At 37.9% G+C, this 144179-nt stretch overlaps 1 protein-coding gene across 2 annotated transcripts; it reads right to left on the bottom strand.

Moving 5' to 3' along the window:
* Window positions 1–22642: 22642 nt before the first annotated feature.
* On the bottom strand, window positions 22643–114538 carry elfn1a (extracellular leucine-rich repeat and fibronectin type III domain containing 1a). Of its 2 annotated transcripts, XM_028455931.1 has the most exons (3): window positions 114020–114538; window positions 53392–53482; window positions 22643–27523 (listed from the first exon to the last, which is right to left on the bottom strand). In XM_028455931.1, exon 3 carries the CDS (start codon window positions 27166–27168, stop codon window positions 24805–24807), a length of 2364 nt encoding a protein of 787 aa, XP_028311732.1. In that variant the 5' UTR covers window positions 27169–27523; window positions 53392–53482; window positions 114020–114538; the 3' UTR covers window positions 22643–24804. The 2 variants fall into 2 exon arrangements, with proteins under 2 accessions (XP_028311732.1, XP_028311733.1); XM_028455932.1 differs by lacking the exon at window positions 53392–53482.
* Window positions 114539–144179: the final 29641 nt, after the last annotated feature.

The raw sequence follows: 144179 nt of genomic DNA, 5'->3' as shown, positions 1-144179 counted from the left end.
GATACAGAAAACACAGAAATATATTATTCTTAAAGGACCCATGTTGCGCTAAATCAACTTTTCTGTGCTTTAAACGTCATAAAAGTGCTATTTGGGCTTCATACACATGCCCAAAGTGTTTTTTTCATTGCTTCCCTCAATCATTAGTTAGAGGGTGATTTGCTCCTTTCTTACTGCAGGGTGAGCCCAAACACCTCGCTCCAATTTGATGACGCGTTCCCACTTTGATGACAAATTTGACGCAGTGCTGAGCTGGAGAAGCCGCGCCTCCAGGAAGCTCTCTGCCATGATTGATATGTAAACAGACACGCCCACGAAGGTGAGCATTTCGATGTCCGCGCAGTGCTATGTATGTATTTTCTACAGTCTTAGTATGTACCGGTGAACGCCCCGCCCCCACGCTCTGTCTCGTGTTTATAAAGCAGCATGAGCTCGGCTACGGAGTGGGTGGGAGGAGGGCGGGCCGTCCTCTGGCCCTACGTCACCGTGAAGCGAGGAGGAAGTCAGTGTCCTGTTTATAGACACGCCCACTCATGAATATACATAAGTAGGCCACAAATCAGCCTGTTTGTGTAAAGTTGCCAGATCTCATCCAACTCAAAACTGTCAATTCCAACCATTTCTGGCGAGTAGACTCTTCTTTAGGAAGTTTTAACAAATTTCGAGGACTTTTGCAGTCAAACACACATTTTCGATTACCAGACATTATCTTTTGGTACAAAAACAAATAAAAAATAAAGTCATATTTCATTCTTTTCAGATGAGGCCAACAATTCAGCTTTCAGTTCCCAATGTGGGGGCCCTATGTTGGCCCTATAACCCGCATATAGCCAGCAACGCCTAGAACTCACATCCATGACTTGAACAGCTAAAGATGACAAAGAATCATTAGTTTGTATTTTTGTTTATCCTGGCCCTTCTACTAAATTGCTATTTAATTTGCTGTTTTTTCTTGTGGGATTTCTGACTAATGAGAGAATTTGTGCCATGTGAATGGAGTTTGTTTACAAATGTGAACCAATAGCGGCTGTTGCCGTATAAACACAAACAACCCAACTAAAATATGCAAATATTGTATCGATTTAGTTGTGAATACAGCCTTAAATAAACACGGCCCCCACATAATTGTTGTTCATCACCAAACCTGTTAGTATTAAAAAATGACCAATAATAATAATAATAAGAATAATCTTAATAATCTTAGTGATTCTACCATGTCTTTTCTCTTTTTGCTTTTTTCATCAGGAAACCTGCCTGGGTTCCTCTTTACTCTTTTCTATTAATTTAGTCCATCTTCTTTTTGTGTCCAGCAAGGGATAAAATCTTTATAATTGATTTTTCTTTTCTTTTTACCAGTCAGGTCAGACTGCTCAAGAGATATTATCACTCAGGCTAAAATTACAGTATATTGGTTGAATTTGCAGCAGTGACTGCTTTAGCATGTGCCACTGCAGCTGCATGACTGTAACCTTTTCTATGCTAAAAGAATAGATAAGATCAGCTTTGGTTTCAGCAGAGCCACGAGGCGGTTCATGGTTGCCCAGCAGAGCTTGAAATGAGCACTTTCACAATCCTTCAAATACTCTGAGGAAATACTTGTTTTAAAAGTTGCATCAACAGATGAACAGCCATCTTTGTAGGTGTGAAATTACTAAACTTACATAATGTATGTTCATATCAGTTTGCTGCGCTTTGCTAGACCTTGCAACATTATTTTCTAAATTAGTACATGTGCTAAAGCTGATTTTCTGTTTCCAATGCACACTTACATCATAGTGATTGGTGAGAAACACTGATTGCCGTGCACAGTAAAAGATATATGCTCTTATCTGAAATTAATCAATCCCCTGAAGCAATTCAGAATTGAAAATTTGTTGCAGCAAATGGCGTGGAAGAGTAATAAACTGTATTAGATCTACAATGGGTGTAACCTGATATGAAAACTATCACAAGCATTGGGGCTTTTCATCTCATCTCAGTGAACAGAGACTGCTTTTTCAGATGTTTTACTCCTCTTCACGGCTGTGTCAGTGGCTTTGATCTTGGCCGTGCTTGCATCTATCAGTGTCTTCTTCATGCTGACTAAAATGTTTGGGAATTTCAAATGTAGTTGTTATTTTTAATACTGTATGTGTGTGAACATGAAGCCTGAAGTAACAGGACGTAGAGTATTTAAGTGTACTTCAAACATGAAGACATCTTTTTTGGCAGTGCATTTCATTTGTTAAGAGAGAACATTTGCAAAATGGATTTTTTTTCTACCCCCTTATGGAATATTTTTTTTACTGCATTGTGATGTTATAAGAGACAGCAGTTGTAAATGTTGCATTGGCACCATATTACTGCTACATTTTGCACTTTGGTCCACCTACACTCTTTGAAAAACTGTCGCCTGGAGCCAAAATATGACAGGTTTCTTCTCTGAGAGCACACAGAGATGACAGAAATGTCCAAGTCATAACCCCTCTGTGACTGACAAGCCGACCTAAATAGTAATGAATTCTTGCTAAATTGGTTTTACGTTGTTCTATTCAGGAAACAGTAGACATTAATGAGAAGGATTTAGTCAATAACTGCACATCATATTAGTTGAGGTGCCAGCATCCTGTAATGTTGTTGTTAATTAGTGCATCGTGAGCACTGGCCGGGGTTGTGCCTGAAAATGTCTTCAGTTGTTATGAAAGTCACGGTTCCTGTTGTGGTGCATCATTAAAATGCAGTACTCAGCTTAAATTTGCAACTCTGTTTAATGATTTTAAGATTTAAATACTTTTGATTGTCAAAGTAGGAACTGAACACTGTTATCAGCACTCATACAAGTGATTTATCATCAAATAAATACAACACTGGAAAGTGGAAAGTGCACCAACGTGGATTAAAAACATGGTAGTACTGCTAATGATGTTTGTTGGAGATGTGGAAAAAAAAAAAGCCTGTTTTTTTTAATTTGGGAAAAAAAAAGATTGTTCTTGAATAATCGAGGGTTATTACCGCTAAGCATCCATGGAAGCGTCCATGGTCATCTTAATGGTATTCCGGGTTTCTCAAGCAGTCCAAACACATGCACGTAAGCTTTGAACAAATGTGTGAGAGTCCATGGATGGCGGCCTTCTGATTGAGTGGTTGCTGCTTTACATATTCAACCTTCAGAAAAAAAGAGGGAAATACATTCTTTTTTTGAATCCCTGTATTGTTATCAAATAAAAACAAGGTACAGGCCTCAAAAATCAATAAATTACTGACAAATTATTGTAGATGGTGGAAATTGCTGATTGAAAGTTTGTTTTCATCCCCACCTTAAAGACTCTTCTTTGATATTGTCAAAAAAGTGTCACATATTGCATTGTGGGATGTGAAGTCCCGTAAGCGGATGCATTATCCTTCATTCTTAATGTGATTTCTTGCATTTCTTCACTAGACAAGGAGGACAGTAACATCATTTTTGTTCTAGTTTGTTCCCGGTGTCACGTACTGAGTTTAACTCCGTACTGAGATTGTAACCCTAACCCTGACATAATTCAATAAATATATATAGGGAACTTATAATTTTAAAAAGCAAAGAACTTCAACCATTTGAGCCTTTCTCATGGCAGTCTTTTCACTGCGTCAAAACACAGAACAGGTGAAGGAGGAGAGAACCTCTAGATGAAATCAATACAATACTTCACTGGTTACCTATCAACACAGAGCGAATATACATTTATATATATAAATATATATATATACATATATACATATATTTAAAAAAAAAAGGCATATTTACCTTATTTGTCCGAATTGGCGTTTGAAGATTAATCGATGATTCGTGGTCCAGTCTCTGTCCGGGAGGCAGACTCGGAGTCCCATGCCAAAACCTGGCTTTGGGTCTTAAGCGCGTCCGCTCTCTGGTACCGGTCCACGGCAGTAGCCCCCCCAGAGCAGAAGATGGGATCGCCAATTTGTCACGGCAAATTTGCGGTTGACCTCATTTGGAGACATGATTTATTGCTCTGGTTGAATGATGGAGTCCATTTGAAGCGTACAAAAGAAGAAGTGTCCCATCCTGTTGGGAGGAAAGGCGGTCCGAAACAACGCAGGATGGTCGAAAAGCTCCCGCCAGAGGAAAAAAGCAAGACAGAGTAAAGATCACACTTTACACACACATTTCTACCCAATTCAACTGTTCTACCCCCACCTCGAGAGATAAGAAGGAGAAAGCAGGGAGGAGGTCAAGTCAGTTTGTTCTGTTCGCTCGGAGATGGCGTCACTCGGTATCTGTCCTTGATAGTGTGTGCACGTGTATATCTGCATGTGAGTTTGAGTTTGGCCTTCACTGTGGATACAATCTAACATGACTCAGCTGTTCAAAAGTGTAAAGAGTAATGCATAACAAATTGTACATAAGAACAAACATTTGACGATATGATGAATATAATATCTGCCAAAACACAAATAAAACACATGTCCGTTCACTTTGAAAAGAAAAATGAATTATTATTTTTTTAGCAAAAATTAATTTTTTTGGTAGTGCACATGTGCGCGCATGCACACATACAATCTCAGAATGATGTGAACTCAGTACATGACTCCGGTAATCCCAGTGATGTCACTTCACAATATATCAAATTTTGGTCAGATTCAGATCTATCCGCCAAACATCCGCCATTGTTTTGCCATAACTTTCAGTCTGTAAAAATAATAATAAGCTTTATATAGCGCTTTTCAAAAACACTCAAAGACGCTTTACAAAATTGAAACAGACAAACAAAGAATGGGAATGTTATAGTAGGTTGTAGTCGAGCTGACAGGTGAGTTTTGAGCAGTTTTTGTTGTAGGTCAGTGCTTTGATTTGGTGATGGGTTGGAATGTGTTGGGAATTCACATTCTACATTTATTTGTGAGTAGGAAAAAAAATCTTCATTTTATTGATCTATGGACCCCTTAATGGTCCACGTCACGAGTGATATGACAACTCTAGCTGGAGGCAGAAACAGGAAACGCCGCTAGCTAAAGACTGTGGAGGCTAGTAATGTTACAGCTTTAGAATTTGGTCTTGTTGTGTGATGAAGAGGAATTAAGTAAAAGTGGATATGAATTAAAGTTTTATAGGATTCCAGCACGTCGAAAGGAGCATCTGTTTCGGGCATCTGTTTCGGATTCCTCCTGGTCGCCTCCCTCGGGTGGTGTTTCAGGCATGTCCTATTGGGAAGAGGCCTCGTGGAAGGCCCAGGACACGCTGGAGGGACTATGTCTTTGAGCTGGCCTGGTGTCGCCTCGGGGTTCCCCAAGAACGGCTGGAGGAGGTGTGCGTGGATCGGGAGGTCTGGGCATCTCTGCTGAGACTGTTGCCTCCGCGACCCAGCCCCGGATAAAAGTGGAAGAAAATGGATGGATGGATGGAGGATTCCAGCAGATACTCGTGCTTAGAAGAAAACAAAGATAATTGTGGTTTTGCCTCCAGGCTAAGCCCCGCCCAATAAAATATGTCACAATGTTCACAAACAATCAAAAGGTCTATAAAGCCTACACTGTCTTCATCTGTCGAAAACATTTTTGTCTCCAATAGCTTTAAACATATTTTTGATTTTTTTGGGCCCACTTTTTACCTGGTGATAAATCTTCAGCTTTGTTTTAAATAGATCTGTCAGTCATTACTTCTCCAATAAAGTCCAGACCCTCATATTAAAAGATTTACACACTAATCCTGGCTTAACCATTAAAGCAGTAAAGCGACATTTCCTCTTCATCCTTTTAATAAAACGAGTAATAATTCAGATGAAATGTTCTATCTATCTATCTATCTATCTATCTAATGTTGTGTACTACCCAGCTCCACCACACCTGAATCTAATGAATCAATCAACATGCTGCTCTGGGAAAAGGTTGAAAACAAGTTACTCACAGGCAGGTGTGGTAAAGCAAGGTGACCTCCAAATCATGCCTGATTGGGACTCTGCAAAACTGGAAATAACACTGAGACTGATTCTGCAGCTAAATTGAAACTATTTTTATTTACTAAAAGATGTAGAGCACAAACACACATCCTGATACAAAGGCCGTCCTCTTTTTTTATTTTTTATGTTTAGTATAAAACTGTACAAATATAGCCTGCTTAATTACCTTTCCTGTCATGTTTTTTTTTTTTTTAAATTATTTTATTTCTTTGTTTTTGCTTGTATTGTTTGTCTTACAATAAAAAAGGAGAGTTTTTGATGGAGAGTTCAAGTGGCTGTCACTATATAAATATATATATATATAATATGTATGTTTAAAACAAGGTGAATTTTCTATAAAATGTAATAAAAATGAAACAATTCCTATTAGGAGAAATAAACCCAGACATTTCCTACCTTTTCAAGTTACTGCTAAGCCTTCTTTATTGTCTTACCCTCTAATTAAAGTGAAACCATCAAAATGTAGCATTTAGGAAGTGATTTTCTAAATGGTTGCCCTTTAGACTATACAGTACGGCTCACAGTTACAGAAAGGTTGGAAAACCCAGCTTCTGTGTTTAGATTCAAGTGGCTATACGGTAATATTTGTTCTGTATTTTCTTAACCAATTTCACTCCTCTGGGTCATTTCCAAATTGTAACCATCTATCTTCAATACCTGCTTATCCTCTTTAGAAATTGATGGCCAATCTAATTCAGTGTCATATTATACTTACAATCACTGTCATAATCAATTCATACGAGGTCAGTTTAGAAACTCCAGTTGGGGCGTTAAGATCATGGATTGAAAATGACATTATTTACTTACTGCAGCCTTATAATACACTTCATTGGTAATATTAGTATGTTAGAAGCGATAATCACATATGCAGAGTCGCCCCCCCAAGTAGTCAAAAGTTTCCGTTACAGTTTTCCCTATGTCATTTTAAAAAATACAATTCTTAATATAATGTATATAATATAGAAATATTTTAAGTGCCATGAAACATAGTGACTGTACAAAGTTAGTAAGTTCTACCTTAGGTGTGTAGTACAAGTTTTCAGTAAAACAGTCCCAAACATTTGAGATTTTAGGTTGGTTCTTCTATTGCACGAGTGTTCTTCACATTGTAAATGATGAAGCGATACTGCGCTCAGTAGTTCACGTATCATACTGCAGCAAAAAATGAAGCAGGAAACGGCTGCCGGACACACAATTTTTTGTAGTAACATTATCAGTTATGTTACTAATTATTTTTGCATTATTGTATGTTACACACATTGTGGTTAGAGCAAATCTCGAGACGTCTATATGGTTAATTATATTTTTTCCTTTAAGCAAACCCACTCGACTGGCTAGTGGGTTCACATTCTTTTTTTTTTCCTTCAAATTCACTGAGGAAATGTGACGATGTCATCGATGACTTCACTGGCAGGAAAACCAGGAAATCAAACTGATAAGGCTGTACTGAAGGATGAATGGATGGGGCTTTATTAAGCTTGTGTTGGTTAAAGCTGCTTTATAAAGCACCACCAGAAAATGACACTATTTTTACTAAATAGTTTCTTCGTGCAATACCTCTGCGAACTGCAATCGTTTAAGTTGATGTGTGTTCATTACTGCAATTTCAGTATTGTTATGTTAAATCTGGAAGTTTTGCATTTTTTCACAAAATGTGAATGTCAATAATAAAACATTTAGATTAAAAATAATACTTGATGAGCCAATCTTTATCTTGATTTTGTGCAATGCCTTCCTCTAATAATATTAAAAATGTGTATTTTGAACGTGCTACTAAGATATTTAAATTGGCTTTTATTTACTTGTTTGTGTTCTTTTATATGTGTATGTGAAACTTTAATCAAAATTAAATAAAATGTCAAAAAAAGTAGTTTTACTCGTGTTTTCTCCTTATGTAAAGCGTCTTTGTGGATATGGTGAAGACCACTATGCATGCGTTAGAAATTATTCTGATAATAAAAATACAACAATGATGTAAATATTTATTACTTGGTATAAAAAAACACTGTGTAAGGGGGTGTCAAAAGAAAATCTCGCCTAGGGCGACAAAGAGGCGAGGGCCATGCCCAGACATGTTGGCTCTTGAGGGGCCACAAACCTACAAAGATGGGAGCAAAAAGTCTTTGTTTTATTTCATTTTTCTGTTATAAGAAGAACAACCCCACATTATTCACCTACTTCTCCACCAAATCTTATCAAACATAGAAAACACTAACTAATCAGTTCCAGTGTGCTCAAATTACTAATGTTTGTGTGAGCATTCTTGATGAAGATGTGTTGATTTTCTGCACGTGTGATCAAGGACTTGTTTAGCATGCCGTTGCATGCTGTTTTGAAGATATTTATTTGTTAACTAAATACAAATTAAACTTCAAACATTTTTAGAAACACAAGATTATTTTGAACTTGTTTCTGCTCTTGTTTTGTTTGGGCTTTTACTCAAAGATTTAAAGACAGGTGTGACAGAAGAACTTCACCTTGTAAATCAGTTTTTAGCTCCTTGTCATCCGCTGTCTGACTCATAGGGTCGTCGGAGGCGCCCGAGTGTCTCCCAGCATGCACTTGGTGTGAGGTGGAATAGTCTGCTGCACAGTTCATCGCAGCCCCTCAGAGCTAATGCATGCAGACAGATAAACAACTTCGTACTGACACTCACACGTACATGCATTTGGGAGGTTCTGTCACCGAAGCAGCTTGTTTGCAACCTGTTGGGGGAAATCAGAGGATTAACATAGCATGAAGACATGTTGGATTGGGAAAATTAAATGTATTATTTGACTGTAAGCCAGGGCATCCATTTGAATACATATCAATTAACCAGTACCTGGTAGGTCCAGGATAATTACTGTTTTGTTGACTTGAGGCTGTGAATGATGTATCCTTGCACCTAATTACTAGATAAAAAATGCTGGCGCTTTTCTCTGCGAAACACAACACCTCTTCAAGGAGTAATGAATTTATTCACAGCCACCTACAAGAGCTGTTTGAATCTTGCAATCTGTGCATGCCACGGATGTAAATTGAAGATGAAGAACAAGGCTTAGTTTCAGCCACAGCGCATACTAACACACTATTCTCTGGTCTGATGCATCTTAATCTCTATTCGGCACAAGTGTTGTGGTTAAGTGGACTGCAGAGGAGGCTCTGACCAAATTAACACCACCTTCTTGAACACTTTATCCTTGAAAAAAAGTATCTGTTGCTGCAACAAAGCATAGTCGTTAATTCAAAAAAGGGACAATACACAAAATTGTCTCAAATGACTAATAATTGTTTGTTATTATGTGACGTTTTTGTATTGCAGCTATATCTGAATCAATGGAGGGTGTTTTTGAGCTTTAGGTGATTGAACTTTAACCCACAGCATAAAAATGATGGTAAGTAATCTTTATAAATGCATACCCGGAAAAGCAGCTAAATACAAAATATAAATAAGCTATCAGTTCAGGCACAGAAATATGTGTATCTTGTAGCGGCCCGGCCTATGAGGTCGTAGTAGTAGATTCTATAAAAAGAGCCACAAAGCCACATAAACAGTTTGTTGTGTCCTTCGAGAGGAGCTATGAGTTGTAGTCTCTATAAAGATAACCACAAAGCCATATAAACCATTGACTTTGTCCTTGTAGATCTTCCGCTATTGTTGAAATTATTGTGATTCAACCATTGATAAGTGCAATATTTAGATGTGTAATACGTTCCAACGGGTGTACCCTTGCCTAGCGCCCAGTGACATGCAGTCAGGGTAGGCAAGGTAGGCAGTGCCTACCCAAGGGTGAATGGATGTTTTGATTATTTGTTTTAATCATAATATAATTTTAAATTATTTATTATTCCGTTTCCGATAGCCTACAGTACCTATAAGTTTGAAAGGGTCAGCATTTTGTGCCTTTCATAGCCCAAATGACTAATCATCGCTATTTCCTGGTACGGCAGAGACGCTGCACAGTCTCACTCCGCTGTAAGGCAGGAGGAGGCCACACTCCCTCCCAAAAGCACATTGCTGCTTTGCCTCTGCGCTATATAAATTGACTAGAATTAACACTTGCCAGCAGAAACATATGGAATTGTCATTGGTGTTGACAATGGTGGTCTCGATTTGCAACACCCTGCCTATCTGACACTAGTGCTCGCGGCACGTCACTGCTAGTGCCTGAAGAAAGCTGTAAATAGGCACCAGCAGACCACCGCGACCTTGAAGAGGAGCGAGCAGGTCGGAAAATGGTTGGAAATGAGATCCGCCTTGAGCGCGGTGTATTTGATTATTTACTGAATTTATGCGCCGTGCTCTGGCAATATAGCACTTTGTATGTGTTGCAGAGGACTGCCGGACCTGTCATGCACTGCATCTGCTGGAGTTGGAAACTGATACATTGACGAGAATGGAAACATATCCATTCTGCCGCCATGACACAGCGGATACGCAGCTGTTACGCAGCCAGTGGAAATTGGGGGTAACTAAACTTTAAAAGCACTTTTTTCTGCTGAAAACAAATGTATATGGGTATGAACTTGTGTTGTTGATTAATAGTCTTGACATTTTAGTCAAAGTATTTCAAGATGTCATTCAGCAAGTATTTAAGTGGTAAAAGTGGCATTTTTAAAAGGTCCAAGCATTCTGGATTGGTTCAAAATCCAACCATTTTGAAACTCAATCGTCATAAATTCAGTGAATAATTCTACTTTGAACGTTGATTGTTGTTGGTCAATTGGTCACGCCTTTCCAGGGGTGACAAGTCGTCTCGTAGATATGTCAAAAATTCACCAACTAATTGTGAACGTTGGTGGAAACAAATCCCTTTGAAATCCATTGGTTTGACTAAAATGTTTTTTCTTTTTTTTTTTAAGATAAATTATTGAAATTATTTTCTTGAACAAAAAAAAACTTGTTTTTTCAAGACTGCTTGCTACATTTTCTTAGTGAAAACCCAAAGCACTTTTTTAATAATCCTCTGGGGTCCAGGCTTTGAATGATTTTGCTCATATCATTGTGGTTGATGGGTTAATATTGGCCTTCAAAAAAGCTTGAAATGGTAAACATCTGTTATTGTAGATTGTTCCTCTTTTGAGGTAAAGTGGTTTTACAATTCATGTTGTCATTATCAGAGGGAGCTCACTGTGTTTTCATGAATGTTTAGCAAATTTTACAGAAGGCAGTGAAACTCAACGCTTCACGCAGGAAGTAATAAGCACTGGAAAAATCGGAGACATGTTTCATGTGAAGGGAGTAGGAGAAAAAAAGATCTGATTGCTGCGCTTTTAGGGTATAAGACATTACTTTGAGGACATTGTTGTGGTGAATTCCCAGCTGGGACAAAGGCAGCAACAAAGTGTGACAGAAAGAAAGCTCACATTGAGTGACATCATTACTCAAGATGTTGCAGTGACACAGAACACGTTGCAGCAGCAGGATGTCATCTCGCAAAGCACAATAAGCTTCGGCTGAAAACTCATTTAAACGGCAGATTAGCATATACGGTTATTGAGAAAATTGATGTATTCTCTCAATAAAATGTAACTGAGTTAAAGCCAAACCTTCAGTCTTATTCAGGCTGTAATCTTTATTGCACATCACTGTAAAAAGTGGGGATGTCTTTTAGGAACATAACATTACCCACAATAGTTTTCCTGTGGGGTTATAAGAAAAAACTGTTGGTAGTTTTGGTAAAATGGTTTCAACCTGGATCTGCTAAATTGGCCATGATATTTTTTTGTAGTTTTTAGTCATCAAGGAACTGACAGCGTAGCATACAATAAGGTACAAGTTATTATGTTATATCGAGAAGAGATCATGGCAATTACTTTCATCAGCAGCACAAGGCTTATTCTCATTAGCCTGGCATAGTTATCCATGTATGACCCAATTTGTATTCATAATTTTAATATAAATTCCTCTATTACCACATTTTCTGCCAGATATCTGCTGAGGAGGACTCGTTATTAGCAATGATGTACTTCAGCTTAACATGTAAATTTGCATCCTAATCTTCCTTGTGTAAAGGTTGCACGTTTTGTTAAAGTGCACACAAAACTTCTTCTGGCACTCTTCTTTATCTCAACTGTAGAAATACGTGGTTTAAGTAGGGATACACAATATTATCTTTTTTATTGATATCTGATATGACAATTTTGTCAATTTTTGATATTTACTGATACCGATATACAGTATCCACAGAACCCCTCCCCACCAACCTAATTTTGATGATATATATATTTCCATCAAAAAAACAGGTTAAAGGTGCAGTCTGCAACTCTTATAAAAGTGACTTTTTGTCATATTTGCTAAAGATTTCACTATGTAAGGACAGCTTTACATCAAACTAGTAGTTTGTGTGAAAAAAAACAGACTCATTGAGTCCCTCCTGCTGCTCCTGCAGCCTTTGGCAGATTGCCAGAATGCACCGCGACCGAGCAAAAAGAACCAATCAGAGCCAGGATTGTGTTTGATGGACTGTATGACAGCTGTTGCTCACAGTCCCCGCCCCTTTCCCAGGGCTGGAGCACCATCTTTTTTACAATGTATGGTCTGAAGGAGTAGAAGATGGAATTAGCAACTTTTCTGCTTGAAAGGTAATTACTGCTGCTTGATTTACATTATGTTTGATTTGTAATTGTTACACCAGAACTCTGTGGTGCATGTGTTGTTCATGTGCGCACAGCAGCCTCAGTGTGAGCTGTTGTAAGTGACACTGTGTTGTTGCTGCTGCTGCTGCTGAGGTGTGTGCACATTGAGAGAGAGAAGCGCTGCAATAAAATGCTTTTAACAACGCATGTTATATTATCGTGATTTTGCTGTCGGACTAACGTTAACTTGTTAGCTCCTCTGAGGGCGGAACTTTGGAAAGTTTGGAGGCAAGACAAGACAGCAGCAGGGAGGGAAGGGGAGAGAGGGATCCAAGAGTTGCGGACTGCACCTTTAAGGCTACTTTTAATGTGATGTATTCTGCAAAAAGACATCAAAGGTGCAAAACCAATTAAACCTAAGCTTTGGAGAAAGAGCCATATTTCTTTTTAATGTATTTTCTCAACAACAGCATATATCGGTTTTTCAATACCCATGTCAACCAATATCAGATATTAGGGATATTTTTTGCCAAAATATGTATGTGTGTTGGATTGTTATTTGAGGTTTTTATTGATTTCATTGCATTAAGTTAAATGGAAATTGCCATTTTATATAGAAATAGAAGGACCACAAGTTAAATTCAAAGTTAAACAAGCCAAAACTTGAAAAAAACCCCAACAAAAAGCAGGTGGGTGGTTGCATCATGTGTGCGCCGGATTTAATTCCACATGACAGAATGTTGGGGAAAAAAGTGAATGCACCAAGATTACCTGTGGCCCAGTGATGTGCAACGTTTTGTGTGAAAAAAAATCTGTGTGTGGGCTGTAACTACATGCAGGGATTTCAGTCACATTCCTCTGAATTGAGTGGATTCCACCTAATTGAGCATAGCTGGGATAGTGTGAAGCAATACAGAGCTGCAAAGAGAGAGAGGAAGCTTAAGAGGGCTGTTAGCCACCACCCACACCAATGCATCAGTAGAGATACACAGGAAACAGCACACTGACTGACTGACTGACTGACTGCTAGTGCTACTGTTGCTTTGCTATCCTCACACAAATTACACGTAGAAAGGGTCGATTAATTTTAATTACACAAGCAAAAGTGTATTACATGTTTTAATAAATGGCATTCAGGCTTAAATATTATTGTCTTTCTCAGATATTGTTTTTCCCTTTATGTTTAACTAATAGAATTATTCTGTTGTGCTTTTGTTGTTGTTATTGTTGTTATGTTTTACATTTTATTTAAATGTATTTTATGTAATTTATGTCCATCCCACAGTTATATATGTGTGCTTTTATCCAATATTAGTATTTATTTTTGTTCTTACTGTTTACTTTTGCTGTACTATTGTGTTGCTGCAATGTGTGAATTTCCCCTATGGGGATCAATAAAGGTTTATTCTATTCTATTGTAAGTGGTCAGTTTTTTAATAACAGTTCTTACCTCGAAAATGAGTAATGAGCAAAGTCATGAAGGCATGGCAAAATAAACAATTAAATCTATTGTATGAGTTTGTAATCATCCACCCCCCCCCCCAAAAAAAAAAAAAAAAAAAACCCAATTATTTATTTTTCTGCATTTTTCTTCAACTTTTTTTTGTTTCACAGAGAACAAAATAGAGAGAACCAAAGAAGGTGGCTCATTATCGCCAGAAGCAAAAGTTCCTGGAACAAAAGTCACATGACCTGTGTGGGCACACGTCTTACGTCTTCCAATGTGTGAAGACTCTTTGATTTGCTCTCACTTTCATGTCATAATGAGCCTTTCGGTGTCTGCTGCTCCTGCATGTAGTAGGCAGTCAGCAGTCCTTCTCATGGCTGCCAGTTGCGTTGACTGGTGATCCTGTGACCTGCGTCTGCTCAGCGCTCATTTGAAGGATCATTCATTGGTGCTGCTTGGTGATCACTGGAGCTTTCATCTGGAGTTGCTACGCTATGTATTAATGAGCATGGCTCTGGTCGTTCTGGCTCCGCTATCCTCCATCAGCATAAATCTCCTCTAACAAGAGTGAAGGGCTCCCTCCCGTTAACATGAGGATGGTCATAGATCAGAGGATTCAAAAACCCTGCGGTAAAAACACAATAAGTTCTTTCATAGTTTTCCTTCGCACCAGTTAGAGGATCAGTCCTTTAGCTGCTTGTGGGATTGGGCTTGTGGGGGGCTTTTTATTTAAAGCACTTTCTTCGGTCAGACACCAAGACCTGCAGTGCAAATGTAATTCAGTACAGAAAATGCTTCTTTTGTGACTAAAACACAAGCCTCTTTATATTACTGCTATGACACAGTGCAGGCAGTGTGATACTGGTAAGAGAAGCTTGATATACTTGAAATATTTTAAAATGCACATATTATAAAGATACTAAGCATTGAGGTTTGATTAAACTTGCAATGACCTCAGTATAAACAGATCGAGCCAGTCAGATTGAAACTGGTCATGGTAAAGGAATCCGTGTACCCTTCGTTCTTTGGTTATTCCGTTTTAAAACCAAATCAAAATAACAAATAAATGGTGTGGTTATTTTGTTTTACTGACTTAAGACCAAAACACAAATACAGAAATGTCAAAAACCAGATAAGTAGCATTTTTCTGTTTTTTTTTTTTTTGTTTGTTTGTGAGATATTTGGATATTTACGGGGAAATTAGAGCTGAGGTCTTATTTCAGCAGTTTTGTGGTGCTGCTCGTGTTTTCATGCCATCTGTTTTTAGGTTTTAAAACAGAATAACAAAAGAATGAAGGGTACACTGATTTTATTCGGTTTTACTGACTTAAATCCAAAACTGAAATACAGAAAAATCAAAAACCAGACAAGCAGCATTTTTTGGTTTTAGAATTAAATCTTGTTTGTGTGATATTTGGATATTTAAGAGAAACTAGGACAAGAGCTTCATGTTTTAAGCTCACCACACAAAAAAGAGCAACACATAAGTCACATTACTGATGAACTAATTAATCGAAATGTATTAATACATAAATAAATCAAAACAAGAAAATGGATGTTACGTAAAACATGCACATATGTGATTAAAGGAATTAGAGGTGGTGTAATGACTACTGGTGTTCCTCGTTTGTTGTGATAAACTTCCGTCGATAGTCACCAGTTTATTTGGATATTATTTGGACCGTAACACTGTTCAGTATAGTTGTCACGATATTCACATATTTGGACTTCCAGCATCAATAACTCTTTAAAGACAGGTTATCGATACACAAATGGTAATGCCTCTTTGCCATCAGTGTGAGATGGACAACATGCTGTGAGTAAAAGCCCCCGTCTGTGCATCCCCTCTGTGTGGTGAGATTAAAACACAAAGCTGTTGTCCTAGTTTCCCCGTAAATATCCCAAATATTACACAAACAGGACATTTAATTTTAAAACAGAAAACGCTGCTTGTCTGGTTTTAGATATATTTTTTTCTGTTTTGGTTTTAAGTGACTAAAACTAAATAACCTCATTGTTTTTTTGTTATTTTGATTTGGTTTTAAAACGGAATAACCAAAGAATCAAGGGTACACAGATTTAAGGGATACATCTATTGACTGAAACCCTTTTCCCACTTGATACTGCATGTTTAGAATGATGGTAATGATGGTGCTTCAAGTTACTCGGACTGATAGTCCTTGACCTCTTCCGAAACATGTTACTCTAAAAGTGAAATTATGGAAGTCCAAATAAGGTCCTTGAGGTGTGCTGTCATTATTACTGCAATCAGTGAAATGTAAATGGTATGCCAGTAATCTGTGAGTCATCAGGAGATCTGTGCGCCTGCCTCTGATGAGCGCTGATGAGCAGCAGGACTTAAGTGCCGCTGGAGTTCTGTATCAGCACCAGTTCGTTTGTCTATACCAGAGTGGTATAACCTGCTGTTTCTCTCACGAGCTCTCGAGCATATTTTTTTGGAGCCAATGTCTGTGTTTTACCCACCACTCATTGGGATCTCATTTTCTCTCCCTCCAGTGTGCTCCGTGCTGACTCCTGCACCTCCAGCTTAACTCTACTCATCCACGCCCATCTTCCCTTCACCACCACAGCTACCAGGATCAACTTCACTTTGCACATTCAATAAATCAAACCACTGTCATTACTCACTCCTCCTCCTCCATCTTTGTCTCGCTCTTGGGTCATACTCCGTGTTTTCAAGACGTGATATAGCCCATTGTGGATAATAAGGTGCATGTTTCTAATGTCTTCATAGATTTAGACCAATGACATAACTTGATCTTACAATCAAAACTCTTAATCAGCCTTTTGACCAAATAATGAGCATGAAGTGTGTTGAGAGCTGATTGTCTTGGCGATTTTGGAGCTTGATCAAAAGTGGATACAGTCTTGCATAAAATGTCATCTGCATGGAAAAAGGAAGACTTGCCATCGATATATATATATATATATATTTCATTGTTATAATTTATAGTATTAAAAAAAGGGTATTTTCAGCAACATCACATAGGGGGATGCCTCTGGAGCCCATTGCGCTGCAACATTGCACAATTAGTGGTTAAAAATAAGCAGCAGTCTTTGTTCACTGCCTGGTCAATGACATGTTTTTCTCTGAGGATACTCTGACCTACAATGTCAAAGGCCTTGGATAAATCTATAAAAGGGCTGAAAACTGCTGTATATTATCTAAGAGTTGTGGTGTTGTACTGTTAAGGTTCTGATAGACCTGCAGCAAAGAATACTGAGAGGATATGTTCCTGAGTTTTAGTAGCTGAAACATGCATACCTGTTTTTAACATAAATGAAACAGCAGGAATATGTCTTTCTCTGAGTAATAGAAATACAAGTGAAAGTTGACAATGGTTTCCAGTTTGCATCAGAGAGCAGCTTCAAAACATTGGTGTTAGATGCATCTGAGAATTACATTTCACAGTAGGTAAACATACAGGTATATTCATTAATCAGTAATTAACTAAAAGAAAATCCTTATTAATAGTGTTAATCGGAGTTATTCTAACAAATCCATACAGGAGATTGACAGGTAAATGGTCTTTTAAATTTTGTCTTATTTAAAATATATGAATTACACCCTTTATTTGAGACTGTTGTGTTTTCAGTCTGTGGAATTCTTACCTGTAAATATTTCACACTGATTTCATCAGCTTCCGAAGCAGCTCTGTCTATTAATTAAACCAGCTTTCTCCTCCTTGATCCCATGGAGACCTCTCCACAGAGCTGACTGTAAATTCCTGCCTCCTTCCTAACTTATCATCCATATCCAATTAGAGATTGGATTTGCCATGGAAGGAGAAGTTTTAGCTTTTTCCACATTCCGAACCCTCTAAATGTGAGCTTAAATCTTCCCTGACGACTGATTGGTGCAGATGTCCAGAATATCAACTCTCCACCGTTATGATTGATACTATACTTTTTTGGGGTTTTTTTGTTAGTTTTTTACCCCGTTGCTAATTTGGGAAAGAAAACCATAACATTCCAAATGAATTTCATGGGGATTAGGTGAGCCTATATTTCCCGTTAGTATCTCACTGGTATACTATGTTCCCTGAATTATTTGTTTGGTCAGGATTTTGCGACCAGTGCACTGTGGCAGTAGATATGAGAGCAGTCTGTGTCAGATAGCACTCACTGGAGTGTCCATTTATACAAGTTATTCTTTAAAAGATACATGATTTTCATGCTTTTGTTCATTTGTTTATTCACAAAAATATTTTCTTAGAAGTCCACATAACAGAATATTCTATCTGAGAAATAACCATCCTCCCTAGAATTTGTTCTTTTTCCTGCTCCAACATTCGTAAACCCATTCTGGTTGGTTAACATTCGATTGTGTGTCCAAGGCTGATAATCCCCAAGGACTCGGTTCGATTGGGTAGAGAAAGCTGAGGATTTTCACTCTTTAATTTGATTTGGTTTCTCTTCACACCACTTTAGTAAGTGTGCCAAACTGCCAGGAAAAAACCTCTTACGCTTACAACAGCCGATCTTTTCATGTGGCATTGTCAAAAGGGGAAAAAAGGAAGAAAACCCACCTCATCATTCAGCCAAAACCATAAATATTATGTGGGTTTCAACAATACTTTGCTAATTTTTGTCATATATCAACAAATGCTTGCACCACCTGATTAGTCCTTGTCTAGCCATGAGGCATTTTCTAAAGGCAGTGGCTATACGTACTGTTGCCATATCAATATACCAGCATTCTATTCGTATGCTGCCCCTATTTGGCCAGTTTAGGTCATGTGATAGGTCAGTCATTGGCCAGTTTAGGTTGCATGTCCAAGACTAAACCTTACCCTAACCCTCAAAATGTATGCGATATTGGGTCATAACGAAACCCTAAACCTAACCCTAAGTCTAATCCTAAGACGCTACGTACTTGTACTTCTGTAAAAGTACCAATAGCACCGGGGGGTTGTTAATACAGCAACCATACGAATAGACGCTTTCTTTTCTAAATGTTTATGTTGTTAACTACTCTCAGGCTGCTGACGATTATACTTAATACCTAAAAAGCACTGCACTCTACATCACATTTAGTTAATTTGGTCCATAGGCCACTGGGTTGTGTTTTTGCACCAGGGTTCATTTACAGGTCATCTCACACCCTCGTCTTCAAAAGAGCCATATTCTGTATTCTGTTCACATTCAAAGTCATAATATTCAGATATAAAGGGAAACAAACTCTAGTCTAGTTCAATTAAAGTGCACAAAAAGGGCATGATCTTTATTTGGATGGGGTTCAGTGACCCATCGTTTCTCTCCCTAATTCAAATAATTGATTTACCTGTTACACATGTACTGTCATGGATAGTTCTCTACTTAATCAGATACGTACATAGATTTTTTCTTTCTAGATTAAAAGGTAGCTTGTTATCAAGCTGTCTGTAGAACTGCATGTTGACACAATCATTAGGTTCAGGTATGTTGGAGTAAAAAACATCTCAAACATGCTGGATAGGGGCTTTGGAGGACCACACATGAGCAGCCATGATCAATGGTCTTCGTTTATACACACCCATTTTTTTCCTTCGCACCAAAAATTTCACTCAAGGTTGATTGATCACACGTTTGGTAAATTGACACATTACTTTGATCTTGACAAAAATGTCTAACAAGTTACTTGTTTACTGCTAATTAGCGAAGGTTTAATGCTTACTTGCAGAAAGAAAACGAGTCATGTTGACATGCTGAAGTCAGCATATTCCAGTAGCCTTGTGCTGCTTCACAGAACAGCATGTTCTGTTTTTTAAAACTGAATATTAATGATTGGGGCATCGTCTGCAGTGATGCGGACACCTAACCGCTCTGACGCGGTGAGGAGAACTGTATTTAATTTGCAAGCTCCATCAAAAGATCATATATAATTCTTGAGGTGTAGTAGAGTAACTTTCTTTAAAGGTCCTTTGTCATGCTATATGTCATGCTACCTCCATTTTTTCTAAGAACCCCAAAAACATAGTATTTGAGGTTTATTTTCCCAAACTCGCTTGTTTTCCAGAGTTTTAGCCTCTGAAAAGTCACTTTCTGAGCAACTTTACACAAACAGGCTTCTTATGCAAATTCATGAGTGGGCGTGTCTATAGACTGGACACTGACTTCCTCCTCCCTGCACGGTGACGTAGGGCCAGAGGACGGCCCGCCCTCCTCCCACCCACTCCATAGCCGAGCTCATGCTGCTTTATAAACACGAGACAGAGCGTGGGGGTGGGGCATTCGCCACTATATACATAGACTGTAGAAAATACATACATAGCACTGCGTGAAGGATGCTGAAATGCTCATTTTCGTGGGCGTGTCTGTTTACATGTCAATCACGGCAGAGAGCTTCCTGGAAGTGTGGCTTCTCCAGCTCAGTACCGTGTCAAATTCATTATTAAAGAAAGAATGCATCATCAAATTGGAGCGAGGTGTTTGGGCTCACCCTGCAGTAAGAAAGGAGCAAATCACCCTCTAACTAACGATTGAGGGAATCAATGAAAAAAACACTTTAGGGACTTTTATGATGTTTAAAGCACAGAAAAGTTAATTTAGCGTAACAACTTTAAGAGTCTTTCAAGAGCAGTTAGTAGGAAAAAAAAAACTGTTGATCAGGGAGACACGGTCATTGCCATTTTGCTCACCTCAGCTGCTGGTGGCTCCGTTGATCTCTCTGACATCTCTATTTTCTTCCTCTAAATCACTTAAATGTCCCCTCATACCGATCCATCGGTAAGTCCACTCTCTCTCCTACTCACCCATGTTGTGCAGAGCAATCTCCGTTGCGTCTCGTCTGTAAATAGCGCAGATGACTTCTGGCTGTGGCTGCTTTGATGCGCAACAAGAACAGCTTCAGAAGTAGCTCCAACACCCATTCTTCTGTTGTCTGTAGTAATCCATAAAAAATATATGAAAGCAAATGTGAAGAAAAGCAGTACAAAAAAAAAATAAATGAAGAGGACAAATAAAGAAATCAGATAGGACCTAATGTACACTACACCCCAATCAAAGACTTGACATCACGTTCTGCCAAAAAAATCTACATTAAATGTGTTTTTTGAAAACTTAATATGTATGCATTTTTAAATTGGTATTACATTAGGCACCATCTTCCATTCATCTTCTACTGCTTGTCTTTTTCAGGTCACAGGAGGACCAGGGTGGCCTTGTCTTCCCTCTCCCTGGCCATTTCGTCCAGCTCTTGCTCGAAGATCCCCAGGCGTTACCAGGCCAGCCAAGAAACTCCAGAGTGTCTTGGGTCTTCCTCTTGGTCACCTACCAGTGGGACATGCCCTGAACATCTCACCAGGGATGCTTCCAAAATGAATCCTAATTAGGTGCCTGAACCTCCTCATCTGGCTCTTCTCAATGTGGAGGAGCAGCAGCTTTTCCCGTATGACCAACTTTCTCACCTTACCTCTAAGGGAGAGCTCCGTGACCGCACAGAGGAAACTCATTCCGGGCCTTTTGTTCCCATGTTCTTGTTCTTTCGGTCATTAAAGCTCATGACCGTAGGTGAAGGTAGAACCAAAGATCAACTGGTGAATGAAAAGCTTTGCCTTTCATTGCAACTCCCTTTTCATCATGACAGATGTAGATTATCACTGCAAACCGCCTGTTGATCTCCTGCTCCATCCTTCCCTCACTTGTTAACAAGACCACACGGTACTGGAACTCCTCCACTTGGAGCAAAACATTTTATGTACATTTCCAGTTTCCCTTCAAGTTTGTTTTAATGTTGAATTGTGCACAAACTAAATAAGGACCCACTGTGCAGAAATTGCTTTACTGTGTGGTTTCTCCCCTAAGGCTCACCTCTGTCATTTTGATGATAGCAACACCTACCACAGTTGCTTCTATCTATTTCCTGCCAGGCCAGACAAACAAATAAATTACATATCAGGTTGGCAGAAGTACTTCTGTAGAGAAGTTACTAGAATTTCAATAAGCATAACTTGACAGATGATGTAGGAATAATTTTACACTTTCTTGAAAAGAGAAAATCAGTTGAAAAGCAGGATGGGGACTGGGCAGCCTTGGTGTTGTTTATCTACCTTCCTAAGTGAAAACTAATATTCAAAGTTTGAGACTCTGTAACTTAAGTATAAATTAAAAATACATGTCCCAATCTGGGACTTTGCATTTGTTTGCATCAAACACTGTATAATTTCATATTATTAGGTTATTAAGATACTACTGACAAAATGCTACTGGTGTTGGTTCAATTATTGCAAACTAGCAGATTTACAAGTGGTTTAATTTACCATTTTTTGATAGAAAAACCCAGCTAGAGCTACATATTTTGGGTTTGGGTTGTTCACATTGTCTCATATTATTGAGACATGACATTAGTATTAATTTATATACATTCTATGTTAGCCATTATTAATCTGATCATAGGAAAACCTGCACTAGTTAGAAAGATATTTGTTCAACCAAGCAATACCATTACGTTTGTCTTTATGTGCATTTTGAATGAATATTTTTAAATATTAACTTTCGTTGGAGGCTCAAAAGGCTAAGGAAACACTCTGCACTATGATCTTGTACAGGATTAAAAAATACAGTTATTGAATGTTGGACTGAAAAATAATAATTCATTCTTTAAAAAAGTAACTAAATTCAAAACAATGTTTTACATCAAAGTTTATATATATAATAATAAAGATAAGAAATCAGATGCTGTGTGTACACTGTATGCGCACCCTAAACTTTATTTCACAGTACTTTGTTTGAAAGCAGATAACATAGTTTTTAGGAAATTAAATTAAAAAAAAACACACATTTTGTGCTCTTATTTGTTCCAATGCACTTGAACAATAACTGCTGAATGTCTAAAGGTTTTCTCCACACTTTTCGACACAGAAGTGCTACAATATGCAGTATGAAACCATGTCACTAAGTAGCTAAATGAACTAGAAACCTTACGGTTGAAACGTTTTTATAAAAACAACAAATGGACACTCAACAACAGTATCAACATTGGAAATTAAACAAAATAAAATATACATTATTGTACACATAATTTTAAAAATGTTAAGGCGATTGAAATATAAAGTCAGATAACCCAGTTAACACTTTACAAGGTGCTTACATAATACATCCGTAACAGGCTCATGGGTGCTTCTTCACAGTGGTGAATAATCAAAATACCACGACACTGACATTTGATGGATAAACTTCTGCCAGATACAAAATAAATTGATGTTGTCAGTCTGATTTTGAGGAGTTAAATCCAACAAATCTACTTCGTTAAAGGAAAAAGTTTTGAGGGTGATATTATAGCTTATAGCAGTAGTGTTAACAAATTATTTCATAGATTAGGAAAATACGAATAAAAACTTTGATGCACTGTAGGTTTAGATTATCAAAAATAGGACAACAAACCATCCAATATTAGAATTTTAACAATAACCATTAATCAGAGATTCAAAAGAGTATCTTCCTCACTGATTCACACACATGTGGCAAATCATCATGACCCTGTTTGGAATGAATTAGAAAGACATCCACCAAAAAAAATAAAACATGAAATAAAGTTATATTTAATATCATATCCCCCCCAACCACCCCCGATTCACAAATGTACAGCCAGTAAGTCAGAAAAAAGTGTTCACATTCTCAAGATTTACTTTAGCATGTTGATATTTGCCTTGTACATAGTTATTTTTTGTAAAATACAAAAAGATTTCACAGCCAAGCAGCTTTAAAAACAATTAACTGTAACCTATCAGCAAGCAACAAGGCCCACCTGGAAAAAACGTCTTCCCATCATTTATTAGACTGGACAGTTTATAATATAATACACTGGAAGAAATATAGAAATAAAAAGAAAAAAAAGAGTCATAGCCAGTGATGGCATTAAAATAATATGTTCTTCAGGATATACAGAAAAGCTGCCATCGACTGTTTAGATCATGTGTATGTTACATTCATTCAGAATGAAGAGAAAAGCGACAAAATACAGCCGCCTTCTATTTTTTTAAGGTTTCAAGACCAACGGTGTCAGTAAGTGGGTATTTGTCATTTTCTAATGTGTTCTCTTTGAAGGAGTTCCCATGAAAGTATATAAAATCTGCATGAATCTACAGCAGACTGCTTAAACCATCACATTTCATGCAGAAATATTGTAAACATTTCAGGTATTTCTACTTTGGTAGTAACAGTGAAGATCATGAAACTAATGGCAGAGGCCCTTGTTTTTTACCGGTACTACAACGCCTTTAACCTGCATGAAGTCTGTTGCACAGTGTGAACTGGGGATTGAATCCATTTGTATCATATAAAAGTTTTAAAAACAGCAAACAAGCAAAAAGGATAAGATGTGAAAAAAAGAAAAAGAAAAAGACAGGTATTCTCACAGGGTCAAAGTAGATACTGTCAAACTCAATTGACAGAAGAACCTAGAACACTCCATTTTATAAATGTAATTCATTTACTTATATACTCTTCCATTTACACAACACGTCAAATATAGAAACCCATATCTGTACACATTTGAATGAATATATGCAGGAAGAGAAGGAAAATGTCCTTGAAGGGTCTGGAAAGTTCTTCAAAATCATTAAGGTTTCAGTAGACATATTCTCATATAGTAGTTTCATTGTACACAAGAGTGCATCCATGCGATACCCATAGCCTAGTATCCATTGTAACATATACATCATCATTTTTGCAATAAAATTTTCTTCCAATGCTTTACACAATGTAACACCTTCAAATAATCTTTCCCCTGTTGCCTTCATAGTCAAATAAGTAAATCAGTTGTTGATTATAATATAGAAAGATTCATTGTTTGTTTTGTTAAATGAGGTTCTTGTGTCATTTCGGCAACATGGGGTCAATTTTAAAAATACCTAAATATGGTCATGGTTTATTTTGGGAGGATGCACCTTTCCAGTAGTCTAATATATCATGCAGATCCTCATCCTTAGCAAACTGGACTTTCTTTCGCAGTGCATGCCCAGCAGCCATGTATTCCTCATCTTTATGTCGTTTCCGGTGCAGTTTGAAACGCTCCCAGATGCTGTGGGAAGGTTTGCAGTAGTACTCTGGACTGGAGGAGTAGCTCAGATTGTGATATTGTGATGACATTTGGGAATATGCTAAGTCTCTGGAGCGAGAGTGGGTGAGAGGCTCTAACATGGAGGACTTATGACCATCAGGTCCTTCGAGTTCCTCTATCTGAGCGTCAGGGTAAGAGTGTCGATGATTGCTGTACTGACGAATCTTCTCTGCCTCGGCTCTCATAATGGCTCCCGGCGGAACAGTAAGAATGGTCTCTCCAGTTGGGGAGGTTTTCTCAATGTACTCCGAGCGATAAGGCCTCGGGCTTCGCATCGGCCCTCCTGTGGCAGTGCTGGGCCTCTTTGGCGAGGCATCAGAGGTTCGATACCTCTGCAGCGAGTGGTGGTAACTGTCATTATATCCTGGAGCCAAAAGGCCAGATTTATTCTGAGGGTGTTCCGATATAAGCATGAGCTGGGGTTCCGCACTGGAAACAGCTCCAGATTTTACCCCTTGAAATGAGGTGGATTCAGTCTTTAAAGCATCTATGCAGTTATTAATTATTTGATTCACTTTATCGACCTCTTTTGCGATTGTGGAAATCTCTGCCACTGATCCTTGGTTGTTCCCTGCCATTCCCATGTCACACTCTCTACGCTCATGATGATCCATGCTCCTCACCTCCATGTAATTTCCTTTCATCATTTTAGGGGTATCGCTTAACTCCTGAAATTTGTACTGCTCTATTTCAGCTGCTGATGGCATATACGGCATGCGTGCCATACTTTCACCAGCCAGTAACTGCTTCTGTGACATTCGAGAAATAGTCCCGCCCTCGAGCTCTTGTCCATATTTAAGTTCCATTATATTTTTCTTCAGACTCCCTGATTTTTTGTGCTTTTCATCTTGCTGACGTTTCCTTCGGAGGCAATAGTACACAATTCCAAGAAAAATGACCATGCTGAAGAGACACCCTAAAATTGTCATGATGTAGTGTGTAGCTGTTGCATTGTTTACAGCTCTCTCACTGACAATTCTTGGGCCAGTAGTGAGAACCACACACGTATGATTGTGTCTAAGAGAGTTGCGTATTGAAGCGACACAATACGTGTAGTTAGTGTGGGCCTTGAGGTTTTTCAGTTCTATGTCCTGCTTGATGTTGTTCAGCGTTTGAATGTCAGTGAAGAAGCTGTTGTTGTACAGAACCAGAATGTACATCTTCTTAAAAGGCTGAGGAATATCTACAGTGATGATGGCACCTGTGTTGGTTACCTGTTTTACCTTCATCACAGGGAACTCTTGCACCTCGTTCTCCATCGTACTGATGGTAATGTCTTCTGGTTCAGTGCCTGAGGGACAGTCTTCCAGCCCACAGAGTGGAGAATCTGTTGGCACCACTGGAGGCTCGTTGGGCACTGAAAAAAAAGTCATCCCGTCGTCATCCGTGCATACAGTGGTGAGCATGTGAAGTGCATTTTTATATGTTGGATTGTTAGGATTCTGGCTTAACAAGCTGTACCCTGAAACTCCAGGAGGAGAGTCACAGACCATCCGTTCATTTGTCCGATTGGGGAAAACTGAGAGCCATTTCACAAAACCAAGCAGCTCACAGGAGCAGTTAAAAGGATTGGTATATAGCTCACAGGTGGTGAGTTTTGTCAGACTGGTAAACGTGGACCCGTCTAACTGCTGGATTCGGTTCATGGAGAGGTCAATGTTCTCTATGTTGGGGCACTCCCAAAAGGCATTAGGTGTCACAGTTTCAATCAGATTTGCCTGGAGGTAGAGGTACTGCAGCTTGCCCAAACCCCTGAGAATTCCCTCCGTCAGGTTCCGCAGTTTGTTGAAGCCCATTTGAAGAACTTGTAAGTTAAACTGAGCAGAGAAGGCCCCGTCCTCTATGTAGGAAATTTCATTCTTTGTCAGGTTCAGGTAGGTCAAGTTGGCAAAACGGCTTAGAGCAGAGTAATGGATACTTTTGATTTTGTTCTCATTCAGACGAAGGTCCACAATGGTACTGTTGATATGCTGTGGAATGGCCTCATAAGGTGGCTGGTTCTGGCTACAAATAGCAAGCCAAACAAAGCCCTTTTCACCTTCAATTAGCCAGCAGTCTCCGCTGACTCTACCAACGTGAGTCAAACATACAATGGCTACAGACCAAAAGAAGGCACTCGTCATAATGCCTAAGCTGCAGGCCATTGGGGCTTCTTTGCGAGTCATGTGCAGGGGAAAGCAAACTCAGAAGAGAATGATAGCACGGTTGTTTCACGATCCTATCAGAGAACCGGCAGGATGTTTAACTGCCTTCAAAGCCAGAAACAACCTCCTCATTTGTCTTCTCCTCATTAGTGATAATTAATATTTCCCCCATACACGGTTCAGATGCTTAAGTTTATATCTTTATCCAGAATTTGGTTGTTGAAGGTATGTCGGCAAAGAGTGTGTGGCAAAGCCTAAAGGAGAGTCCTCCACCACAGATTGGCTTGTGCTTCTTCTCTTAATGGTGACCATCATTAGTTGTCTCCTCCTGCTCTATTGGTCTCCCCATTCATGTGTTGCTTTCATTCTCATGAAGCTACAAAAAGAAGAAAAAGAAAAACAGAAAGTTAACATAATCCTCACCCGACTAAGACAAAGAGGGATATTGTATTAAACACATTACACGAGCTGTAAATGTTGCAGTTCAAGCAAGAATTCTTGTTTACTCAAGCCCTGCTTGTTTATTTTAATTCTAATTACTCAGTACACAGTTTGGGAGGTGTTTGCAGTCCCTGTAGCAGACTGCTAATAAAGGAAACTGTGGGCCAATTACTGGTTGACAGGTTGGGAAAAGCTCGGTCCCTTTTTCACACCATTAACCTGAGTACTGTCGGATGGAACGGAGGGTGGCCAGTGTTAGGAAGCTGTGATAAATCAATTACACTGCAGTGAAAGTCCAAGTTAGTTTATTTAGCATTTTCTCTTGAAAGTCATCATGCACAAAATACATGATTTTATTGAAAAATCACATACAAAGTGGAATTCCTTCATTGTTTTAAATTCTGTTACAGAAACAGACAGAAAGGGAAGCAACAGGTGTCACACAGCAGACGCTGCTGCCATAGCGATAAGCATTTTTAAATTATTCCATACATTTCAACAGAATATTAAAGTGTTGCTTTTCCGGCAACTATTAAACTATAAACTGTCTAGCTTTGACAGGCTCATTTCAAAATGCTGTAATGATTTACACAGAGGAAGAAGTAGGAACTGACCAAGTCCCTACTGTGCAGTATGACACCTAACATTGGCTATTGCTCACAAACACAGTAACAAAAACTTCAGTTTTTTTGATAATTATTTGCATATGGACTTCTTCCTGATAAAGTGATACTGTGTATCAATATTTGTGGAGATTGTGCAATTTACCCTTAAATCATGTAGACTAGATATAGGCAAGTGGCAGCCCAGGGGCCACACTTGTGAGGATGTTAAACTAAACCCAAAAAATTACTCTCAGAACATAAAGAAATGACAAACATATACAAAACGACAACAAAAATACACAAAATGACTCCAAAAGCACACAAAACAACAAGGAAAATACACAAAATGAATGAAAAAAAACCACAAAACAACAATAAACGCACACACAATGAGAACAAAATGTGTAAAATGACATCAAAACACACTCTTTAATTCCAGCATTATTGCTCATATTAGATATCATTAATGTAAATGCTGACATGAATGCTTATAATGTGGCCCTCAGATCAGACAATCACAGTTTTGTGGCCCACACTGTGATTAAAGTTGGCCATCACTGACCAAGGTGGATTCAAACCCTCGACTTTCAAAAAGTCTCACAACTAAAACCCAAATGCTAATGACGCGGCTATTTAACATGCAGGATTGTGAGCATTAAGATTGCAAGCATTCTTAAAATTCATTTAATTTAAATAAAAAACATCCAAAGCAGGTGAGGTAAAGGCCCTGCATGCTTTCAGGTAATGCATACAACAATTTGTTAAGTGATAAAATCTAGCTTTTGTTTTATAGTTACTTGGATTTTATCCAGGGCTCCATCTCTATCCTGTTCCATCACTAAAGCTGTTCCCCTTATGGCCTTCATTACATAGTTTAATTACCTATGGCTCACAGTACAGCCCCTGATGAGTACCTGCTGTACAGGTAGTCAGAGAGCATTCAGATGCTGCAATCATCATCATTCATTACAACTCATTTCGGAATATTTAACAAATTGATTCCAGCATTAGGGTGGGGGGGGGGGGGGGGGGGGGGGGGGGGGGGGGATGATGCCTGTGTGAAAAAAACAAGGCATAGGAAAGGTTGTGTCAGGATTACAGTTGCTGCCAGCTCATGCATTTAATTAAAAAGGCCATTATTATTATTATTAAATAATTAAATTCAATTTCGGTTTATTTCCATAATTAACCCCTGGGTATTTAACTGGCATCATTTTACATGAAGGGGGAGCGTCTTTAATTGTCAAAAATGTTTTAAGGAGGAAACATGAGTGGATCTGAATTAAACTCCACATTTTTTTCATTAAAGTACATTTGCATTTATTTGCTTTGATAATCAGCACTTTTAAACTACACTAAAAATGGTTAACAACGGTCTTAAAGTTTGCAAATTGTAAAAAAAAAAAAAAAATAGACATCTAAAATTCTTGTGTGTGTGTGAGTGCGTGAGGCGAATAGGAACAGTCCTGTGGCTACAACAGATTAGATGTGACAGTTTATGGCAGGGGGAATATTCTTCAAATTGTAACCCCACTTGCTACTGTGACTTTAAAAAAAACACACTCCTGCTGTTATTTGACCTTTGTGTGAGTAAATCACAGTACTTTTACACCACTACCACGTGCAGCTTTTACCATTATAATACAGACCTATCAGTGTTATTACAGTTATTTTTTTTGGCTAAGAGAATGTGTGTTAGCAGGAGACAAACACTAATCTGAAGCCAGCACAGAGGGAAGATCTCATGTCCTTTCTTCATCCTTTTGTTGTCGAGTAGCCCCTGACTGAGGTCAGATGTGCCTCCATTTTGAGATGGATTATGCTTTTTTGTCTTTCTAATTTATTGTTATGTTTGAGTGAAAATGGACATTGAAAGCTCACTTAGACATGATAATCATAGATATGTTTTTTTTTTTTTTTTTTTTTTTAAGCTTTCTTGGGGATCACCCTGGTTGGGTTGGCTTCAAGTGTGATACACTGAACACCAGCAATAAAAATGCTGTTTTCACCACTCAGGTACAACATTTAAGTCGGTACAGTCAGTAAGTAGCAACTGTTTTAAGTGGGAAAAGCTGCACATATCTTTATTGTTTGGTTTAAAAGCAATTTTAATGAATAAAGTATTTTTTCTTATTTTGCTTGAGGAATGATTACTGATACAACATCATTTTCGGGATGGTTGGGTTAACATAATAATGAGTATATGCAGAATAATTCTGAATGTTAATTCTACCGCAGAAAGTAGACAATCTCTGCACTTAGGTGTGTGTGTGTGTGTGTTGGGGGGGTTAATAAGTTGTAAAATATTGGCATATCGGATACCTCTGTTTTCCTAGAAAGTTACCTGATTTTAAAATCATTTAGCAATGTGAAAGTAAACCAAACCAACAGTAATTGTTATATTTAAGATGTGCCATTAAGGTGTGAATTTGTTTGCTAAGAAAAAACATGTTAAAAAAAAAAAAAGTCATATCGAGGATAAAAGAAAAGCTAACAAAATTAATGTGTTTCTATATTGTGTCCTTTTAATGTTTTTATATAAACAACAGCTTTTTGTCAGAAATGATGACATTTTATAACTAAAACAGCATAAACCACCACGCCCACATGAAGTCTTCCAAAATTGAAAAGCACAGTGCAGTAGGAGCACTGGGACCATGCATCACTCTCGCAGCAAACTGCACAACAAATTCTCTGTTCACACCATTTTGTTATCACAATAAGCCCTAAACCAAAGAAAAAATTCCCACAATGCACAATGACAGCATGCTGCATTTTGTATGGAAAAAAAAAACAAAACAAAAAAAAACAAGTGGAGTTAAACCGATTCACAACGGGAAATAACCGAATGCATGCACTCCATGTCATCAACTGCATGCCATCAGGGATTCCGACTCTGAATCATCACCAGTAAATAGGCAGCGCGCTGAAAACCGACACAGGAAGAATATTACTATAATCAGAGGCTTTGTGTATTTACATACATGTTTGGAAAAAAAAGCGTGTGTGTCTTATAATCCAGCTAATTTGTAACCTTTAGTGCGACAAATCATTTACAGTATATATTCACTGTGAAAAAGAGGGCTGGTATGTTATGAATGCATCACACAAAAAGCCGCCCTCCCTGCTTCGTGACTTATTGAGGAAAACATGTTTAAATTATCTTTGATATTGTTTGGTCACAAAAAGGATGGGCAGTTAACAAAAAAACCTCAAAATTACATGAAATACTACGTTTTCACACTGAAAAGAAACGCTATATTGGTGTTTTCACTGGTCAGCTATTCAAGTGCAGATAAAAAAAACATCCCTATAACAGAATGCCAAACGCTGCCTTTACAAAACATCGCTGATGACACGAGAGGAGCTTGGGGAGAAAAAGAAAACAATCTTGAATCCCTGGAGAGAAAATAGTTTCTCAATCAAATGTTGCATGAAATGAATATGAAAAATACACTCTGCGGTGTATCTGGCACGACAAGAGACCTCTTAAAGAAAAATGACATCTCGCTATTATTCTTCAATCTTTGACCTTTTGAGCAAATACCACTTGGCCCATAGTGAGCTCATCTGACCCGGCCTCCACTTGTTCACAGCGAGAGCCTTTCAGTCACTAAAAGGAAGTTTAAAAAAAATAAATAAATAAATAAAAGGAAGTTTAAGTAAAAACACAGAAAGTCTCTCATTTAAAATGCATTGAGTTCCTTTTGTTTGCCCACAGTGACTCATTCTGAGCCTCCAACTGTTTCACTTCCTCGCCACTCAAACTGTGCCCCAATCAGAGCCAATGCACAAACACAAGTGAACCAACAATGATAGGCCACATTGTAACGTTTGGATGATGATGCACACGTTTACAGTCAGGAATTTCCACAGTGTAATAAATTCACAATTTATGCCAAGCACAACAATGCCTGCAGTATTGAGTTGTATAGGATTAAACAAAGCAAGCAGCAACATTAAAATGAATTCTCAGAGGTTCCTTTTCAGGCACGGTACACCATGCTGTAAACTCCGGCCTTCAACTCAGCTCGAGGCGGTCAGCAGCCTCTGTTGCCTTGTGAGAACATACACATATTTGACATCATAGACCCACTTTCTGTAATGCCTGGAATTGGCATTGTCCAGTGATATCCCTGAGTGCAACAGAGTCTATTCCCCTATCAGACACAGGCAGCCATCCCCCCAGCCTCCTTTCCCTTTTATGCAGAGAAAAATGATGACTTTCCTATTCCTTTTTCCTTTCCCGGCAAATAGTTTTGTAGGAAAGGAAATGGGGTGCAAAAAATAATATTTTCAAAATTTGGAGTATATTTTCATTTGTTACAGAACACACATTCATAAGTGAAAGTAACAGATTAGAAATACTCGTGTTACTGTAATTGAGTTGCTTTTATGGGTACTTGTATATTTCGAAATCAGTAATTTTACTTAAGTAAGTTTTAAAAGAGGTAAAGATATTCGTTACATTTCTACACCCAACCGTTACTGAATTATTATTACTTTTTTTGTTTTAAAATGGTCAACGGACATTTTGAAAGCACAAAAAATGAAATGAACAGAAAACAATCAAACACACTTTCTCAGTTTTAGAGTTCATAAATGTAACTATACTTAGAGCCTGATCTTTTTTTTTTTTTAGTTTTGAATTGAATTGATTGGTGTTATTTTATTCAAAAAAGAATTGCACATTTTGACAAACCTTTTATTTTATACAGAGGCCTTTGTGGAAAATAAATGAAGATCCAATTGTGGTAGATTTGATTTCTTCTTTTTTAAGTTTAAACATGAGATGTTTATTGTATGCAAGGGAGCAGTGGCAAGATTTATTACCAAAAATAAACGTGGGGGGTAAAAGTAACTAGTAACCTTTATAATTTAATTGAGCTACTTTTTACTTGTACTTGAATATCTTGTGTACAACTTACTTGTACTTCGGGACTGCATGTCCGACACAATGTGCCGACAATCCATTTAGCGCATTTCCCTCTTCATGAATACATAAAGTAGGCGGATCACATAAGGGGCGCAAAAAATATGGGAGGAGGAAATGCAAATAAATTCATGCAGTGGGGGCAATACAATTCTTCAAACCTGGAACTGTTGGTTGTTTTAGCACCTGAAAAAAGTACGACTCACAAGCAGGTGCAAACACAGACGCAGAGATCAGCTGCAGTAAATGTTGACAAAACACGGCGGAGATGGAACAAAACCTTTTTAGTATAAGGGGCGACCGTGGCTCAGGTGGTAGTGGGTCGTCTTCTGATCGAGAGGTTGGGGGTTCGATCCCAGTACCTGACCATGTGTCGAAGTGTCCTTGGGCAAGACACTGAACCCTAAGTTGCTCCCAGTGGTCGACTAGCGCCTTGCATGGCAGTCCTGTCCCACTGGTGTGTGAATGTGAGAGTGATTGGGTGAATGAGCTGATATGTAAAGCGCTTTGGGACTGCTTCAGTGTGGGGATAAAGCGCTATATAAATCAAGTCCATTTACCATTTACCAAAATAATTTAAATAAAACAATTGTCAATATTAACAGCCACTGAATGAGAAAATGCAGAGGAAAGACAAGTGTGTGTGAGGGAGAGAAAAAGCTGGACACCCGAAGCAGCGCGTGTCGAGTCTCGTGTGGCTGCGCTGCAGATAGTCGATCTATGGAAGTCGCTCCGGACGCACCGCTCCAACGAGCTCCTGTTTTGATCGTAAAACTCTTGTGTCGCATTGATGTCAGGTCAGAATCAGCTGAGCTCAGACCTGCTGGATGATGCTCAGTAGATCATCTTCAAATGGTGCTGATCGACTGATTGACAGACTCTGTTGCTGCAATAACTCAGATCAATGGCATCAACAGAGCAATAGGACGGTTTCTGTCCAAATCTGCCTGTTTTTTAAGGACTGATAAAAGCAAAGTTACAGGACCTGATGGAACAGCCACATTAAATTAGGCATGAAAATATCTTAAGGTCCAATTGTGTTTGTGTGTGTACCCTGCCTAAAGACGGATTCCAAAATAGGTTTTTAAAAAATTCAATTACTTGGATAAAACTTGGACACCATGAAATGCAAACATAGAGGTCAGTCTTGCATAAAATGAGTTTTCCCTGATATTGAAACAACTGTATATGCCAGATTCTAACATAGTGAAGTTGTTGAGCTTGGCATTATACAAAAAAGGTTTTTTTTTGGGTTTGGGTGAAAGTGTTCAGCAGCAGCAGTTTTCTCTGTCCGTCTGGACTCTCTAAATGTGAAGGAGGAGAAGCTTCCACACTCAAACAGAGCCTCAGGAGTGCAGCTCTGCCACTCTGGGCAGCACTTCAAGGCAAGCATTGACACACGCTCAAAAAAACATCACAAGAAACAAAGAAATGTCAGAAAAAGTCGATGGTCAGGAAAGGCCCGTCGAAAGTGGTGGGGAAAAAAAGGACAAAAGTAATGAAATGGAGGCAGTTTTAATGGTTTCAATCATTTTAATAATCCAAATGGCTGAATTAAAATTTGAATAGACCTGCTTAATCACAGGTTTATAGATGGACAAATATAGATAATATGAGCATTGAAATAAAATGTGCTTTTAGTCTAATTTCTTTAGATTATTTTATTATATTCATCAAAAAGCACAAACACGAGTGGTCTATAGTGCAAACGGACCAACACATGTCAATAAATTAAAGCAATGTAATGTTCATGCGCCTGCACATCACTGTGGGGTCTTTGACAAACATGACACCACAACTCATCATCTCACATGCTGTCTGCATAAGTCTGAACAATATTAGCACAAATGTTAATAAAACAATGAAGACCATTCAAAATTTGAATTTTGTAATTGAAATTAATTTTGTGTAGTACTAATAACAATACAATTTCCATATCTCAAATAGAATAAATACTTTTCTTGATGAATTCATTTAGATTCATTCACAGAATAAAAGTTTTTTTTTTTAATATAAAAACCAACATTTCAAGCAACATAAATTAGTTAATTAATCTAAAAAATATTTTTTTCTCTTTTTGTTTACAACATATAATTGTTCGAACATTGTCCTATTACTTGGTCACACACGCAGAAGATTTCTGTTCATTCTCCATGTGTCTTTGTAAATTTAAGGATCTCTTCTGTGTCCAGATTTGGTTTTTCCTATTTCTCCTCTTTTCTTTCTTGCTTCTCCTTTGTCAAAGTGAAGGTGCCTGGATCCGTGAGGGGCTAGCTCATCCATACCAATGACTGCTCTTTATTTGATGTCATTGAAAGTGCATTCTCCTCTTGGTGGGAATGAAAAAAACAAGATGAGAATCTAATCGAGTTGGAATAGAACTACTCCTCCTGGGGAAGAAAAGCGTCGTGCTTATTGAGAGGCTGAATTTCTAGCTGAGAGAATATTAGATTGGAGCATTAATTACTTTTTTTTTTTTTTTTTTCACCTGGAACGATGTATTATTTCATCACGTGTAACCTATAGTGAGCTATGTCAATGCCTTTGTTTGCCTTCGACGCCGAATCATTTAATTATCATGTGCATTTGCATCTCTATAAAACTTGTCAGTGCAGGACTTTATTCTCATTCTGACCCCCTTTGTATGATAAAATGAACAGTAAGTAACAAAAGTGCTGATAAATGTGGTGATAAGGTGCCGTGACAGTGAATTCGGTGTTCTGAAGATTTACAAGGAGCAGTCTAGGAAACAAGCATTTTCCTTTCAAACTGTTTTATTCTGCTATAAAATAGGTTTAAATATCGTAAAACTTTACTGATGTTTCTCAAAAGTGTCACCACTGTGCAGAAGTGATTTTAGATTTTTTACTTTTACAGGTTTAAAGCTGCAAGAGACATTTTTTTTAAATCAAAGACAAAGCATTGCCCTCATGGATCAATAAATCGAAGAGCATTTCCTCAGAAAAAAAAAAAAAAAACAATATACATATATATATATATACAAATAGTTGAAATTGCCGCTCAAATTTTGTTTTCATCTCTGCTGTAAATACTGTCATTAATGTTTTCAGAAATGTTTTGAGCATTGCATTGTGGGATGTGGAGTCTTGCAAAGCGAGGTGATATCATGGGGAATAACGGGAACAAACTAGAACAATAAATAAGTGTTAAACAAATCACTGTCATGCAAGAAATCACTGTGGAGTATGGGCCCTTTTCTCTTGTCTGGACTTAAGCGCTTTTTTACACGCCGTATTCTCCGGTCCAGGCTCCTGACACGCCCACCATGCGTAAATCAACCAAAAGCGCTTAGGCTATGAATGAAGGCGGTCTGAAGCAAAGGAGGTGGACTGGGGCATGATGTAATTATTTTTGGGCTGTGTAGAAATCACGGAACATGGAGTTTTTCCAATGCTCGTAAATGTCATTGAAATCTGTGAAAATGATATAGAGCACTTTTAATTTGAAAAGCCTTCGTTGATAAACAATGTAACATGTTGATTTGATCATATTTCTGCAGTGTGAGGATCGGACACATTTTTCTGTCTGAGCCACAGTTAAAATCTTTCTTTTTCCCCTCATATTAACGTCAGATTAAGGTTTGTTTGTGTGGAAAGCCTGATTTTATTGATTTCTTACACTCCTGCATTCAGAAATGATCAGTGCGCATTAGTCGTCGTCATCATCATCATCATCATCATCATCTGTCATCAATGTTCCACTTGTTATTTAATCTGTAGTGAATGAAACTGTGGCTTCACATTTTACAGTGTTAGTTGAGCATCAGTCTGACATCTGTCAGAGTTTCATTGTAATGAGCTGCAGCAGCTGACGCGCGCACCACGGCACACAGCTGATTAGCTGATCAGCTCCACGAGACTGCTCTCACCGTCCTCCCAGGACAAGGAGTTGACGGTACGGGTAAATAATAAGTAAAATGTAACACATTTTGTCCCGTCTAGAACTAGTAAATATGAACATAGAAATGCTGATTGTCAATCCTGTGGCGTGCTTGTGCGACTCCCCCCACCCCCCCACCACCACCCCCATGACAGTGTCACTTTGGATAGATTCTTTCTGGGAGTCTATTCTGCAATATTATGAGTGGGTGTAGCTTAAATTGTAACAAAGACCAAACTTCTAGTGCAATATAAAGTTTCACCTTCTCGGGAACACTGCACTTATTCCAGGTTCAGAAGTGTGCAAGAGGAAAAGAACTTAAGCAGACGGAGAATACGCGTAAGGCAAAATTTGAATGGAAACGCCCACATTTCAGCGTCGCTCCACCCAGAGTGCATACCTGGGATGGAGGCGCGCAGCGACTGACTTAAGTACAGGGGGAGAATAGCGTGCTGCCAAAAACAGCGACGCGGCGCAGCTTTTTTTTACTTAAGCGCATGGGAGAATAGAGCCCTGTAAGAATGAAGTAAAAACACTTCCATGAATTTGTTTATGTGACTCAACATCCCACAAAGAAATGTTTTCGAAAAAGTCAATAAGAGAGTGTTTACAATGGATATGTAAGGGACAATTTCAACTGATCTTTGATGTACTGATCTATGAGACGTGCACTATGTCTTCATCGGATAAAAGTTTTAATCTCCAACAGCTTTAATTCATACTCGCACAGCACTGTTTAAGTTGTTGTTTTAACTTTTGCTTATTCACAAGAGGACAGGACTCCAGTGAACATGTTTCTGATTCATACTTCTAAGTGTACTTCTCCAGTTGTGGCTTTGATCAGCAATTCTGAGCCGTTTGATGTTTTGATGAGTTTTATGTAGAAAATCTCTCATTCAGTCAGGAGTCTGAGACTCTGTAGTTAAGAGGCAGGAAAAAAAAACAGGATTCCCACTTGCCAACATCTACACTTCGAGAAAAACACTTTAGTTTGCGCTTCAGTGTTTTCCCAGATCAAAGGAATGTTTAGATGACACGTGTGATGTAGTAGCCGAAGACCTACTGCACTAAAACATTTTTTTTGTTTCTTGTCCCTTGTATCTAAAGTATCTTTGGTAAAGTTAAATAAAAAAAAATGTTTTTTTTTTAACTTAATTCAATATTTTAAAGATTCAATAAAAACTGAGAAGATCCCAACCATGACATAGACTTTAGTCGACCTCCTGAGGCAGATGGATGTAAGTCACACTAAACATTACAACTTGTTTATGCCTAAGGTTCAACCCTATATGAGGATTTAGGGATCGGGAGCCCCTGCCTCCTTGTCCCTCCAGGTAAAGTAGATTTTTAGGGCCCGAGCACCAATACAATGGAACCCCTTTGTAATGCACTTATTATTTTTCTTATATAGGACGTGATCGCATTTTTGAGGGCTTCAACATGTTCAAATTATCATGAAAATTTGAACGCATATCAGGACTGGGGAAAACTTAGATATTTTGAGGGAATTGCACATGTGAATGGCAAAATGACTCAATAGCGCCACCTTGAAAATTGACCTTTAGTGGAGTTAATTCGATTAGTTTCACGCACAGCTACGGAATTTGATACACATATGTATCACGATAAGACAAACAAAAATGCCATATCAACTCTTTACCCAAAATGCAACAGGAAGCCGCCATGTTAAATGAACTGTGAGAATTTTGTTCATTTTCAAGATATGTTTTACCTTCAAGGTAACTCGAAAACACCTAAAATTTGGCCAATATATACGTACAACAGGGCTCTGTGATTAATGGTTAACAAAATCTTTTACAAAAGTCTAAGGGCGTCGCCCTGGAGGCATCCTGAACTTTGATGTTTTGCCATGAAATTTCAAGTGCTGCTTAACTAACTTTAGCGTGCTTCAATCTGCGTCAAACTTTACATTTTTGATCAGAGTCCTGCCCTGATTACATACATATGCTACTATCCAATCACAGCCATAGCGCCACCTCCAGGCAACAGGAAACGACTGCTCATTATCAAGAGCTATGGCCGCATACAGTGTACTTCTACAGACTTGTGTTATTAAAAGTCATAAAAATCCTCTACAAAAGTCTAAGGGCGTGGCCCTGGTAGCGTCTTGAACTTTTTATATATATTTTTTAACTGTTTTTTTAATGTAATTGCTCCAAGCTGCCGCTAGAGGGCTAGCAAAAGGAGAGAACAGTAATTCAATAACACGCCCACGACAACAGTAACATGAGAAGCCACCAAAACCTCACCAACCATCATACTCAGCCAATAACAAAATTTGATTGTTATAGCTGGGTTTCAACCCACAGAGGACAGTCACTCTTACATTTTTACGACAAAATAAGCCAAATTGAAATTCTTTGATCCCCAAATACATTACATACATAGCTCTATGAATAATAAAAAGTATCCATGGCTATACAGTATATGTCCCGAAAAGGTATGAAGTGTTGTGTGTGTTTTATGTGCATCAGACTGTAGTTTATCATATTTCATTCTCCAGAGACTGGTTTTGAAACAAAAACATTTGTCCGTGCTTCATGTTCCCCTTTTTAACTTTGAGCCCCTCCAAAGGTCTCTGCATGGCCCTGCTTGTACATGTATTCTTCTTTAACGGTGTGCATTGATTTTAATCCCCACATTGCTGTATGCAGGCCAGAGGTCATTTGTACTAAACCAACTACAGTAAATAAAACAGCAGATGAAAATCAAAAGACGAACAGACATTGAAATCACTAAACTTTCATAAATGTTAATTTATGGAACTGGAAATGACACAATTCAAACTTGCTATTAAACCCAAACATGACCTCTTGCTGTTTTTGCTATGAGAGATACAAAATGTTACAGCAGAATTCACATGTATGGAACGATCTTCTAACTGCATTCTATAGTTTGTGATTTTCCTATAGCATATCATGGGACCAATTAATCAGAAAAGGCCATATTTTTTTTTAAAAGGCCAAACATATTTGTGTCTTGACAATGTTGCTGGTGAGCTGGTAACTTGTAGAGGGTGTATGCATCTGAGCTGAGCTTTTAGTATTATATTAGGTGATATTTATTACTCGTACAGTTAGAAAAAAAATAAAAAATACAGCTAAAGTTTACATTAATAATCATCCGCATTAATCTGGCATTTAGGTTTATCATTATTAGCAGAGAATACCACATAACTCTAATCTTAGGCCTCCTAATTAGTGCAACTTCTTGATTATTCCTTTGAATTAGCATTGGGATAACAAGCGTTCCCATAGTGTTGGTTGATACCAATTGATGGTGCTAATTAGCTCATCTTTTAGGGATAATTAAATGCTTGAGTTAAAACCTTGAGCTGCTACAGAAACACACACACACGCATCCAGAAGTACACCCAACCTCTCGTTCTTTTTCAAAACGTACATTCAGCTTATTTTCCGCTTGGTATTCCTTGCAGGTGTCATACTTTGTAAAAGTTTAAATGACTTACAGCCCTGCCATCTCCTGTATATTCCCAATAACTCACTCTGTTGTTCTTAGGTATATGAAGAGTCCTTAAGTGGGTCCATGACCTAGTCTGATTCAAGCTTAGACAAGAGAAAAAAATAAAAAATAATCCCATTATGCACTGAAAGCTCTACTTTGGGTGACTCCTTTTATAAAAATGATAAGACAGAGCAAATGGTGTAGACTCACCTCACTGATAGAAACAGACCCAACTGTAATACGCTGCTGAGCCAAAAGTGCTAAAAGAGTTAAATAAACAGTCTCCTTCTCTTTCATAGCTGTATCTTGGCATTAGTCTTTCGTTGCAGAGAGAATTTATAATAAACCCATAACACTAGCTCTGCGGGGTGCAGAGCGACTGAATAGCTTTTAAGTAACTGGACTATAGAAGGCATTCATCAAAGGGACAGGCGCAAAGTACATTTAATTTCATTTTGTGCGTATGAGAGTGATATACAACTTAAAATAACACCTGAAGGTTTAAATGCAATTTTCCAGGCCATCAACTGACCATCAACTCTCCATGTTATTTTACCCTCCATGCCGAGAGCGTCCACCAGCAGTCTCTAACTGCTGAGTCATGACATATCAGACTAAACTGGGGGCTTCTGCTCAGTCCCTAAGCATGACAGAAAATGTGACACCTCGTGAAATTAAACACACCCGCGGGTGTTAACTCCTTTACAGCCTTTATATCAGATAGCTAAAGTTCACTCAAGCTGGCACAAAATCTGATAAGACCAGAGTCCTTATCTTTGCAGTGCTAAACCAAGGTTTCTCCACCAATTAACCTTCAGAACCAAACTGCAGATAATTCAATTACACCAGACCAAGCACTGCGTTTGTGACTGACAGCTCGCCGCTGCCTTTCTGACTGACACACCGTGAACAGCAACAGCCATTTCAAGTGCAGGATGTTTATGTGTTTCAGGCCAGAAACACCAGCTGACACGTTAAAGGAGGAGGACATTATTACTCAGAGATTAGCACTGGAAGGACAACGCAAGTTTAACTGGATTATTCTGTCACGGGGAGTTAGCTTGGTTTCAAATCTCACTTAATTTAAACAGGTTTCTGCTCAAAAGAGCTTCTTAACAACAAACTCTAATTCACTTAACGGGTCTCTGAGGTGGACGGTATGCTTGGTCAATGATCCCTCACGGGTGGTGCATGATCACATTGTGATCAGTGACATGACAATAAGTGTTTCTCAAATGGGGTACGCAATGGCACTGCAGGGGTACTTGAAAGAGAGACAGAGTGGAAAATTAACAAATAAAGTGTCAGTCTTTGTCCCATCCACGGCATGATATGACGGGAAATGATAAAAATGATAGAAATAAAGACATTTCAGAATAATTAAAACAGATTTTTGAAATTTTGTAATTATTATTCTTTTTTTTTATTATCATAAGACACAATCTTAAACAACTGTATTTCTATACTTTCACTTTGTGAATCTAGTTCAACTAAAATTCAGTAAGAAAACATTAAAAACGAATTTGAGGAAAAACGCGCCAGAAATTCTTGATATCAAAATGGGGTCACGATGCAAAAAAGCTTGGGAACCACAACGCCAAATATTGTTTCTTTCCACTTATTTACAAAATTGAGATTGGCAGTATTTAAAATGTGTGTTATCCCACGTTGATTCCATCATTGTGCTGTATAGGTGTTTTTGTATCATTTTCTAAGAACAAAGGGAATACTTGGATTCAGAAATAAGACAAAGGTGTTTAAAGTTGTTGGTATTTCAAACCTTCCTAAACTTGCTGTGTGAGCTCAAATAGCTACTACAGTGGAGAAGCTGACAGATGTTTAGCAGCAATGTGCAACTTCTGCGTGAAAGGATGTAAGGAAAAAGGTTCTGTTATAAATATGTGAATGATTAAAGGGGGACACAGGAGTGGCAAATAGAAACAAACACATTGGCTGAAAGGGGTGCTGGAGGAAAAAAGCTGACTGTGGTTAATAAAGAAATACATTGTTTGTGAAGGAGCAGAGGATACAATGTGCACTTATTAAAGAAGCGAGAGTTTCTGTGGTCGCCCACTCACAGCCACGTGTCATTTTGAACATGTTCACTCCTGTTGGTTTGGAGAATGCACAAAATAGATCATTAGAGATACTCATCATCCGTACACCCTGTTCACACGATGGTATAATTTGCATTTTTATCAAAAGTGTCAACCTTTTACTTTTATCTATTACAATCATTCACTCCCACACACAGCAAACTGTAGTTTAGGGCCTCCCATGTGTCTTTTGGTAACATTCAAGCAATAGCGTCCTTGTCACAGCCATAACTATGCCCTCACAGCTCACTGCACACCTCCTGTCTGGCAGCTGTTCTATAAAATACATCATTCCTCATCTAAAGAAACAATGCAAACACTACAATGATGTTTCCATCACTAAACAACCTTTGTCTACATTCAAACGTCTGTTTTCCTTATTGCTTTTAAAAAGATGTTTAGTCGATAAACATCACATGTTGTGTTGTGACCTCCCCAGGGAGCGGAGATTAATGAATTATCATTCTACAAAAGAGTTTAAAGGTCCCACCGCAAGGTGTATTAAAAGGGGACAGATACTCCCAATGTGATTGATCACTTTACCACTGGAAGCCCTTCATCTTTACCCCCTCGGCCTGTTTAAATGGCAGCCTTCAGTAGGTGACAGAATGTATGGACACTGAGGGGTTGATTCACTAAAATCTGAAATAAAGGGTGGTAAACCAGGTGCATCCCTAAATCCTTTGCTGGCGCTGTTTCCTAACCTGCTGTAGGTAATTCACTAACATTGCAGCACTAATAGGTGCGCGTATAGACGTGGTTGAGACCGCCCTATTTAAATGAACATTTTGCTCGTTCAACATGGGGAGGTGAGTGCACAGAAGCACAAAATGAGATTTGAAGAAGTTCAATCGGAGGCTGGTGGACTTCTCTGTCTGCTGCACAAACATTTAATAATGTAGAAAACAAAATAAACAAAGATTTTTTTTAATTTATTTTGTGTTTAATTTTTTAAAACCTAATGATATATTTCCCCTTAATTTAATGTGGCTGTTCCATCAGGTCCTGTAACTTTGCTTTTATCAGTCCATAAAAACAGGCAGATTTGGACAGAAACCGTCTTATTGATCTGTTGATGCCATTGATCTGAGTTAATGCAACAACAGAGTTGCTGGAGAGAAAGACACAGGAGCTCATTTGAGCGGTGCGTCCGGAGCAACATCCATGGATCTCCGCACACAGCGACTCTCTGCACCGCTGCGGACACACACAACAAACTCCACTCGGGTGTCCAGCTTTTTCTCTCTCTCACACACACACTTGTCTTTACTCTGCATTTTCTTATTCAGTGGCTGTTAATATTAACAATTTTTTTTTTTTTTTTTATTATTTTCTTATACTAGAAAGGTTAACTGGAGTCTTTTTTTCCATCTCCGCTGTGTTTTGTGTCAACGTTTACTGCAGCTGATCTCTGCGTGTGTGTTTGCACCTGCTTGTCAGTCGTCCTCTTTTCCGGTGCAAAAACAATCATCACAAACAGTTCCAGGTTTTAATGAATTGTATTGCGCCCATTGCATTCATTTATTTGCATTTCCTCCTCCCATTTTTTTTGCGCCCCTTATGAGATCCGCCTACCTTATATATTCATCAGAGAAAAACGCGCTAAATGGATTGTGGGCGTATTGTGATACGCAGAAGACGCGCAGTCCTTATTCCATGGGGATTGTACTCCTTATTAGCGTGTGGAGTGGCGTTTGCGAACATTTTAATTCACCGAAACTTTTAGTGAACGCTCGGAATTTTGGAAAGTAATATTGTCAAAGTAAACCTAAAGCAAAAATACTTGTGTAACAAACTAAACAAGAGCATTCAGAGAGTGCAAACCTCTGCCAAGCGCCAAATATTCACTTTGCCCGATATTCACACATATCTGGATCAATGATCCTGATCATGGTACCATGATTATTCACACTTTAAAGGCTCGGAAGAAATGTCTATCCTCATTAATAACAATACAGTAGGTCCAAATGTATTGGCATTCCCATTTTTTCGAAAGACAATGAAACGCCCAATACAAATACGATCTGGATGAAACTCTGAGGGGTAATTGAGGAACGGACCCAACATAATTCATACCAGCATAATCATAATTCAAATTTCATAAAGATTGGCCAATTACGCCAATAACGAGAGATAAAGATTTTTGAAACTGCTCCAGAATCAGAATATTGATTCAGGACCCTCCCAAATATAATGGAATTTTCCATTGTGTAAGGGCTGTTTTTGTTACAATTTCATCAAAATCCATTTAGTACTTTTGATGTGCAAATAAATAAATATTGGTGATAATATCTTGGCGGACGTAATAAAAAGTGTGAAGTTAAAGGACAAGGGTTGTTGTCAATTTAAAACTGGGATATTAGGCACTAAAAGAGGTGCACAATATGTAGGTAGATTTGTAGGGTAAGTAAATAAAATTGTTCATAACATGAGTAAAACATTTACAAAATAAAATTATTGCTATCACCTTATCTCCAAAAGTCCTACTCTTAATTAAAGGTATAATTTCCTTTGTTATAAACATGGCGACAATAACAAAGTGTCCACTCTATAACCACAGCAAGCTTGTGTTTGTTTTGTAAATTGATCTAAGCTATTTTATTATGATATTATATTATACATATCTGCAGGCTATCAGTGTTTGGCCTCTATCCCCAGGGCTTTTATTGTGACAGGCTGATGCACACGTGACTTGCTTTTTCTTCATATGTAAATCATCTGTTCATTATTCCTGATGTTGCACCCATAATAAGGTAACAGCCCCAAAAACAAGCAAAAGTGACGCGTGTTAAACAGAACTGCTTTGAAAATTAAGCCTACCGCTTATCATTGTAAGGTTTTCCCATCATAACAAAGATGCATTTTTTCTTTGTGTGGTTCTTATTGTATTAATAAAACAAACACATCCTAGTATTAGGCATTTTGCCAGTACAGAGTTAATCACTTTTCATCCCCTCTTGTTTGAAGGTGAATAAATAAAATAAATACTGCTGCTGGCTACTGACGGATCATACAGTAACTGCACACAAATAGAAACACATGAGGTTGTTCATTAAAACTATTCAAAACTAAGGTAGCATTTGCAACCTTGAAATTGGTGTAACTTATAAGCCCAAAGCCTGTTTTATTTGAGAGTAATTGCTTTTTTCCGATATAGTTTTTAACTCACCACACAAAGGGCATAAAAAGGCTCATTACAGTTACAATCTTAACTGGTTTCTGCTAAATTGGACAGATTTTCCCATGATCAAGTCCTTCCACCTGGTGAGGGCTTATAATCAGGAAGCAGCACGTGAAGCTGGGAAAAACCATCTCTGCTCCCCGGACCATCAGCACTGGATCTCCTCAGGGCTGTGTTCTTTCTCCTCTGCTCTTCTCCCTGTACACCAACAGCTGCACCTCCTCTCACCAGTCGGTCAAACTCCTGAAGTTTGCAGACGACACGACCATCATCGGTCTCATCGCTGATGGAGACGAGTCCGACTACAGGTGGGAGACAGACCGGCTGGTGTCCTGGTGCAGCCAGAACAACCTGGAGCTCAATGCTTTAAAGACAGTGGAGATGATAGCAGACTTCAGGAAGAACCCAGCCCCCCTCACCCCCCTCACCCTGGGAGACTCTACAGTGAGCTCTGTAGAGTACTTCTGCTTCCTGGGGACCATCATCACTCAGGACCTCAAGTGGGAGCTGAACATCAGCTCCCTTATCAAAAAAGCTCAGCAGAGGATGTACTTTTTGCGGCAGCTGAAGAAGTTCAGTCTGCCAACAAAGATGATGGTGAACTTCTACAGCTCCATCATCCAGTCCATCCTCTGCTCCTCCATCACCATCTGGTACGCTGCAGCTACGGCCAAGGACAAGGCCAGACTGCAGCGTATCATCCACTCTGCAGAGAAGGTCATCGGCTGCAATCTGCCCTCCCTCCAGGACCTGTACGCCTCCAGGATTTTGAGGCGTGCAGGAAAGATTGTGGCCGACCCCTCCCACCCCGGTCATAAACTGTTTCAATCTCTCCCTTCTGGTAGGAGGTTTCGGTCCATCAGGACCAGAACCTCCAGACACAAAAACAGCTTCTTTCCCTCTGCCACCATCCACATGAACACACCCCAAGTCACCCACTGAACCCCCCCCCCCCCCCCCCACCCGATCACCACCTCCACCAGCTTGATACCTGCTGCACTGTATATATATATTTATATTTATATTTATCCTATTTATCCTTTATTCTCTATCTATCCTTTATTTATCCCTCATCCTTTATATTTATCATTATTATTATTATTATTGTTGCTGGGTTGTGCTTTGTTGTTCTGTTTTTATTTCTTTTATTTCTTTTTGTTGCTTGTTTTGTGCACCAACCACCAAGTCAAATTCCTTGTACTGTCCTCAAAACTGTACATGGCAAATAAAACATTTCTGATTCTGATTCTGATTCTGATTAAAAATCCCACAAAAAGCAAAGTTGATTCAGCAGGACACAGATGAGTTTGTGCCTCTTCCATCCTTTAAGCGAGCGCTGCAGGCTGGCAGAAAGATTTATAGCTGTTTGTTCTTATTTGTCAGCACAAATCAAATCTCTGGGTCCGTCTTATACTCATATGTTACTATCACTGATATTTAATGTTTTGATGTTATAATTTGAGGTTTGACTATCAATCATTAAAGCTAATTCCAGCTAAAACTTCTGAAACTGTCATTAAGGGGTGGTGCAGTCTTCCTCGTGACATCTTTTCAACTACACAATAGATAAACATATTGAGACTACACATATATATATATATATACAGAAACAGTCATTGATTATTTAATTGTTATTTAAATGTGTGCCAAAATATTGTACAGATACGGTAAACACAGTCATATATGTATGCATGGTTTCTACCAGCAAAGAACAAACAAGCAAAACCAAAAGAAAATAGAGAAATGAAATTCAAAAAAGTAAGAGAGTTATGAATTCCACTTATAAACATTGTCCGTACAAAATAACAATACATATCTAACTTTTTCAATACCGATGTCAAACGCTATTACATTTTTTGGCAAATACCGGCAAATAATATATATACAAAATTTACAAATATATCGTTAATCTCACCCATCTCTAGTAAAAACTTCTCATATATATATACTGTATATATATATATATATTTTAAATAAATAAATACATTTGAATTTAGGCAGTTTATAAATATTAAAAGTATGAATTACACAGTACTTTTTATAATAGGGGTGTGACATTATCTCAATACTTTTTTTTTCGCACGATCGATTATCGATTTATTTATTTTTTTTTAGTGTTTTGTTTTTTCTCAAAACCTTTTCTGCTTTTTCACTAAAATGTGCAGGTACGTCTTCACTGTTTGTTGAAGGAACCAATATATTGTTTACTGGAATATTGCACTATACTGGTGTCACTGGGAAGAAAAACCCTATTTTTCGTTTACAGAAATCACTATTGGAGGGACTTATTCGTTTACATTGGTATGTTGACACTTATTTACACAAATGTTGCACTAAAATAGTGTCACTGTTCATAGGACACTTTTTCAATTTATTGTCTTTCAGAGATATAAAATAAAAATTGTATTTTTTCACTTAATCTATTTTTTTTCTTATGTCATAGATTATTGTAGATTGACTTCTAACCAATATATAGATAATCGCAGTATCGTCATATCGTGAGACAATTGTCATCGTGAACTTTGTATCGCGTATCGTATCGTATCGTGAGGTACCCAGAGGTTCCCACCCCTATTTTATAAGGTTAAATGCAACACAATGTGCGTTAAGTGTTTTATATCCGATACCACACCCCACTCACACACATATATTAAAACACAAAGCACATCATGGTTTGTTACAAAATAAAAGCATTTAAAGGGAACACCATTAAAAGGGAGACGACTGCATCAGGAAGTGGACATCGCCTTCAGAAGCCCAGCCTCATACCAACCAACTGATAATCCCCTACAACTGTATGTTCTTGTCTTTTCTACTATTTTTTGTTGTTTAAATATTTATGGGATGGTTTAAAAGCTATGGGTATACTGTATAATCTGTCTAAATTAATGAAAGCCTGCAAAGGGGGGAAAAAACATGGAGTGAAGGACACTTGTGAGTAAAAGCAGATGGTCAGAGATCCTTCTTTGGAGGGGAGTGACCTCACGATTTTAATCTTATTCCGCAGGCGATAAACTAAAGCCTCAATTATCTTTTCTTTTTCTGACTTCTCGTTGTCTTAGTTTACCCGACGGGGGTGCAATAATCTTGCTGTTTGGTTTGTGTTTTATTTTTGTTTTCATATTAATTTGTATCGGTGACATTGGCGAGAAATCCAGACTGAACCCTGTTCAAACAGCGAGTGCGCAATGAAAAGCTGGCATCCGTCTGTCAAGACTACGCCGGTGATATTTAAATTCTAATCATTTCCAATTGCGTTTGTCATCTATGAATCAAAGCCTCGTGGCCACTGAACATTGTCATTAATTATGAGATCAAAGCAGTGTAATGTGAGGAAATGACATTTAATGATGTTATGCTGACTCACTTCACGGTGCAGATTTAGAAATAGCATGTCTCCGTTCATAAATTCATTTTCTCACAAGAAAGTTCCTGGGTTGTTTGAACAGGTTTTGTGTAACTTTAGATGTAGGAGTGAGACAGAAAGGGAAAGCACTTCCGCAGACATAAATCTTCCTGTCGTAATGTTTTACTCCTGAGTTGGATGGATTGCATTCTCAGTTTCCATCTCCTGTTAGTCTGCTTCTCCTGTCACTGCCAATAAAGAACTTCTGAATATTATTAAGTGAGCAACTTTTTGGCGGATATGCTTTGTGTTAGTAAACATTTGCAAAAACTAAAACAGAATCAGAATGGATTCAGTCATGAAAGATTTTAGAGGAAGCTATTAATGGGAAAAACCCATAACCCAAAGCTTTACACACATTTCACTTCCAAAAGGGTTGCAGAAAAGATTTTTAGAGTGTAACAATATGGCACTGCCTAAAGGATGAAATAAAACCAAGCACCAACATAAACCAAAAAGCTTTTTAAGACATATATTATTAGTAAGTAGAACAAAGGAGAGCAACAATTTTACCTCGGACAACAATAATATATAATATGTATATAATGGTAAAATATATTAATACTTAATAAACATAATTAAAAAAAAAGGTTTTTATTCATTTATATATTACCACACTAAATTGAATTAATGAAATTTGTGTCATAGATATGAAATAGCATAATATGAATATTATGTACATGTCATGTACAGTACATTCAAGTGTATGTATGTATATACAGTATGTGTGTACGTATGTTTGATGTGCATGTATAAACTGTATAAATATTGAATGTATATTGTAAAAATAGTAGTGTGTGTGTGTGTTGCCTCCCTCCTGCAGACCTTGCTTGTGTTGCTGGATACAGAGTTCACCACACAATCACGGCAGCCATTTTCAGGTTTAATAGGCCAACGTGTTATCAATGCATCAAGCAAATGACGAGGAAGGGTTGAATTGCTTTGATGAGGAAAGAGTCCAATAATTGCCAACTTTATGGATGTTTTTTAATCACTTTATGTGACCAATTCAGGACTCCCTTGGGATTCATGCCCTTCCCAGAGTAATCCATGATGCTCTTTACGGTAATCCATTCAAATAACTCTTCTCTAGTGCCATCAATTAGGAATCCAGGTTGATGGAGCAGCTGGCACAGTGTGGCTTGATAGAGCTCCAGCTTCCGTAAACCTCCACAAAAGAACAATGTTTAGAATAACCTTTGAGTTTATTAAAATAAGCAGAATATCAAATTCTACTACATTAACTGATGTATGGAATAAGTATGAATGCATTTCCAATATTATATGCATGACTTTACTATTTATAATGTGAGTGGGTTGCAGTTGTGACAGTTTGCAACAGTGGGGCCTCAAGCCAATACTAAGATGTTGATCATTAATGAAATAAATAATAAAAAAAAACACTAATTGATTTTTTTTCTTTCATACTAAAATTTGTAGCAAATACTGATATATATATATATATATATATATATATATTTTTTTTTATTTTTATTTTTTTTTTCCAAGTAACATAATACCCCAAAATAACCAATTGTTAGTGCACAAAACAAATAAATAAAAAGATACCATACACAATAATGTACAAAGCCTATTAAAATGAGTTTCTGCACATGAATCACCCTTTAATTAGATTCTTTCAGGGTATTGGACTTGCTATTGAATATATTGGTTTGAACTCTGAACATTTAGGTAACTTGAACATAACTGAGTCATTCGTTAATGTATTAGCCAGCACATTTTATCACCAATACTCCTCTAAAAAATGGACTGTAAATGAAGCAATTATAACATCAATAGACTGCATTAGCTGTCATTTTGAACAACTTGAATAAATTCTGAATATACGGGTGAAATGAAGTCTTTTAATGTTGCTCTCTTATTTTGTAGTTGAGGCTGCACTCTATGCTACTTGTCACCCACTCTTCATTACATGTTGCAATTCTCAGCATCCACCTACAGCTGTAATTACTGTGGATAAAGGCCAGGAGGAAATTGTCGTATTTAGAAAACCTCCATGGTTCCTGTTGAGCCACATGACATACGCCTTGATGAAGCCAAAGGGCACCCACCCCCCACCCCTCCTGATCTGAGTTACACGACACACCAGTGAAGTAAACCTATGAGTCGGGTATGAAGAAAGGTTATGCAGGTTATGAAAGTTATACTGCAAGAAAATGAGTCAGTAATGAGTCACATAGTCCCTGTCGTTTTGTGAAAGGCCACTCAATTAGCATCAAGTGGGAAGCTCTCACATCTGCACACATTAAAACTTGTTTTATGTCACTAAAAGTACGGTACATCAAAATCATCTGAGGAAAAAAAACATTTTTTTTCAGGAAAATCATCATAAACAAAGTTACTTTTAGTCAATTACCAACAAAGTTTGGACTTTATGAAGTCTATTTTCCATTTTCTGAAAAGTTGCTTTTTTTGTCGATACTTTATTCCTTTAATCTGTAATCACCTTAATGCTCGGAGTGCTATAGATGGATGGGTAGCACTTTATAATACAGCCCGTGTTTTAGAGGGTTGTTAGGTTCTGTTTAGTTTTGTTTGTGTTTAGCCCTTGTGGTCTTTTAGTTTTTCTGCGAGTCTTTGATTATTCTATTTTCGAGTTTGTTCTGTTGTGTTAACTTTTGTCTCTGTGTTTCCAGGTAATCCTGCTAATGGCTCCACTCCCCAGCTTGGTTTGTGACTGATTAGCTCACTCATGTTTCCACCCAGGTGTGGCCCATTCCCAATCAGGCTTCCTCCACTATTTAGCTGAGTGCTTGAACACTGAATATTTGCTGGTTCATTGTTTTATGTCAACCTCCTTGTGTCCTACGGCGTTTTGTTTTCTGCTCCCAGTTTTCCCTCTACTTTCTTGTGTTTTTTTGGGTTTTATTATTAAAATTGGAATATTATCAATGCTACACCTGCCTGCTTCTTCCATCTCTCTCTGCATTTGGGTCCACAACATCCTCTAACCGTGACAGAATGAACCAGCCAAAAGTGGACCCAGCGGAGACTAACTTTGTGGAGAGGGTTTTATGTTTCTAGAGCTACCTTCTGGAGGCCAGGAAGGCAATTTTTTATGAACTGGAGAAATATCCTGCCAGGGACCCCAACTTGGGAACTCGATTGGCCTTTGAGGACACCGGAGCCTGCAAGGGAAGGGTTGGTCTAAGAAGAAAGCCCGGCTCCGCCAGCCTCCTAGCTTCCAGGCTAGCGTCCCTGAGTCTCCTAGCTTCCAGGTTTGCGTTTCTGAGTCTCTTAGTTTCCAGACTAGCGTCCCTGTCTACTAGTTTCCAAACAAGGATCCCTGAGTCTACCAGTTCCCAGACTAGGATCTCTGAGTCTACTAGTTCCCAGACTAGGATCTCTGAGTCTACCACTTTCCAGACTAGGATCCCTGAGTCTACCAGTTTCTAGACTAGCGTCCCTGAGTCTACTAATTTCCAAACTAGGATCAATGAGTCCACTAGTTTCCAGACTATTTATGTTTATTTTTTCTACGATTAAAAAGAAACACTAACAAGGATACATACAAGATTAAAAGTAAACACAGAGATCAAGACAAAGATTATATTAACACAAGAATAAGGATAAAATACAAACAATCAGGGTTAAATATGTGTTTAAATAGGTATGAAAATATGAAAACTGTGTATCTAGAAATTCTAAACAAATCAATTAAATGGTGCATAAAAAATAACATATTTTATATCGCGCCCTGTAGTGAATATCATGCACTAAATTGAGCCTTGCCTTGAGTATTCTAATGAGAGAAGAAGAAACAACTCTAAAAAATTTACATTTTTATTGCTTATTATGTTTAAACACCCTATGTCACCTTTTGTGACATATAATTTAAAACTTTATAGTTTGATAAGCGCCAAATTATAGTATGTAATGGCCAATTAAATGTGTTTTTTATCTGATTTAACCACATAGATTTTAGGCTATATTTTTATGTTAAAGTTTTCAAGTAATAAAAAAAAACAAACTTTTACTAGAAAAATACATCCCACCCACCCTTAAAACAACCTGTGACACTATACTGATTCTGTCTTGTGTATTGACCAGTGGATTAGAGATAGATTCTCTGTGATCCTCTTAGAAAGGATGGAGGTGGTGGGGGACATTTTGCTCATGCAAAGCTCCAGTTGACTAAGGCTTCATGCGCCGCTGCACCTCCCACCCGCACTTACTTCTGTAATCTCGGCTGAAAACTTCAGTGTGAGAAAGCATCCCTGGTGTCCTCAAGCAGTGCACATCTACACCGACTGCTTTTGTTGAACCCTGAGGAGCAATAAAAGACATGGATATAAATATTTAAGGCGCAATGAAAAAGGTTTGTTTTCTAGCTTTCTAGTACAGAAAGGTTTTTCAACTCAACCTTTTTGTTGTTATGCAAGACATGTAGTTTAGGTATCATGTCCTAATAAGGCTGGACAACCTTCTTTTAAAAGGGAGTCAGTCTACAGCATATATAACCCACTAATATAACTAAAAAAAAATGATAACATCATAAACTATATATAAACATATGGGGAAAAATAAGAGAATAATGTTTTGTTATGCAGTTCTTGCTCTTGTGTTAATTCCTTTTTTATGCTTTCTTCTCTATTTTCCATCTTTCCAACATTGCAACGCTGCACAAAACCAATTTACAAGCACAGGGATTATTGAAAAACTGAAATTGAAACACAAATCATTCTTATTAGACCAGTTTTCTTTAATATAATCATTTATTTGATCGCATTTCCTTCCATTCAAAATGTGTGAAATAAACCTTTTTTTAATCTATTACTGTATAGCGGTGATACAAATCTGCAAAATGACTTAATTGTCAGTAAATGGGAGGATGGTAGATAATGTAAGTTCATTAGCTGCTAAAGCAGCTATTTTCCATTAAAGGGGAGGATGTCAACAAGGCCCGAGGCAGCTCCTTTTAAGCAAAGGTCCACGGGAACACAAAAGCAGCAAAATCAGGAGAAAGGGGAGTTTGGGAGTTCTCAGTTGTAATCTCTAAAATACTCATCGCAATGACTCATTTAGCCGTTCAATGAGCCATTTTACAACATTGAGATAGCATGAGAAGCTCTCTGTCCTTGGCAGGGTCAATCCTGCAGCTGCCCCCGCTGCCATGTTTCCAGCTAGAGGGAACATTTCTCCACCAGAAGTCTGTTTGAACAAGCAGGAAAGTATTATTATTTTTTTTTTTCTACAAACACATTAACTGTGGCTTCAGGAGCAAATTACCACTTCATGTGGACAAAAGAGGGCTTGAATAATAGTATTTATGGATGTTAAAGTGTTTGATAATTACTATGTTAAAAAGACTGCTGGCGTGAAAAATGCACACGTGAAAATGCTGGCATCATAAAAGAGTGTTAATTTGAAATGTTAGTAATAGTAATTGTAGTTTACAAGGTTTTTACATTATTTATAAAAAAATTTGCTCTTCCATCGATCGTCCATCTATCTTACATACCATAGATCAGGGCAGATGGTGGGCTACATCCTTGAAAGATTGCGAGTAAAACACAAAGCTAACATAGCCATGAACACAAATAGGTAATGATTGGGGAAAGTAAGATCATTTAAATAACCTAACGTGTTTCTTTAACTAAGCAAAACCTGGAGGAAACCCTGGCCCACTCAATACCAACATGGAAACCCTTCTAAAGGAGGCTTTGGCTGGATTCAAATTCAAGACATAACTCCAACAAGTAGCCCAGCTTTGATTAAAAAATAAAATAAAATAAAAAAAACCTGAAATTCATTAATTGAAATGAATTTTAGTGCTCATTCAATTAATACAGCAACAAAGATAGCAACTATCCTTGAGCTATAATCTTGAGGAGGATCATGGAGAGGACACTAGCAGTAGCTCATAATGTAGAGTGGGCTGTTCAATCAAACGCTGTTGTCTGGTTATGATATGGTAGCCATGCTGTAGATCGACCAAGTGCAACTACCTCCACCAGTATGACGTGTAGTATGGAGTAGGTGAACAATGGGTTAGCATAATTGTCTCCCTTTTTGTGCCTAATTGTGACAAAACTGAATCACTGTTGAGGTGTCTTTTATGCTAACCATTAGCTAATAGATCAACTGTCAGCTTGGTTCATGATATTGCAATGTAATATGTCATGGCAAGAGTCAGTCCTTCGTGTCCCGTGTCAGTATTTCTTCAGCAAGAAGGTCCAAGGTATGATAGCTACCAGTGTTTTAACTCTAAATATTTAGATTAGTAGAGTAATGAAATAAAAGTAAACAACTACAATGTCAGTTTGAAATATATCACCACTAACACATGTGTATCGTAAACCTGTTTTGCATTATCTTTCCATTGACTTACAGTCAAATGAATGTTATTACTCTCATGGGGAAATAATAACTATCCTGCCACAAATGACAAGTGTTTGTTTTGACTGCATAGTTGTTCTCCTGAAACACTATTGATTCTGGATGCACTGGCTGTTTTTATTTTCAGTGTGATTGCACACTACACAAGGCGAAAATGAAAGACGCTTCCCAGCCCTCGGGCACCCATCTGTCAGACACCATACAGTTCAACTCACTTATTTGCTGAAGAACAGCTGGAGTCTTGAGCTCTAGATTCACAAGTCACAGTTAAAAAAGATAGAAGCTGTGTTTCCACCATCATATAATCATCATTAAAGATCTGACTCTCCCTCAATCAATTTGGCAAATTGTTATTTTCTCTTTAACTGCAGAGCAGCACATGCCTCGTCGCTTCTTTGGTGTTTTGAAAGTAGCTGAGAGTAAGTGAGGATGGGTCAAGTTGTAGCCTGGAGGGAAGGTTGCTGGAGCATGGGGGCAGGGGTTTGGACAGCTCTCCACTGGTCTAGAGGAGATGAGATTTCTAACCTACCTCAAGGGTGCTGAGCCACAGCAAAGAAAGGTTGAATACTGAAACCAATATTCTGCCCAGCTGCTGGAGTGTGAATGAACGCATCTGAATTTGAGGATAAAAATAACTTATTTGGGCCATTGTTTCAATGTAAGCCTTCAGAATCCTAGATGACTCTACAATTGTACTGTTTTAATTGATCTGCCTTTAAATGTATCATCCCCATCCACCCAACTGATAAAATATACCCATTAAGGGGACATGTTGAAGGGGAATTAGTCTTTTGATGCGGCCTGATTGAAAGAATGTGTAGATGCAGTGCAGTGTGTGTATGGTGTCAATTGTATTTTTTGTGTCAGGCTTGTTACCAATCACCTTAGACCTTAAATCGCAAGTAAAATATATTCTGAGGGCACACAACACAAGTGGAAACACAACTCAACTAAACTTTATTTATATAGCACAAATTACAACAAAGTCATCTCAGCGCGCTTAAAATATATGATCCACAGTAAGAAAGAAAGAACCCAACAAGATCCACATTAACGTTCCAGAGCTTCGGCGCGACAGCCTGGAGGGATCAATCTCCTCTGGTCCTGAAATGAGTACGAAGGACCATGAGCTGGTTCTGATCCAGAGACCTCAGCTTCCGAGAGGGGGTATAAGGACACAACAAGTCTGTAATGTAGGAGGGGGCCTGACATTGCAAGGCTCTGAAGGTTAGCACCAGCTTTTTAAAATGTAAAAGAAAAGTGACTGAGAGGCAATGAAGGGCTTTAAGAATGGGAGTAATATGAACCCTTCTGTTTGTGCGAGTCAGTAACCTCGCTGCAGAGTTTTGTACCTGCTGACAAGACAAGACAGCTCCTTTTTGTTTAGACATGAAAAGACACTGTTACAGTAGTCTAAACGAGAAGACACAAAGGCGTGGATAATCATTTCAAGATCATCTCTGGACACAATTGTTCTAAGTATAGAGATTTTCCTCAGTTGGTAAAAATAATTCCTTGTTAGGTGGCAGTCACTGACTTCAGGTGGCGTTCCAAGGTCACTTTTTTAAGTAGAAAGTTGGAAAATCCTGAGTTTTGAGTACTTGGAAAACACCATTAGATCTCATTGTTAGATCTTGTTTGATCACGCAATATTTCTGGTTTGGTGGAAGATCAATGGTGGGACAGATTTGTTATATAGTATAAAAACGGTTCTGATTGTTTAACTTCATGCGTGGGGTCTGTAACATTAAAAATCTTTTCAGATCTCTTCAGAAGCCAAATGATAAGAATGAGGTTCCTGCTTCCTCTTATAACGCTTGACTCATTAGAAAGAGGTTCTTATCGGTGGTACCATTTGGAAAGCCTAAAAAAATCAAAACCGTTGGAAACTGAAATAAACCGGATTGAAATAAAATACTTTTTTGAGTGCCTGGCCTAAATTTAACCAAAAGATAAATATGTATTTGTGAAGAGATTACATGAGCCTGTGCTTTAGGTTGAGGTTATATTATTGACTGGGAACTTTTCCAACCTCATGAGAAAACTTGGCCACAACTTCAGTAGATAAAAATGAGTCTGAACCTTCATATCTTTATTAGGCACTGGTGTTTCTTCCAAATGGATGAAAGTCAGTGTACATTCTCAAACAACTGTCATATACACTGTTTCATTGTGGGTACTTCTTAACCTTAAACCACAGAACTATCAGGGAGAACGTGCTAACTCTTGGAATTCACAAAGTCTTATTTTAAAATAAAATTGCTAACATATATTTGGGGTTATACTGTATGTTAGACAACTGGTCTAATGGTATGATCAAACCTATTTTTTTAAGTTGAAATAATTTCAATGACACTTCAGCCTTGGGATGTAGATTAAATGTAATTATTTAATATTTGAAATTTCAGCACATTAAAACATCAAGTTATAGTGCATAGTGTATTACTTTAGTTTACTTACTTTTCCAAGGCAAACAGGGATCTTATATAAAAGACTCACATACATCATAAGAGGAAGCCACATTCCTATTTAATACACTTTTGAGCCACTTCTGACTGAACAAAACTTGAAATTAATGAAAAAATATTTTTTAATGTCACCAGCAACATCTCTGAGGTCGATCTGGAGTGCTGCCAAAAGGAAATGACGATTTTCATGCTCGCTCTGCGTCCAGCGGGAATCGTTCCAATTATTGTACTCCTGAGAACCCTGTGGGCATCAGGTGCTGGCAACAACCACTCACAATTTCCAGAAAGTGTCCTTAAAAATGAGTTGACCTGGCTACTTCACGCACAGAAAGCTTCCTGAGGCATCTTCTTGAAAATAAATACATCTGGCTTTGTAAGTGCAGGAGGACTAAAAACACACTATCACAAGTTTAAAGTTTTCATTCAACTATTTTGACAATAAAATTTATTGTTGTGCCTTAAACCTAAACCTAACCCATACAATGTTTTTAGATACTTACTAACCTTTAAATTTCAGAACTGGCTTCTTAGTAGTTTGGTTTTTTACATCGTAAAGTCTACCATAATATCAACAAACCGATTATTTTCATTCCCTTTTGAGCCGCAGCACAAGAAATGCAAAAGTTTTTACTAGCATTTACAATTGCTTATCTGTGCAACATACTGCCAAATACTGATATACAGTAGAGGGCAGTTTAAAAATTTCACTGACGCTAATTGAAAACAGTATAATTGCACACCTGATTGTTTCTTTTTGCATGCATTTTGGTTCTTGACTTGAGTTCTTTGAAGGAATCTCAGTTAAGCCTTAAAGTAAGATAATGGAAGGCAATGAAAGTTCCCTGAAAGGAGAGCAGCAAAGTATTTGCAACCTGAGCCCAAATATCAACTCACGAGCAGCACACAAACATGTAGTCAGGCATGCCGGTCCCATCATTTAAACACTTTCCCATGTGCAGGCAGACTGTAAACTTTGAAATTGCTTTTTCTAAAAATAGTCGGGCACGCTTACTGTACCCTCATCCCTCGTAAATGCTATCTACACAAAAAAACACATTTGGCTGCAGAACGGGTTTCCTGCTAGCCCCATGAAAGCAAAATACTGGTGTGCCATTCCTTTCCACATTCAATATTAACGTGGCATGGCATGCCTTCTAGAGCACACATAATGATGTTGTAATGGTTTTACAGAAAATAGAACATTGCTTTGCAGCTAGAGTGCAAAAGAAATGTGCAACTCTAAGCAACCTCAAAAGCATTTCAATGCCATGAAGACACTCACAAAGTATGTGGGGTATGGCTATTATGATGATAGCCACTGGTAAAGCTAACACCTACACATTGTTTTACCAATCACACATTAGCAAAACTATTTAAACAGGTTGAAAAAAGCTAAAACTGAGAATCCAACCCCATCCTAAAGGTCAACAGAGCCCAAGTAGAGCTTAACTGGGATATAGTATGGCATAATAGTTGTGCTGTTACTTCCTTAGCATAGTCAGAGCACTAGTGTGACACTAGTCCATCACAGGGTCGACAAACAGGGACAGACTTTGGAAAACTATATTTTTCTTCTTATTTTTTACCAGCATACATTTATCCAATCCAAACATGGGTGACCAAAACCATGATTTGATTTGAAAATAACTTTCCAGTTTTGTGGTCATGGAGCTCCATAGAAAGCCTGATAATAAGCTTTCCTTTAACAATCAGGTGTGGTGGACCGTGGTAGCATCTAAAACTCTTCAGGACGACACTTGGACATCGAGGATCTTCATTATTGATTTGACTTTTGAATGACCCAGGTGTAAAATTGTTCTACCGTAGTTTCACCTTTGTTGGTTGAAAAAGCTGGACACAATGAAGGCAAGCCTGGTAATAATTTCATTGATGTTTTCATGTTCTATAGTCCAGACTGGAGCCTGGGGTGCAAAATAAAGTTGCATTCAGTGGCACAAAGTTTGAGCAGTTAGTTTTTGACGGGGGGAGTCATTTCTTTAATGCCTGATCTTTTGCTTGTTGTCACTTCCTCTATGCTTGCAGGGCGGCTCTGAATAGGGATGAATAGCAGCAGAGGAGTGACGTGTGGAGAGGCCTCTTGCATGCAGTCGACAAAAGACATTAATGTACTACCATGACTGTTTCTTGCTCTCTAGGATCCTTGATCTTGTAAAGCGCGATAGTGACTTTTATTCTTGGTCAAAGTCATATCTCTCGAGTGACAAGACTTGTAATAAGTTATTATCTGGAAGAAGTGGGGTGGAATGATAAAGACGACAAGTCGACAAGAGTGCTGGATGGCTTTGCTCCAGTGCTTTTATGCAGATTTTCTTCAGGGCAGGAGCCGTAAAAGAAGGTGTTGTCTGCTGGTTTTCAAGGTCTACTTGACAAGAACAGTAAGGAACATGCACACACTGAGAGCAGACTTATGTAATAAATTACATAATGAACAAATGGCGTTTCTATGATTAGTGGGAATTTTGACAATTTAATCACATCTGCATTGCAGGATTCTTTAGAACAATATTTGATGTGTCATTTATGAGCATTTTAGAAACTGAGGTTCCATAATGCTGAATGATACAATAAAGTGAACACTGGAGACATCTGGAAAGGACAGATGGTGCATATGACACTCATGTCCAGCTTTTAAATGCACATTATCTTCTGCACGACTGAAGGATTCATAAGTGTCATACTGCAGAACTCAGGCTGTACTCGCTCAGTAATTAAAGATGATGTTAATCACCAGTGTCATTAAATAGACCTGGTGTCAAACTATAAATGTACATGTCATGGTGGGAGTTATCAGGTGGATCAAAGCACAGAAATAGCCAGAAAAATGTCAAAACATTCAGGCTTTTACAACAAAACCACAAGTTTGGCAACTTTTTCTTTTGCTTTGTACAACTTCAGAATCTAATATGTGTGTCACAGAAACAAACTAAGCTACAAAGATTGAAAAACAGCTCTCAACCACTCAACTGTGGCATGAAAATGCAGAGAAAAATGTAAGGGAGACCTACATACACACAAAGGCAATCACGATAACACAACATTTACTCTTTAAATCAATTTGAGATTTAAACAAACACAGATCACTGATTCTGACGTAGGAATCAAACCTAGGCTCTTGTTGCCTTTTATAACAATTTCAATGAGAACACACCGCTCTGTGAGGTTTTGCTGAGACTGAATAAGTCAGGCAGTGGATGGTATGATTTGCTGTATCCCCGGATGAGTATCTTTAAGGCTGAGAGTTGTTTGTCAAAGTTGGGGAGAACTGTAAAACATTAAATTCAAGTTTACCATAAAGCCCAGAGCAAGTAAGGCCATTAGAATTCTGGGAAAATGAGGAATGTTTTCTACAGCTTCCGGGGTCCACACTTTATTTAATGGGGGAATTCATGATCTGATGCCGAAGGAGATCAGAGAACTTGGGGTACACAGGGGAGAGTGTGCAGTGATCCCATAGGACCACGTGGTACACATGTTAACATGGAAACCTACAAGGCCACATAGCAGGAAAAGACAGCATGCAGTGCCTTCACACTGAGAAGTGTTTTAGCAGCTTACAGGCGAAGTGCGGCTCACTCAGGCACACATGGCGTACGTATCCCCGCTGTGTTTATTATTTAGAGTAAGTGGTCAGAGCTCTGACCTCTTGCACACTTGTCCTTTTAAATATTCAACTCCAATGAACACTTCTGCATACCAGATTCCCTGTGACTGTTCATTTTTCCACCCATGTACATGGAATCGTTCAGAGCTCATTGGCTCTCTTTAGAGTAATGTGAGCAGCGAAGTTTAAAAAAAAAAAAAAGTCTCTGCTGACGAGAATAAGGCTCGCTTTACAAGCGAGAGCACTTGATTCTCCCAGCTTCCCTCTGCAGCAGACACTCAATAAATCACTGTGCAAAGCACAGCCTTTCCGACGCAGAGATCTGAGTGCCGCTGAGGATCGTTTGTCAAGACTCAGCACAGTTGTCCGGACGACGACTTGTTTATGCTTCATACTCTGAAAATTTGGTGAGAAAAAAAAAAAAAAAAAAAAGGACAACTCCTGCCAAGTTACATTCCGGTGACTTGACTTTATCACGGACATGATGAATGTACCGGCTTATTTAAATGAATTGAATAATTAAAAAGGCAAAATGAATGGCCATCATCTATAATACAGGGAGTAGAAAGTAACTTGAGAGTCTTGCATGTTCTATTGTTCGCGATTGACCTGCACTCAAGTTGGTGTAGCTTTTCATGGTTTCATTTACAGACTTTCGAAGGGATCGGGGACGATTTTAATGATGAACTATTCAATATCTCAATGAGAAATTAATCATGATTATCTCACCAATTGCTTTTAGTTTGACAAAATAAATGAGAAGTGCCCAGCCCTACAGTATCCTTCCTATGCCTCGATCAGCACTTAACGAATGAATACGGTAACAAGCTGAGTGTCTGCACCCAAGGCATTATTCAGTGCCTTCACAATGATGGCTGATGCCAGAGTTGATTCATTAAAAGCGGTTTGAGCTGAGCTGGTAATGCACTTTGAAGTCTGATGAAGCTACAGTGTCAACACTGAAGCCAAACAGTCAGTACAAGTCTTTCTTTCTATCTATCTTTTTTTTTTTGGATAGATTATGGAACGGGGTCACAGATAGCAATGTTATGATGTGATGGCAATGGACTGTGTTTGCTGTCAGAATATTAATATGACAGGACTATTTTCAAATTTCAGACGTAAAGGGGAACTTCTCAGGCATTTTTATCAACTGCAGTAAACATAATGAACAACTGAAAAAACATTCATCACTAAACATTTATCTAACCCTATCGTAAAGAAATTTCGGGGTCAGATAATCCTTTGCAACAATACTATTGTATTAATTTTATTAATTTAATATAATCATAATATGTTACTATTGCAAGGACACTTTTTCTTTTAAAGGACACTTTTTAGTGCAATTTTTCTTCAGAAAACTTTGCAGACGAAGCCCTTTGCTGGTCAGAAGCAAACTGTTGAAGGCAACGTACAGCAGACAAATAAAATCAAATAACCACAATTTTATACTTTTTAGCATCAGGATACCTAACTCCGCCCACTTTTATGTCGATTTTGGTCGAATTTTGTATTGTGTTTTGTACCCTCACTTGCCTCATTTTTACCGACTCCAAGGAGGTAATAATGTTTGTCTGTTAACAAGATTACATCAAAATTATGTAACGGAAATTTTAACTACGAATAGATGCCATGAAATATTACATTTCATTTTGGAGGATATCCATCTCAATTTACTGATCCTGGATCAGTTTCAAAAATGAAAAAAAATCATATCTTCATTTGACAAAATCAAAAAAAATACGTTATATTGTTTTGATTTGAGGGATATTTATAAAATTTGACTTAGTTACATTAGATCCTGATTGTGAGTGCTAAAATATGACTATTGTAAATAAAGTTGAATTCATATGAATTTCATCACAATTTTTCCAAATAAATTGCCCGCACTACTTCATCGTTATCAATTGGGGTAGAAAATTCTTACAATCCCAATGTGGGATAAATCAAGCATGATCATCCAATCAATAAATAAATACTTCAAAATAGCAAATTTGTTGAATAGTAACTAAATTGGCTAACTTACTATCTTTCTGTAGCTTATTTATTGATTGGGAACTAGCCTTTATTTCCCTTATGACGATCCCCAAGGATGTTGATGAACTTTAGCTGCTTGTGTTCCTATCTTTAGTTCACTGCTTTCCCTTCCTCGTAGTGCTTTTGATAGACACTAATCACTGCAGACAAAAACACCTCACAGGAGCATCGGTTTTGAAGAGCCACTGAACCAATCGTAGTGACACTGCAATTTCTGTGTTCACAACATTGGAATATTAGTGTTTTTTTGCATTCTGTATGCATGTTAGCAGAGATGTTTCTGGCTATATGCACACTATGCAATTGGTTTGAGTCCCGCTAGGGGCCTGCAACGATGAGTTCTAAACCTCAACTGTGGAAATGTGGAATGTGTGATATAAGAATATAATAAACAACTTAATAGGCTTGGGTACCCACCCTCCATCACCCCCACCTCTACCCCCCCAGAACATTTGCTTGTTATACATCAACTGAGAAAGTGTTCACATATTGTGTGAAAAATCCTAAAACATTAACTGAGAATTACAAAATGTCCCCTTAAAGAAACAGCATTTTTTTTTTTTTTTTTTATCTTTACTGTACCTTTATGAGGACTCTCTGTGCAATGTCTCAGACACACGCCCCCACATTCATCTTCTCCCAGCACTCAGTGGTTCCAATTTTTTCTCAAGGATAGTCAACTTCTAACAAGTCATAGCTTACTGATCCTGTTATTTTTTATTTTATTTTTTTTTTATCACACCACCATTTCTTCAAACAAAGTACAGGTTGCCTTTGTCTGGATGTGTTTTGATCTCTGGTAGACATTGCAACAGCTTAATAGCAACTGATTAAATGGAGGTGGGTTAATAAAGTAGCAGGTCATTCAGCAATATGGAGTGCCTTGCTCTCTAGCCCACAGTAATGGCAAGGAGAAATTTAAATTAACAAGATACACTGAGAAAAGCCATCCCTACTGCAGATACAGCACCAATGCCTTTGTTGAATATGTTGCTTAGTTGAGGCAACTGGGCTTAGATACTGACTGTGCATCTTAATTTAATGTGTGAGCAAAAGTGGGTGTGAGACAATTTTGGCCATGTGAACATTATAATCAAGCAGAATAGGGTATCTGGCAGATCTGACAAAGCTCTGTACTTTCCTTAAAATCAAGTTACCACTTTGGGAAAAAAATACATAATTTTGTGATAAATTGAATTTCTTTAAACCTATGGTGCAATATTTTTTGGTTTTGCCCCTTTTTTCCCACATTCTTATTGCACAAGCATTGTCTGCTTATATTTACACATATTCAACATTGTCCATACTGTAGATTTAAAGGGTTATATGTTGGATTACATTTGTATAAAACTAATTTTAATTATTATATACTGCCTCCTGTAAATTACATTTTAGGATATTTTTCAGCGTCTTTTAGATTATTTTTTGCTCTTATCTTTTTCAATCGCTAATTAAAAATGTATTTTCTTACAGTTTCATAATTCTTCTTTTGTTGGATATTCACTGTTGAACCCTTTTAACTGCTAATCAACTTATTTTTCAGGCAGCTTATTACAAAGTATTTCTTCAGTGTCTTTCCAAACTTCATTGAAAGTAGCACAATAACTAGAATCTGATTTAGTTGATAACGTAATTGCACGGAGAATGAATCGCATTTTGTATCTTTAACAGCAGTTTCAACATTATTAGATGTAAGTAAGAACAAGTTCTCCATACAGTTATAGGAAAAACCTTCTGTCTCATAACAGTGATTTATTGCCAGCAATCTTGCTGATGTTGTCCAATACCTCCTATAAAAACTCTGGCACAAGCAAAGTTTCTGAAGGTAGCTTGAGAAAATAAATAAAAAAAAGTGCAACATAAATACGTAGCCAGGAGAAATGTACAGTGATAAGGTAATGTATCAGCATGCTAAATACTGCAGCAACAATGCTGCTCCCGCATTTCATTCCTGGCTTGTGATCAAACCTTTGTAAAAAGGTCGTAGAGTGAGTCTTTTGACTTATTGTGGAAAAAGGAGAGGCTTGGGAAACTAAAGTAGCTGAATAAGCATTTTCAAAGAGTGCGGCTTGAGTTGGGATTCTAATCATATTGATCATATTGTGAAAAGAAATTGGGCAATGGTGTATAATGTCGACAGTGAACATGCATGTTTCAAGAATTTCCATAAAACACGTAAACTCTCCAAGACAATTCACATACAACCTCTCTGTTCTATATTTTTTTGATTTGACTAACAATCAAAATTACACTTGATATGCCTCAGTGTTGCACCCTTAGAAGAACCACAGCATATGCTGGAAATATTTGGAAACCAGATTTCTAGGATAATTTGAATGTTCTCTCTAAGCCTACATGTGTTCTTTCACGGTGCTCCAATTTCTTCCCACAGTTATTATTAATTATTATTAATCCATAATATTAACAAGAATAATAAAACATCAGATTTGTGTATATATATAGCACTTTTCAAAACAAACTCTGATTCTTTACAAAGGCGCTTTATAGCTGAACCCTACAGCACTATTGCCTGGAGATTTTCACCCATGCAAACGTATTTACATGATTTTTATTATGTTGAGTTTGAGCTTCAGGGGTCCCTTGGTAGCTTTAGCAATGCCTTTGAAGGCATCGGTGTTTCCCTACGGCAAAATCCAACTTTTTCATACAGGGACACGTTGGAGTGATTTTCACCCAAACTTATCCCAAATTAAATATGTGAATAGTTCGCTGTTGCGACTTCGAAAAAGAAAAGCCAAAAGGAAGTCTCAATAGTGATTGAGGGTAAAGGTCAAAGACGATGCTGAAACTAACTGACATAAACTACAAATACTGGTAATCAAAATATATTTATTTTTATAGGGCAGATTACATCAGGTACTACTCCAATTTCTCATGTACCGTATTGCCATATTTTGATATATTTTGATGACAAGTACTTTTTATTGGGTATATTATATTGGGTAAAAATCTGCCGTCGTTAGTGATGCTGTTAATAATTTTAGCGTTAGTGTTCTTGGGTTAAGGAGTGGATCTGTATTTGTTAGTTTGAACAGCTCAGAATGTATTTCAGCGTCACAAAAGTGACAATGTTTTGAGTGGCCATCTATCATTTACATTTTTGTCAAAAAGCCATAATTACCTTTCACCATAATGTAATTCAAAGTGTTTTGAGAGGACACTGGACCACTGCTCCTTCTCTTGGCTCTGTATTCAAAGCTTTAGAAATCCATGAGTGGGACGCTCTTTTTTTTTTTTTTACACACCGAGTGTTCCATGAGCTGTTTTGAGCGTTGCTACTTTTGGATGGTTGACATAAGTCAATGCACGTTCAAGTCCTATCCGTAGTGAAGGAGCGATGGCAGGTTTTGCAACAGGAAAAGTCCCTATCGTGGCGTAAAGCACAACAACTTAGACGATAAAGCCAGCCAAAAAAAGAAGAAGGACGTGGAGAAGCGAGAGTCTAAGACATAGAGTGATAACAGATGGAATAAATTGTGTGTAAACCTTGCACAAGAATATCCTAGGGGAAGAGATTTGCAGTCTGGCCGTGTAGTGGTGTGGGTCTCCTCTCTGCTCTGACCTGCAGCTGGCTGTGCTACGGCCAGGGGCTTCTGTGAACCTGACGGCCTGTGAGCTTTGGGACGGGGGGAGGGGCTCACAACAGCACCCGCTGGTTGTTGGGGACAGTAACTACAGAGTGATACGTGCTTTCATGTCAGAGTCTTTAAAACATATGAGAACTATGCTTGGCACGGATACAACGAAATTTATCTAGTGTCTTTAATTTCATTTGCAAAAAGCTTTAAAGTACATGCATTATCAATGAGTTTGAAAGAGTATATTTGCGAAAACAAATATACAGTAATTTTTTTTTTTTTTTTTTTTTTTATAATTTAGTTCCGATTATGAGTCACATCAAAGTTGAAAGGCTTTTGACTTGGTCGAAGGCACTCAACTTTGATCTGGAATGTTAACACCTAAACTAAATGAAGAAAAACAGACCTATATGCTTTTGGTGCCACTGTTAGAAGTCATGGAACCAATAGCTTTACTTTATGATAATGACATAACTGTTTATGGTTGCATATTAAATTTGAAATCACCCAAGCAGCAGAAGTCAAGTAAGAGTGGTTTAAGTTAATGAAGTATATCTCATCACGTATATTTATTTGTCTCATTGCACAGGGATTTGCACCATAATCAGGAAGCAGCATCCCCCAATTAGTGAGGTAAATATTATGATGGCTGCACACACAAAGAGGTATCAGAGAATATCAATGAAAATGTTTATTTAAGCCAAAGTATGGTAAAAAAAACCCAACACGATTACAAATAAGTCACTCTTTTCCAGGAAGACGTCTTTGAATTGACTCTGAGGACTATTGTTATGGAAGGTTTTAATAGGATGGACTGAAGCCACACTTCATAAGAGCCTCTCAGAGCCGCAGCTGACAGTGTAAACGCTTTTGAAAGCACCACTACCAGTTTCCACAATGTGCACCGCTCAGTGCTTGCCTGAAAAGTGCACCACATACTATTGCTCCATTGCATTAGGAAAATCTCGTAAAAAGTGAAATACACTTTTAAACATCCCATTAGCTTCACAGCCTCCTACAGTCACCAGCGAACACAAAAAATGCTTACTCGCTACCAAAGATATAAGAGCCCTGATTTTTCTTCCCTTGCCTCTTTTGTCTTTCCTTCCACTGCTTTTTATCTCTCCTTTGCTCTCATTTGTACCTGTTTCTTAAAGCTGCAGCAGCTGTGGTTGTTAGCAGTAATGAAACCCAGAGCAAGCAATGCAGGTCTTTTGCAGTCAGTATTTCCAGAGGCTGTGCTGAAAAAAGATTCATTCAAATGAGAAATTGTCAACTCTTTCACTGAATTACTGCGTTTTTGACTGTTCGGGAGACTTAAAGGGGCGGTATCTCTATTTGTTCTAAGAACCCCAACAACATAGTATTTGTTTATTTTCCCAAACTCGCCAGTTTTCCAGAGTTTTAGCCCTCTGAAATGTGACTTTCTGAGCAGTTCTAAAAACGGGCTGTTTAGGGGCCTACTTATGCATATTCATGAGTAGGCGTGTCTGTAGATGCTGACGCCACACAACAGCTGATCACATGACATTACAAAACAATTCTGCCCTATTTGGCATGATTTCCTGAGTGTTTTGTAGTCCTGTATAAAATTTAGAGTACTTAAATGATTTCCCTTTTATTTCTATCATAACATTTATGCAAACTCCAAACCGCTTCATGAAAGATCATGTGTTGAAGCCATATATTTAAAAAGACTGTGATCAATTTAGAGACTACCTTCACACCTCTGTTCACACCTCATATCACCTGAAGTTCACTCTAATTCTCTGGTGTCAGTCGTTTAAAGCTAACTAGTGCGACGTCTTTAAAGAGCAGGTATATTTATTCAATTGCCAGAAAATTTGAACCAGAAAATGTTTTTTATTTTCTTTCACCTGTTGTCGGTAAATTCCTTTGGGTTTTCTATTCGACCTTTCCTTGACAGAACTAAACTACAATCTGGCCGTAGTAAGATCTGCATCATCCCTGCCCTGGATTATGAATTTCTTTTTTATCCTGCTGTGAAATAGGTAACTGTAGCTTCAGGTCAAAGACACGATGAAGTACTTTTCAACTCGGTGTATTAAATGCTTAACGCCCCCCTTTAGCAGCAGTTAGTAAGAAACGACAACACCTCCGACTCCTCCTCCTCCCCCCCCCCCCCCAACAAGTGCTCCTCAAAGTTGATTTTAAAAGGTATTTGTCTTTGCTCATGGATAATCCAAATGTTTTCCTTTGTTCGCCCTGCATTATTTATCAAGCCTGGAAGTCAACGCAGAGATTGTGTTCACCTAAGTGTGATTTGAAGCGCACATCTCATGCCTCTATGTCACGTCTTATTCTACCTGGCTGCACAACAGCAAACTAAAAGCCTGCATGCTTACATCATCATTCCACTGGGACTGTTGAAATGTCCACAACATCAAGAAGGTCCTCTGCTGTACCGAGCCACGCTGGTTGGTTGTTCTGTCAGATAGTATATCAATATTACATCTCGCATGCATAAGCATTATTATACTCCCTGAACCTCGCTTGCCCATTGGCGAGATTTAGTGTTATGTATTGCTAAGTGTGGAACTATTCAGGAGCATGATTATTTTGTAACACACATCTTAAATACTAAATTGTCTTAAAAGCCTGCTTGTTGTGAATAGTATTTCCAAAGGGGTTTTTCTGTATTATACCTATTTGTCCATTTATTACTTAATTTCTAGGCAAATACTCATACATTGGCTGGGTATTCTTAAATTTGGAGGGCAGTAATACATTTATGCTTCTATTGATTTAAAGCACATAATATTCGGTCCCCCCTATGATTGAGGAAGTCAAACCTTTTTTCATTTCATTAAAGTTTTGGAAAGAAGAAGTAGTTTGATACATTTGCTTGCTGACGATTATAAGCCTTATTACAGGAGCTGCTACTTCCCGATCATGGGTGCAACTTTTCATCTGAGAAATAGACAAAGCATTAATAAATTCAACTCTAGGAAATTATTTTCTTGTGTCCGTACACGGTTTAGTACAATGCACAAAACACAAGAATGAATTTGTCACTTTCTAACTGTATTCATATTTACAGCGTGAGCATGTCATCTATATTAGGGTGAACCTTTAAAGCATAGGAAAAACATAACTTTCAGCTAACCTCGATTAGAACCCTACATCAAGTTTTGGCATCCAGAAGACGATGCCATGAAGAAATTTGGAGGATCTGCTTGGGTCTGGGGTGCTGCTCGGCCGTGGGGGGGTGGCCCGGGGCTCCCTGTCCCCCGCTCTTTCTGCTGCATCTCCGGGTCCGGGGCAGCGCTTGGGTTTGCAGTAGCGGTTTTTGCACATACATTGGTCTACGATGCACTGACATGCCTTGGGCTGTGGGATAAAACTTGTACTGGGCTTAACCTTAGACACGTTGATCCCAAATACCTGCTTTAGGTATTACAACTCGCTCCTTCCCTCTGTCCACAGCCTCTACCATTATACCTAAGCTTCACACTTGTCACCAGACTGGCTTGATTACACAACACAATAAGTACATTTTTCACAACTACAACTTCCCATCTCACTCTAACTTTAAAATAATCAACTCTTCCCCACCCTTTCCATTTCCTACCTTGAGTCTCTCCTGCCTGTTCCCTTCCTCCTCACCCAGGTGTAACGCTGCCCTCTCTTTTTATATCTTCCCATTAATAAAGTGTTTCTTACCCTTCCTTAGGGAGGGCTGGTGATGGTCACAATTATGCAATAAAATAAATTCATTTAATTGCAATAACAAAACATGCATTGCTGTCTTAAAAAGATCGCCCTTCTTGTAGGGTTGACCTTTGACAGCATGTGCAGACAAGGTAAAAAATAAATAATAAAAAGCATAGGAAAAAAATACAACTTTCAGATAACCTCGATTAGAAGCCTGCATCAGGTTTTGACATCTAGAAGATGATTTAGGAAGAAATTTGGATAAAAAAAGCGGTTTTAGAGGTTGCGCCTGGAAATTGACAGTTATTCTTTCTTTGAAACTTCAAACCCTTTCTAAGTAAAACTTTTAATGTAAGTTTCAGTTTGTTTTTTTCAGAACAAAACCACATTTTTCCTATATGCCTTTTTTCATTTGGCATAGTGTCTTGTGCAACTTCTAAATATTAATCAATTTGCATAACATTTGGACAAAATAATTTGGCAAGATATGAAACCAAATGCAGGGTTCAAACCTAGGGGATCTGGACTACCCCAATCTACATTCAATTATTTTTATTTTCAAACTCAAAAAAAATCTTTGCATTGCTTTAATTTTGGAAAGGACAACATGAGTCATACAGTAGGTAGGCAACCTGTCAGGGTTACTGTCTCTATTTTTTCCTTTGGTTAAATTATGTTGAATGTCTGATCCTGGGTATTTGGAGTGTGTTCTTGTGTATCTCGTATCTGTCTCCGTGTGTGTCATGTCTGCATCTTTGTGTGCGTATCTCGTCTGTCAATGTCTGTTTTCTTTTCCTGTTTTTCTAAGTCTGTCTGTCTGTCTTCTCACTGTGTGTGTATTCTGTCTCTGTGTCTAGTTTGTGGAGATGTTTGGACTTGCTTCATGTGACTGAGAAGTGTGTGCAAGTTTACTATGCGCTCCGTAGTTAGATGTGTTGAGGTTTGTGAGTGTGAGTGAGCAGCAGATCGTGTGTGTGTGTGTGTGTGTGTGTGTGTGCAGGGGTTGTATGTCTGTTGGTGGGCATAGGGACACCTGTACTCCAGGATGAGTTTATGTAAGGCTCAGTATGGAGAAGCAACCACGATTTTCATGGGACCGCAAAGCCAGGCAGAGTTCCAGCTTGTTTGTTGCAGCGAGTAACACTGCCCCTCGTGTCAGTACATCTCTTCGTCACACCAGGGTCTCGTCAGTGAGTCTCTGTTCACACTTTGGTGACGACCAGTCTGTGTCACTTTATTTAGTTTGTCCACTGAATTCAGTATTCATTTCAGTTTCTTCTGCTCCCTTTCCTTTGGAACAGACTTTTGGGGCGCTACAGTGTAGTTCTGGACTGCACGTCAAGAGACTTACTGCATTAGACCTTGAGTATGGAATAATGACTGAATCTGGGTCCCACTGCATGTCCTGCCAGGTCGTGACACAACCATTCTCACATGAAAACAATCACTGAATGTGACTAGCTTTAGGTAAAGATTATTTTGTACCATAAAAAACATTCCTAGAAGTTCTGATACGCAAGGGCTTTACGCCACTGATGCCAATGTTAAACTAACAATGCACCTTGACATGAGTTTGTCTACACCTCAGCTTAAGACTGAAATTGCACTAGAGAGCCAAACAACTATGCAATTAAAGCCAGACAAAAATACATAGTGTAGATCAAAGATTATTTGCTCAAAAAAGATAGTTTTTACGAAAACAACAAAAGCTTTTCTCTCTGTGAACAGAATCAAAGTTGTTTCACCTCATTTCTATGTTGTTGTTCTGTTGTTGCCTCTAGCCATCTATCTTTTCTCATATTTTTTGACTCGGACAAATTGGTGAAAACAGTAAATGAAGCTTGCTGAAACCCCGCGTTGTCGTACACGCCTCAGAGTTATACACTCGTAACTGCTGTTTGATGGTACCTCAGACACAGACCAGCACTCACAGCCTCACCTGGAGCAGTGCTGCATTGTGCTAAATGACTGCACAAACATTTCAACCAGTGAAAGACAAAATGCTCTTTAGACTAAACAGAAGATGCACTTTTCACATGGCTGTTGGACAAAAAAGGAAAAAGAAAAAAAAAAACAAGAAAAAAAAGCGTGTGTTTCAAAAATGGAACATTTTCACACCAGGCAGACGCAGAGTGTAGCCTCTTTGAGGAAGAAAGGAGCCGACTGTCAGTTTGCTGATTTTAACAGCTGATCTGTAGGAAGAGGTCTGTCTTTTCCGAGAAAACCAAGCAACACTCTACTTCTGTCTATCTTTCCCTTCGCATGAGGTCATTGAACTGCCAAGATGTAAAGCAGGAAATGATTGGTTTAAGTCACTTCACTTTTTCCTCCACTGACACACGTCCATCACTGTAATGTATTGAATGAGCTCAGAGGAGATGGGACATGCAGAGATGCGTTGTGCTTAAAGCTGTGATTGACTCATGCCTCAGTGCTCAGGAAGGTGCGACACATCTGTCACCATCAGAAAAAAAGAAAAACACTTTTGTGACAGCTTGCTTTTTTTTTTTTTTTTTTTTTTTTTTCTTACAGCCCTCGTTCTTTAGCCTTGTCAAATATGCATGTGGACCCAAACAAGCATCAGAGGACCGGCATGTTATCTCGGCATGCAGGTTTCAGCTTAGCTTAAGGAAGTTTGAAAGTTAGAGAGCCAAAAAAAAAAAACTTGTTAAAGAGAAACCCTTGCTTGCTGTTGACAAATAGATACTGCACAGTCACCCTTTACATATGATCTACACCAGTGGTTCTCAAACTTTTTAGGCTCACGTAACCCCTTTCTCTTAATTTTGAATCCAAGTACCCCCTTTGACAACATTTTGCTCAGAATACTATGAAACAACAGCTATAGAGCATGATGTGGGACCAACAACACTGACCCTTGTATTCTCATTTCATGTTCTAATCAAGATAATTTTCATCATCATTTTGTGTTTGTTTTTGGTGTCATTTTGTGTATTTTGTTGTTGTTTGTCTGTTCTTTTAAATTTTCAGTATATTTGTCTCTCATTTTGTGTGTTCTTGTTGTCGTTTTTGTGTGTTGTTGGTATGTTTTAAATTATTCTCTCTCAGTGTGTATGTTTTTGTTGCCGTTTGGTTGTTTCTTATGTCGTTTTGCATGTTTTTCTGTTCTTTTTCTGTATTATGTAGGGATCTTGTGTGTTTTTCTCACATTTACTGTGTCTCTGTTGTCGTTTTGTGTGTTGCTGGTAATGGAATTTGTCTCTCTTAACGCGTGTGTGTATTTGGTGTAATTTTGCATCTTTTTTGGTTGTTTGTTCTTTTTAATATTCAGTATATTTTTCTCTTTTGTTTGATTTTGTTATCGTTTTGTGAGTTGCTGATAATATTTAGTAGTATTATCATTTTTAACTAAAGATAAACATTATAAAATCCCAAATTTTGAATGCTTTTATTTGTTAATTTTCCCCTATCCGGTCCCTCTCATGTGCCCCCTGTAGTGCCATTGTGTAACCCTAGGGGTACATGTACTGTTCTACACAGGAAAGCAACCAAAAACATTTACTGCATTACAAATAAGCTATTTCATGCTTGAAAAAGTCCTTCATTAAATACTAACTCCTCCTGAGATCTTAAAAGGAACAAAAATACAATCCTCATTGGGTATTATTTACACATCTTTGTGTCGTTGTATGACACTTATTTACGATACTTCAAACACATAATGTACTGGTAAATACATACAGTTAAGACTAACGTGGGGTGCAACATTTTCCCATAATTCATTTCATAATAAATTGTGTTGCATTTATAACAATTAGAAATCAATTATTTTTGTGCCTAATCATTGGTTGAATGGGTCACACAGTATAATTACATAGGGCGAATGATTCTAGCCATGCATGATGTTTGAACCTGATGTCAAATTATTGTTTAGCATTTCTAATAGATCCCTCCTGCCAAATGTCAGCATCGTAATGAGTAGCAGAACTAGTCCATGCTGTTTCATGCAGGACATTATGGAGTCAGTCTGCGTGCTAAGCAAGGACTGGTGTTGCTGCAGGGAACCCTGAACTCTGAGGTCAACTCTGTCATCGCATTTTTGCTTCATTTGCAGGATATCACTGACTTTAAAATTCAAAAGTATTTGCCCCTCAGTGTTCATGCCAGCTTTAAAAATTGATCCCTCGTAGTCAGTGTTGGGAAAGTGACTTTAAAAAAGTACAAAGTTATAGTTACTCACTACTTGTTCCAAAAAGTAACTGAGTTAGTAATAGAATTACTCTATAATAAAAGTAACTCATAACCAAGTAAAGTAACTATTTGTGTAATGTTAAAAAAAAAAGTTGCTCTATGTCAAAGAATTCTGATTTTTTTTTAGATGCATGTGTTGTCGTGAGGTGCTTCATGAAATTCGAGTTGCTTACAACGAATGTCGACAAAGTCTTCACTCCTGGATATAATGAACACTTCACATGTACGTTCTTGCCTTTGACCACAATTAATTTAAAGTAGCGTTTGTATCGCCATCTTAAAAATGCCTACTTTTCATCGGACTGCTCCTCTCTCGCCATCTCTGCTGCTTCATCAAATCTGTAGTGTGTGTGTCGCGTGTGCTGGCACATGTGTAAAAACACTGGCTCTGATTGGCTACCATGAAACATGACGCCGCCTTAGTCAATCATAATCGCTCACCTTGTTTTTAACCTACTTCCTCACTACAGTCGAGTCAGAAGCCAGGGATGCTTTCGGATAAAAGTTTATTCAATCAATGCATGTAACGCACCGCATTTAACGTTCAGTTACGATAACGGCGTTGTAACGGCGTAAAAAGTAATTAGTTAGATTACCTCGTTACTGAAAAACCAACGCCGTTACCTAACGCCGTTATTTTAAACGCCGTTATTCCAAACATGACGTTTGAATAAATGTTTCATTGCTGGATCGCTACCTCAGGGAGAAAGTAAAAAGAAATCATGCCTAAAAATATTTGTGGCAAAAAACTCTGACTTCCCATAATTAAGTTTGTATGCTTGTTTGCAAGACAAAATTGGAGGTTGTTACTTTTATATATATTATATTTTATACATTATATATTACATTTTGGACCTCAAAGGTGTCCTTCCTAAATTGGTCCATCACTATCACTATAACATCATTATGTCATCAAATCAAACAAAAACATAATACACATTGCCAACAGAACAACCTGCAGTGCTCCTCAGGATGTCGGTCTTAGTTTCTAACTTTCCTCTGCAGGTAGCGTTATAGATGCTGTAAACGACTTCAGACTGGTATTCTCCATGACCAGCCAATCAGTGGCCTGAGTTCGATCGAGCTAATTCAGAATGTGTTTGGTTATAAAGGCTCTTTGCCATTGATTTTAGCTTTAAAAACGCCCGAATATATGTGTGACCCATAGCAACATATGTCAACTAAAACCTGATTGGATGAAAACAGTTTTATAACCAGTGTTGGGAATAACAGTGTTTAAGTATAATGGCACTACTAACGGCACTATCTTTTAGGTAACTGAGTAATCAAATTAATTATTCTCCCCATCGTCACAGCGCCGTTATCGTTACTGGGAAAGTAAAGTGGCACGTTACAATTTGGTTTAATGAAGCGTCACGGTGTCAGGCATCTATGCAGCAGACAGCCCACCTCAGCTGTTTTCATCCTGCAGGCATGCAGCAGGACAGTGGAGAATGCATGGGAGAGCAGGGGTGGTGATGATTGGCATCTCTGCTCACGTAGAGTTGGTCGAGCCAATGAGAGCCGAACAGGAAAAAAACGTCATATCCCCTGGGCAAAGCAGTATCAAAACAAACATGGCGGCCGACACGGAGAAGACCGTTGCAGCTGCGCGCTGCTCTGTTTCAAAAGACCTGGTTATATTGTTGAAACCACAACAAGAAGAGGCTTTAAAACTGTAAGTCTGTCCCGTACTACACGCTGTTAGCGTCTGCTTCTACGCTTGTTGCGCTATTTTTATTTATTTATCTATTTATTTATTTTTCGAATGGCGCCTTTTAATATTTTTGACCTGTTTTAGATGTTTTTTCTTTAAATGGGTCAAATCCTGCTGTGTTTGTGCACAAAGAAAGCCCACTTTTATTACTTTAGTTTGTTTTTTTGCTGTTTGGTGAACGTTTTTTAAGTTCATCAGGCAACCCATCCAGCTACAGTTACGGTTCCATTGTCTACACCAGGGATCAGCTGTTAGCTCTGCTCGGCCTGGCTCTCTAGGCAGACAAGCCGGAGATTCCAGCAGAGATACGGAGGAGAAGAAGAGGCTGCGGTGCAGGACGTAAAATCCAGGAGAGGAAACGGAGCGACCAACCGTGTTGGCAATTATGGGGAATGTCCGTTCCATTTCCAACAAGCCAGACGAGCTCACAGCGCTGACCCGGCTGCAGAAGGAGTAAAGGCAATGCAGCCTCATGTTTTTTACAGAGTCCTGGCTGGACGGACGGACACCGGACTCCGATATCTCCCTGCAGAGTCTTAAACTTCTACGGGCTGACCGGAATGTGGCTGGTACGAAGAGAGGAGGAGGGCTGGCGGTGTTTGTTATGACAAGTGGAGTAAAGCGTCTCATGTCCGTGTGAAAGAACAGGTCTGCGCTAAAGACAATGAGCTGCTCTCTATCAGCATTCAGCCATGTTACATCCTGAGGGAGTTTTCACATATGATTGTGTTGACTGTGTACATCCCTCCCTCGGCTGATGCCACAGCAGCCTGTGAGTTACTCCACAACACAGTGACTCGTATGCAGACCAAGCACCCGCAAGCCCTCCTGCTCATCAGCGAAGACTGGCCACGTTTACATGGGAGCTTTAATTCCTCTTTAAGCGGAATAAAAGTTAATTCCTCTTTAACCTGACCTTGTAAACACTTAATTCCTAATGATAATTTAATTCCAAATTAAACGTAATTGGCTAGTTTATTCCGTTTTCAATTCCGAATTAAATAATTCCTCTTTCTTGTAAAAGTTATAAACACATAATTCCTCTTTAAGTTAATTCCAGTCGTTCTGTGAATGTGCAACTTGCGGCTATGACGCACTGGGTGACGACATAATCCAACATGGCGGCCCGGAATAGAGTCGACACTATTTAATAAGAGCCTTAAAAGACATGGATATAATGAAAAAAGGGGATGAATGTGGGCATAAACATGCAGACATTAACACGGACACATGGACTTATCACACACATGGAGATCAGCAAACAGAACAGGCTTCATCGGACAGGGTGAAGCGTGTTTGTCCCGCTCCGCTCAGCAACCGCCGTGAGCGCTTCCAGACTAATCGCCTGTATGAATAATACAAAGAGATCAGGATGGATTCCAGGCTACACATCGCTCCCTGATTTTCGTCACAATCTATTTTCGTCTCCTCCTTTATTTCGTTAATGTCAATCAATTTAATCAGAGTTTTAGTCTGAATCACTGACTTCTTTTTTAGTTTTCGTCCGCAAAAATATATTTGTGACGAAAATAATGACGAAAATATTTAGTCAACGAAATTAACACTGCTTGACACGATAGTACAAAATATTAAAATAACTTCGTAGAGTAACTCATTACTTTTACAGCATAGCAACTGAGTTACTCAATGCACTATACAAATAAATTTGCCTTGCCTTCCTTTTTGGGAGAAGTAATTTGTAACGGTAACTAATTACTTTTTTAAAGTAAAATGCCCAACACTGTTTATAACTATGCACAACCCGAAGTGCAACAAACAAGTGTCGGTGTTTTTTTTTGCTAAATCTAATACTCATTAATACACATGTTGGAAGATGTGTGATATAATTTACAGTTGAAGCCCTGTTCCTCATTTAGCTAATGTTTACAATGTATATTGCTTTATTTGGTATTATTGATGTGTGCTTCCCGTTATTCCTGCTTGTGTCTTCACGCCTGGTCTTGTCAGTGTGTGTTCTGTGAGAGTGATTAGACTCCCTCCCATTTTTCACTATAGGGTATCCTGCATTTCCTGATTGCTCCTCCCTCATTTGTTATCAGAGTCACTGTGTGTGTGTGATTGCAATGCTTTTACGTCCCTGATCTCTGCTGTGTTCCCTTGTGACTCCATCTGTTTAGGTTAGAATGTACGTTTTGTACTTATTTGTTGGTTTTTGCTTTCTTTAATGATAAAGATGGGTCTCCTTATAGAGCTCTTCTCCTGCCTCCGTCTCTGCTACTGGGTCTAAACACAACACCACACCCTGACACATACACTGCGTTCACACTGGACGGCCGATGTAACGGTTTAACACTGGTGATGACGTGGCAGTCGGATAGAAAGTGTTGTCCAGATTGCAGTCACATTGCAAAAAATCGGATACGTATTGGATTTCAGACCATATGAAAGTAACCTGGGTCGGATTTGAAAAATTCAAAATTTTGCTGTTCAGAGTGTCTTTAACAGATCGGTAACAGGTCGCATATGGTAAAAAAGATCGAATTTGGGTCACATGATAACACTGCACAACCCGCTCCCCAAGTTTTTGAATGTCTTTAGTCTTTACAGTACCTCGAATAAAGCTCATTCCATGAACTCTTCTTTTGAACTGGAGGAACGCAAACAACGTCGGGGAATGAAATCCGCAGGGAACAAGGACGACACGAACAACGACGGAGAGGAGGAATGAAAAAAGACAACACTGACTACAGATGAGAATAAATCCTACAAAAAAATAAAAAATGAAATTGTGTTCAGAACAACTGTTTGACCAGAGAGACAAGCTTTGATGTAAATTTTCTGCGTTCAAAACAGGGGACGGGACTTAGATAAGCAAACTGCCTTCTCTCGTCTCCTTTTTCGGCATGTACGAAAAAAAAAAAAAAAGAATAACAAAACTTCTGTGAATGCAACCATGTCGGAAATAAACTGAATAAATAAAATAAATAAATAAATAACTCTAAAATCTTCAGTCTCAAAAACCTGCGTGAACAAGTGGGAGAACATGTAATGTAATGAATGTATTGTCCACTCACTGTGAGAAAAAGAAAGTATAGGGTCACACAAAAAAAGGGGAAAATATCTTTCAATATAAGACTTGATGCGCATTGAAGATTATATTAAAGATTCTCTGTCAGTGCTGGTCACTGGTCAGAGGTCATATCTCTGCAGTGGGAATCTCTGGAAGTAGAAGCGGGATAAACAAAGAGTGTAGTGCTGGAGTTGCTGTGCTGAGACTGAACAGCCTGAAGGAAGCAGCAGAGGAGACTGAAGTCTGCACCTTAGACAACACCTGGCAAGCTGATGCATTTATGGCAATCCTACAGCTTCACTGCATTTAAAAAGGTTGTTCACAGCTGCTCCTCTGGGGCTTTGCAACCACTAGTGTGTGTGTGTGTGTGTGTGTGTGTGTGTGTAGCTGTACAATAATAATGAAAAATAAATCCTGCTAGTGTTTCAAATGTTTGTGAACAATCAGAGAATAATGTTACCTCAAGCTGTTGGAGATCATGAAGACATAAAATTAACATTCAGCTCTGCTTTGCTTGGACTTTACTCTATAAACTTCAACACGAGCCACAGTATAAATGGTTGTTTACTGTTGAATTAGTGTTCGATGTGCAAATAGATGAGCAACATTTTGATACACAACCCAAGCCATTCTGCTCTGCTCCTAAAAAAAGGAGGGAAAAAGCAAACAAAGGAAGATAGAGAGATAATGCAGTAGTAAAATACTCCAAACTGGAATCATTGATGTTCCTTTTTTCGGTTTTCAATCCAGTGAACAGTACCATAGGGTAAACAGAGGATTGTTTTTGGCTGTTTCCCTTTCTCTTCTCCACACAATCTTCTTCAATGACTAAAGGGACCAAAATTCCAGCAACAAGAACAGTAATTATGAACATTTAATTGAGGTCAGTGATTATGAAAACAGCTGTGATTTAATTAGGAAAGAAGAAACCCACAATAGAACAGGTTTTTATCATTACATTAATAAAATGCAGAGGAAATTCACTGGATTCGCTGATCACTGGGAATTATTAAAACGTAATTTTTGACATTGGTTGATAATAATCAACAGTGTTGAGTTTGGTCCATTTGTTTTAGTTTTTAGTCTTTGAGCTAACAAAAAAAACACTGGTGACTAAATAAAACAAAATACTTTATTATGAATCCCAGTGTCTTTTTGTTATACTTCTTTATTCTACAACTCAATACAACATCGTTGACCAACCAAACAGCATTTGGTATACAAACAAAACATCTACATGTTGGTCTTTTGGGCACATTGTCACTGACAAATGTAACAAATATAATACCATCAGGAAAGTGAGGTGTCCATTTAATGAAACGTACAATCCAGATTAAAGTACTGAAGAAAATAAATGTAATGAAAGTAAAACAGGCATGGAAGCCACCAACCAACACAATGTGAACAAGAAGTCTTTGAATAGTGCAGGCAAGGCAATTAAGAAATGAGAAACACCTGAGTGGAAACAGGACGAACTAATAAATATCTCTGCGCTTACACACTAAGAGGACAGGGGTGCCGTACACAAGGAGGAACCTTGATACATCCACTGAGAATATACATAAATCAGGCAATAGAAGAAAACGAGACCCAAGTAAAACCCAAACTCAAAACAGAACAAACTGAGCATTAACATGAAAATAAACTCAACATATACTGTAACAGACAGATTCCAGAATATGTCAAATATCATAACATAACATAAAGACATAAATCAGGGAGAATTTCCAAGTTCCAATCAGAAAAAAAATAATTCAATTACTGTAATAAATTCAGCCCCTGACTGAAGATTTATTGTTATGGTTTTGATGGTTACATTTGTGCATTGTTGTTTAAAATGATCTCTATAGAGACTACACTACGTGTCAGAGTCAACTCTGAAACATTACATCTGTACTAGAGATAGGCTGGGAAGCTAAGGATTGAAAACATGGACGATGGGGTCGTAAATCTGCTAAAATGGTAGAAATAGTTATTAACTTTATGTTGCTTTCTGCACCAAAATTCAAATCATGGAAAACATTTTCCCTCATACACAACAAATAATAATGCAATTACAGAGTAAATGATCTAGCTGCATGGTTGCATAAAAGAGAAAATAAAGAACATTGTGGGTGCAACACTTCACAAAGTGTGTGAAAATGAGGTGCCCGTGTCAAGTCTTCTGTGAATGTGTTTGATGAGTAGCTCCATGTGTGGCTGAAATCAATTTACAAAGCATAATTGTTCATTTCCGAGGGGAGAGGGAGAGGCAATGAAAGATTGAGTCTACATCTGTGTGCACAAATGGTGCTAATAGGAACAATGATCATCTCCCAATGAATCCAATTACAGAGCTGTTATCCTCACACCTCAAACATCTACATATCCATGATGAGGCCCTGGAAAATTTGTCATTCACAGGTTAATAAATAGAAAAAAGATTGTTTCCCCACAGGAACGAACTCTTAATAAACTCGTATTTGGACAAACTGCATAGACAGTGAAGTGGACACAGGGTGACAGCTGTCCAAGAGAGCTCAACAAGAAAGATTGTAGCTGGAGGTGAAGTCGATGGGATTACCTGGCGGATTAGGAACACTGAGCACAACAACAAAATGCCTTGACGAGGACACAATTACCCAGCCGTGTTTGAGACGAGCTGATAAAAATACTTGGCTGCTGAAGCCAGAGTCACTAGCGAGGTTTCCATTACAGATTTTTGCAAAAATAAATGCGATATTTCTAAATGTTGACAAAGCATAATTGCGCTTTGAACGTGTTTCCATTGAATGCTGGTTTAAATGAGCCTCGCAACTCCTGTGAAATCTCATCCCGCTCCAATCCAAACCTCCTCATAGCACTTCATATTCCTTTGTTGTTTCACGTCTAATGTGGCAGTAATAATTGTTTAGGCATCACGCTAAAACATTTCCCTGTCTCACCTTCTGTCCACACGTACCGTGTAATGTTTTCTCGGGGAGAAGTGGTCATGTGACCAGGAAAGTCAAGTCCTGTCATGTGTATTTGCAGAAAAGGTGTTTCCGTAGCGCTTTTGCGACATGTCTGAAATACCTCTTCCTGAAAGAGTAAAAACTTTTTTTAGATATTTGAGTGTTTTTTTTTTCTAAATGCGGGTGTTTCCATTACCAGTTTTAATTGCACTATTTAGATTTTGCGCATTTCCAAGAGTAATGGAAACGCAGCTAGCATCACTTTAAAAACAGGCTACTACAAGGAAACAGCCCATACGAATGAATACCAAACCAATGCCATACCAATGGTAAACACTGATTGTTGATCTCTTTTTCAAAATAATGTATAATAATAATAATAATAATAATAATAATAATAATAATAACATATTATTGCCATACTAAAGCATCTTTAGGTAGTTCTCAGAAAGAACCTCAGAACATCCTTTTCATCGGTCTCCTCAGGCCAACATATTGCAAAGCCTGCACACTGTTTAAATGTAATGAGAATTTATATTAGATTTCATCCACGAGAATCTCATCAACTTGACATTAGACTCGAAGCAGAGCAAATTAAGGAACGCGCTGCTTTAAAGATCCGCTTCCCTTCCCTGATGAAACCATTTTGTGATAGTTTGGGGAAAGTCACAAAAATTACATAAAATTTTCTTACAATATCAAAGAAATAAATCTGAATCTAACAACATGGAAAAAGACCCTCATTTAAGTCAGCACACCACTACCTGACTGTGGTGTCATGTTAATGCACATCGTACTATGCTCTTGTTTATAATGAATAGGTGATTTATAATGATTTTTATGGCCTTGGTTTTGTCTTGGTCTGAACTCCCAAAAGTCTTGGTCTTGGTTCATTCTGGTTTCTAGCAAGTATTGGTCTTGAAATGTAAGGTCTTGCAGTACAGCACTTATCACAGTGCATTACAGTAAGAGACTTCAACATTACATACAGTACATGCACCTGCATTGGTTACATAAAGATTATAAAAACGTAAAAAAATATCAAAATGACTCCTGTGACATCAGGCTGAGTGGGTTTCAAACTGTGTTTTGTAAATGAGAATCAGAAAACTGGTAAAGTAAATGTAATTGTGGGTGCATTTTTATCCTTCACTGGTTTTGGCACTCAAGAATAAACATTTAGAGGGGATAATTATCCAGCTGAGTGCCATCAAGCAGAGGAGGAGGGTGCAATAAAGGAATGGAGCTTTGTAGAACGGCAGACGGCTAAAAAAAAAAACACAAATATGAGGAAAACATTCGTTCTCTTCCATTTTGAGAACAGTTTTAGACTCTTTATCTATTCTGATGTTTAACCTGGGGCCATGGTTTTTGCCAGCAGTGAAGTATATTGTTAATTATAGGAGAATCGTGCTTCAATTAAACTATGACTGATCTAGTCTATTTCTCTCTAATGTTTTATTTGGTGTTAAAGTCTGTTTCTTTTACAACTTTTCAGCACAAACCCAAAAGAAGGGAGAAAAACAAGTCTGCAACAACCATCAGAAGGCTCATTTGCATCAATTTTGTAAATAACAGATTTATTATATCCACTGCTCACAGACTTGATACATTTTCCTAATAGTATTATAAGTTTAAAAAAATATCGCAATTTAAAGTTAAACTGCAGAAAGAAGTGTAATGTATATTCATGATAAAATAAAATATTTTCTCTGAGAAAAATGTATAATCTATAAAATTACAATATTTCAAAGCTATTATGGATATCAGGAAACCTAAAAAGAGTGTACCAGATTTCTGAATGATTGTTTCAACAACCATTGTAACACACCTAGCATAGCATTAGCAGCATTAGACATTACTTGTGAGTTGTCTTTATTTTGTTTATTCTTGTCTGGGTCACATTTCTATACATCAAATTACTATTTTTCATTAGACCAGGGAGACTTTATTAGACAAAACAAGTGTCAACTCTGCCTCGATTAGGCACGTTAAATTTATCTGACTTGATGAATCGCACTCATCAATAGTCGATAATGGTACATTCACACCAAACGCATTTCGGGCATCAAAATCGTGCCTCGTTGGACACTTTTGCTAATTGAATACAGACGCTTGTCACCAGCGGCGATGATACTCGGGACGCAGGTCGAACATTATTGTGTTGATAAGGAGGTGTTTCTGGTCGGATGTATTTTGGGGTGACTCAGTGTGTGCACTGTGATGTTAGAGGGCTATAGAGAAGTGTGGTGAATGGAGAATACACACGCCGCCTCCGACTCCCGTTCATCGGCTCTACATTAGTGAGAGAGTGGCTTGGCTTTATTTGAGCCTCGGTGCCGTTTATGGATTCACCATCTCTCCTGTCTCCAGTTTGACGACCTGCTGACTCGCATCGGCGCTCGCATCTCCTACCAGAACACCAACTACAGGCGCTCTATTCCAGCAGAGTTGCCTGTCCATCTGTTTCCGCCTCCGGTTCGTGTTTTTTCCCCCCTCATTATTCTAAATACGTCACGGTTGGGGAACGCTCTTGATTGGTCGACCCGCCGCGATATGCCCCAAAAGTTCAACAATCTCAACTCCAGTGTGGACCGCGTTGGAGGCGCCGGACGCACGTCAAAAACGCGAAAAGCTTCAAAACGTGCCGCACAGGAGGCACGGGACGCACAGCGGGACCTCCGACGCTCCCTAGAAGAGCGTCCACCATATATTGTGAATGTACACCTGCCGCTTTTGACGCGTTTGTTGTGAATGCGCCATAATAGTTCTCCTGTTAAGCTGTCAATGTTAAACAGTCAAAATGTGATCCACTATAGATTTTAAGATACACATTTAACTTGCAGTTGTAAACATTTGCTGTATTCATGACAAATAGAGGACTTTTCTGCCCCTGAATATTTGGGGAAATGGTGTTTTTATTCTTATATGCCTCCAATTTTGCAAAGTAAATGAGGAGAATGTTTTTTTCTTTTTTATTCTGCCTGGATAACAGCAGAAGCGGGACATTCTTTTTGGAATTTGATGTCAACGAGGTGTGGCGAGAAAGATGAGGTTGAATAAAAGAAGACAGATAGCTCAGCGAGAGGGGGGGGTGGGATACAAGGAATAATAACAAAGGTGAGAAGAGAGAGTACGAAGAGGGGCAGAAGAGGAATGAACAGATGAGCACTGGGTGCTGGCAGGCTTGGCAGGGGTGTGTGTGTGTGTGTGTGTGTGTGTGTGTGTGTGTGTGTGTACGTGTGTGGCTTGAAGATAATATGGTCACAGAGGCGAAAAACACATCTCACATCACACTTAACAGGTGGGTCAACAAGGGGCATCTCAAACAGGCAGGCAGGAGCTTATCTTAATTCTGAAGGAGAGAAAATCCAAGTTCCCATCCACACAGACTCTCTGTAATCGATGCTGACAGGTAAATCTGAGCTGTGTAGGGGAGAGCTCACAGCTTGTCGCAGTGACAAGGCATCTGTATTGGCCTTGGTTGCTACGGGCAATGCAATCAAAGTGCTTGACACTTGTAATAACTGTCCCGATTACTGCAAAAGAAGCTGAACAACAAATCAGCCAAGTACTAAATTGGAAAATAAAAATCAAAAATAAATAATGAATGTGTTGGTATCTTTTTAATTTAATGAATACACCAAATGTGGCTTCTTTCTCAAATTGAAACTCTAAAATATCATATCAGTGAGAAATGATAAAACATTACTTTGAAAGGATTAAAATGAGTGCACTTTGCCATCTGGTGATGTAAAATGGCATCATGTGGGTTTCAGTCTGGTTTTGTCATCGGTTAGAATAGTTGTGCTAAGTTGTGATTACATTTGTTGAGTTGAGATAGAGAAACGCTGACTACTAGCTAAGTTTGGCTAACATGTTAACTGCTCTGTTCCTAGAATGGACACAGACACAGACTATTTACAGGGAGCCCAGTCAGTGAAAATGCACATTTAGCGCCCCACGTGAAAATGATTAATTTCATAAGCCTAAAATGAACCTCTGTCTGACATACTTTCTACATATATAAACCTGTTAAAACTAATAGAACCATTGTAGCTACGATACTACTAGCTTACATTGCTCCGAGCTTACAGCCTAGTGCAGTGATTAGCCCACCATATAGGAGCACAATGCAAAGGGTGCTTAGAAACAATTCTCAATTAATTTTAAAATAATAGGAAAATATTCCTAGTTCCTTTACATTTTAGTTTAGTTTAGTTTATTTTGGTTTAGAAAGGAGACAGTATTTACTTAATTTTGAAGTAATCACTTGAAAGTTGCATTGTTATAGGGCTGGGCAACACGACCAAAAATGTATATCACGGTATTTTTAAAAATTCACGGTTTATGATGGTATTTATTTATTTATTTATTTATTTTTTGTGCATACTCAGATGTTCACAGCATTTTCTACTGGTTGAGAGAGGAATTACTGCAGTAGATTGACGTACGATGGTCTATTTTACTGTCATGATGAGTGAATATTGTAGAATAATTCCACACTAGTAGTAATACAAGTTTGCAACAGTAGCATAATGGCTCTTTGCCGCGCTAGCTTAGCTTTAGCATTAGCTTGATTTCTAGCTTTAAATGCTGCATACTCAGAGATGTGGTGGTTTATTGTGGTGAATAAGGTAGCAGTTTGTTTGAAGCTCCACAAGGACTTATTTCCGTGCTATAGGAATTACAAATTGCGATTCTTTGCTCTCTTTTTTAGTGTATTACTGCCAAACTGCCAACATGCTAAGCTAACCATGCCTCCAAGTCCGTGAGTGTTGTTCTCCTGTAGCAGAGGCATGCCCACGCAGGCACATGCAGCTACAGAGCTTTTATTGTGTCTTTCTTATCCATTTACACATATGATTTAATCTGCAACACCAGAGTGCTACTGTTTACCTTCCTATTGAGAAGTGCAACGTTGAAAATGGTCCGGTCTGAAACGCAGCGCAGCGTAGCGTTCCGAAAGTTGTGTAATCAAATACACCACTACAGCGGTATATTAAAATTTAATATCATAACAAAAATATATACCGGCATTCGGTGTGAACCGGTTTACCGCCCAGCTCTACATTGTTATTTTCATTTATTTTTCTTTGTTTGTGGATTGAGCCAATGTTAAGACACAGAAAAGAGATTAGGAGAGCACGATAATACGCAAATGAAACAACATATGAAATTATAAAGGGGGTACTTATTGTTAACAATTAGGAAGACGACATGTGCATATTTAGGCTGCAAATCAGGGATAAATCATCAAATATAAGATAAGTTGTGTAAAGTTTCAGCTTTTTTGTTGTTCACATATGGTCATGTGTACATGATGTGTACGATATGTGTATGTAGATGTATTGTCTGCACAGTGATTTCTAATGTCTACAGCTGGTAATGATAGCTGAAGTCGTGTTGACTGGACCGGCAGTGATAAAGATGTTACTGGAAATCATGACACACTATCTGGTACCACTGTTACTGCTGCAAGAGAGAAATTGGCTACTACTACTACAAAAAAAAACAACAGACAAAAGGTTGCACGGAAGACAGTGAAGCAGCAGAACTCTGCTGCATTGTGGCCATTTAACTGAAAGAACAAATTTCACTGCCAGCTACGCAATGCCCAAAATGTCTGTTTCTGTTTAGCATTTTCCTTCAGGCAGTCAGCACATCATGCGCTTGTTTGTTTATTTCTTTCTTTCTATGTTATTATACACCTGGTTAATGCGAGGAATGTAACTTAATTCAATCTAAGATATGCAGAAAAATGATGTGCTAAAGTGTAAAGAGCTTTTAAAAACCTGACAAGACTTTAAAAAAAAGCAGTTATTTATCTGGACGTTTTCAAACAACTGATTATTTGCTAGTATTGAGCTCCTCATCGATTCAGCCCAAGAGTAAACAAAAAGATTGACCGAGCAAAAACTTTACCATTTTAATTGAAGTAACCTTGGGTACTTTCTATTTCTGTGTTTCTAAACAGGAATGACAAATATGCTTGACAAAGCTTTCTAAGGTTCTCAACTAGGGTTAGTGTATCTTACAAAATATGGCTTTGTAAAATAGAAATCCTCAGGAAACGGAGAATTTTGAAACTCTTTGTAATTCAATACTTAAAAAAAACACTGACACTGGCGTGCCATGAGACATAAGGCATATTTTTTTTATTTTGTCTATGCTAGCTTATAGAAGTTCACTTTTCTCTTGATTTTACAAGTGTAGATCAAATGATTGTTCCCTTGGCCCTAGGAATACAGTGTGAGATAGAGACTGAATATGATTTGTCAAAGAGACACAGGCTAGATCCAAAAGATAAAATCCGGAGGAGTTAGTATGTAGGCTAGCAGGGGAAGTGTGATAGCTCACGGCTGTGTATGTAGAGCACATTAAAAAGAGAAGAGAAGCCTTGTCTGGCTGGTCTCTCAAAGCTGCCATTGGCAGCTCTCCAGTTTTGTGAAAAAGACTTTATGTAATTCCACAATAGCCTGTTTTCTATAGCTCTACAATTGCTAATCCCGCCATGGGTGGCTGTAGACAAAAACAAAACATCCACCATATTAGAAAAATAAATAAATTGTGCAAACCCAGTGATTCTGTGAGTGCAAACTGGGTAAAATGTAGATCCGGATAAATCTTTGCAAACGCAAGCATTTGTGTACAAGCATTGAATAATGTGGAGAATCCAGTGCATGGTTTTAAAATGGGACACACACAAACAGAGTGACAATACTTCAACGACTTGGCTTTGATTCTGAGCTAACAGTAAAATATTCGGCGTGTCCTGAATTTTACTATGAGCATCAATTTCGAGACTCATGAAAAAATAAACAATGCAGCACACAGCGATGCGTTCCGTTTCACAAAAATATGAAACACAAGAACAGCCACTTGCACTAAAACAACGCTGCCTTGTTATTCCTGTGGATTCCGCCTCATGAGGTTTAAATCAGCATCAAAAATCAAAGTGTTGCATTAGAGCAGTGGAGCACATGTACACCGCAAAACTAAAACTGGCAGTTTTTGATACTACAGGTATATTGGGATATATATCTGAAATACAAAAACTATTTAAATATTCTTCTTTTATTACAATAGCATGATATTTTATGTATTATTTGATAGTTCTCAAAGGCCAACCAGGCATGTGACAAAGCCCTTGGCTGCACACAGGAAGCTAAGGGGGGGTATCCATTTTACAACACTGGGTCAATGAAAAAGCCGATGTGGTCAAGGCTTACAAGGTTTGAGACGCAAATAACATGGCAGTGCAGTTCATCAGCACAACTGAAAAGCAGGCTTTCCAGCAGAAATCTTTGAAAGACAATGACATGCTTGGATTTAATCAGAAAATGTGCAAAAAAATATTTGGCAGTGATTCAACATAGAGGAGAATCCCACATGTGAGTTTTTAATCGTTTACAGCAAACTAAATCAAGTCATGATGAAATAAAAGGTTGTTGTGAGCTCAAGCTTTTGAACAAACTACTTGATCTTATTCCAAATGTTAAGGTGGTGAGCACAGAAGCCTTTTTAAATCTCATATACAAAAGAAACCTATCGTAATCAAAACATATTTAATTCTCTCTTGTGATGCACAATGAGCTCAGTGAAGTCTTCAGACATTAGAGCATTTGGTTGCCTAACTCTGTGATGAGCATTTTTCAATTAAAGTCATCTGACTCAGGACATGTTCATGGATAAATCAAATACTGGTCGATAGTTGCTGTCAATGCTTTTCTATTAACACATATAGTAAATATAACTGCAGTTGGAAAAATAACCATGCTTTTATTGACTTTAACCCTAGACATACTGTAGTACTTAAATTCTTATACGGGGAATGATATTTTCACTTCAATGGGAATATAAAGGAATAAAAACAAACTATAACCATCTGGCGTCTGTATTAGATCGCGTGGTTCCACTCGTACCCTTGAAGATACATCTTGTGACGTTTTAAAGATGCAGTCCACAATGTTGGAAAGCTATGAAGATTTGAGCTAGAGAACATCTCTCAGTTCCACCCTTCAGCCAGTGCTCCATCCGCCACGCCCCCACAATCACATTTGATATAAAACTCAAAACAGAAAAACTAATTATGTGTTCAACAGAAAGACATCAACATCTGCATTACTTTTCAGGCCCTACAGATGCTTCATTATCTAATATTTCAGATAACGGTCACGTGATATGTGTGCATGCAGGAGAAGGAAGGGATAGAGAGGGACGTGGGTAGGACCAGATTGGTAGGGATTAGTCAGATTTTTTACAGCATTCCAGCTGCTACAGAGGTCTGAATCTTTAAGTTCCTGTTTATGAATACATAATGTATTAAATACTCTCAAGATTATTTCACCCAGTATAACAAAAAGTGTTTATGACTGCAAACTTCACCTTTAATATCACAGTATTTCTCTGTTATTCAACCACTCTGACTATCTCTCTTTCGTCTCCCCATATTCTAATAAAAATGATATTTTAAGTGCATACAGTCAGACACAAGATGTTCAAAAGAAAATTGATAACCAAGGGAGGGGACACTGGTGTAAAGTGTAAAGTGTTTTATGACAGCTGTGACAGGAGGTCAATCCTTTATGTCAGCGAGCTGACTTTCTCTGAAAAGTCTACTTTTAATCAATAAAGGAGAAAGTTCACTTCTCTTTCCAGTGGGAAGTTCCTTAAGCTTTGATGGGCGTCCGAGCAGCAGAACTAACAGCCAAGATCGTCCCATTGGATGATCCTTTCAGCTGCTGATGCATTCAGTCACCAAAAAAAAAAAAAAAAAAAAGCTTTGATGTACACACTGGCCACTTATATTTCATTTTTAATGACTACCGTGAGCCTGTGCTCTTTGCCTAGAAGCATTTGTGGCTTTGAACATTGTCAACATAAAAGATCCACGCACCACTTTTTTTCTCTGTCTCATTAAGTAGATTTCATGCAGGGAGGGGTAAGAAAGTGCCAGAGATAAGTGTGCTTTGAACTATATTCTCTAACTATAAGAGAGTTGACTTCAGCATACATGCATTAGATAGGCCGTTCTATACTACTAATGCAGCTTTTATGCCCCATTGAAAGGTGTTAGATACAAGATTAGGAGTAATTGTGTATAGTTGGACATTTTTTAATTATTTAATGATACACTGAAGTGAGTACTCATCTTAGCGTGTTTAGTGTCTCTAACAAAGTCACACGCACTGTGCATCGCTATAATCACATTAGCCAAACGGGAATTAAATAAATGCTTCTAAGGCCAGAATAAGGTAATGGGATATTTCTTCTTCTTCTTCTTCTTCTTCTTCTTCTTCTTCTTCTTCTTCTTCTTCTTCTTCTTCTTCTTCTTCTTCTTCTTCTTCTTCTTCTTCTTCTTCTTCTTCTTCTTCTTCTTCTTCTTCTTCTTCTTCTTCTGTGTCGTTTTACGGCTGCTGGCATCCAAGGCAAGAAGCATTACTGCCCAGTAAAGGGAGACTTAACTAAACATGTATTTAAATGTATGGTCATGCTGGCACTTAGCACACGGCATCAGTATTTAGTTGTGTAAATCAGATCAGACAGAATAAACCTCTAATAACAAAGTGAAGCGCCCAGCACTGAATAATGCGTACACTGCCATGTGGACCTATCTGCCTAAAAATTATTACGCTGGTCACAAAAGATTGTGCTTTTTATTCAGGATTATATCTTCAGAGATGATCAAGAAAAACTTAATTGAAATTTCCACCTCTTTTATGCACTGATCAATGCAATCATAATTAACCTCTTTTTTGCATTGTGCGCAGATTTTCTGAGATTGTCTCAGACAATGTTTATTGATATTGTAACAGCCCTGTGTGATAATAAAAGTTGAAAGGAACATGAAATATATTGTTAGGATCTATGATTGTTTATGTGTAGCCCCTGTGGTTCTCTTTTAGTTTTTCTCTGAGTCTTTGTTTATTCTATTTTCAAATATGATATTTTGTGTTAACTCTTGTCTTTGTGTTCCAGGTATTCCTGCTTGTGTCTCTACCTCCCAGTTTGGGTTGTGAGTAATTAGCTGCCTCATGTTTCCACCCAGGTGTGGCCTGTTTCCAATCAGGCCTCCAGCACTATTTAGCTGAGGGCTTGGACACAGAATGCTTGCTGGTTCGTCATCAATGTTGCCCTCCTCGTGTCCTGCTGTGTTTTGTTCCCTGGTGTCTTTGTGCTGCCATTTTGGATTTTTGTTGTTTAAGTATTAGAAATGAACTCTTATTACCAACGCTATCCCTGCCTTTGCATTTGGGTCCACACCACCAAACCATGACATTTGAGAAATTGTAGAAATGTCCTGCAGGGTTGGGGTCAATTACTTTCTCAATTACAGTTAATCAGAATTACTGAGCCTGAAATAAATAACTAATAAAAGTTATCCTTGCACTTGCGTTAGCTTTCTGTCAGCATCTCTTATGATAATAGTCCAAAATCAGCTGTAAAATACACTAAAAATAAATGTATATCTAATTTTTTTTCCTATCCATTGGTTACCTTGTTAGGCTTCCTAATCAGTGAAATTAGAGGTTTTAATATTTTTGGTATGGGCATCTGTGCCCTTTTTTTTTGTCAGTATACCCTGAGATTATTTTATTTTTTTAAATGGTAAAATGTGGGAAAGCTTGATATGGAATATATTTTAATAACTACACGTGTAGAACTCTAAATAGAACTGTAACATGTTCCCCATTTGTATGGAATTTTCATGGAAATTAGAATTAGTCAATTATCTAAACTCAATTACAAACAGCAGATTTACATAATTACATTTATAATTATGCCATAATTGTAATTATTTATCACTCACGTGATTACAATTATAATTGACCCCGAACCTGATTACCAGCATAATAAAAAAGCAGAAAGACAGAACCACAAAGACATCAAGTTTTCAAAAAAGATGTCAGGTGGTGCATTGACAGTGCTGTGACCGAACAGATGTACATCTTTGAAGGCTTCCCAAGAGCTGGGGCTGCAGAGGAGATTGTGCCTCTAGCACACAGAATTGAAGCCTGACCAAGCACACCCGCAGGGCCAATAGCTACCAGAGCCCTCCAGGGAAGCACCCGAATAAAACCTACAGCACACACTGTTGAGTCTCCACAGTTCAGCCAGTCATCTGTGAAGCACCCTGAGGATGTCGGGAAACCGGGGTGGTCAGGGACTTCTATCTGAAGCAGCTTTCACACAGACACATGCATAGCACATTTTCCCCTGCAGTTGACCTGATCTGTAGTACTGTACTGTAGTCTTCAATTTGTCTATACTTTAAATGTGGTTTTTTACCTATCTATCTATCTATCCATTCATAGTTTGTATCTCCCTAAGAGGGAGGACACCTGCCACAATAAGGTTGTCCTTCTACGTGATAGTACAGTCACTTTTCGAGTTAAAAATGAAAGGAATAATGTAGGCTTCCCATGATTTGGTGCTCTTCATCATAAATCTGCACAGTATATTAAGGACTATTTCAGTGCTGAAATATTCTTTCTAGCACATGCCAGAGTGCACTGATCTCATTTTATTTGATACGTGAGAACTTTCCTCCACACTTCATTTCCAGCTTGATAGTCGCAGTCTGAGCGTCTGTGAGTAATGTGAGGGTTTGTCTCATCAAATATGAACATAAAAGGCTTTAACTTTAACACAGATGACTATAGATCAGAATCTATTAATGTAGCGAGTTTCCCATCTGAAGTTTGAATGGCTACTTTGACAGCATTCATCACTGAACCTTAACTTTAACTAAAACGTTTCTTTAAGAAAACTGTAGATGGTAAATCATCTGCAGAACTTGCTTTTTGCATGTTTAGCTGTGATATAATTTGATGAGCTGTGATAGGACTGTGACTATAATATATTCTTTAATTAGTTTTAATATTTTCATAGAACTTATTATAGGTAAGGCAAATGTATATGTATAGCACATTTCATACACAAGGCAATTCATTGAGCTTTACATGATTATCAGTTAGGATGAACTACGGCCGGACCCGTGTAACGTCTCTGCGACGAATAGCACGTACCACGTTCCTGAGAGTTCAGTCAAATGGGTAAAAAAATGGGGGGCCCTGTCACACATATGGAGTAATGGGACCCATTCATATAATGGTATGTGTCAATGATTTGGTACCACCAACTGTTGCAATATTTGACTCACAAATAAATGAGAAAACAACTTTAATAGAAATTGGTGAAAAAAAGGGGGGTGGGCCCCTTGGACCTCTAATGGAATTGTGGGAGGCATAACCGTAATCTATGTTGAATTTCCTTTGAAACTATATATCACACGTCTATGTTCCCATAAATTTGGAAATTACCGAAAATGGGGGGTGGGCCCCCTGGCCCCATTTCAAAAAAAGGGCTCAGAGAGTCTCATCATATTTATTCATAGAGTATTCATACCAAACTGCATTCCGATCAAATTAGAACTAACAGAAGAGTAGTCATTTGATAAAATGGGGCCCCTGGTGCCCCCTTGACATGTACGGGGTAATGGGCTCCATGTACAGTATATATTGGTATGTGCCAATGATTTGGTACCACCAACCGTCATAATATTTGACTTGCAAATAAATGAGAAATCGACTTTCTTTTTTTTTTTCTCTCTTTTGGTGCCCCTTGGGGTCCCCTTGGGCCCCAAATCAAAAATCGGGTTCCGAGCATTGATGCGTACACCTCCATAGATTATACTTACCAAATATCAGCATCATCGTGTTTGCTGTGAACTCTGTGTTCATAGATCTGAAAGAACTGCTGGGTTCATACCTGACTAACATCTCACTGATGTGTTCTGGACCAAACAAGTCAGAGATTTATACATCAGCAGCAGAAATTTAAAGTCTGCAAGAAAACTGGTGGAAAGTGGAAGGATTACATTGAATGGTGCTAGTATACGGTTCTAAACTAGCAGAGTATAACAGACATTATACTATAAAGTTATTATGACATTGCCATTACTTGGGAGCTGGTTAGAAAAAATGACTAACTTTTCTTTGTATTACCCAAAAAGTGTTTTAGCTCACACAAAACTCATCCCACTTAAATTGACAGTTGACCACTCCTTAGTCCAGTTCTTTTAAAAATGGTGAATCTAAAATGTAGTGTAACTTACATTCTGCTTGTATCCAAAGAAATTAAATTATAGCATTCTATTCCATGCCGTACTCACTTAAGGCTACAATAACTGACCCATTCTTCCTCATGTATTCACATGTAAAAAGGGACAAACTTTATGGGCATTCATTGAAAGACTGAATCATGCCTCTGCATTGAACAATTGTTTTGTATGTTGTTTGGTTGGTTGTGTATACTGAAAGTCGTTGTCATCAAACCTGGAAGTCATTTTAAAAAAACCCTAAATACTTTATATACATGGACTACTTCATTGAAAACAGCTCAGTTATGATTTTGCTGCTGCAGCTTTCTCAGCAATAAATAATGAAAATAGTTTGACTCAAATGGTCCATAGTTTAGTTTTTAATCAGCATTTTGAAGTTTCACAGGCGATAGCTGGAATTCATATTAAAGATGGTGAGCAATGGGATGATTAAATCTAAAGGATAAGAGGCTAGAGAGCTGTGAGGTGGACGGCACATTGGTTTGAAAAGTGATATTTTCATTGGAAGAACGATTTCTTGGCTCAGCTAAAAAATCTATTCCCTGGTTCACTTCAGGTTTTGTAACCAATAAAAAACCTTAACACCATCTTTGTTGTTTCATTTTTCACCTTTGTGAGGAAACTTTAGAATAGGCTCATTTTAGGCTACAGATACTTCTTGGTTGTGAGTGAAACCATGGAAATATTTGGATGTTGAAAAGAGGTAGAGCAGTGAGCAGGGGTTCATAGGGTAGAATCTCAGCTACAGGACAAGGTTTGAATCCAGAACAGTAAGACTTTTATTCTAAGGTTTGTGATAGAGTCCAAACTACCAGAAGCCACGTCTCTATTTTTCTGCACACGCATCGCGGAACATAACAAGGTCGCATCGGGCCGCATTGATATAGGTCTATGGGTCAGGTAAGAGCCAAAATCATATTTAACTGTCTGCTGTTGTGACGCGCAGCCTTGTTTCCGTGCACAGTTCCGCATTCACTTTGATTGACAGTCTCAAAAACAGGAAGTTGAAGCCTATTGGCTGGGCACACTCTGCAATCGTAGGACGGAGGAGGGACTTACAGTATATACATTAATGTATATGAATGACTACCAGCAGTAGATCATAGATCAATACTAGTTAGGTATTTTGTCGCATTTCAAAAAAATCATACATGAACATAGATCTCTCAGAAACTCCGGATCTCAGCTTTAAGCTTCCCATGATTTACTATACTGTACAATCTGTGCAAATGTCAAAAGACAGCCTACAGATCTTAACTAATTGAAGTGTGGCCAACTGAAGTTGGATCGCCAATGCAGTGGAGGACCACCAAGTTATAAAACGCATTGTTCTTTGAATCTATTTCATTCCTGCTACACATTCATTAAACCTCAAGAGACCCAAACTGTATGTTTCGTCCAGCTTCACACGTGTTCCAAGCAGTTCCACTTAAGAGGTGGGAAAGCGTAATTGGCACCCAGAATCTTTATAGAAATAACACCTCACATGCATTACAATCTGGCACCTTCTTCTGGTCTCACAGTGGGTGATCACCATATCTGAGCTGATTCGGCCTGAAAGACGGCACTGTCTAATGAGCTATGGAGGGCATGAGGGAAAAAGACAACAGGTGGGGCGTCAAATTGATCTTTTGCAGCTGGAGGATGGACCACTTCTTCCTGCCATCTGTTGGCCAGGTTGACAATCATTAGAAAACATGTGTGTATAGAACGCGGCTAAGCAACCAAAGCATGTGTATGTAACGTTAGATGCAGTTTGGGAGAAAAAAATCACATGGCATTTTTTCAGAGACATCAGCTCAGATTGTGGCTGGCATCCAGATTAAAACGGAAAAGTTCCTGAAACATGACTCGAAGCAGCAAGAAAGCTGCCAAGAAAGGTCTTGCATCCTATCTGAGTCATGATCTGATGTATTTGGTAACAGCGCTCTTAGAACTTGGCAAAGCACAAAAAAGACTTCATTGCTGTGAGCAAGAGTTTATTTCCTCTGTTGAAGTGGCCAGGTTCAGTTATTGCTTTCAATAAGTCCATGCTTTTTTCCCCACTCTTTGTCTCTTTGCTATCAAACCTCTCTTTAGGGCCACTCGTTCTCTAACAAATATCTAATCAGCAACAATGGCAGAAACATAGTATGCCTCTAATGACTTTATTATGAAAGTGGTTTCAAGCTTCCCACTGAAAGTTATTGTATAAAGCACTTACACTAATGTCTTTTCAAGAAATGCAAGACTCCTTGAATAAACAGCAGAATTGTAAATCATCATGATAGTGTCGCTGAACAGTAAGACAAGCAAGCAGTGATGATTTCCACGATGGGTGTTATGGTACACTGTGGTGTGAACGTTGGCACGTTTTAGGAGGAGATGCTAGTATGTTTGTGCCAAGCTTGGACACAGTTACCATGGGAACAGTATCTTGGCATCTCTTTCTCACTGGCAGTCTGCGAATTTATCCTGCAATAATGTTAAAAAATCTTGTTAAAACCAACAAACATTGCTTGGATTCTAATTCATAACTTGCATGTTTGCAAGCTAACCCAATAAATGCAGCTTTAGTAGGAATCGCGGCTTGAACATTTGAAAACGGTAACACAGTATTGCCAAATAATGTATTTTTTGATGATTAAAAACAAAAAAGGAAATAACTGTTTTTTAATACTACTAGTGCAGTGCCCTTAGGAAGTATGTATTACTATAGAAAAGTGGGAGGTTAAGTAGCTTTTTCATGGATGGCCAAATGAGGTTGTGTTTGAAGGTGGGACATTTAGGTTTGTTGTGAAAATGTGTAGAGTGAACTATTGTGTTTTCATATATTTAAATGAATAAATTGGGAAAAAAGCAACATACCGGCATGAAGTTATGCCTGGAGAAAGACTTTGAGACACTCATGTTTACGTGGGAGCTTTAATTCCTCTTTAATTCAAAATGAAAGTTAAATCCTCTTTAAAGTAACCTTGTAAACACTTAATTCCTAATGCAAATTTAATTCTGAATTACACACACACACACACACACACACTCAGACAAACACAGTGGATTGCTGCTCAGCTCAAAACCAGGAGGTAGGGGTAGGCTCTCCAGTGATTGGCTCTGGCGCGCACGTAACTCTAATGGCTCCGCTGCGGTGGCAGTGGACAATTTTATTAAATAATTAATTAACGGTATTATTGCAGTCCAAACAAATCTGACGTTGCACACCTTTGAACCAAGCAGCAGCCATGTTGAAAGTCTCAGGTCAATCTGAGCCTGATCTGCAGAGATATTTCAAGAACGCATAGATAAACAGACAGACATAAATTCCTTGATTTATAGATAGATAATATTGTAGAGTAAAGCTTGATTATGGATCTTCTTTTTAAATAATTTAATAATACCATTTTATCATCACATGAAAGTGTATTTTTAGTTATATTTACTTGAAAAGTGATGTAACTATTCCTGAAAAAAAAAAAAAAATGAAGGTAAATACAACCACTCTACAGCATGAGGTTCCTTGTTCATGTTTGTGGGAGAAAAATAACATTGTTTAGAAACAATAATCCATAATTTAGCTCCTTCCCAACACAGTTAAATACAATTTAGCAATAGCGTATTAGAGATATGATGCTGTCAGGGAATATCTGGCAATTTGATCTGAGAATTGACCTGGTTCTTTAAGAAAAGGAGTTTAACAGGCAAATATTTTCTATTCCCATGGATTAATTGCAGAAGGTCACTTACCTGCTGTTTTGGAAAAAAGCTTGGTTTGCAATATTGTGAGAGATTTCTTCACAGTAAAACAAAGAAACAACGGTGGGTGACTGTTTTCTCATAAAGCTGATCTTAGGCATTTACTGGGCAGCAAAAAAGGTCAAACAGAGAAGGAAAAAACCTCCACATAAAGTCAATGAAATGACCAATGAGTCTTTCACTAGGTTATTTACAACCACCTCATCTCAGCTGGTTTTACAGGCAGCACTGTTTCCATTCAATCTGTGTTGTTTTTGTGTGTCTTTTCATATGATACTCGCATCCTTCTTCCTCAAATATTGCTGCTTGTTATACGCATCATCCCCATTCTAACAATAAGTGGTTTTAGTCTCTTGCGAGAGAGAAGATAAATGTCCCTAAATGAATACACAAGGCTTGTGTGATCTGTGTCGGCTGTCTTTGAAAAGCCAAAGATGGAGAATTTCAATGGTAGAGCAGATGCTGGGATTGTTGTGACATTAAAGCCTTCTGCTATAACAGCCATTCACTAAGACAAGAGGATGTTGTTGCAGGAAATGATATTGTCACGTAGAATGTCATTTAGGGCTATTATTTTTGTTGACTAATGAGAACATTGAGTCATTGCGTTCACTTGTACACTGTCGAAGTGTGTTACACAAATTTATTCCAAGAATTACAATAACGATGTTACATTTTATATATTAATTCACAAGAATTAGAATCAAAGCAAAAGATCAGCCGAGGCTTACGGGTGGGTATCCAAAAAAGATACCTATGTTTTAAAGAATATATGTTATTTTTCTAATTATGAAGGGTTCAATGAATGCACTGATAAAGCTTGCATGGTTCAGTATTTCTAAGAAGGTTAAGATCCACTGATCTACAATGAAAGAAGTGCAAAGGTCTCTTACATTACATTAAACTGAAAACAATTAATTATGAGTTAATGGCTTCAAAGCATTTAGGAGTGAAAAATGCAAATGTGTTCTCAAATTATAAAAACTTAGTTATTATTATTATAATTATAACTTGGTACTTTCCCATCAAAAATCTGTGTATATATATTTGTTTTTTTTAAATAAGTAACAAAAAATGCTCTGTTCCTCAAAAGCAACTCCTTTGATCAAAAGACCACAAAAAGGTATTTATAAGGTATCGTCAAATCATCAGTAATTGTTTAAAAGCTTTTTTCATATAACAGTTTAAGCAGCCACATTAACAATCAAAGCATCAGTAATTGTTGGTGCTTGATAGTTATGTAAATAAAAAGCAACTAAATTGCTAAACTCCTTTTTTATGGCTGAAAACAATTGTATTTGGGTATGAAGTAGTGTAATAGATTGATTATTTTCCAACTCTTGACATTTTAGTCAAAGTATTTCAATTTGGCATATTTTGTTGTAAGAGTGACTGCACTCTGTGTTGAAACCTGGCTTTTATAATCAAATTTTGCTATTGGCTGAGACTGGTGGTTTGTGAGGTTTTGGTGGCTTCTTACATCACGAACCACCACCGTTGACCCCGCCCCTTCTATCAAAACTAGCTCCTGTGGACACAGCAATCTGTGGTTGGATTGAAATAATTGTGAATGGAGATGTATAATAAGTTTTTTTTCCATTCTAGACGCACGTCAGCTAAAACCTCAGGGTTTAGTTAGTCTTTAAAGGCAATTTAAGTGCATTGTTGCCAAATACAGCTAATGACATTATCCATGGATTGCTGCAAGTTAACCTTTTATACAAAGTCATGACATTTTTTTAAAAAAAAATGTTAGGATGATGACATGATTTGGTCTTAATTTTAGACTGGCATTTATTCTATTTGCAAAGTCTCACTTTTTGCACTTTAAATACGAAAACTTTTGAGTTGAAAAGATTATACCCTGGGTAAGTATGTAAGTATGTCCAGAGTTAAAGTCAAATAAAAGGATGGTTATTTTCCCAAATGCTATTTTTTTTCCTTTTCCCAAACATTTTATTACATAGTTAATGCAAACCCATAATAGTCTGACATATTATATTGTGAACTCTCTCCATCGTCCCAACCCTACATTTAAACTTTTTTTTATTTGCTGAATCTTCTTTCATATTCTAAGCAGAAGTCTGTTAGATGCTAGTCGACAATGGTGGGGCACGAAAGTGATGGCGTGGACTCTAAAGCATGTGAAAACAAGGCTCTGCAAAGCTGCAGGGCTGTTCCGGTGATTCTGTGACACATCGGCAAACCTGAGTATTTCATAGTGACAGCTCATCTCTAATAAAGAGCTGATGAAGTGGGCAGTAGTGGTTGCTCAGAGGAGGAGAAAGCTGACAGGACACGTACTGTGACAGCAGAGAGAACAACCAGCCAGCATGACAATGAACTGGGTGCCCGAGGGCAGCAAGAGGATGAAAAGATAGAGGCACACGCTCAAATAAGACTAGGAAATAGGCATCTGCTGGTGTGATGTAAGGAAGGTCGCCAGTGAGCGAAGTAGATGGACTGGTAAATGGTAAATGGACTGTGTTGGTCATTCAGCTGTATTTAGTTTCAAGTACATGAGTGAGTTTGATTCCTGTTGCACTAAAGCTTTTCTGAGCATCATGTTATATCATAGGGGCGACCGTGGCTCAGGTGGTACAGGGTTGTCTTCTGATCGAGAGGTTGGGGGTTCGATCCCAGTACCTGACTACGTGTCGAAGTGTCCTTGGGCAAGACACTGAACCCTAAGTTGCTCCCAGTGGTCGACTAGCGCCTTGCATGGCAGTCCTGTCCCACTGGTGTGTGAATGTGAGAGTGATTGGGTGAATGAGCTGATATGTAAAGCGCTTTGAGACTGCTTCAGTGTGGGGATAAAGCGCTATATAAATCTAGTCCATTTACCATTTTTTACCATCATCCTACGAGAATTGAATAGATTATCTGGTAGGAGTGGATGTGTGTCTTTCTCTGCGTATTAGCACTGCAATGATTTAATAACATCTTCTGGTTGTGCCCTGTGTCTGTTGTGTTAGCCTCAAGACCCTGATCAGGATAGGCGGGTGTAGATGATGAATAGCATGTGCCATTATTGAAAACAGCAACACAAACATGGGGCGTTAATGGCTTTTTAATGGCCTGATTGTGGTTTTCCACTCGTTCTAAGTTCAAACCTAAAAGAAATATGAATCATTAGAAATATAATCAACTTCTTCACGTGAATTACATCTTCCACATCTCTGTGTGCAGATCTGAAGAACAGTGCCTGGAGCTTTACAAGGTGACCTTGTTCTTTAGGTCAACTAAATATTTATGGTTGTTGCCCATCACCCATCAAGCACTCAGAAGCATTGCAATATGTCCCCGCGCTACAGCTTTTACTGTGTTGGCTCAATGGGAAGCAATTGACTTGCTCAAATCATCCATCAGACATTTCTTTGCTGTGCTTGGCTGCAACGTGTTTGAAGATTAAGGCATGACCTTCGCGCAACAACAAAGTGTAGTTGACTCGTGCACTGATTATTTGATTGCCTCACGTCTTTATGGCTTCCATTTTAGATGATTGTACACTTCTAAGTAATGTTGCTGGTTTTTTTTTTAGCTGGTCAGAGCCAATTTGATGCATTGTGCAGAAATAATCAATGTTGTGGTTGAAGGCGAATAGATGAGGTTTGATATATTTGACATCTGTGAGCCACTGGAGGTTGTTTTTAAATAGGTAATGACACCTTTTTTTTCTTCTGTTGTTAAACTATTTAACCAATGGAAACACACTCCAAGTTATGTTTTTGTTACACAATTATTGCATAATCATTGTTATTGGAGATAAGCCTTTGCTTCATTACAGATGTCGATTTATTGATAATATCCAACGAAATGTTTAGTTTATTCTTTCTCCTAACCTTGGTTGTCTGCGTGTAAAACGATTGGCACACTATACATAGGCCTGGGCCGATAATCGATAAATCAATTAACCGGACGGTAAATAAAATGAACTCCGGCCTCGGTATATTGCCTCGAGATATTAAACAGCAGATAACTCAGTCAGTTCTAAAAATTTCTCAGTGAACCTGCAGCATAATTACTCTAAAATAGTATTCCACCGCTAGGCAATCTCAGATTTAGGTAAATCAAACAGTTATAGTCCGGTAGATGCTGCAACTGTAGACCTACTACGTAGCTTTGGATTGCTACGCCGGCTACACCCAGCGGCCTGTGAGGCGCCTCTTACCCGCGGCGTCCACCAGCAGAGGAGACGGAAGTGGTGTGATCGGAAGCAGAAGCGGGGATGCCGAGCAGGGCTAGCAACCAAGCTAAGCCTAAGTATTTAGTTTTCCTCGTCTTTTGCCTCCAAACAGGCTGGATGACAAGGGGGTTCACCCTCAGCACCTGCATGATTGTTCCATAGCGGAATGAACGGAGTAAACTTTTAAGACTGAATAAAAATGAAACAGAATTAAACAGGGGGAGGCGGGGCCGCTAACATTGTTGTTTACAAAGGTTCTAACTGGATTGGAAGTGTTATGTTTAATATTTATTGCAAGTGCAATTTTGTTTTTTGAGAGAGAGTTGATAAATCATTTTATTTATTGCTTTGGTTGTGTGTGGTTTTTCATTTGAGGTGTTTTGTTTTTTTTGTTTTTTTTCTTAACAGAGACAGAGTCTATTTTATTGTTTTTGTTTGTGATATGCAATTTTTTGCTAACAGAGACCGAGTCCATCTTATTTTAATTGTTTCATTTGTTTAAAATATTTAAAAGTTCTTGACATTCCAATTACAATGGTAAAAAAATACTATTGATTGCCTTTGAAAGGGTGTACTTGGATTTTTATGACGTCATTACATTAGTGATTAATTTAGTCAAAAAAAAAAAAAAAAATCGACAATAATATCGTTTATCAGCATTCATTTGTGGGACAATTTATCGTCCAGCAAAATCTGTTATCGGCCCAGGCCTAACTATACATAATTAAACATGGATTATTTGGAAAAAGCTGCTTGAATTACTTCAAAGGAGTGATTATTTTAATGATTTAATAATGAATATATGACACACATGGAACAAATAAGGCCTGACAGTCCCAAAAAAATATAAAGACAAAATATTCAGCAAACATACTTGATTGAGGCTTGCGGATTAGTCTAAGTGCTTTTTAACTTGGTAAAATAAGTTCAAAGGAATTAAATAAAAATAAACATTATTGCCTTTTTACAAGAGGCGACACAAATGTGGAGGTTGATTTCCTCAAGTGCATCATTAATGTACCACTGAAGCTGTGTACAAGCTCTCGCTCAAATGAGAGAGTGCCACGCATTGAATATCATGATGCGACTTCTGACACTTATTAACCTTAAACCATTTTCATGCAGCCTGATGAGGAGCATCCATCTTCTGTGAAGCATGTGGAAGCGGTCGTATTCAGAAAGCATCTGTCAGCTTTAAATGCTGTTGATTTAAATGTCATAATTGGAAGGAAACGGCACACTTCCTAATCAAGCTGCATCCAGCCAGAGATGCAATCAGCGCAGACTTCTAATAGGATTTGCAGCTTTATGGAAATATAATTATCAAATCGAAAGATGCATGGTTTGCAGTAACATACAAGCCATCTTGATAATGTTTTAATGAACCAGGAGCACATCATCCTAAAATATGTATTTATTGTGGATTTTTCCGGTGTCCCTGGGTGTATTTTCTATTTCTGCGTGTGCATCATCAGGAGTCTTACACATGATTATTTATTTTTTTTATTTCACATTGAATGACGGAATGTGAATCAATCAATTATTTTATTTATTTGCACAAAAGCAGCCATTTAAAACAGTGCAGGACATGATAAACACTGAACCAACTCACTCAACATGAATGTAAAATAGATGTAAAGCAAGTTTAAAGACATATAAACATAAAATGTATCTTAAAATGCCCAAATAAAACCTTTCTGACATGTCCATAATCAAGCGAAGATCCAAACTTTAGACTTTAGACTTTTAAGCAGCAATTTCAACCTTGTATAACGGCTGGACAATTAATCAAATTTAATCGTGATCACGATTTTGGTTGAAACTAATAAAAAAAATCTGAATTTCAGCAATATTTACTTTTAAAATGTGGGCTCTGCACTCTGTGATAAAGTTTTTATTTTGGTATATTTTAAATTCTTGGGTTATTTAAAAAAATCAATTAATTTGTATAATTTGTATTTAAAGCTTAATTTTGCACTGCAAACTGTACACATATCGTTCGTATGATAAAAAAAAGTGTAATAAAAATCGTTTTTTTTTTTCCTTGCATAATAAATAATTGTGATTAGAATATTGATCAAAATTATTGTGATTATCATTTTGGCCATAATCGTGCAGCCCAACCCTAACTAAAAAATGACCATCTCCAACATGCACTCTATTCATTCATCCTCTTTTGTTAAACGACGATCAAAGTTAAAGCCTCTAGACTTTCTTTACAGGAACACATTTTGGTTTTACCCATGCACTGCCTTGGAGACAAAATAAATAATAGACGCCACACCTGAATGCAACTCACATAAGTGCCTTGATGACAGCTACATTTATTTTCCATACCTTTACTGTGGGCGGTGTTTGAATATTAAAGTCGTCTTTTGTTCAAACTAAAACCACAGGCTGTGCTAAAACAATTCATAGCAAAACATACATCGGAGTAAATATTTACACTGCAGTTCATGTATGTATCACAGCCAGAAACAAAGCCATATGCATTATTCAGACACGTGTTGAACTATGAGCACAAGAAAAATATCAGACGCAAGAATAACAAAAGTGTTGCCATCAATTTGTGCTGCAAGCTTTAGACTGAAAACACAACAGCCTCTGCACTAAATTGGCATGAGACGACTTGATCTATTAAATATTAACCATCTCTAATGTCATGACCTCAACCACTTCTTCTTGAATTCTAAAACTCAGAGTTAGCAGAAGCCAGAAGACATTCTGTAGACCTCTGTTTAAACACCTCAATGATAAAAAGAATTATTCATATTATCTTCAATTATTTAATTGTACTATCTTCATTGAAAATGAATACATTAAAAGGAAAACAATGTCATTATATTGCTGTTTATGAATTTTAATAATAAGCTATGTTAGATACGACATATAATTTTATGATAATTTACAATAAAATTCATCATAGATTTTAATAGATGATTTTCCGGCTGTCAAAGTTTGTCCAAATATTATTTCAACAGTTGAAATAGTATTTGTACTGCTAAAAATAAATTGAAAATTAACTTTTTCCATTAACTTATCAATTACCCTGTCATTGTTTTTTCAGGATAATTTGAGTGATGATCTCAATGAGATGCAATAAGTGCAGTAATGAAGCAGAAACTTTTTTTTGTCAATGTGTGTGACTTTTTTAACCGCAGTGAGAGTGGAGAACACATGCTTTCCTCATATCTCTTCTTTTTTTTAAAAGAGCTAAATATTTCTTTGGTACAGATTGTTAACTCGTCGTTATCTTAGTTCTGTGGCTTTAGGTTGTGTTTCTAAAAGTAATGCAGGATGAGTATAGACTATATAGCATCCCTGCATAAAGCTCTACCCTTTTACGGGCTGTATAGTTGTTTGTGTTACTGTAGCGCCATAAAGTGCACCAATCTAATGCATAATAGAATGTTGCAAAAAAAAATAAAAGCCATGCCAGGATCATGTTTTTTTCAGGGACATAGTACCATTCTATAACATACTCAAATAACTATGCTATGCTGCACAATTTCTTTTGGAAAATGCAGCAAATATTAAAAAAAAAAAAAAACTTCAAAGAAATTTCCCTCTGGAGCACACAGTTCACGACGCTTTGATTTCGCCTCTTCGTCTCTTTTTTTTTTAAATGCGTACATTAATGAGTACAGACAACATAAGCCATGGGTTTCTTACAAAAGTATTTAAAATGAGTAAATTGAAAGCTAAATCTGCGGAGGCGGGTGCTGTGGGATGAACTAAGGAGGAGAACATAGGAGAGGGGAGGGGCCTCGTCCCCAAGGCGTAGCCTCGTCCCCTTGAGCATAACAGCAGGAAAATGGCTGCTAGCAGGATATTTAAAGATTACTAAAAAATACGTGAATCACTCTGAGCAACACTGGAGGTATGTTTTTCAGGAGGGAATGACACACTAACATGATATACTGTAAAGCTTGAAAAAGTGATTTTTTTACATGATACCACCCCTTTAAATGTGAGCTTGAATAAAACAAAGTGGTTTTAATCCCAGTGTCTGATTGGTTTCCACAGAGAAAGGCATGCAGAATACCTGTACAATGTTTAATATGGATCATACTGACATTTTGGGCTTCTTGTTTACTGATGGGTTTTGTCTGCAATAAGCCAACCACCTCGGGGTTTGATTCTCTACATGAAGGTTGATCATTTTACAGAAAATACGTAAAAGTCCCTATAAATAGAAGTCATTTAGCTTCCTTTCAAAATGAAATCAGCACATAAGATAATGGCACGTTAAGAAATGAAAGCAAGAGGAGATAATGGCTACACCTGCCGTGCTATTTTTCCTTGAAACGCGTCTGGAATCAAAAGAACCGCTGCTGCCACTTTCAATAAAGTCCCCAGAGTGAACGCAAATACGTTCCATCCTCAGACAAGACCAAAGCACCTCTTCATGAATGCAACATGCATTTAATGACTCATGAGTGCTGATTCAAAGTGGAGTTTGGTTGGTTAATGGTTTCACAAGCATTCTCACAGATATTGTCCCTGCAAGGACGCACCTTTGCTTCAGTGTTTTATCTTCTCATTACACTCTTTGCGTCTCTGTTTTTTTCACTACTTAGCGCATCGTTGTTTCTGACCTCCATATTACTCTTTCAAAACTGGAACACAAAGTACGAAAGGAGTTGTTACTTCAGTTAAAAAACATGTGCTCATCACAAGTATGTATACAATTCTTCTGTACAGACTTTTCCTGTAATATCTAATCATTAGTTATATATGAGGTGAAGTAATGCTGTAACACAGAAATGGGCAACTTCTATTACAGCACAAATCATCTGATTCGAGGGCCACATTAACCTTTTTGTAACATTTTGAGTAATTTTAGTCAACGTGTGTAAAGTTTATAATTTCATGTGTTTTTGTTGTTTTTCATGTTTTTGGAGTCATTTTATAATTTTCTTTGTCCTGTACGTTTTTGTTGACATTTTCTGCATTTTTGTTGTCATTACTGTATGTCTTTTTGGAGTCATTTATTTGACATTTTGGTTTAATTCTGTATATTTTCATGTTATTTTTTGTACATTTGTAGTCATCTTTTGTGTTGTTGGAGTCATTTTGGGCCTCAAAAAATCAGTAGGGCCGCTAGTTGCCCATGTCTGCTATCTCGGAACTTTTAAAGGTCAGGTTGTTTAGTTGCATAGGTCATTTAATATATTTCATTTACATGTTTGCTTTTCTAAAAAAGAGCATGATAAACAATATTAACTCATATCAATATATTAACAACTAAAAGTCACATAAATGATAAATGTAGCCTCAACAGATTTACAAGCAAGAAAACTAAAAGGAAGAACTTCGTGTTAAAGCAGAAATATGCCTCAAAAACTTTGTTTGGATCAGTAAAAGCAGGTTTGGACGAGGAAGAAAGGCAGCTGTGGGGGAGACAGACGGACTGCAGTGAAATTTGTTGGGTCAGAGTAAAGATCACAACCAAAAATAAAAGAGAAACCAGTTGGAAACCCAGCGAAATGCCAAAAAAACAAGTCACAGAAACATGAAATACCTGTAACTAGCGAGGACCCAGCGTCATTGAGGACACAGGCTGTATGTGATTGATACTGTATATGGGTCAAGGGACGATGGGCTGACAAATTTAAAAAGACATACATTTATCTAATATTATACTATATTATAACGCAATGAAATCTGTGAGACAAATGATTTTCATGAAATCTAGTTCAGTGGCATTTACAATTGATTAAAGTTGTCTATTCTGTTTTTCCTGTCAAGGCTTTCGTTTAACACTTTATCATTTCAATGTGTCTGCTCTCAAAGTCGCTTTAAAGTAAAGCAATGTCTGCTCTGTGTGATTTCAAACACAGTCGGAACACGAGATAATCAAATCCAGCTTTGAATAGTAATGCCCTCATGCACAGCACAATATGTGCATGTACTCCAGGTTCCTGTTGTGATCCAAAAGTGTATTAGTGAGCTTCAGTAGGACTTCTGAATTACCTCGGATTAAATGTGTGCCTGACACGTAATTCATGAGTCTTTGCCTGTCTGCCTCTGTGGGTAATGTTAACAAAAACAAATAGCAGAAAAAAAATGTTCAAATAACATCATTTAGAACCGACGCCGACAATGGAAGCTAATGCTGCATATCAACAGACATAAATACTGTCACAAAATCTTTAGACATGTAAAAATAATGTTTAAAAAAAAAACCTTTTCAAGTAGGTACTGTAGAATGAGCATAGGCTTCAATTTAATTACCATAAAACAAATTACCTTTCTGTCCTCCTCTGTTTTTTTTTCACCCTTGTGAGTCATTCCCGTCCCGTTACCATAGCGGTAGGAACCTTTCCTTCATTTTTCATTCTCTAAAACAGCCGAGAGCTTCAGAGGATGCTTGGAATTGAGGTAGCTATAGAACCCACACCCTTCACAGCACACTGGCTTCGCCTTCTGATTTAACCATTGTGGAAGGCTGTGGAACTAAAACAAGACGCGCTGTTGTACCATATGTTTCACAGCTTTGTCTCCAAAACCAACACATTGTTTACGACAAAACCAGAGAAGTCGCTTCAAACATGCAGTTATGGAAACATTTGTGACAATTCCATAGCATAATGTCAGTGTAAAGATACCTTCAATTTGCTCTACATGGGAAACATTTTGCTTGTAAGTAACACGTATGAGTACATTTTGGTGTTTGACACACTACTTGTAAAAGTAACACGAGCCCAAACACACAGTGCTATATTTTTTTTTATGAATATTCAATAACACTAAAAATAAAATGTATCCTATCTTTATCACCACCATTGTAGCAATATTTTCAAGGGCTTTTATATATTTGTTTCTTTGTCTTTAGTAGGAGAACTTCAAAAGCACTTAAAGGATTTTGACAAAATCTTAAACAAAGATGGACCTTAAGCCAGGGAAGAATCCATTAACATTTTGGGGTGGAGATCCAGATCATTACACCAATTCTGGAGTCAGTTTCAAAAATAAAAAAAAAATCTCTATCCCTCATTTTGAGTGAAATCTTAAAAATGTCTATCTCTGTTCATAATCAACTGAGCTTTATGAAATTTTACTTAATAATGTAAGGTTTGAATGTGAAAAACTGTCAAAGAGGATATGCTTCAGGGGTATTCTTGTTAATTTATGAATCATAACTTCTGCATCGGAGACTGTAAGTAGGGCTGAACGATTATTTGCATTTGCGATATTATTGCAATATCATAAAATGTGATTTTCTAATCGCAAAGGTTGCAATTTTATTTTATTTTTTATTTTTTTCCTGTCTTGTACTGTCCTGTTAAGTTCAGAGTGTTTAAGAAGTGCAGTCCACATGTTTACATGTTTCATGAAACGTGAAGTTAGTTAGATATGTTGAAGAGGAAAAGCCACAGATCAGTTTGCTTTATTGTTGTATTCTGTGGTTTAAAATTTATATTTTATATTTATTTAAAGTTTAAATACATCTGAAAATGTTTATTATAAAACAGATTGATTTGAAGAATAAATGACAAATCGCAATCGCAATATTGAGGAAAAGAATTACAATTAGATTATTTTCCAAAATCGTTCAGCCCTAATTGTAAGTAATATTTTAAATTGGGTTTACTTTTTAAATGAATTATTTCTGCTCAATATTTTGGAACTTCACTCAACTGATGTCGGGGGGAAAAACATTTATCTCAAATTCTAACTTGAAAATTAACTTAAGCAAAAACCAACATCACTAAAGGCCAACAAATTAAAGTAACCATTGGAGTGATTTGAAACAACTTTATATATAACAAACCAATGAGGAATCAATACCAATTGCAGTTCTTTTTTCTTTTGTTGGTCATTATACTTTTTGGCCCAAAGCTGTAGATAGGAGAGAGTGGGAGACAGTTATGGAACGCAAGCTCAGGCTTGATCACCCTGTAGCTGGCCACCTTTGATGAGGGTGTCTAGAGTTTAAAAAAAGAGAAACACCTCCGGATTCAAAGGAACACTACTGATAATGCGTCCCAAATTACATCCTTCCCATTACTGAGACACAGCTCCCACGCCACTCTCAAATGGTAAACCTCATGTGACTTGACTACCATCTTTTGGCACAAATAACAATTTAACATCACGTCCCGTGTTTAAGGATTCTTTTGGTTTTTCCATTCATGACTTATCTTTTTTATTTTACAATGTTATCAGTAAACAGAATCTGAAAAAGCCCATATCTGAAACTCTTCTTTTGAAAGTCTTCAAGCAGAAGTTGGTAATATGTGCTGAGAGTATGACTTCAGCCATTTGTTTAACCTAAAAAAGCCTATGTATTTTTTTTTAATTCAAAACTCATCTAATCGTAGGAACACAGGAAATGATGCCCACATCCAGGAAGTAGCAGGTGGATACAAGTACAAAGTCGTGTGTTGACTCGTAAGGTCAACAAATCTTCACAACCCCATGAAACTGATTTTTTTCCACTTGGTAAAACATCTTCCCGTAGTTCCACTCGTCTATGACATCAAGCTGAGACGACCAGTAACGCACGCTGTCATCTCCATTTTAAAAGGTTGGTCCCATTTCCAGAACCACTGCTCAGGAGGATATCTGCCTCTTTCAAATAACAATTTATCGAACAGAGCAGCCTCGCCTTTTCTACTTCTCATCACCATGAGAGGCTGTAATTCCCTCTCAGTATCCCAGGCACGATCTCTCTCTCTCTCTCTCTCTCCTCCTCCTCCTCTCTTTCTCTCTCTTTCTCTCTCTCTCACTCTCTCTCTTTCTGCTCCACAAAGACCCAAGCTTCGGCAACTTGCATACAAAACAGCTGACTCAATCATCCAGCTGCATAATCAAGATAAGGGAGACGGGGACAGGAGAAAGAAAGATGTTGGAGGCTTACGCGAGAGACGCTTTGGCAACAACAGCAAAGCCACCATGTTTTCAAACAGTCATAACTCTTGGCATAAAAAGTTCAGAGGCGTGAGATTGTCACTGCCTGGAATGTTAACAGCTCCAATCTCTGAAATCACTAAATATTGGGGGAAAACTCTGTCAAATCACAGAGTCCCTGCTGTGTCAAGGGCTTCGGGGCTTCTCGTCTTCAATGATTTATCTCTAAATGTGCAAGTGGCGTAAGGCGAAGTTTATCCAGAGCAGGGATGATACAGCACTTAGAGAGTTTGGTTCATGATGAGGGCAACGACAGAGAGTTGTGTGCCTGCAAGTTTGGGTTTAATTCATATTGACAGGCATAGCTTTGGCATTTGAACCGCAGAAATAAGACAACTGAATCCATATTGTCTTGTGTACTTTTGGTACAGTATCAGCCTCCTGTTATTTCTGCGCAAGACGTTACAACTTAAAGTGTTGACATTGCAGAAAAAAAAAAATTGAATCATATTTAAAAACCCAAACACATTGTATGTATTTCCTAAACAGATGGCAGAGACGCAGCAAAATCCTCAGCTAATCTGAGTGAGGCAGCACCGGGTTACAGTCATTACAAGGCTGTGCAGGCGCCACATTTTATTGCATGTTCACGCCACGCAAACTGAATTATTCTGTTGGTCCTGACTCATGTTGCTTCAGGCATGTGGATTACATGTGCAGACGTGCAAAATGACTGTAGTGGGATTAAGCATCCGATGTGGTGTGACTTCCATTGTAAACCCCTCAGCTGCCCTTCCACCTGCATTTACAGTGTTATTGTGTAAAGCTTTTGCTGGACAAGTACCCAGCGCTGTCCATGGTGCTGAAGCCACATCTAAATGTGTTGCACTTGGACTTGAGTAGGTTGGCTGTAGTAGAAGAGTTTTTTGCAAAAAAGCACAAACATATATTTGACAAAATAAAATGTAAGAGAAACTTAATGCAAGTGTATTGTTGCTACAGAAAAAAAGAAAAAAAAAAAACACTATTATTTTACAAACTGCCAGGATCACAAAGACCTGCAGCCCATCTGTTTGTTATTAGAAGCTGTGTATTGAATACTGTTTTTTTAATCCCCTAAAATGTGTACAAGACTTAAAAAAAAAAAAAAGACTATTCAGACGTAAGCACAATGGCTGTAAATGACATATGCATGTAAAATAAAGCGAGATCCACAAAGTGCGCGTTTCCAAAAGTATCCAAAAGGCGATCCGCAAACACTCCAACAGCTTACCTGCTTAACGGAGACCAACGGATCCTCTTCTCCACACAAAGCCGGCAGCTTTACTGTATCTCGACACGAACACAGGACATGTTCGAAGGGGCGATGGGTTTGGTGTGCTGAGAGGAATAAAAGTGCTTTTCCCAGTGTCTGCTTCTCTGCACTCTGAAGACGCACAAAGACCCGCCTGCGTCACGGGACCGGAGAGTCTCACAGATCCATTGAGCAGCGCCTGGCTTCATTCAGGGCTCAAGCTGTCAAAGCTCGCCTTAATGTATGCTGAGGAAACCGAGAGCTGACACCGGCGTTTAGCCACAGTCAGAGGAGGCGGGTGTGTGTGTGTGTGTGTGTGTGGCTGCTGTCAGTGGAGCGCAGAGGGAAAGTGCGAGAGGAGCGCGTGTTGATCAGCAGCAGTCTGAGAGGCAAAGTTGAAATCTCATTAGCAGATTGTTGGCTATAAATGGTGGCTGGGTCCACGCGGATGGCGGGAGCCTCTGACAAATCCCGGAGCTTGGAGTGAAAAGGCACGACGGCTCCGCGCCTCGTGCGCGCTGGGCACTTCAGGAGCGGGACGTCAGTGCGTCACTGCGTGGGAATCGAACCTCTGACCTCTGGAACTTTATGAACCTAGGCCGCTTCATTTCAGTGTTCAGGAAACAGTTTAAAGCAATATTACATGTAAAGAAAGAATTAAATAGCCTACTTAAAAAAACATGATTTTATTAAAGCCCTCTAGGCCAACCAGCAGGGGGCTCTTATTAAACACAATATATACCGATCAGCAGGAGGCACATTAAAATGGGAAAAAAAAAAGAAAAAAAATCGAAACAGCCTTTTTTACATGTATACGTTGGTAAACTATATGTAGTAGAGATGGGCAGAGCTGACAAGTAACGAAGTACAAATACTTCATTACAGTACTTCAGTAGTTTTTTTTTTTTATACACTTTACTTAAGTATTTTTAATTTATTTTTATTTTTTTGCAACTTTTTACTTTTACTCCTTACATTTTTAAACAAATATCTCTACTTTCTACTCCTTATAATTTAAAAAAATTAGCTCGTTACTTTTAAAACCTTCGAAGATGACGCCGCAACAACATTTCGGTAGTTTGAGCTTTTTTCTGTGAAGCAGGTCCCTTAGTTTTAAGATTAACATTTTTAAGTTTTTAGAAATATCAAACTCAAAGCTCTGGGTTTTGTTGAACTTTTTTTCTTGACACATTTTATTTACAAATTGTATTTATTATGAGTGCTAAATTCTCCAGGTATTCAAAGGTAACAGATTTAACTTGTGTCCATGTAACAGTAGTCTACATGTTTTAAAAAAATACATGGAATTTGTCTTATTATCCCCCGCCACAAAATGTGGAAGGGGTATATAGGTTTGAGCTCCTTCCGAGGTAAAGGGGACAGCTTTTCTCAGAAATTGTTTAAGATAGTTATAGGATAACCAAATTTGGTGTGTAGCTTCAGGGTATCAATACCTTGATGGAGTTCGAAAATGAGAATCACGCAATTATTTTTTCCAGAGTTATTGCCCTGTTTCATTTTGTTTTTGTTTTTTTTACTGTTTGAGGTATCTTCAAAGGGGACAGCTTTTCTTTAGAAGACATTGAAGATAGTTAGTAATTTTATATTCTGATGTGATAATATTGCATACATCTAAGTTATTAGATTTAGGACATTTAGGAAAAGGTTGTGAGTTATAATGAGAACCTATCTGGCGGGGGATGTTGATGACTGTGTCTTCTTATTGAAGATACATTTGTTGTACTTAAGGACATTTAGTAGCATGTACTTTTTACTTTTATTCAAGTAAAGGAGTAACTTTTTTATTCAAGTATCTATAATTTTACTTGAGTACTGAAGAGTAGTACTTTTGGCACCTCTGGGTCTGGGAGATATAGCCCAAAACCCACATCTCAATATTTTTTCTCAACAAAGCAATATACGATATGAATTTTGATCATTTTAATTCAAATAAAGTCTTGCAGAAAGACAATTTAGGGTTAAATTTGCTGATACAAAATGCCACCAAGACACATTCATTAACAAACGGCTGCACAAAATGTGCCACTTTAGGCTTTTTCTACGATAAGAGACAGTACATGTGAGTGAGTTTCTTAGTGTGGCTTGTTTAGGGTTAGAATGTACTCAGAAATCCATCTAACTGAGCGTTACATGTTGTTCTGAGAAATAGCGAAAGCAGCAGCTTCTAAAACAAGTATTTTAAAACAAAATAAGCTATAAACTATCGATATAGGCGATATTTTAATTTTATGTATCGCCGAAATCAAAAACTCGATAAATCTTGAATCACAATATATCGCCCATCTCTAATATGTAGAGTAGCCCATTTATTAATTCAATAAAACAATATTTATTTTAGAAATTATTGATTGTTTTTGTATTCATTTTCTAAACGGTGTACAAGGTTTATGCTGCATTTAGTGTTTGTGGGTTGGTTCTTGGTTGGTTTATTTTTATTTGTTTATTTAAAGCTCGTACAGCACAAATGACAAGACAATGTAAGGCAAGGCAAAAATTCTAAAGGTTAACAAGTTCAGGCCCAGTGTAGGAGCCATATTGCCCATTGTTCTAATTTTATGGTTGTTAGAAATAATTTTGGTTGAATGGTCTGGGAGTGGGAGGGGCGTGTGGAGTCAACGTGGTGTTAGTTAAAATCGGATGAGCGTGGAGCCACACAGTCTTTTGACCTCTCTCTCTTAGCTCTCTCATTTTGCTTTTGTGGATTAACCTGTTGCTGTTTTTCTTCAAGTAAACATTTAAACTTTACTACGTGGTCCTGTGGATTTTTTATACGTATGAGGAGTTTTTTTTTGGGAGCGTCAAACTAAGGCTGCACTCAGTAGACACCTACACCCAGGTTTTATGTCTAAAAATGGTGGATATCCTCCTGTTTTACTCTAAACCTGCCAATATGACCAGTGCTCAGCGTTTGGTCCAGACCTCCTACGACCATTAAGCTCTCTTTAAAAAAAAAAAAAAAATGAACTGTCCCTTTTGGAAGATAAAGTGTGTTAAGATGCTCGGATTTGTGATGAGTACCTAATAGATGGTCTATCCTAATCTTTCTTAGCTTCTGAAGCGCTGCATATCTAATGTAACTCGTCGCAGTGGGGCGCTTTGAGCTGAATATGTAAATTATTCCGAGAGTCACAGTAAAGTGTGGTCATCCGACATCCAAGGCACAGAGATGAAAATAAGTCACGACATTCATTTTAACAGGTTTTAAAACACGATAATTGTGTTTTATTATTATAAGTCCATCCCTTGGTGCCTCACTTTTTACTTGCTTTGCTCTAAGATTAATTGTATACTCAACAGAAAGTGTAAAATACTCATATCTAGAATTAACAACTACATGAGCCATCACGGAAATAATCAAACATTACTACCTTATTCATCAAATAAGTCTAAATGAAAGAGGTAAACCTGATTAGACTAATAGAGATACAACATATAAAACTTCATAGGCTGAACTAAACAACTATCACGAGTTCAAATGTAGGAATTAGGGTTATAATCTAATTTGATGAGTACGGAAAGAGTGCATCGTGGTATGTTGGCAAGCATTTCATACTGCAATCCCATTACTTTATGTATAAACTTTTTTTTTTTACCATCATTTTTACAGCTTTCTCCCCACTGCAGCAGTTTTAGACTGAATAATAGTATTACTACTCCTTCCATTTGTTCCAAGAACGGTCTTTCTTTACCACACAAAGCACACGGATCTGTTATATTTATAGTACATCTGTTATGTCTCCTATGAGATTTGTAGAACTGCAGTTTACATCATGGCAGTCCACGGCATACACCAAAATACATAAAACCATTAGGCACCAGAATGTATACTGGTGAAAAATGATGCCTTCGATACCAGTGGTCTGAAGGTTTCAGACTTGGAGCAGGGAGGCATCAGTGATCTGCTCAAGTAGCCTATACTTCACTGAAGAGGTCGGCCTGTGATGGTAAATCAATACATATCATTGATAAATGATTAAATACGAGAACCTTCAGAACATAAATCTCACCCACCGCCCTTAGGTGTTCCTGACTGAGCAGGATAGTACTTATATGTATTAAGAATGGGGTGTAGCATGAATATGATAGCATGAATGATAGCTGCTGCATGTGCAAACTAAACGTGCTACTGGTTTTATACTTTGCAAAACAATGGATATCCACAGAGGTGTAAAGAGTACCAATACTGAATATCCTACTCAAGAAGTACGTTTATTTTTGGAATAAATCTTGCCATGGTTGTCAACATCTCATTTATAAACTTCAAAAGTAAGACACCAAATCTTGCACAATTGGAACTTAATTTATCAGTATAAAATAAGAGGTTTGTCAAAATGTACAATTCTTTTTTTCAAAATAAAATAACATCATTGAACTCAATTCAAAATAATAAAAAAATAATAATAATAATTATCAGGCTTTAAGTATAGCTACATTCATGAGATCTAAAAAACTGAGAAAATAACCGTCATTCAATGCTGTTTTGGCACGGTGCATTACGTTTAATCTGATTGGTCGTCTAGGATGTGATGTATTTGTTGTCGGGTCATTTCATTTTTTGTAGTTTCACAATGTCCGTTGATCATTTGAAAACAGAAGAATAATTATTTACTCAGTAATGGTTGGGTGTAGAAATATAATGAATGACTTTACTTCTTTTAAAATGTACTTAAGTACAAGTAAAAATACTGATTTAGAAATATACAAGTACAAGTACCCATAAAAGCAACTCAATTACAGTAACGTGAGTACTTGTAATCCATTATGTTCATCTCTGGATATCCACACCAGTGGAAGTATGGTTCAAGTTCCAAGGGATGCTGGAATCTATTTTTATGTATATATTGCAGTGGTCAAAAAGAAGAAGAAGAAAATAGCTGCATCAAAGGCTGGCCCTGAACCTCAGGGGTTAAACTCAGATTGCCTGTCCCTGTGTAAATGCACTTCCACATTTAATTTATGGAGAGTGCATCCTAATGTCCTCTGTTGTGACGTAGTCTGGGGGATGACCCAAGCAAGTTGCCAAGCGCCAGTCAGGATGCAGATGCTCGTCTCTGAGAGGGAGAGCAAGTGGTTGTGTGAAGACTTGGCACAGATGCTGCAATCCCTTGTCTCACAGCAGCACCTCACATCTGAGCTGTAACATGTGGAGATGGACCGCCCAGCCCAGGAAGTCACACCGCAGAAGAATGACAGGTACATTCACATTGTGTCATGCTTGGTAAAATCCCCACAACCCTCAGGGAAGCCTGGTACGTGACCTCATACAGAGACTCAAGGCACAGTGGAACCTTTGGTTCACAAAATAAAAGGTTTAAAATAATAAATGAATGGATGGTGTGATTTAAAAAAAAAAATAATAATGGTTGATTGTACTTTGACCCTTTAACACAAACACAAATCCTGGTATGCACACATTAAAATTATCTTAACAATTAAAACTCTGTCTTATGGAAAATACAACTGTTTCTCAAAGCTAACACGTTGCGCTTTATTAACAAACATTACAGTATCCACGTTTCCTCTTCCTTCGTAGAAAGCGCGCAAAGAAATCGCTTCGGCTTGCGAGCGATTTGTTGCCATAAAATGGCCTGTTTTTGCATATTTAGAAACATGGAAAATGTAGTTTTTATTGTAAATAGTTTTATACATTCTAAATTGTATACATTTGTGGAAAAAAATCTGTTATTTGTGTGAGCTTTCAGTGTTCTATATCTTAATTTAAAACTGATATTACACTGTAAAAAACCAAAAACAAAAACACTATTGGAAGTCTAAATATATTTACTGACCATTTCATAGACAAAATAAGCAAAAAACTAATAATAATAATAATAATAATAATAATAATTATTATTATTATTATTATTATTATTATTATTATTATTATTGCTTTTACAGGTGTTAAAGGGTTAAGGGAAGTCAATTTCTGAAAACTTTGATGATATAGCATTAGCTGTTTATATGTTGTAGTTAATATTCTAACACTCCTTTGGATTAGAGGATGTTTTTAGATAGAGACACTTAATTCATCATGAGAAGGCTGCATCAGCACAGGAGGAGAGGCAAAGCTTGATAAACTGTCATAATGAACCTGCAATGCTGAATTTACCTAGAGGGCATCACTGCTTTCATGTTATATATGTATAAGCTTTGATTCCCCGTGGAATGGTTTCTTTGGTCAAAACATACTCATGGTTTATTATGTAGAGTGAAAATAGTCTCATAAGGGAATACTTCTTCTATTTTTTATTTTAATGAAAGCCAAGGGGTAACATGATATTGCTGGCTGCCAAACGGTTACAAACATTTTTCGTACTTTCTGTGTTTTAAGAAGAAACATAATCAATAATGCATTTAGTTTGTTTATAATCAATAGATAAAATAAAGTGTTTGTTTCACCGTATGTGTTTCTAATGGTCACTCTTAATGAAAGTTAGACTGAGTTCAGACACAATACATTTTAGGCAAGATTTAAACAAGCCTTTGCTACCCTTTGATTGTGCAATTCAATGTCTGCAAACTAGTAGACATTATATTTGGGTATCTATGTTTTGTGTCATTAATACAAAGGTTATAAATAATCAAACACATTATGTTTCGGTCTTCTATAAGTTTGAATATACTTTAATAGCAACAACAAACACGTTAATCATATTATCAGTAACAAAAACAGCAGATCTCATGGATGTCACATTATTCCCCAACTTATTATGAAGGAGATGGACAAAACTGCAGCAAACATGTGAGTTCTAGCTCTAAATTAGCATTAGCAACGTAACACCGTTTAAAGATATGAGGTCACTGCCTCTTTGAGCTGCACCTCTGTTCACTGTGCGCAGCAAGGTCAACAAACGACTGCAGAGTGAGGTAGCAGGACTGCAGCACGCACAGGAGAAGAACAGGCCGTGCACATACAAAAACACCTCATATGAAGCTTCATCTTAGCTGGGAGACATTCGTAGCAAAGTTGTTTTTATTAGAATCAAGTTGGGGACGACAAATAATCCACTTAAATGTCTCGTATTACGAGCAAACAATCAGAACAGCCCAAATGGGACAGCTGAGAAACTTTAGGGCACAGCAACAATAAATTGATATTTCCATGGTAATCATCAGTAATTAAATTGGTGGAAACATCACTTTAGAGCACAAATAGGACTGTGTTTAAGTATTTATGCTGGATAAAATCACCACTATTGATTAGCTAATTAGCCACTATTGTTACTCATGCTCATGTCAACATTGGCCTTTAACTTAAATTGTAATAGTTTACTCACTGTAGTGCTAAACCAATGTTTCAGCATGAGTCACGGCTGAGTAAAGATTTAGGCAATCGTGTGTCTCTGACTGTGCAATTTCAAAAGTCTTGTATTATGTAGAAATTTGTAAATGCATTTTAAAGTTTTTCTAAATGTTTTTTTTTTTTTTTTTCCCTGATGTGTGTATATATATACATATTGCATGATATAATTCTAATATATAAGTGTTATGGGCGTACCTATATGAAACTTTGTGCACAAAAAGTTGTTTACTTGAGCACGGAAAGGTAACGCTCACATTGTTTAAAGTAATTTTTTTCCCACATGCATGCAGAAGCACGATTAAAAACACAAAAGGAACAACCCCACAACAGCATCACCTCTGTGTACTTTAAAAATTCAAGCACACGCGTTAAAGTTTAATACAATTATATAGTTAAAAAAATATTTGTCTTCCGCTCTTTAGAGGCTCTGTAGTGGTAATCTTATGGGAAAAAAAAGTAAATGAAAAGAAGGAAGAAACACCTGCCAACCTGCCACAATTGAGAGATTAAAAGGTTACTGAATGAAGACGAGGATGTCTAGGTGGAGAAGAAAGGTAGACTCTATTATTCAAATCCTTCTTTCCCCCGTAAACCCATTTGGTGCTGAGGCAGGTGATAGAACTAAGGAAGGAAACAATGAGTGCTGGTCCTTATAAAAGAGTATCTACTATCAGTGAGGTACAGGTCTTTCCTATATGTGGCTACTTGACCATTCCTACCATGTGTGGGAAATATAGGAAGCCAAATTCATTTATGTGTACCCAGAAATAGTCTTTCTACTATCCCACAAAGACTGAGTGTCATGCCTTGAAAAAGGCGTCCTACGTATTAGCATCACTTGACATGGCAGCAGTCGGTCATTGATGCTGTGGTAGACAACAAACAACCCAAAAAGAGAGAAAAAGTAAAAGATAAAATCATTAAAATGCCACAGACAGGCCACATTTAGAAAAAAAAAAAAAAAAAAAAGGAATAAATCAACACAGGTAATCTGATTGTGCTGACATTTCCAATAAAATAAAACTGATGCACTAGGATAATGAGACCAGCACTGTTACATAACAGCAGTAGGCTATAGAATACAGCTTTGAAAAAAAGCTGTTTTTAACACAGGCAGATCTCTATTCACAACCTATATTTAACCTTTGTCATACAGGAATAAAGAGATGCCTTTGGAGTGGCACAACAAAGTCCACAGTAGCAGCTGACACGCAATTGCACAAATTTATAACAACGTTATTTCTGTGTTTTATAGAGACGAGCCCAGAAGTGGTCATCACTTTTAAAAGGGTTTAAAAATAACTGCTCCCAATGAAAACAAATGGCCTTGTGAGTGGATCATTCAAAATTCTACATCGAGAAAGAGAATGCCGCGTATGGTTTAGATAAAATGTGGAATTTGTTTAAACTGTAGAAAAAGCAAAGTTCTGACTCCTCCATCTGTTTTTTAATTTTTAAAACAGGATATGGTTTCTTGCTCTGTGTTTTCTGCATTTATTATTATTATTATTATTATTATTATTATTATTATTATTATTATTATTATTATTATTATTTATTGCTGATTTTTTAATATGCTGCTCTTTGCCTTTCTAATTACCCCTCAGGTATAAAGTTACTTTCTGATTCTGATTCTCTTGAGTAGTTAGATTTTACATACTGTATATCATACATACATTTTTGGGATGCACCGAAATAAAGAAACCAAGGCAGAAAACGGAAACAATTATTTTTGTTAATTATCAGTACAATTACATTTATGGCTATAACTGTATACTAACCACACTAAAACAAAGGCGTTTGAATTGCATTCATTAATGATAATGCTTCAAATTATTCATCAATTGAAAATGTATAAAAAAATTATTTAACACTGACATTTCAACAATGCACAATATGTTTTTTCAAAGTTAAAAAATACAAAATAAAGTGTTTAACTTGATCCCAGTCATGTCTACATTAATAATGCACAGGCCTATAGCTGACAGACTTCTCTGCTTTATCACAGTGAAGTCTGTTCTATCTGCTGTATATCTTGTTTTTCCCAAAGCATTGACTTTCTCACTGATAACCGCCCATGCGTACTCACATTTGTTTGCTTTAATTCAACAATGTGTATATTCACCTCTTTTATTAACACCTTTTACATTTCATCATTCTGCTCTCCCATAACACAAAAACCCTCACTTTAGCAGGAAGGTCTTCAACACTTTTGCACTTATTGTCTTTCACGCAATCAATCTTATGCCACATTCAGACTGCAAGTAAACGTGGAACAAATCAGTTTTTTTTTTCCATCCGCATATTCGACCTGTATACATTTGGTCCTAAATACGATACATATCTGATATTTTGCAAAGTGACTGCTGTCTGAATGGCCAGGTCACATTTATCCAATCTTTTCCATATTGTAATGTGATCAACCTCACATTTCTGCGTCCCAGGAGTTGTAGCGGGGGAAAATGCAGGCATGGCGAGGAGGGTGCAAAATGGAGAGTGGAAGGAGCGCCATTTCTTAGAATTAACAAATATTTGCAGAGACGAGATGCCTTCATATAAATACTGCATGAACACGTACAGTATTACCTTAGAACCTGTTTTGGATTTGCGGGTCAGTTAAAGGTAGGGTAGGTAAATTTCTACAGATACACTTATTTAAGTTTTTGGTTTAAATTTTCTTTATGTCCTGACAGAAATTTAGATCCTATGTGCTCTGAAAAAGGATCAAAGAAAATCCTTCATCTGTAGCAGCTGTAAACCTGTAAAAACTTCGACCGATGAAAAAGGACGGTTTCCTGCTCGTTCTCGACCCCTTGCATGCACAAGCCCACACTCAAAGCGCGTCACCAGTGACAGAGTTACGTTTTTGGTCACATTTTTTAACATTTACAGTATAACGATAAAGTTTAGTGTTTACTTACCACTGAATGAGACATGAGACGACAAAGTTTCTACACAATACAAGCAATGAGCTCGTGCATGTGAGTGAGGGACGTGGCTGTAAAAGGAGCACAGGGGGAGGGGGGAGTAAAGGCGGAGCCCTTGGAGGATGCTACATTCAAAATCATGCTGGCTTTCCAAAATGACCGACCCGGCCATTGAGGGTTGCATTCAGTGCATCCACTTGCATATTGCATATTCATACTGCTCAAACTGCTTCACACCATTTACACTGATGTCCACCCCATATATCAATACGTGCGACCAGTACAAGACGAAGCCTTGTCTGTAGTGGTAGCATTTCAGAGCATGGAGGATGCCGCAAGACTTTTAATGTTAACCTATCCACTAGGAATGAGTGTATATAGTGTATCATGTTTTTCCTACAGTCTGTGCCTTCTCCTCGCCCTCTGCTATCTTTTCTGTTTCAGGTGTCTTGATGCTAGAGCTGGCGGTTCCAGATCGATGGCTCGTGGCTCAGCTAGTCTGGGACACCCTGATGGTCTATCCTTCTATCCTATTCTGTTTGCCCTACTGTTCATTAACTCAACCAGTCGTTTAAATGCTACAAATCTTAGACAAACACTGCATAGTGTGAATATTCATGGTGTGTCTCGAACATTTGAGTAAAACACAAACCTTCACTGGTAGTGGAATATTTCCAGTCTAAAAAAGTTGGTATGCATTAAGGTGGTCCAAGATTTAGGCCTGGGCTCTGTGATTCAGACAAACAGGACTCAAATGACTACTAATGTAGCGTAAATTGAAAGTTATTTTGAAGTTAATGGTGTTCAATGTTAAAGTTTAATAGTCCAGAGATTTCATTTAAAAATTCTCCTCTTGTTTGTTTCAAAGCTTTCTGTTGACGTTTTAGTGATATCAGATAAGTCGTCACTATCTAAAGTGTGTGTTCCCAAACAGCAGTTCAACCTTTAGCACTTGCATTAAGCAACAAACTCCAGTGAGCCAGCTCAGATAAATCATTTGCATAAACAGTAGGTAGAAGGCTGAGGGGGACCAGGCTCTGACACAGATCCCAAGCCATTAGTCACAGTGGGTGTACACTTTGCATTCATTTAAATATTCACTCAGTGATTTGCTAAGATAATAATTCTTCCTGGTTGACGATTTTAAAACGTTTTTTGCCACAGATGTGTAATACGTGTTCACCCTTTGATGTTGATTACATGGCCAGTTTGAGATTCCAACCTGTTATCAGCAGCTCGGTGGGGGAGCACAATGTCTCAAGCTGCGTTTCCATTAACCATATAAAATGCGCAAAATCTTAATCGCCAATAAAAACTTGTAATGGAAATACCTGAATTTTAAAAAAAAAACACTCAAATATTGCCGAAAATTTTTGACGCTTTCATGAGGAGGAATTTCAGACTGTTCGATAATGAAATGTGTCGCAAAAGCGCTATGGAAACCCTTTTTTTCTCTCGCAATTACCTGGTCACATGGCATAAAGTACCTGGTCACATGACTACTTCTCTCCGAGAAAGCATTGCGCGTGGCGCGGTACGTGTAAACAGAAGAGTAGACCGATAAATTTCTTAGCATTATACTTTGATATTAGGCACTGGCTATCCGTAAGGTTGCCATATCAATATACCAACATTCAAGCCGTATGCAGCACTCCTATTTGGCCAGTTTAGGTCAAGTGACTAAGACTTAACCTTACCCTAAACCTAACCCTAACCATAAAAATTGTTGCGATATTGGGTTATAACCTAAACCTCACCCTAACACTAACCCTAAGACGCTACGTACTTGTACTTTGGTAACCATACCAATAGCACTGGGGGTTGTCCTTACGGCAACCGTACACATTCTTAAAAATATTACTGTCACATTAGACGTTACGAGGCTCCAGCCGAAAACAAAGTTCAATGGAAACACGTTCAACGCACAATTATACTTTGTCTAATCACTTTCCACAGGGTCAAACATGAAAAAAAATGAAGTGGTGCTACGGTCATGCTATGGTCTGTAATTTAGTGGGAATCATGTGCACTCCTGCAGCCCCTCCTCCTGCCCTTCCTTCTTGTGATGATAGTGGACAGCTTGGGCATGAGGTGAGACAGACAGCTCACAGCAGAGAGCCAAGCGTGGGCAAACTCAGCCAACACTCAGAGAGGAGGACTGGAGTCCCATGGTGCCAGCCTCAGTGTAACTGCTGGGATAAACACACCACCTACACTAAAAGCCTTACAAAAGAGACAAGGCTATTCCAACAGCTGTGACACGCCGCCTGCACCCTGAGACTCTGGAACCAATGACGTTTATTTATGGTTTGGGATGGAAGAAAGGCTGAAAATACCTGATGGACCTACTTTCAACTTTCCAGGCTAAGCTACTCCGTTACGGGTTTGGATGGTGCTTCTCTTTTCCAACTATGGGAATGGCTCACTACATCTGTAAATAGTCACACTCATGTACTATCAAGGAAGTCACAGTGAGTCTGGCAGAGGTTGCAATGCATATATAATTGAAAATGTCTGAGAGCATGTAGGTTTTTGCTGGTCATTTCTGCTTCTGCTTCTTCTTCCTTGTCCATTAGCCATGAGGCGAAAAAGGAAAAACAAGGCCATGCCTATTTTACACATCATACCACTGAGACTTAGAGACTTGCACCACATGCATGATTTAGAGGCTTGTTTGGCCTTGTAGACTTAGTTCACCCTTCTTCAGCGAGTTCAACAGCTCAAAACCCTAACATTGATTTAAAATGAATGTCTTGACAGCTTGACACTATAAAGACACTGCTTTGTGTTCCTTTGTGAATAGCATTTATTGTATCTCCAGCTCAGATACTCAGTACTTTTTTTTTTTTTTTTTTTACCTGAAGGCTAACAATGTTAATAAGCATAAACGTTATTGTTACTTCATTTGCATTATTTTAATCTAAATTCTGAAAGCACTGCAGTATCCTACCAGGGCCTTTCATTAACAAGCTTGGCTGCGAGCCTGTGAAGATATGAGATCCTGTGACTCAATGCCATTGCATTTTACAGTCAGCAATCTTCTAACTTGTCGACACACATGCTAGCAGCTGCTTCACGGCCGAAAAGGGTAAAAAAAAAAAAGGTTAAAGGATGGAATTGGTGCCTCTGCCTTCTTTTCCAACAGAATATCTGTATGTCTCAACTTGGCAGCAAAGTAATACCCATGGAAATGTGGCATAGTGCAGTGGTTCTCAAACTATTTTGCCTCACGTACCCCCTTTCACTTATTTCTGAATCCAAGTACCCCCTTTGTCCGACTACAACAATTTGCTTAGAAAACTATTTAAAAACAACTATAGATCCTAATGATGGAAAAAAAACGTGTAATACACATTTTAAAGAATCTAATTTTGTAAGTAAGTGGAAAGAAACTGTAGTTAATGCAGTGGTTCCCAACCTGTTTTGGATCGTGACCCCATTTTGATTTCAAGAATTTCTGATGACACCACATTTTTTTTCTAGAATTAGATTTTGATCGTGTTAGAGCTCAGTTTTTTAATTTAACATTTTTCCGAAATTTTTGGGGACCTCAAAGTTGAAAAACCCTGATTTAGTGACTCCTGAATAGATTTATTTCGATCCTTTTTGTCATTTCTGGTCCAGCTCACGCCTAGGGTGTGACCAAGAATGACACTTTATTTTTCATCTCTCTCTCTCTCTCTCTCTAGTACCCCCTGTAGTGCCATTGTGTACCCCAAGGGGTACATGTACTCCCAATTGAGAAACACTGGCATAGAGGATAGACTTAGAGAGTGGCCAAAAGTGGGCAAATCAACCAGGTGGTATGTAACGCAAAGGGTAGCTTAAATGGGTAATATGTGACAAACAATAGTGAAAATGGGCAAGAATGTGGAACAAAAAAAGGTAAAATGTAGAGGGAAAATGAAACAAATGGTATTCATTGGGCAAAAATGAGCTTATTTGAATGAAAAGTGGTCAAAAAAAATTAAAGAAATTACAAAATTTGTCAAAAAAGTGTCAAAAAGAACTTGGCAAAAAAAAAAATAGGAAAAAAGGGATATTTACTGGCAAAGAGTAGCTAAAGTCTGAAAAAAGCATCAGAACTTTTTGAAAAGGAACAAAAATGGGACAAAAGAACTTAAAAAGTGCCCCCCTTTTAAGGTTTGCTGGGGGAATAATAATTAAAATTCAGACATAAAGAGCCACATGTTGAGCAGCTTCTACATGGTGTCACTGATAATGTAGTGGGCTGGTCTGGACACAAGTCCAGTCCGCCCCTGTCTCAGTAAAAGGGAACATACACAGACGTCACTGTTAATGTTATAAATCAGTCTTTGAGGAAAATGTAGTTTTTCTTTACACAGTGCTTACTCAAACCTTCTAAACCTGCTATCTCTAAGAACTAACACCTACTGACCTGACAAACAGGTAAGTTCTCATTTTCACACAAGCTTCAAGACACTTCATAACACGCCAATAGATTCTCGGCCAAATACTGTTATACAAACTAAACACAATACGCAGAGAGCAGAGATAGGACATTAAGTGTTTTCTAGTTTTTGTGAAAATATCTGCCAACTCAGCAGTTTCTAAGTTTGGTTCACATAACACAAAGAGTTTATTAATAAAACAAAGCAATAACACCCAGTAGTGTGGAAAAATTCAGCAGTACGCAGCTCACTGAGGCAGCTGCAATGACGCTAAACTTCTACCATCACCTCCAGAAGAAGCATAAGGACAGGAAGGCTAAAAGTTCCCATGCAAAGTTTAACATTCAAGTAAGCATCAGAAGTCTTGGAAAATTCTAACTTCCTTATCCTGAGATCATATCGGAAAAAAGCTCTCTTCTCTTCTGTTATTTTAGATATATATTTGCTAACTTTTAGAGTAGCTACCTCCACAGACTATACATTAGCCTACTGTAGAGTTAGCTGGCTAACAGTACAATAACCAGATTCAGTGTGTCTTTTACAAATCCACAAAATGCTATTAATTGTGAACATTTATAGTCAGATTTGCAATTAAATAGTTATTTTTATTCGATGTATTGAAATTATGTGTTGAAAAAGGTCAGCATGAGAAAAATAGGAAAAAACATTCATTTTCTAGGGAAATAGTGTTTTGCCTATACATGGTTACTTAAGCATCTATTCTGATTAGTCCAACAAACGCTGCTTCAGGTGTCTGTGTTTTACCAACAGCTGTTTGACACATGACTTCCTTCTCCTCTTCGCTTCTTTGACAACAGAAATAATCAATTTCATTGGTAATTTACTGGGTTTTTTTTTCTTCTACAGCTGCGTTGCATTGAGTCAAACAAGCGAAGAACACATCAGCTCATCAGATAAAGGTGATACAAGAGGTTCCTAAAAAAACTGTTTCTAAATACTCGTGCTTTGCTTTGATTCTCTTGCATACTGAACAGAAAGATATAAATTGGGGGTAAATCACAATATAAAGGTTAAAACAGCTTTTTTTTTTTTTTGGTTTCTGCACCCTCAGCCTTCTGCTGAGAAATGATGAAAACTTCAGAATCTTTGAACACCGTTTTCTTCCTTAGGCTATGTACTTTGGAAAGTGACAATATTCAAACGGCCATATTGTCTTCACATATTATTAGATTTCTATGTGTGTAACACATTTGGAAAGCTTAGATCCCACACTTTCAGAATCTGTAAATAACTCAAAATGCCCCACTGGCCAAACATGTCCAGAGTTATCTCATGGCCCGTCACATAATATAATGTAGTGGCCAAAGAGAGGGAAGTATGGGCTTCCCTGCTCAGGATGCTTCCCCTGCAATCTAAACAGGACAAGCTGTAAAGATGGATGATGGATAAATGGATGGATAATGAAATTCTGAATAAATCTAGTAAATATCAAAATATTCCATTAGGAAAACAAAATATTGTGATGTTAAAACACTTTTCCCAGCAACACGCCCTTACTTTTTTTCTTTTTTTGTTTTGTTTTGGTAAGTGATTTATTAGATAAGATATGACATATGGCTGTTCTGATGAAATATTCTTTAGCCCACAGTTTTTCCACCATTCACAACATCCTGAGTCATGCTAAGGGATGTAAACAAACTGATGATGGGGCAAAGGCCAGGGAAGTGGACCGAGGCACACATGTGCCCACATCAACCTCATCTCAGCAACTTCAAACTGAGCCTCACTAACACTCACCACAGTTTTAGCGTCTGTCTACAGGCTGTTAGCAATGAGGCGCCCACCAGTCTGCATCTGTCTGACTGTATCCTGTGCCTCCCAGTGCCCTATCCATATAAGAGAGATGAGCCCAGCAGGCAGCCCACACAAATGTTGTGTATACTGACAAAAGGACATCCGCCTACATGGTGTTGTCTAAATGATTCCCCATCTCACATAACGATGAAAAAAAATCAGTGCAGATTGTGAAGTGTCTGATTAGCGGAGGTTGGAAAGTGTTTAGAGAAATAGTTCCCACAAATTCCTGTGAAACTTCTCATTGGTGTTCAGTATAGGTGAGGTTGGAATGAAAAGAGGGAGGCTAGAGGTTGAGCCCCTGGTCTATGATTTCTGACAGAGAAAAGGAATGTTTTGATAAACGCTTCTTTTCAACAGCACTGCACCACTGAAGGTGAGCGGAGGGCAGGTAAAGAACACGTTCACTCCTGTGCAATCACATGTTCACCTTCTTTTTTTTTTTTTTTTATATACCGCAGCTGGTGTTATTGAGGTTAGAAAGCAATAAAAGCATGACACCCACTGTCGCGCGTCACACAGGCATGCATGAAGACAATCTCAAACACACGCATTTCAATTAAACTGGTGGTTATGAAAATATTCAGTCAACAGTATGCTTTAGAGCAGAGAGATTCTCAAATGGGGGTATGTGTACCCTTAGGAGTACTCAATGGCACAACAGGGGGTACCTGAGAGAGAGAGAGGAAAAAATTAAATAACAATATGGGGTTTCCATAATGTTTGTTTTTAGTTAAAAAATTATAATCATACTAAATAATACAAGCAACTCAAAAAACCAACAAAAACACAAAATAAGAGAAAAATATACTCAGTTATAAAAAAGAACAAACAACAACAACAACAACAACAACAACAATAAAACACACAAAATTATGAAAGAAATGATCTTGATTAGAACATGACCTGATAGTACAAAAGTCCGTGTTGGTTCCACACCAGGCGGGAGATGACATGATAAAAACTATAGAAATAAATCTATTCAGGAGGCACTAAATACTGTTTCATTCCACATATTTACAAAATGAGGTTCTTTAAAATGTGTGTTATCACTCATTCGATCTATTATTATGCTCTATAGTTGTTTTTTCATAGAATTCTCAGCAAAATGTTCTCGTCGGACAAAGGGGGGTTCTTGGATTCAAAAGTTAGGGAAAGGGGGTACTTGAGCCAAAAATGTTTGAGAACCACTGCTTTAGAGTAAGGTTTATGTATTACAAAGTTCCTAAAAAAAATCATGACAGTAAACTGTTTGAGATACGTGCATGGGCTAAATCAGTTGACTTCAAAATCAGAACCTGAGACACAGGTTTGGAGTTTGATTCCCTGTGTATATTTCCCTCTGGTAGGCTGCTCCTTTTCCCTCAACAGGAACTTGTGTGGCAGTTGCACTGGTTTGAGTATTTAGATAATTTCTTTACACAGAAGCCTTCCATGTTCACTCTATAGGGGTTTAAGAGCTCTGCTTTATTGTGAAATCGCCATAAGGCTTCAGATTCATGACTTAATTAAACTTTAAGAAACTACTTTGATAATTCATTGATTCAATAAAGTGAATTCAATAAAGAGATTACATCATACAAACCAGGTTGACGCTTTGTCTTCATGTCAAGTACAATTACAACAAATCTTCTTGAAATGTTACATAATTTTTCCAATAAAGTGACTTTGTTCTTATTAGCGTGGTAGTGAAAACTCTAATAGTATTATGGGCCTTGGTTACAACCTTCTGTATAAATATTAGTGCTGCTAATTTAATTTCAGACACTGTTGAACACTTTTATGAGAGTCTAGCAAGACTGGGAATTTAAATTTGAAAATAATAAGACTCTGTATAGCTTTCCTTTACTTTGCCTGCAAAAAACCTCATAAGTCAAGTCAATGAGGCAGCATGAATCTTAGAAAAATATGTATTAACAGGAAATGCGAACCCAACATATTAATTAAAGTATAAATGCTTTTCAATCTAATGAACTTGTTTACTGTACACATAATATCCTTGAAAACCACTTAAGGTCACAGAACATTGTATAAAAGGCTCTCACTTGGCCAAAAGGCACACAAATCTCATATTTGTATAGCCATGAAGTTACATAAATAGCTAGCATAATTAGCTAGCACAAGCACAATATACAATATATACAAACAATATAGTTAGGTCTGCTATATATGATTTTAAAGCACAGTCAGACATTTAAGACTCTGAATGCAAGAAGGTGCAATGGGAAAGGAGGAGAGTAATGGAGGAAAGATTGAGAAATGCATGGCTGGAGCAGATTTGAGATTTATAGATGCAGAAATCATGTATGTCTGATGTAGACATAGCTGAGTCTTGCTGCCCAAGACTCAGCTCCGTGAATTGCTTGATACACTTATTGCTTAGGGGTATCTTGGCTGTAGACACACACACACAGGCACACACAGGCGTACACAATATTAAATTTCCACATGCAAAACAACAAACTCCATCTCTTTTATGTTTTCAGACATCAACCACCTGATTCTGACCGTATCATCACTGTGTAATAGACCTAGGCTGACAAACGACCGCTTTCAGCTGGACTTTTCACAGACTGCCCGGGGCGCCTGGGGGGAGAGTTTATACATTACTGGATGTGTCGGGGTTCCCCACCAAATCTGAACAGGTTGCCAGCAACACATTTTAATTACCGTAACTCAGTCCCAAAAAAAAAAAATCTAACAGTTTCTGAAACTTATAAAATGTTCCTCTTTACAGCGAATACTGAGTCATTAAAATGATTTTACTCACATGGGACGAATGGCATTAAAGCGGTCGCTTCTTTTTACAAGAACGTCGTAAAAAAAGTAGGCAAAAGTGATGAAAATAGGCAAAATAATGATGAGTTTCAATGATAAATGTGAGCAGAAATATCGTTGCAGATGATACAACCTTCACAATGAAGAAGTCATGGGAGGAGAAACCTTTAGATAAGAAGTTTTGGTAAAAAAGGTTCAATTTCTGGATGAATGAATGTTGTTTTTTTCTAGCTAGTATTTTCTTTGTACACCTTCAAGCTGATATTTGGAGTTTCGGAGAAATCTATGTTTATGTATGATTCTTTTGAAATGCGAAAAAATACCTAACTAGTCTTTTACTACGGTCTACATCCGGTGGTCATTCATGTACGTCAATGTATATACTGTAAGTCCCGCCTTCGTCCTATAGATCCCTATACAAATAGAAAATAGCACTGCGATCGCCCAGCCAATAGGCTTCGACTTCCTGTAGCGGAGACTAATCAAAGTGAATTCGCGTGCGTAAACTGTGCACGAAAACAAGGCAGCGCGTCACAACAACAAACAGGTATCACTCTGAGCAGCATAGCATCATGGAGGAGAGCTCCGAAACTCCAAAGCTTCTACTAAAAAAGAAAACAAAAATCCAGGTACAGAGCTTGTGGATAAACGTCTTCGTGACCGCAACAGAATTTCTCTCGGAGCTGCTTTTCAAAGGTGGAGGGACTTGCGAACAGACCCTGATTTGGCGACATTTCTCATGGACAGGTAATAAACATGTTTTAATCAAACTACCATAAGTGTTTTATTAGTGAAAAACAATACTACACATGTGTTAGTGTGTTAAACATTGTTGTTTTGTTCCATGATGCGCTTGCACAAAAGTAGAGGTGTGGCTTCTGGTAGATTGGCAGAGGCAGGGGGAGGAATTGGAGCTGTTTAGGGAGGGACATCGAGATGTTCGTATTTGAATTTTCTCTCTCTCTTTTCGTCCTCCGGATATCAGCTTTAATTTATCTGTAAATATATGCTTAAAGTGTGTGGTGAGGCTTTAAGAACAGTGTTTTAAGTCTTAGTTTGTAGGTACTGTGTGTGTTTGTGTGGTTTGGCTGTGGTTTTGTGACAAGATAAAATGTCAGTAGGTATGTACAAATAGACACTTTCTTTATTTATTTATGTATATTGATGATTATTCAATGTTTTGTAAGCCTTGACATTTTTTTACAGGTTGATTTCTTAGCATGCAGATTGTTTTGGTATTGTTTTAATGTTTGAGAGATTTGGTGGTATGTTAAAATTTGTCAAAATGGACTTATTTTGAAAAATATGGTTCAGAGGGCCCTATTTTGGGTTATCTGCTTCAAATAGCAAAACAAACAATTTTTTTTTTTTTTTTTTTTTTTTTTTTTTACTAATATTTGATTATTTCTTAAGCTGTGTCCAAATCCAGAGGTGTTTTTACTGTGCCAGACACAGATGGACCTGAAAACTCTGTCCGCTGTGCAACTTCAAAAGTGTCATTACAACGCATTGATCTTCTCTTAAACTGAATTATTTTCATTATTTCTAAATACATGTGTATAAAGTAATTAACATATTTGGACATTTTGTGACATTTAACACTGGCTGGTTGAACTCAAACACATAGGAGCAAGTGGGACTGACTAAGAGGGAATCGGGGGGAGGCGATTCAGGGACTCACTTGGGGATTAATCACAGGTGTCGTACATTGTGATGAAGCACACCTGTTTTATATGTTCTAGGGAGCGGTTAGAAGGACAGTTGCCAACTCTCTGCAGCATCCAGACTGTGATGCATTTCTGCAGTGGAGAAACAAAGTTACAACTGAGCTAAACTGGACCAAAATGACTGTGTCTCATCTGAACAATAAAAACCAACAACAAGCAGCCTGTCTGTGTGCCAGTGTCTTTTGTTTAAGCCTAAGGACTTACTTACACTCAAAAACAAAAGGATTGATTTTGGATGTCGATTTTATTGCTTTCTTCTGCCCTTTTCTTTTAAAAATAACACTGGATCCCAAGTGGCATTTACAGTATAGTGAGTTTGACACCCTCCTCTTTGTGATTTGCATTAACCTTGTAGATTAGTCCAGTGTCAGCATTTGTGTAATGGCCTGAAGCAGAAACGTACAAGAAAATATCAATACAAGAGTAAACCCTTTTTCCACACCTGTATGATATGAGTGCTTCGGGTAAAGTTCTGATAGTTTCTTGGAGTTTACAAATCTAATTTCTAGTTTGAAGAAAAAGAGAATCAACACCTGATTGTTGCCGTCTGCTGTTTTGTCTGTTTCCTCTAATGCCCACGCTGTGGTACGTCTGAACTTTATTTTGATTAGAGTTGTGACTGGCAGAGATAATCACATTTACTGAGTTCCTCTTAGCGAAAAGCACTCAACCAAACAACTTCATCACTGAGGGGGGTCCACGGGAAGAGCCTGGGAAAATGAAAACTAAGTCAGAATGTCTTTTCCTATTGCAGAAGATGTTTTTTTTATTCATTATTAAACTCTCTGGCGCTCTCTGTGGGCCCGCGAAAGTGATAAATAAAACTGAATGTTGTGTTTACAAAGCTTACAATACAAACACATTCCGTAAAATCCACAGGCAGCAGCTGGTGCTGCTGCTATGATCCCATGAATTTCTCTCATAGCTGAATGTGATTTCAACGTAGCTTCTATTGTGGAGTAAAAGAGGTAGTTTCTCGATTTAGAGTCTTCATTTTCACGCTGTGTGAATCTAGTCCCACACATGCACATGGCAGAGCCCTAGAGACTCAGGCACCATGTGAGGAGAACCGTGAAGAGAATCTTCTCTTGTTTCCCTCCTCCAGCTTTGTATGTGAGAAGCATGCACCATATGGAGGCATTCATCAGAAAAGCCTAAAGGCGCTCTCGCTTAACAGAAACATAAAACAATTCTTCACTCTACATGCACTTAGCCATACTGCTCCAACTGGATCCTGCACATTGGAAATGACAGTGCGATTTGTTTGAACAACGTTTTCTTTTACTCATTCGAACAGATGAAACCTCTCCCCTATTGTTTACCTTCATATGTGAGGCAAGTCCAGCTGGTATCAGTCTTCAACAGCTCAAAACAAAGGACAAGAGAAGAACATTGAGTCTGTCTCTGTCCGAGGGCAACAAATCCCTTAATTAAAACATATCTTATCTGCTTGCCCTCACACACATTTAATTACAACATGCAGCTACTATCACGCTGCTTTCACTTTGATTTACATTTCGTTTAAAATGTTGTTGACTGATTCTTTGGCATACTGGGCATCGTCTCGGTGGGCCGTCGACACGAAGTGGCCCGGTCCAGTATATTCCGTTATGTGTTTTTTTTTTTTTTTTTTGGATGCAGACATGGTCACAGGTGGATCCAAAAGTGGCAACAAGTGGCAAGAAAAAAAAAGGAAAAGTGACTAAAATGGGCCAAAAGCAGTTAAGAGTGGTAAAAAAAGGGCAAATAAAGAGGAACCAGGTGGTGTGTAATGAAAAAGGTTAGCTTAAATGGACAAAATGTGGCAAACAATAGTGAAAAAGGGCAAAAATGTGGAACAAAAATAGATAAAAATGTAGAAAAAAGGAATTAAGTGGTATTTATTGGGCAAAAGCTATCTTATTTGATTGAAAAGTGGCCAAAAATTTAAAGAAAGTACAAAAATTGAATAAAAGTGTCAAATAGAACTTGCAAAAATTGACAAAAAATATTGGCAAAACGTAGCTATAGTCTCAAAAAAGTGTCAGAACGTTTTGAAAAGGGGCAGAAATGGGACAAACAAAAATGCAAAATGGCTGAAGGAATTAGGTATAAGGGAGGTTAAAGTGTCTCCCTTTTAAGATTTTCTCAGGGAATCATAATTAAAGAAAGAAAGAGCCACATGTTGAGCATTACTGACTTAATAACAGCTTTTACATGGTGTCCACTGATAATGTAGTGGGCTAGTCCGGACAGAAAATGCCAAGGCTGAATTTTGGTCCCAGTCCATCCCTGCACTGGGATGATGGTTGACTAAACGCATAGGCAGCACATACAGGGGAGACGTGACTACCCGAAAAATTAGAGTGGGGAAGTTATCACATGGTTTATCACTCCCTTGTTCGATCCTTGGAATTACATTGCTCAAAAAATCAAGAGAACTCCTAAACATCACATCCAAGATCTCGATGAATTAATTATTCCAGTTAAAAATATTTATTCATTCAATAGTGGGATGCATTGAGAACAATGAAAATCAAATCATTATCCTATGGAGGTCTGGACTCCATATCATACTCAAAATATAAGTAGAAAAATCTAAGTACAGGCTGATGCCAGTTCTGCGGAAATTCCTGAAGTCATGTCCAAATGAGCTTCAGTAGTGTGTGTGGCCTCCATGTGCCTGTAGGTCCTCCCTGCAATGGCCCGGCATGCTCCTGATGAGATGATTGATATTCTCCTGAGGGATCTCCTCATAAACCTTGATCATAGCATCAGTCAACTACTGGACTGTCGGTGTGATTGATAGAACGAGACATAATGTCCTAGATGTGCTCAATTAGATTTCAGGTCTGGAGAAAGAGCAGCTCAGACAATATATAGCATCAATAGCTGGATTTCCAATACCCTTGGAAATGCGCAAAACCTAAATAGCGCACTAAAAACTAGTAATGGAAACACCAGAATTTTGGAAAAACTGTCAAATATAGCTAAAAAGTTTTTACGCTTTCATGAGGAGGATTTTCAAACATTTTGATATTGAAGTGTGTCGCAAAAGCGCTATGGAAACACTTTTTTTGCAAATACATGTCACAGAACGTGATGTACATGGTCACGTGACATGACGGACCTGTTCACATGACCACTTCTCCCTGAGAAACCGGTACGTGTAGACAGAAGAGCAGACTGCAACGTTTCTTAGCATTGTACTTAAAAATCATTACAGCCACATTAGAAGTAAAACAAAAAAAGAATACAGTTTTAATACGGATGTTTGGAGCGTCCGTCTTCCTGCAGCAAAGTCTCGCGGGTTGAGATTTTACGGTAGTTACGAGGCTCTTACCCAAAACAACGTTCAATGGAAACACGTTCAAAGGACAATTATACTTTGTCAACATTTAGAAATATTGCTTTTATTTAGCGAAAATCTATAATGGAAACCCATCTACTGCCTTCAACATGGAACTTCTGACACACCCCAGCTACATGAGGCTGAGCATTTTCTTGATGCATCAGAAGGAACTCAGGGACCAGAATGGTTCTGAGGATCAGGGTACCTCTGGCTATCACTTGGAGGGCTATAAAGAAATGCTTCTCCAGACCAAACTGATCATACTGGAGGATGTCACAGGCAGCAGAAGGTCCTCCATGGTGTCTCCAGACTCTGTCACATATGCCCTTATCAGTAAATAACAAAGGGCACCAACGACCAAGCTGCCAATCTTGGTGTTCTCTGGCAAATGCCAAATGCCCTGTATGCACAGGCCTCACTTGTGGATATCGGGTGCTCATACTACCGTCATGGAGTATGTTTCTGCCAGCGGGAGCAAAAACATGTACTGATGGAGCAATTCCCTGCTGGAGGTCATTGTGTGTACCTGACAGTGCTCCAGCTTAACCTTTTTGCCACAGCGTGTGTGCCATTCTGGATGAGCTGCACAACCTGATGCAAAAGTCTCCAAAAAGCAGGCAAGGTCTGTGATCACGCCTACAGGACCTTTTATTTATCGGTGTTGTCTTGCTAATTGCCTCTCATTTCCACCTATTTTCTATATCGTTTGCACAACAAGCAGGTCAAATTAATTCCCAATCAGCGTTGCTTCCTAACTGGACAAGATGATTTCCCAGAGGTGTGATTGACTTGGAGTTGCATTGTGTTGTTTCAGTGTTCCATGAATGTATTTCTTTTTAACTGTGTATCAAGTTAAATACATCAACCATTTAATATGACTTATTTTATTCTGTATAGGTATTTTCCGACTATTTTTCTAAATCAATCCACTATTCTCAATAGTTGTATCATCCTCACAGACATTTGGCACAATTTGAGATCAACATAAAAACGATACTCCATGTTGTGTCGTGGTAATCTTTTAAGTATAAATCCCAGTGAATGTCACTTCCTGATCAGACATTTTTCTTTCTTTTTGTCCAATTATTTTAACTATCATTACTTATGCAATACTTTAAATGATTTTGGCAAAAATGTGTACACCACAGGTAGTTTGGTATATTATATAAGTGGGTATACATACCAATTTTAGTTGGCAAAATATCCCCCTCACTTACAACCTTCGTCCTCTATCAAAAACAATGTCTCCTTACAGAAACATAGCCCAAGATCAAAAGGGACAGAAGATTTTCTCTTTCCTTTTTGACGCAGACACACATGGGTTTTCCTGCTTGTATTCCCATTAGGATGAATACATGTTAGCCTGCTTATATTGTAAGTCTTAATTGACCATTGCAGTATTTGGGCTTATGTGTTATTCAGTAATTTAAGCTATTTCACCCTTTGTTTACTAAAATCAGAGCTTTACCAATATTAGCCTCTGTACAAACTGATTGTTGTCTTATTTTGCTATCATGAACTGATGAAATATTTTTTCTGTGTGGTGTAGCAATCAATACTGCAATTTACTATAATACTTCAAAGAGTCCAAATTAATTTGTTTGCACAAGCACTAGTTTGTCTTTCGCGGGTCACACAATGAGAAATGTGAGTGGTTTAGACTCTAGGTGAGAAAGGCTTTTAACCTGTTTTGGGGATACCTTGCGGATGGATGGACCATTGGATGGAAGAAAACCTGCTCTCTTTTAGAAATGAAGTTATTTAACAATGTGTTATTATTTATAGATGAATCTCCTTGATTATAACCGTTTGTTGTATCTTGAATTGCTGACATTTTGAACTCACTTTCTTTTCCATCACCACTATCATGAAGATATATGTGATTCTAAACACAAAAAACTAGATTACTTCTTGAATTGAGCTATCACAGGGCACAAAGCTGCTGAAATGACGCCAGAAACACCAAAGAGTCTCTTTCTCCTCGAGGACCCGTGTTCTGTCGTGAGCAGGTTCGTTAAAATCTGCAGTGGCTTCTTCAATCACAGACTTGCGTGACCCTGTGACGCCACCACACAGACAGATAGTACTGAACTGAGACAGATGCAATCACAGTAATCCTTCCTATGGGTCTGAGGCTTCCCAGCATGAAACCATTAAAATGACTCAGGCGTTAGGCAGTCTCCGAGCAGGTCAGAGAACACCAATGATGTCTCTCTGACTCTGATGGGAATGAAGACCATGCGAGTTCAGAAGAAAATGCGTGAGTTTTATCAACTAAGTCTGTCTATTGCTTTCAACTGAATATTTCATTGATGGGATGTCACGGTAAATAAAAGGCCTCTAATGGCAGGCAGATGGGTAGACAAAGTCGTTTTTATTGATAAATTGCATTTTATTCATCCATTTAAAATTGAGGTGCCTTTTTCAATTTTTTTTCCACCACTTGGAAATCAATTCATTTCGCCTCTGAGTAGAAAAAGTATCTCGATATTCGAGTAAGCCAATTTGGTTTCTGAATAAATATTCGGTGATGGGTAATGTCAGCCATTTCTCCTGCTCTTCATTAATGAATGGTGCTCTCACATTTTACAGCTGCATCTCTCCATGGCACTCCAGGGGAACAGATGTGTTCCAGTGCTCTGGCGTGAGAGAGATGGCTCTTTCATTAGTTTCCTGTCCAAAGTCATCAGCTGCCTGTACAGCGAGCGCTTCAAAGCCAAGGAATGAAACATTTCAAAGCCTCTGTGTGGTTACTGGACTACACAATAACACATACGTTTTCATTATTATGTAAATGACTCTGGTCTCTTCGGGGAATCATTATTTCGTTTTCAATTATATAGTCTACTCTGTCACCTTATAAGTTTGTCTTTTTTCACTGTCTTAAAAATATCAAAATCAGAACAGCTGGGGTATTAAATTAAAGCGCAAATAGAGGTTTCCATGAATGCTTTTGGGTATTTGGCAATGCAGTGACACGCCAAATAACAAAGGTTTCATTAAAGGTTAACTCATCCCAATGTAAAAGAAAAAGTTGCTTAGAGTAACTACAAGGCTAAACCTCAACCTAAATCTCAAATTTATTAACTTTACATATTATTTCAAGCAAAACACTTTTAGCAGTATAACTTAAATGCTTATCAAGCTTAATCTCAGAGGGTTACTGCATTGTAATACGCAACATAAATGTTTGGCAGTGGCTATCCGTATGGTTGTCGTATCAATATTCTATCCGTACGCAGCGCCCCTCATTGGCCAGTTTAGGTCACGTGACTAAGACTAAACCGAACTGTAAACCTAAGCATTGTTAGCAGGCACAGAGAGTCAGAGAGGGGGTGATTCAGGGAGGGACTCTGTGTTGATCAATCTCAGGTGTAGTGCATTGGGATTCTTCACAGCCGTTATATATCGTCTAGGAAGCGGCTGGATTAGGGAGTCACAGAGGTGGACAGTAACAAAGTAAATTTACCGGTACTTAAGTATTGTACTTACGTAATATTTTACAGTATCTGTACTTTACTTGAATATTATTTTTGGGGGCTACTTCTTACTTTCACTCTACTACATATGAAAGACAAATAGTGTACCTTTTACTCCAATACTTTTCTATAGATGCTCTCAACTCTAAGCACTTTTTCTCTCCTGTCACTTTGGATTTTTCCATTGCTTCAGTTCCAATACAAAAAGGTTTCTGTTGTTCCTTGTATGGATTTCCCCAGTTCTACCATACATTTAAAGGGTGGGTTTTCAGCCCTATATCTGCCACCAAGACGGTGGGTTAGGCGGCCGGGGGGTTTCTGTCCCACTGTTCCTGCTACATCCTGTGAATAAAGCTGATTCTTACATGATAATGAGCAAAATCAACCTGGACACAAATACAATAAGCAAAACTACAAGGTAAGCAAGCTTTCCTGTCAATAAACATCACCAGTATAAAGTAGAATCAGCCATAACAATCATTGAAACAGACTGTGGGTTTCTTGTTTTGGCTAATGGGATTGCAGCTTGCACTTGCATTTATCACAACAGTGAGTCAATCTGTGTTGCATTGGTAATGACTCAACTTTCATAACAAACTAGCCAAATTCAAATATAACTCTTTTTTTTTTGTCACAGAAAGTGGCAAAATGGTATTTGTGAATCTAAGAACACATAAAACAATTGGTGAGGTAAAGTTTATTAGGATGAATGAAATCTTTGAATCTATTAAAATAAACATTTTACACATAAAAACCAGAGGTATAAAGAGTATTGATGTATCCTAATGTTTATTTTTGGTAATAAATCTTGCCATGGTTCCCTTGCATACAGTAAACATCTCATGTATAAACTTAAAAAGGAAGAGACGAGGTCTTGCACGATTGGAACTTAATTTGATTTCCACAAAAGCATCTGTATAAAACAAAATGTTTGTCAAAATGTGCAATTCTTTTTTTTTTTTAGATTGAACAACACCAATGAATTCCATTAAAGATAAAACAAATTCTCAGGCTCCAAGTATAGCTACATTTATGACCTCTAAAACTAAGAAAATAACCTCCATTCAATGCTGTTTTGGCATCGTGCATTACATTTAACCTGGTTGGTCGGCTATGATGTGATGCATTTGATTGTTGTTGTTTGGTCATTTCATTTTTTGTAGTTTCACAATGTCGGTTGATCATTTTAAACTAGAAAAATAATAATTTACTCAGTAATGGTTTTGTCTCGAAATGTAGCAAATTACTTTAGTTCTTTTAAAACGTACTTAAGTACAAGTAAACTTACTGATTTAGAAATATACTCAAAAAAGTACAAGTACCCATAAAAAGCAACTCCATTACAGTAACGTGAGTACTTGTAATCCAAAGAAATTACTATGAACTATCACATATCAGAAAGGACAAATCAAGAGAACAAATGATAACATGGTCCTTTTTAAATGCCACAACATTGTAAAGCTTTTACAGATTTCCACCACCTCCACAGCAGGCAGTCTCACACTCAGAGATTCACCATGGCAGTGACATGTGTAGTAGCAAATCCCTGCTGACACAACCAGCATTATTTGTTCCATTACAGCAGAGATGCTGTTAAATAACTGAGACAGGTCACATTGTGTGTAACACAGCAAACAACACATCAAAAATGCATCACATCTTTTCTACACAGTGCAAGATACATTTTTTTTTTTTTTTTTCATCTGTCCTTGAACAGTAATCACCATTTTGACAAACAACAAAAGTGCCATTAGGATTAACCAACACAAATTCAATAAAAAATGTAAAAAAAACGTTGATCACCAGGCAAATATATGTGAGTTACTTAGATCAGTCTTAGTAAAAATATAATAACTTTAATGGAAATGGAAACACATGGAGCGTCCTTCCCACATAATGATATGCAAAGAGGACCAAGATGGACAAGCATATGCTGTGACAATTACACACAAATTGCAAGCTGTAAACTGTCCCCGTCACAGCGCAACCTGCATCACACATCCACTTAGCAATGTTGCTCATGTTATGGAGGAAAATTGCTCATGAATACTCGTAATGGAGTCTTTAAATTTACGTAATCTAGCATGAAATCCCCTAGGAAACGTCAATCAATTTACACATGAGCTTTTATTTTTCAGCTACAATAGGCATTGTGCACGTGTAGGCTTTTGAGAGTAAATTTATTAGATTCTGTTAGTTATATTTACACATGTATAGGTCAATGACATGTAAGGATTTTCAGCGCATGATATATCATAGTATGGGCATCATCGGGCAAGATTTGCATGAATATTATGATGGAAATAGAAAAATATAAATACTTTTAAAACTTATACACGACTATAA

The sequence above is a fragment of the Gouania willdenowi genome, chromosome 8 (assembly GCF_900634775.1).
Source record: "Gouania willdenowi chromosome 8, fGouWil2.1, whole genome shotgun sequence".
Classification (NCBI taxonomy): domain Eukaryota; kingdom Metazoa; phylum Chordata; class Actinopteri; order Blenniiformes; family Gobiesocidae; genus Gouania; species Gouania willdenowi.
Note: the sequence above shows the minus strand (reverse complement) of the source record. Positions and strands in the feature narration are given on the sequence as shown.

Excerpts from the sequence above, each read along its gene's own strand:
- elfn1a (XM_028455931.1), bottom strand. The coding sequence starts at position 27,168 with ATGACTCGCAAAGAAGCCCCAATGGCCTGCAGCTTAGGCATTATGACG.